General features: G+C 49.3%; 2 protein-coding genes across 14 annotated transcripts in view; both read right to left on the bottom strand.

Moving 5' to 3' along the window:
- Positions 1–24,151, bottom strand: part of gramd1bb (GRAM domain containing 1Bb) — a 54,805-nt gene extending 30,654 nt beyond the window's left edge. For 4 of the 12 annotated variants that reach the window (XM_076049979.1, XM_076049982.1, XM_076049981.1 and 1 more), the window contains exons 1-3: positions 23,719–24,151; positions 18,856–18,945; positions 16,518–16,544 (exon numbers count right to left, since the gene is read on the bottom strand). In XM_076049979.1, the coding sequence (XP_075906094.1) occupies positions 16,518–16,544; positions 18,856–18,945; positions 23,719–24,128 (527 nt within the window). In that variant the 5' untranslated portion in view covers positions 24,129–24,151. Of the gene's footprint in view, positions 1–1,649; positions 2,125–9,171; positions 9,216–13,655; positions 13,808–16,517; positions 16,545–17,775; positions 17,896–18,855; positions 18,946–23,718 lie in introns of those variants that run through there. The other 8 variants (XM_076049987.1, XM_076049986.1, XM_076049985.1 and 5 more) reach the window with 5 other exon arrangements.
- A 31,431-nt stretch (positions 24,152–55,582) lies between these two features.
- On the bottom strand, positions 55,583–137,418 carry clmpb (CXADR like membrane protein b). Of its 2 annotated transcripts, none has more exons than XM_076049805.1 (7): positions 137,400–137,418; positions 71,366–71,520; positions 67,720–67,918; positions 65,298–65,465; positions 63,579–63,701; positions 63,269–63,407; positions 55,583–61,432 (listed from the first exon to the last, which is right to left on the bottom strand). In XM_076049805.1, the coding sequence occupies exons 2-7, from the start codon at positions 71,480–71,482 to the stop codon at positions 61,096–61,098; spliced, it is 1,083 nt and encodes a 360-aa protein (XP_075905920.1). In that variant the 5' UTR covers positions 71,483–71,520; positions 137,400–137,418; the 3' UTR covers positions 55,583–61,095. The 2 variants fall into 2 exon arrangements, with proteins under 2 accessions (XP_075905920.1, XP_075905919.1); XM_076049804.1 differs by lacking the exon at positions 137,400–137,418 and adding an exon at positions 119,237–119,901.
- Between the last annotated feature and the right edge of the window lie 6,761 nt (positions 137,419–144,179).

Here is a 144,179-nt window from a genome sequence, read left to right as displayed (position 1 = left end):
ACACAAAAAGTCCTCTGAACAACCACCCGCTGCCTCCTGTCTGCTCCAACCAGCCGAGGCGGCCGCTGCTCCACATCACTCGGGAGGACTAATGAGCCCGCTGATGGATGGACTGACTGGCGGAGAGACCTTGAGGTCACATGACAGGCGGAGGCTGAGAGAGAGATGGCGACGAACTGGCAGGAATCCTGATGAATCGGCCCGTCGATGTTCTACTGAACGAAGCATTTCGGTCAGTCTGGCACACGCCAAGACTGGAATCACACACCGCCACCACCACCACCGTCATCATCATCGTCATCGTCATCACCACCACCAACCCCAACTTCACCACCACTATCATCATAATTATCTTCACCACCACCATCATCATCATCATCATCACCATCACCATCATCTTTATCATCATCATGACCACCACCACCATCATCACCTTCATCATCATCATCATCATCTTCACCACCATCCCCATCTTCTTCACCACCACCTTCAACTTCACCACCATCATCACCATCACCATCACCATCACCTTCATCATCATCTTCACCACCTTCAACTTCAGCATCACCACCGTCACCACCACCACCACCATCACCTCACGCTGTCTGATGGTGAGGAGAAAACGTGTCGTCTGAAGAAACATCAGTGGCAGAATTAAGAGGAGACGGAGCGAGACGGAGGGGCTAATGAGAGGAGGACGGAAATAGTGCGAGAATTAGAGGCGGCAGACGTTTGGGAAAAGAGGAAGAGCTCCTCGGCGGGATGTGAAGGAAGTGAGGAAGTGAGGAAGCAGGACGCACGTTGCACAAACTGCTCCCCCTGCACCCTCCCCTCCTCTTTCTCCTCCTCCTCCTCCTGCGGTGCTCTGTAATTCGCCTCTAAAAATATCAGGCAAGAGGAGGAGGAAGAGGAGGAAGAGGAGGAGCGTCAACAAACACGCGCGAAAGGAAGGGAGGAAGGAGGACGGACAGACGCCAGCGCGCGCGAAGAAAACCAAAATACATAAAAAGAAAAAAAAAAAAAAATCAATGAATTACCAGGCGGCCGCACCTGGATGCGTTCGCGCGCGCGCGCGCGCGTGTGTGTTTGTCCATGTGTGAGGGGGACGACGGGGGGCGGTGAGGGGTGAGGGGTGAAGAGGGGGAGGCGGCGGTGCGACGGAAGGGGAGCATGTGCCTGCTGCTCCCTTCCAGCCGGCCACGTGAGCGCGCCGCTCACACAGAGCGCCCGCCCGAGGGGGAGAGGCGCGGGGTCGCCACAGTCACACCGGCTGCGCGCACACGCAAACACACTGGCACACACTGGCCAGAGCTTAGCCGTGTCCCGAGCTCGCCCGGGTTACGCGCTGCTGCTGCTGCTGCTACGTTTTCTGGCGATGATTTACGTAACGACGGAGCGCAGCTGCAGCTGCAGACGGACGCGGGAACCGAAGCATGACGTCCGTGGAAGCATCGGCGGGGGGGGGGGGAACACGCGACAGAGCTCGGAGTTCGCAGCACGACAGGGGCGGAGAGACAAAATCGGAAATAAATAAATAAATAAATAAATAATAATAATAATAATAATAATAATAATAATAATAATAATAATAATAATAATAATAATAATAATAAAAGAAGACGGTTTGCTGGGGGAGCCTCGGGCCTTACCAGGTGAGCTTGAAGCCTTTCATTGGTCCAGCCAGGCGGGTCTGACGTCCATAGCGAGTCGAGGCCACTGTTGTGCCCGCTGGCGCCGCCGCATGCTGATGGACGAGCCGCCAGAGCTTCGCCTCCCATACACCGAGCAGGAGGGATGCTGCGGGGGGAGCGGGCCGGACGGAGGGAGGGAAGGATGGATGGTAGGAGGCTGCAGCTCGGCTAGGCTCAGCTCGGCTCGGCTCGGCTCGGCTCGGCTCAGCTCCGGCCGCCCTCCCTGCTCCGCTCCTGCGCTGCCATCGCGGTGCCGCAGTGGCGGCCGCCGGTGCCAGAAACTCTCACCTCCCCTCAGCTCCTTTCCTTTCGCTTTTTTCTTTTCTTCGGGATCCTATCCTCAAAGAGACGGAGGTGACGCGCGCTGCAGCGTGCACGGCGCAGACCGCAGAGGAGGCTGAGCGCTGCAGGCGGACGCCAGCTCTTCTCCCCCCACTCCTCTCTGTTTTCTCTCCCCCCCCCACCCCCCTGTCCTGGTTTTTCAGTGGAGCTTCGCTGCAACTCCGGCTGGTCTTCCCTCCCTCGGTCCCCGCTGCGGATGAACGCTGCACTTGCTGTACTCACACGGCGCGGGAGGGAGGGAGAGAGGGAGGGAGGAGAGAGAGTGAGCAGGCGCAGGATCTCTCCTCTCCTCTCCTCTCCTCTCCTCCCCCTCCTGCTCACCCCGTCCTCTTCCCTAGATGGCTCTCTTTCACCGTTTCTCTCCCAGTTAAGCCTCGCTGTGCCAACGTGCTGGACCACAGCAGGGTTTTTTTTTTTTTTTTTTTAGCCTTTGGCCATAACAATGACCCCTCCAGTCCCTCACCACAAACAATGTGCTTTATTAAATGGAGGGGTGGGGGTGGGGGTTTCTGTCGCACTTCCTTCCAGGCGTGCAGGACTTCATTCAGGCCTGTCAGCTGTCAGCAGCTCCCCCCTTGTTAATCTCTTAATGCAACTCCTCAGTTTAGTGTGGGTTTGTGGGTAGGAGGGTACCCCCCCTCCTCCTCCTCCCACCGTACTCACCCCCCCCAGCCCCCGTCGATGGCTGCACGGTGCCTGTGTGCTGTGCATGTATAATGAATGTGAGACGGGCATCACGGTGGTGACTCAGCCAGCTTCACTCGGACCAGACACCCCCATTCAACACTGGATAAAAACAAAACTCACACTACACAACACATATTAAATTTCCAGCACCCGACGGCACGGACGATGCTGAAGACCATGTGCATTTCAGTGAAACTATGGAATGGACAACCAGGTGAGATTGTTTCAAAAAGTTAAACTCAAAGTGTTAAATCTTGGATCCATGAGGACCGTAAAGGACATTTTTTTGTTTGTTTGTTTGTTTGTTTGTTTGTCTGTCATTCATGCGAAATGAAAACATTCATTCATTCATTCAAAAAAAAACAACCAAAACAACAAAATTAAAACCTCTGCATTCCGGCATTTCTGTATAAAGCAAGGTCTCACTCGCAAAGTTATAATGCACACAAGTGCAAGAGTCCAGTTGGACTGCAGAGACTCGGTGAGAAGACAGCATTTTTTTTTTCTTCCAACAACCAATAGCCACGAGGACAGGGATCGTTTTGGGTGAGTGATTTCTCGAATGGTCACGATTCTCTCCGCCTGTTTGCCCACCGCCGCTCCGATCAGAGACGGTGGTGGAGTGCGACCGCAGGCACTGGGTCAGACTTCCTGTGTAATCTGCGTTACGGCTCGTCAGTGTTGGCGTCACACACGTACACACAACGAGACACCGGCTTGGTGGGCGACGCTCGGGCTGAAGGGGCGGGGCTAACTTAATTTTTATTATTTTTTCCCCTGCATTTGGAAAATAAATTAATCAACAGGATGCACCAAATGGCAAAATGATGTGCCAAAAAAGTGGAAAAACACTCAGTCAGTGCAGTCAGACCCGAGCTGGAACAGGTCCTTCTAAATCAGAGCCATTTAATCTCTGATAAAAGAATGAAAGACTGTCATGAGACTGCGGAGCCACGTCAGCCAAACGGCTGAGTCAGACTGGCCAAATATAACCGGTCGGCCCACCCGAGTGCATCCTGTGAGTGGGGAGCAGAACAAAGTGAAAACAGGGGGTGTGCAGTTTTAAAAATAGCAGGAATAACAACTGTGCAATGGTTCACTGAAGCCACAGAAAATATCCAGTAAATAATAATTGTGTATATATACATATAGTACATCTAAACCTGCAGTTTTTGCATTTGTACTTGTGTGTCTATATCGTATCTGATGATGGCAAAGCAAACAAATAATGTACAGTTTGGTTTTGTGTTAACGTGGAGGTGAGTCACCGAGCGCCGCTCACCCACTCGCTGTTGTTCCAATACACACAGTTCTCTTGTCTATCAGATGCGGTGGTGGCAGCTTGGGAGGCTGGAGACCTTCTGTAGAACTGTGAGTGTGTGTGTGTGTGTGTGTGTGTGTGTGTGTGTGTGTGTCTGCCCTCTGACGCCAGAACCATGGTGCACCAGCGCCAGAGGCTGTGGTCGGTTTCTGGACGCGCTGAGAGGGTGAGTGTTGATTGACCTCAGTGGTGAGGAGATTGAACACATTAGCGTGTTAGCCGCTACACGCTAGTCTGTAACTACACTCACTTATGGGCTTAATGGACACTGTAGCACACTGTTGCTAGTGTACATTTTTTTTTCCACAAAGGGATAAAAAAAAGAGAGAAAGTGTGTGTCAACTATGGGGTAGGGCTGTGCGATTAATCGATTTTAAATCGAAGTCAGATTTTTTTAGTCGTAACGACGTTAAATAGAGGAAAATCAATTTTCCTCTTTCATGCTTCCGGGTTGGCGCCTCTTGGGTGACGTAGTCCTCCTCCCCCCTCGAGAAGCTGTTAACTGGTTAGCTGGCTACCTATGTTTACTCGCATCAGCACGAGCCACAGCAGGTGTTAAAACCAGGAAGAGATTCTGTTTGCTGCCCTCACCACTACCTGGTAAATTATTTTTCCAAAGTCGCATACAACATGCACTTGTCCCGTGTTTGTAGCATATTTAACCCCCCCCCCCAAAAAAAAAATAAAATAAAAAAATAAACAATCGAATCGAAATCAAAACTCGAGTTTTCAAAATGGTCCAGCCCTACTATGGGGTGTGCATTTCCATCTTTAATATAATGTAATGTAAAAAATGTTCTCTTAGAATCACTATTTTGCTCTCAGCAACTCAGAATATTTGAAACCTTTATCTTGAAAACCTTGTGTTTTTCGTGTTCCGTCTCTCTTTCTCTCTCAAACATTATTAGAAACACAGCCACAGTTGGTGTGTAGATGTGTGGGGCTGGTGGAAGACTCGCTGTGCGCGTGTTGCTGCTCTGCAGAGGAGCAGCGGTGCTGAACGGACAGCTCCTCCACACAGGAGTCAACCACCAAGTCAGAGACCCCCTTCTTTCCCTCTTTAAACCCTCAATGCCGCCCCCTGCTGGACGGACTACACATGAGCACGCTGTGCCGCAACAACGTTTTAGACAACGATGTGGCACATTGGGGGGGAAATGATGGAACCTGAATCATACTTCTGCAAAGGCTGGTTGGCCAATTGGCTCTGCATCGGAGTGAAAGTTAAATGACACACAAATCCTTCTTTAAGTAGCTTTAAATTCAACTTTATAAACCAAACAGACTGATTAATGGGCCAACAAGGATCTTAGTCTCACAAAAAACGGCCCCCATGCGATTCCAGCGTCTTTTCTTAGCGTTCCTTGAACCGTAATCTGGCCCAGAGATTTTTCATTCACTTCTAAGAATAGCAGCAGCAGCAACCGCAGCAGATAATCTGGATTAATCCCTCAACGCCGCTCTGTGGGATTGGACGGCGCTGCAGAGCTGGACTCCGGCCAGCGGCAGCTCATTATTTGATGACGGCCGAGTGAGATGTGACGCCACTGATGCTGCGTCAACAACATCAACGGCCCCGATAGATCGATCGGGGATGGAGCAGGGTGGTCATGTGACTGGGTGGGGAGTCATCAGTGGCCGCTGAGCGAGCTGCACAAACCAAATCTATCAGGGCCGCATGGTGTGTGTGTGTGTGTGTGTGTGTGTGTGTGTGTGTGTGTATTTTGTGCACTCAGCCCATAAATCACGTAGCTCACGTGTGTGAAATATATGCACAAACAACAAATCAAATTGGATGACAGAGATTAATCGTGTTGCGGATGTTCTGGTATGAACGAAGAAGACGGAAAATAAAAATGAAGCGGGCAGCAACTGTGAGCCAAAGGGTAGCTAAAAAAAATGCAGCAGATTCATCACAAGCTGAGTTTCCATTACAGTTTTTTGCTAAATGAAAGCAATATTTCAAAGTAAATTGTGATTTGTAGGTGTTTCTATTGTATGGCGTTGAAGGGCAAAAGCAGTAATAAAAGCATCTACTATTGGACAATTTTCTTTCTTTTTTTTTTGTAAAGAGAAACAATAAACAGCACTGAAGCTTTTTCTCATCAGGAGACATGTTTTGTTTTTTTTTCCTCACTTGAGCAGCTCTGGCTGGTATCGCCGCTCGCCACTAGGTGGTGATGCACCAATAGCAACCTGTCTTAAGTGGCAAAGGAACATGTATGGTCCTTCTGAATATGGCTTCCTTTAGGCTTTTTCCTTATACCAGACGGATATGTGAAACGAAAGAGGAACACGTGATCTTCCCACAAACATGAAGAAAAAACAAACAAACAACAAAAACAAACTGCATCATGCACGTCGCAGGTGCACATCGCTGGTAATCCAACACGTGTCTAATGAAACCCAGAGAACAGCAGCAGGAGCAGCAGAACAATGAAAGGCTCAGAAAGACGCGCTGATGACAGTGATTACTCCAGACATGAGACATTATTTGCGAGGGGATCAACATCGTGTTCAACGTTGGCTTGAACCCTGCGGCCCCTCCCAAGGAAAAAAAAAAAGTGCAGCTGGTCCGACTGCAGGGCTGTCATGTGAGCCATGAATAAAAGAACAAGGTACCGCACGTGCTGACATTAAAAAAGGGACTCCCATTTCCTGCTGCTGCGGCTGCTGCAGCAAGCAGGACCAAAATAGACCAACGTTTCTTTTTAGGCACACACACACACACACACACGCACACGCACACACACACACACACACACACACACACACACACACACACACACACACACACACACACACACACACACACACACACGCATAGAGCCACACTTGCAAACACACACACTGAAATAATTACTAAACAAAGGGAAGCCCGGGGAGGGGAAGCCAGTAAGGTGCTGGGAAATGGAACTGGGGGTTCAGTTTAGGCTTTCAGTGCAAAACAAACCTTCACATCTTTTCATATCTGCCGACTGTGTGGAGGCCCCCTGCAGGCCACAATCTACACGTCAATATCTGCATCAATACTGGCCCTGTTAGGCTGATTGCACTGACCACATGCAGCCAATGTGCATTGAAAAAAAGATGGAAAAAAAGCCTTCTTGTAAAATTCAATAATTCCGCATTAATTGAGCCGTGACTGCAGCAGTGCAGCACACACTTTTTCTTTTTCTTTTAAATAATCACCAGTCAGCATTTTCTTCCTCCTACAGTATCATTATACATGTGCATATTTCTTAAATATTTATCACACCTAAAAGATACTATAAAAAGAATAAAATAACTGCTAACTGTACAAATGGACCTTGCACCAGTGAACATCACTGGACTGAGCCAGTAACTGGAGCTAAAGTGGAGAATTTCCAGCCTGAACTGTAGCTGGAGGTGTTGCCCGCAGTTCCCCAACTCTCCACACGGCGGCGGGATCACGCATAGGTCAGGCTGAGCTGAGCTCTCCGGACCTTGTCCGCATTCAGCCGTGTGTGTGTGTGTGTAGGGGGGGTGTTCACTGTGTCCCTGCGCTGCTTCTGATGCTGCCGTCGAGGGACGAGACACCGGAGCGAAGCCGCCGCCTGCACACGTCCTGCACACGCTGGAATGTCAGTCTTTCAAATTAGTCTTTGTGCAGCTTGTTGTTGCCCCCCCCTCCATTCCCTCCATCATTGCTGTGTTTTTCCATCGCTTATGCAACGGCTCACACATAAGACCGTTACAAAATAGTTCCACTTCACCGGGTCACTGGGACGTGGCGGCTGACGTGACGACACGTGGGGCTGATGATGGTGCTGCTGGCGGCATGTTGGTCTCCGTTTGACCTCTTTACATTGGTTCCAGCCTTTCAGTTAAATGACTCTCGTGAGTCTTATGAGTCTTTCTTTTTAACGTTTTTACGGCTCAGTTGAGGGTGAAAATCAGACGAAAAAAGGAACCCGTCGTTATTAAAAGGTGAGAACTGTTCCGGGTTCCTCGTTCTGTCCACTGGCATTGTTCCATCCAGAGGGAAGACTGGGCGCACAGTCGGAGGCATCAGATGAGCAGCGGTTGCTATGCCATTATCGGCCACGTGGCCGTCAAGGGCGCCGCTCGCTCGCGCTATTTCTGCTGCCTCACAAATGATCCGCGTCACTCGCGGGGACAAAGCGATAAGATCCGGCGAGGCTGCAGACATTTTTCTTCAAAACGCCTCAGCGGCCAAGATAGCAAAAAAAAAGGAGCCAGAACTTCAAGGAAGTTCATTTGTTGAAAAGCTAAAAAAAAATGTGGGGTTATTTTAACAGAGGCCGACTGTTGAAAAGATTCAGATGAGCGAACTGCAACGAAGCCTCGTGCGGGCTCACCCAAAGGAAAGATGCGGAAATCTATCATTTCTTCATTGATATTTGCCGCCTGACGGCCCGCAGCGAGGCTGCCGAGGAGAAGATTGAGGGCGGTGCAAGAAAGTCAAAGTTATTGGACGACATAAATCACATATGTGTGCGTTGAACAGTTTGTGTTTGCGTGTGGTTCTCTCAGGTGCGCCGCAAAATCGCTTTTACGCAATGTTCCCTCACAGTGCATCCGAAAATACTGCAGCAAGTCAATAAACTGAGCTATACAAAGAAAAAAATAGATGGTGTAGTCACTGCCTACATCGTGCAGAGGTCCGGGCCGCAGCGCGAGTGGTTGAACTACACCAATGGAATGACATGATATGGTATGTGACGCGAAAGAAACAACAAATAAGCAAAACAACAACAACAACAACAACCACAGAAAACTCCCCAATCAAAAAGTCAGGATTGCTGCGCACAGTTTGGTCATTAAAATACGAGGGGTGTGAAATGGGAACTTGCGAGCTAAACAGCTTCGGCTACCAAGACATGAGCATATGACAGACTTTTCTACATGTGTTTGCAAAATGTTGCAAGGTAATGGTTGCAATGGTTGTCATCACTTAGAAAATCTACTAGAATCAGAAGGTATTCTGGAAGTACTTCAGAGCCCCTGAAAATCTTTGTTTCACGGCGCCCTCTAGACGAAGCTGCAAAAGCAAGTGAGACCCCTAGTGGCGAAACAGCGCAGCCTCCTGACGCGGTATATGTATGCAGTGTCTCTCTTGGAGAGTTTCTCTTTTGTTTTTCCTACCTTTGCGGTTTCCATATCAGTTTCTTCCACTTCCTTTGCTTGGCCTATCAGTGAGGGGCAGAGAAGAATGGAAAAAAAGCAGGGAACGTTTTTTAATGAGGTGGTTTTTTTTGCTCACATGTCTTCTGATGCTCAGTGACAAGTTCGCCGAGGCCTGGCACCACAGGCACATTTTCACAAAACTCTCAGTTCTCGTTTCTTCTTTTCTGTTTTTACATGATTAAAAGGTTCTAACACGTTATCTGACGGTTTCTTTCAGCTGCATTTTTTTTTAAAAGCTTGACATTCACACAGCATACTGTCAATGTGTGTGTGTGTGTGTGTGTGTGTGTGTGTCTGTGAGTACACAGAGTGAAGCCATTAGCGACGCAGAGTGCACCGAGTCTTTTCACTCCGGTCCGCTGAAGCTGCAAGTGACTCAATGCAAAGCACCCACATACGCCGTGAATCATTGTAATCATGCGCCGCACCGTCCGCTTATTCAGTCCATTCATTTTTCTTGCTTGTGCCACCTGATAATACACCCGCCTCTCTGGTCAAAGGCAATTTCTTCCCACTCCTTCACCCATGACTGATCCTCCCCGTCTATTCCCAAGGTGCAACTCGCCATCACATTCGTTGAAAGTCTAATATTCTGCAAATGTATTTATCACTACTATTATAATTATCATTATTATTATTATTAGATAATGTTTGTTTTTCATGCTGAATTCTAATAAGGCATTAATAGTGACATATCAAAAGCATTAAACAAAACCAAAGATGGCAAAAAAACACAAGAATTTTGAGATAATAAATTCAACATCATCCCTTTTATTTTCTTATTTTCTTTCGTGTTCGAAATAAATCAATAAATCAAATCAAATCAAACTGCTTAATTATTGATATTATCTAACATAAACTAATTGATGTCACAGTTTTCTCTGTCTTTCTTCAATCAGATCCTGTCAGATCGTGTCCTCACGTCTTCTTCTCTTCTTTCAAGTGAACCCTTCAATCAAAGCTGAGCCCATCACTCTGTTGGATTCGTTTTAAAGCTCTACAAGTCCTCAAACTTCAGAGCCTCTGCTGTGTTTTCAGTCGGAGCTACGGAGACGAGCTATAAAGACTAACTCTGTTAAATCAGCACGGCGGGGACATCCATCATGGCCGCGGCAGAGGGATAGACGCGTGGCAGATTACATCTACTGATTTATGAGGGTTGGGAAAACAGACTCTCCATTAAAAGATGAAACATGTTTAAGACGGCAGTGGGCCCGGATCTAATCCAAGCGCCGTTTGAAGCCTTTCGGCGGCGCAGGGGACCACCAGGACGGAACTGCGGATCTCAGCAGACACCAAGACAGCAGAAACCAATTTCCAGGTGACCGATGAAACCTCGCAACCTGCCAACGTGCTACACAGGCCTGGCTCGGCCCGGCGCTCGCCTGCAGAGCGGCGCCGTGAAACGCTGCCCTCCTACCGAGGTGCAGATGTTTAGCGTGATCAAATTGACGCTGAACACACTTTGGCGTACGTTCGCCAGCAGAGAGCCCCAAGGTGAGTCAGCAGAGAAGGTGAGCCGGAGGAACCACGGCTCACTGGGAGGGAGAGCACAGGATGGAGAAGGTGCATCTCGAAGCCTCCTCATCTGGAGTTGCACTGAACACGTGTCTCCAGAGATATCAGTCAGACATCATTATTGAATATCGCAATTTCAGAAAGGAATGAATATATCGCAATAGATGTGTCTTGAATATCACAATATCAGATATAAAATATCACAATATTGGATATCAAATATCACAATATCCGATATGATCAAATATCATGGTATCATTTATTATCGAATATTACTATATCAGAGATCACAATATATTTCAATATCCTATATTATTGAATATCGCAATATCAGATTTTTATCGCATATCATGATATTTTCCTGGGACAATGCATATGTTACATTTCAGGTATCATCCAAGACAAGTCACGAGCTTCAATGAATGAGGTTTCTGGGGAAAATATTTTAAGCAATAAAGTCTCATTGGGATGAATGAAAGGAATATATATATATACATATATATATATATGTATATATATATATATATATATATATATATACATATATATATATATGTATATATATATATATATATATATATATATATGTATATGTATGTATATATATATATATATATATATATATATATATATATATATATATATATATATATATATATATATATATATATATATATATATACATATATATATATACACATATATATATATATATATATACATATATATACATATATATATATATATATTTCTGGCACCGCTATCCGTCGCAGCTGACAGTGACTGACTGAGACGACACACCACTGAGTGTGGGGAGTGAGGGCGGGGGGGGGGGGGGGGGGGGACAAAACGACGACAACGTTTCACCCTCAAGAGACCGACGGAGCTCCTCAAACCAGAGACACAAAGAGGTGTGTCTATATTTAGTCGAGGCCATTCCGTTAAAAGGCATATGTGGCTGGCAGAGGAGCAGATGTCCGGCCAGCGTGAAAACAAGAGCTTTCACAAAGAGCAGCGAGTAGGCGGTGCCAGCAACTGAGTGAATCACCTCCGTGTGAAGGACGTCACCAGCCCATCATCCACACACACACACACACACACACACACACACGGTTGCTGAAGAGTCACAGTGAAAGACGAACATAGACCGCTAGTTCTTTTTGCATTAACTCTCACATTAACTATTCAACCTGTTGTAGACTGAAGAAAGAATCTTGAATGCAGTCGCTCCAATGTGGGATTAATTAATGGAGTTTCTCCTTGAAGCAGCTACCTTCACTGTCCTTTTGCCCTGTTCTACTCTATTATAATTTGAAGCAGACTGATCAGTCCGTCAGCCAATAACTGGGCCAGTTTTTGCTTATCAAACAATGCGGATGATAAAGAAACAGATGTCGTTTTTAAAAAAATATTCCTTGAGGACATTTTTACTCTGATTAATAATTACAGAGCGGATCGTATTTACGTTTTAATTGGCATTTCATGTCTATTTTTGTGGCATGATTCCATGACTACTGTCTTTTGGAGATATTTTTTGAGATAATTAAAAATCACCATGGATGAATACAGAGATGTTGTTAAGTCAAAGTTTTTTTTCTATCCTCTCTGATCTCTGCGGGTCCTTTGCTGAGGGAGGACAGAACTCACAGGTATGCAGGTGATGAATAAATGAGTCACGCCCCCCCCCACCCCCCACTGTAGGCTGATGTTCACTGGATTTAGCGTTTGAGAATCTGAAGGCGTGTAGAAAAACACATCCAAGACTTTCAACAACACTTTTTTGCTCCCTGAAGAAAAAAAAAAAAGGACCCTTCTTTAAAATGCATTTATTTATTTTTTAATCTTCTCTGATGGTAGAAATAATTAATCAGAGAGTGCCCCGGGCTGCTGCCGCTCCCGCCTCCCGCACCTTAATGACTATAATTTGTGATTGGTTTAAAGAGCCGAGGAGACGGTTATATTGGAGCGCAGCGCTGGCTGTCAGCAGTTTACACACGGCGGGGATGGAAGTTGGAGGCGGAGCCGGGAGGCCGCCGTATCGACAGGCTCCGTAAATCTGACCAAACCGCCTCTAATGAGACCTGGAAGCAGAGATCACACGGCAGATTTAGGAGCTCTGCAAGCCTCCAGGAAAATCCCCCGGACTCACAGTGTGTGTGTCTGTGTGTGTCTGTGTGTGTGTCTGTGTGTGTCTGTGTGGCAGGACGGCTACAGCAATATATTGCACCTCTCCCTGCTTTGCATCAAACATAATGAATAATGCATTTGTCATTTCTGCAGCGAATTGTTGAATAAAAAATTTCTATCGGCTCTGCAACAACCTCTCCTGTTATACGTACGCAATAACCTTCAACACAATAATAAAACATGACATCCTTGAGGTCCCGCATGGCAATTCATTTAAGCACATTGTCACCATTTACCATCATACAACAAAACCTATTGAACACTATTATTTTTGATAAAATACCACCGGATGAAAACTAAGGTGGCTGCAATAGGAAACCTCTATTTGTTTGCATTGAGGCCTTGTTCAGAGCAAAATTGTGTTTCTGCAATAGCAGGCATTGATTTTTAGCAATTTGAACGCAATAACCTAGTTTTTCTAATGCTAGCAGTCTAGGCTTCCCTCTGAACTTCACTGCCACCTGCTGGCCTGGGGTTAGGGTTAGTTTTGGGGGATTTTTTTAAAACTGTGCAAAACAAAAATGCTACAGTTGTAAAAAAAACAAAAACGAGAGACCACATTTCAAAGTTAGTAAGATCAGGCAACGCGTCAATTAGAGTTATTTAAATCTTAGCAAGGGACAATGTTCAGCCTGAGGAGTAGCAGGAGCATCAGGGCGAACAGAACCGAGGCTCCGTGGTCCGATGCTCCTTCCTGAGCTGCCGAGACTCTGAGAGTCGAGTGTGGAGCTGCTGACCTGATGTTTGTGCATGGTGAACAGGAAGACACCATCCTGGCCTCCCTCCTGGCTCTCATGGCCCCTCCTCAGTCACCGTCCCGCCGTCACACCGCCGACGCTCCCTTCCGCTTCGTCATCCGAGGCTCGGAGAAAACACCCCCCCTCCGCCCCGACCGCCCCACGCTCTGTCTGACACAGCACATCCAAATTTAAAATAAGAAAGACGAAAAACACCAGCTGGCTGAGGATGAAAGCCGCCTGGCTCACAGGAAGTGGGTGATGGCGGGAACAGCCGGCGATGCTGGAGTCCTCCAGCAGGGTGCAGCGGCCGAGCGCCTCGTCCGGCCCTGGCTACAAATATCCAAGGACGCAGCAGCAGCAGCAGCAGCGTCTCGTCTTGCCCTCCTCCTCCTGCTCCTGCTCCTCCGCCGGCAGCATCGCCTCACAACTGCTGGGCTGAGCCGCGGAGCAGCGGCTCTACGAGGGAGGACCGGCCGGCCGGGGATTGGAAGCGCTCTGATTGGCTGCCGCGCCGTGGTGTGTGTGAGGAGGGGGAGGGGTCGTCCCCGCGCGGCTCCATCAGAGGTGCTCCGCATCATCGCCCCTCCCCCCTCCGCCTGACGCTCTCCTCGCTCTCTGCTCCTCCTCCAGCTTCCCGTCTGCACAGAGCGCTGCGGGCGCACGTTTTCAGACTCGGCAGCACCGGGCCGGAGCCTCGGAACGCCGAGGAGCGACACGCCAACTGGGACGCAACAGGCGACTCCCACCCCCCCTCCTCCTCCTTATCGATGCAGGCGGCGCCACTGGACGTTGTCTTGTCCACCTGTGATCAAACTGACTGCAGCATCCACACTGACACTGGCCAGCAGCAGGAAGTTGCTTTCGTAGTCCGATCTGCCACACCTTATTATTGTTTTTTGATGTAAAAAGTGAACCTCAACTCTAACGAGGCCCTTTAAGCACCATCGACTCAGCCTGTCGGACTCCTGCACTGATGTACAGAGAGAGAGCCAGAAAGATCAAATGATGCTGACGTCCATCCCCGGATGTCGACATCTCGAACCAGAGGCTCGCAATCGATAATTCAGAAATGGAGACGGTGGAAGAACGCAGCGGACGTCCCGGCCAGAGTCCCGACCTGCAGAACCAGCGGCAGGAGACCAGGAGGTCACACGGTTCAGCTGTGAAGAACCAGAGAGGAGTTGCTGCTGCTGCTGCTGCTGCTTCTCTGTCTTCCTCTAATATCGCAGTGTGACACTCTTCCACACATCCCGGATCAAACAGGAAGGATTTACACAAAGTCGTCTTCATATCAAGCCAATGGGTCATTATGAGTCGGTCGACCAGCACCCAGGAAGCACCCGAGACAACACACTCCTGCGGGATGGTTTCCTGAACGAGCTCACGTCGGAATTAGCAATGACGAGAACGCATGTCAGCAGGAAATTATCTAGCAAAAATATCAATATCGGCATTAAAAGTATCATCGGGGGTTTGGGTGCCCAGTTAGACATTTAGACAGTTTGAGCAAAAATGTTATAGTCCAGGAGGACATTTTTACTGAATTGTTCAATGTCATTTTTTTTTGTTTGTTTGTTTAAAGCTTTGTGTGTGTCTCTGTGTTTGTGTGCATTGAGTAAGCATAGAAACTCCTGATTCTGGCTCCTCAAGTTACATCAATACTGGGATTTATTAAAGATAACAGCATCATTTACATCATCGCATTGCAAAAACAACGGAGCAGAAACACGCACGACACACAAGCCTGCGACACCAAGGCCAACTTGTGTCTTTTGATCACGTGATGATACAAGCGTCGTTATAACACCACAGAGGAAGAAGAGCAGAGGAAGAGAGACTCCTAGTGGTAGCGGCACAGCGGCCTGTTATCCAATCAGCTCGCATGGCTGATCTCCCAAAGCATTCCCACACACACACACACACACACACACACACACACACACACACACACACACACACACACACACACACACACACACACACACACACACACACACACACACACACACACAATAACAGTGTCCACTCAGCTCAGAAAATGCACCAGTCACCACTTTCACTTTGCCTGGCTGGTCACAACACGCACGCACGCACGCACGCACGCACGCACGCACGCACGCAACACAATGCATTCCATGATCAACGTGAGGATGACAATGAGTCAAACAGTCACAGAACTTTGAGCAAACTCACAGTTCTGGACCTCTTGAATTCTCACGAGTGAACCGTGAAAGCGTTTCAACGCGCGTTCACACCTGTTCAGTTACATCGCCAATTTCCCAGGACTCACAGGACTCACCTCACCTCTCCTGTGCTGTGAGGCCCGGCTCACAGTCTCCTCACGGCGTGCAGGAGGAGGAAGAAGAAGACGAAGGAGAAGAAGACGACGTCTGCTTCCGCCGGCGGTCCGACAGCTGAAGGACTGAAAGACGGCGACTCGTGCGGCCCAGTTTTGTGTCCCATGTTGTTTGTCCAGTACGGTGGCCAAACAATGGCATTCCACGCCTTGCAACTGTATTCACCACCAGCCATCCACTGCACCTCACCACGACCCTCCCGACCCCTCCCCTCCCTCGCATTCACACACCTTTTCTGCACGGCCGGACAAAGCGGAGAATCTGTGTCACATGCCGGGCGGTGGGCCGGCCCCCAGCTGGGCAGGATGGGGTGACAGTGGGGCCACCTCTGCCGACCCCTCCCCCTCCCTTCACCAGCGCACATCAGCACATGCACACACACACACACACACACACACACACACACACACACACACACACACACACACACACACACACACACACACACACACACACACTGTTACCAACGAGGAAGGACGGAGGAGGAGGAAATCAGACTCACCCGAGTTTGTCTGCTGCACTGTCAGACCTGCAGCGGAGAAAAAACAAGGGACCGGAGGGGTCAGAGAAAAGCCGCACAGTTAGCTGCTAGCATGCAGCATGCTTGTACTGTTCACACTGTTTTATGATTTCGTCTGGGTTTGTTTGCTGTTTGGGTCGAATTTTAGCGACAACTTTTGTCCTCAGCAAACCACAACTCACACCTGCCTTGCACACCTGCTTGTCATGTGACCAAACACTGAGCAGGCTGTGCTACCTCGGCAGTGCTCAACTGCCTTTTTGAGAGTTTTAAAAAAAAGTACAATTGTTGCCTCCAGAAATCCAATTTAATTGTGGCTCTTTTCTTGCAATTATTTCACAGCACAAGCTGATGTTTCTTTTACAATTCCAGGCAATATTTCCTTCTGAAAAGATGAGACAGCCTTTGTGTAGTTAGTTCCTCATGTTTTAAAAGTTGACTTCGGTGAGTACAAAGTGCTTTTCTCTTCATCCGGCTCCACATTTCACAAACTGGGATGTCACAAAGTGCCAAGTGTGGGCTCCACCCCCATAGAACATCTCATTATCTGTATCCATGGAAAACATGCTTGTTTGTTTGTTTGTTTGTTTGTGTGAAGGTCCACAACAAAGCATCAGTTTTAGTGGAAGGCTGCAAACAGAAGGCTGGGGATCTAAAGAGCCGGGATAAAAATGACACTGAAAATCATCTGAATTATTGCAGGAGCTGCAGTGAGAAGCAGCCCAGTCGGCTGTCGGTTGGCTGGAGAGCAGCACACCTGCAGCGGCCCCTGAGACCTGTCGACCAAACTTGTAACACGGAGGAGAAGGAAAGTCTGAGACCAGGGAGTTTTACAACCTCTGTAATAAATACAAACAAACAAACAAACAAACTGACACCAGAAACATTTTGATCCCTGCCGACACAATTTACAAGCACGTGCTGCGTCGGCTCCTCCGATGACTCATAATTCACCGCCTCAGACCGGCCAGATATTACACAACCACAGCCGCGTTTTACACTGGAGGAGATGGAATCCCAGCACTCACACACAGACACACACACACACGCACCCCCCACCAAAAAAAAAATCACAGCCGCAGCACTTCATGCCAGCCAACAGTTCGCCGCCACTTTGCCTCCTCCGAAAAAAGGAAAAACCAAGATGCAGCGATGGCGGGACACAGAGCAGAGCGAGGAGGCGAGGCAGGTGAGGAGGCGAGACAGGTGAGGAGGAAGCCGGGTTGCTGCATCTCTTTACCTGCAGAGGAGACATGACATTCCGTGCCCTCTAAACTGCAGAGCGCCGCTCCCCCCGCAGCAGCGGCCGACACTGCTGCCACCGCCGCCACCGCCGTTAGCTCGCTAACTCGCTAACTCGCTCGCTCACTTCCAGCAGCGCAGCGGAGCGGAGCAGAGGAGAGAGCGAGCCTGCACAAATCCAAAAACAGGTGACGCTTCCACCCGATCCTCCGAGAGAGAAGGAGAGAGAGAGGGGGAGACAGAAAGAGAGAGGGAGGGAGGGGGAGAGAGGGACAGAGAGAGAGAGAGGGAGAGAGAGAGAGAGAGAGAGAGAGAGAGAGAGAGAGAGAGAGAGAGAGAGGAGGAGGCGGCAGAGTGGGAGTCGATGAGGAGGCGAAACCAGCTGACTTGAGTTTGTGATGATTTCAGCACCGGCTGTGTGGACAGCAGCCGCAGCTCCTGCAACACGTCATGCAGAGTAACGAGAGGACGGAGGAAAAGCTTCGGTCTCTGCTGCCGCTGCGACGACGAGGCTGCAGCCCCATAAACATCCCCACCGCCAGGATGATTCCCCCCCCCCCCCCCCCCCCCCCCCCCGCATCCCACAACTACATCCTGTATCTGCCCACCACAACTTCCGGCCTGGGAAGCTCCTCGTCATAAAACTCCTGCGGACCAGAAAACAGCAGATTTAGCCCTCTGTTTGCAGCCTCCTGCTAAAACTGACTGCTTTGTCGGACAAAAAAAGATGCAGTCTTGAAGGTCGGCGCCAACACCTGGCCAGTGACTACTCCGATGGCCCTTTGTGACATCACAAAAGCCTCCTTTTCAGACCTGTCGGTGGTTTCAGCAAACACTTTCAGCTCCTCGAAACACGACACAACACCTGGTTACTCACTGCAAACTCACTCATTTTTGAGTTTTGTTGCATGATGCTTTGTCATATATGACAAAAAAAAAAAGTTTTGACTTCCACTTGGCTGTCTTTAACATTTGCAATACAACTGATCCAAACTCCCCTGCAGCCTTCCTGCGGCCGACCAAGCGGACCGACACGGGCGCCAGGCCACACCCCCCTTGGGTCGGTCATGTGACTCACCTCTCCTCGCGGATCAGCGGAGACAGGAAGCGGGAGGCGTCATCCTCGTGGCTGCTCTGCAGGCTGCTCTGCTGGCTGCTCTGCTGGCTGCTGCACGGGGCGAGAGACGCAGGTGAGAGACCATAATGGTGTTTTACTGTGTGAAACAGCGCCACCGTCAGGCAGAGAAATAATCAGAAAAATGACATTGTGAATGACGGCTGCTGAGACAAAACGTTGAGATGAAAAACAAGTGACTCAATTTTGCCCGTTAAAATGAAGCTCATGTGCCACCACTCCATGTACAAACATGGTTTTAACACTAGAGGGAGCTATATCACACTGGCTGTCTCCACATAGAGCAGCAGGGATCAGCTGTGAGAGCTAAAAAAATAATCAGTTTCACTCTGAGCAATTTTTTTTTGTTGATTAAGATTCAGCCCAGTTACTGTTTGGTTGATCACTGACAAAACACTTTTGTACCAAAGAGGAGAAAATCATTTGTTCTGTCTGCTACAAGCTTTGCCAAGCTTCTCAGGATGTTTTCTACACACTCAGGACGCGTGTCTGGTCTCGTTTCTAACGACCCGCACAATGGAAAACGATATTTTACCGGCGCTTCACCCTCCCTGAAATGACCTGACAGCCCTGAGTTCACACACTGGGATCTGCGCCAAGTGTGTCATACGGAAACACAAAACCTCCAAACAACAACAACAACAACAAAAATCAATCAATTTATGACCACAATCATGAGCCACAGAAGAGTCTGTGAGCTGACAAGATACTTTAAAAGTTCCTCCTCCTCCTAATCTTCTTGATCCTCCAGCAAAAGAAGTATTTTCAATAACAGTGGCTGAAATATTTAATGCTTTGGGTCGTTCAGCTCGGTCAAATCCGCAGCACTCTTCCTTAAAATAGCCCCCTGCATCCTTAGCAGGCAGCTAGGGCTATTGTTCACACACACACACACACACACACACACACACACACACACACACACACACACACACACACACACACACACACACACACACACACACACACCCTAAGGCTAGATTAAAATGAAAAAATGCCAAAGTGACAATTTCCTACTGAGCAAAAATAAATAAATAAGATAAATGAAAATGAAGACTTCAAACTCTCTCCACTGGGGAGCCATCGGGCTCCGTGTCGAGGTCACGGCAGATTAAATGTGTTCATTCTCATGATTTCAAACCTCATTCCAGCAGCTGCATGGATTTGCATCGGGCCGAGGCTCAGCGGCCGCGTGTGATTCCGTCCTTCTCTACTGCAATTCCACACGACAACACGGCTGCGTCCTCACACACAGTCAAACAGCTTCACGACAGACGACTCCCAATGCTCGCAAAAGCTGTAAAAATGCCAGCAGACGGAATCAGCTGCAGCACTACAGGCCTCCCGTTAACCGCACAGCCTCTCCTCTCTCGCGTTTGTTTATTAACTCGACGGCGTCAGCATTTGCGTTAAAGAGTAACCTGCAACCCCAGAAATATAAAAATAAAATGAAAGCAAAAAAAAAAAAAAACCCAGCCCGTAAAGAGTTAAACATTATATAAAGCTGAAGCTGAAAGCAGAGGGACTGAAAACCGGCCCGATGAATTTAATGATTCAGCTGGAGGAGAGAAGCTGAACGTTCTGCGCTGTTGGGCTTCAAAAAGCAGCGTCAACCAAAAAAAAATGCTACAACTGCAAGTGTGAAACTGGAAGCGTTTGATGGTTTATTATTACCGTCTTGTTAAGCATACAACACACTGGAGTTATTAATACCACCTGAATACATCACCTAACTGTGTCATTTTCATAGAGAATAGCTGACGTGTGAGTGTGTCCAAGGAGAAGCTGCAGCTGCTTCTTCTTTTTTTAATACGGAGCCACAATCACTCAATGTTCCTCTTTGTGCTGCTAAAAAATTCTGTTGCCACAGGCTCCACAGACTCCAGGTTCCGACACTGAAGATGCTCATGTTTCAAACATTGAAGAGCTTCCCCCTTTAAACGATGACCTCTACTAAAAACACACATATAAATAATAAAAAAAAAAAACACCTCTGCTGAACTCCAGAGTAAAGTTTCTGTTTCTTAAATGTATGGGGGTGGAAGGTGAAAAAAAAAAACCCATAAAACCCTGTGGCTGTGTTGCAGCAGGTGGATTCTTCAGAGTGCAGGTGAGTCAGAAGAGATCTGCACAGCGGCTGCTCTCCACGGTGACTAAAACACGAGGCTCAGACTGAGATGTTTTGGTTCTGTCGCTTTGAACAACCGCAGCCTTGTGATTATTCTGGACTTTCTGTCCAAAGTCCAGAATAATTCCTGAAAGTCGGAGCGGAGCGCCGCTCAGCCATGAGTCAACCAAGAACACTTTACAGTAACACTACTTTACAGCAGAGTTCTGCATTTCCACCACAGGGGGCGCCAATTCCCAAACTTGAGAGTGCGTCTTCACAGAGAGAAAGAGAGAAAACCTCCATCCTGTGTCGCTGAAAATAAACCTGCCTCGCCGTGCAGGACTGCGGACCCGAGCACTTTACATCTCCTCGACGTGACCTCGATTTCTACGCAATTCATCATCATCATCATCATCATCATCATCAGCGACTGTTCTGGTTCGCACAGCCTGCAAACACTGCATATACAGCATATACTGTATACATGTAAAAACACATTCCAACCCAGCCATTGTGAGCAGGACAAGAACCTCAGGCCCAGCATCCAGGGTGACCCAGACACACGGGCACTGGTTCCCGATGGAAAACATCTCCACGGGACCCACAAGAACATAGGTGGTGGAATCACATGACAAAAGCAGCGAGCCGTGTTTTTTTTTTTCTAAATAATTAACTCTGGAAGAACATGGAGATCTGGATTATTAATGCAACCTTGTGCGACTGCAGGAGGATCCAGCCGTGTTACTGCAACGCTACAAAATGCTTCTTATGCCTTCGACGCGGCCGGTCGATCCACTTTACATCAGCAGGGAGAGAACGACGCGTGGGATAATGACGGCGTTTCACGTTGCTCCCCCCTTGAGGGACGGCGTCTTCCAGAAATACATCCACTGATGAAGGGAGAGCCGTGGACTAGTTCCTGTTACAACAAACAACCACTCATCGCTAATCTCAAAGAAGAATAACTTCCAAACAACAAAAAGGGCAGACAAACCCTTTATTTCAAGTGAAGAAAGTCCAAGTTAAATTGGTAAACGAGGAGTGCTCGCCACACTCTTGGGATCAGATAAAGGGATTTGAATGGGATTTGAATGTTCTGAAGGTGAGGGGAGGGTTCTTAGTCGTCCAGGTCATCGAAACACTTGAGGATTAAGTTAAGGCAGCTGGACTTGTTTTAGTATCTTGGGATACCAGAGTTCATAAAACTGAAACTTCACCAATTTTAAACCCATTTCACGCCATCACAACAACGTTTCACAGCCTTCATAACCGCTGTGGAGTTTGAGGTAGAAAGACAGAAGCCCTGCGCGATCTTGCCGATCTCATGCACGCGACTCCTTGCTAGGAGGCTAAAGCTACACTTGGATGATACAGCAGAGATACTATGCTTTTCTTTGGTTGTTTTTTCATCCTTTCTTGCTGTGAAACTGCAGGACTGTTACATGGATTAGAAAAAAAAGTCCCAGCAAGTACAGCGAGGAGGGTGAAAACTCAAACGTTCAAACGTTATTCTCAGCTTGACTTTTCTAAAGTCTTGACAAACAGAACAGGAAACACTGGTCAATTCAACCAAAACCAAACAAACTGGTCGACTGTTTTGATTGGTATTATAGACAAAGTGATTCACTTTTGTTCCCGCCCCACCTTGATTTGATTAACCACTCAATTCACTGCAGTGATGATAAAGACCACTTCAGACTTCAGAGTCTCACTTCAGAGACTCAACATTCCAGTGGCAGCTTCACCTTAAAGATCACATGACCTTTTTAGATCAACGCTGTGCATCAATACATCTCACAACTGTGCACCCAAACAAAAAAAAACATATCGATTAGGAAGGTGACCTTTGAGCAAGGCTCCGGACACTGAACAGCAGTCCAGGAGCCCTGCGTTGGGTGACGTGTACTTCAAACCACAGAAACTAACTTTCAGCCTGAAGTCTCTCCAGAATTTTTGTTTTTTTGGTGAGAAAAATCCCAGTAACTGGTGTAACTGGTGCACACTTACCGAATTCTATGGAAGTGGATCAGTATGTACTCTCCGCTGAACGCCATGTCGAAGGTACATCCGCCTCTCGCAGGAGAAGGTTGTCGAGGAGCGACTGTCCTTGTTTATGTGAGGGGGACGTCTCGCTACTCTGGTAGACAGGGTGGGAAAGATCTGAGGGTGGAGCCGCCCCTCAGGACAATGGTGGTACAGGCATTGTGGGCGTGTCTGTTTGCAAAACCCTTTAGCCAGTCAAAGGTTCCAATGACCGGAAACAACCTGAAACTTTCCATTTAACTTTCTTCTTGAAGGTCACTCAAATCTAATTTACGTTCACATAACAAAAACTAGGACACGAGGGGAAAAAGCAGCATCAAATCTAGAAGTGGAACCAGACTTAGTCCATGCCCACTTGTTACAGACACAGATTAAGAAGTTAAATCAAGGTTGTGGACCCATTCATGGAAAAGTGCCCCAAACAGGTGAGACGTGAGAGCGTTTGATCCCTCAGGGTTCCTGTTGAGGGTCACAGCAATTCAAACAAGGCACGCCGACCTTGAACCTCGAGCCTCGAGGTCAAACAGATGCATAACAAAACCTTTCTGTGCAGCGCACAGAGCCTTGAAGCAGCGTGGGTGGTGGCGGGGGTGGGGAGGGTCGTGGGAGAAGAGAGGGATCGAAGGAGGGGTAGACGATGGGTTGGTACCGACCTGCTCTCACTGCTCTGCTCCTTCTTCTCTCGGACCTTCAGCCACTTCCTCAGCAGGAAGCGCTTGCGTCGCGGCGAGGCGCTGGGTGTGGAGCACCTGGACCAGGAGGACGGGCCGTCCTCGTCGCTGGACGGGGTGATCTCGATGGAGGGCAGCTGCAGGTACTCCTTGGAGCCCGAGCGCGAGCGGGCCGAGTGGTGGCCCGCCGCCAGCCGCTCCCTCTCACCCTCCTTCTCGCTGGCCACGTTCCTCATGCGCCGCATCTTGAAGCGCTTGCGGCGCAGCGTCGGCGTGGAGGAGCTGGAATGCACGCAGCCGTCGGACACGGCTGGGCCGCCGCCGTCGGAGTAGACCGGCCCGTCGTTTGGGACGCTGACTTGGAGGGAGGGGGGTCTGAGGGTGTCGCCCATGATCCTGAGGAACCTTCCAGCAAGAAACAAAAAAAAAAAAACGCTGGGGTAGCACCTTCTGCTTTGAAGATCCTCTGGAACCAATGAAAAGCTCGGAATAAAAAAACCCAGTTGAGGCACAAATCTCCAGGATATTTTTCAACTTGGCCGAGCCCTCCAGCTGAGCCGCTCCTCGGCTGGTGGACGGGCTGTTAAGAGTTTTGTCAGGCTGTGGACCAGAGGGCCGGATTGGATGACAGTGGGGGGGGCTCCTGTTTGGAGAGCAGCGGATGAAACATGCATGAGGTCCGTCGGCTGGTGTAACACAACTCCGAGGCTGCTCCTTTCCGTTGGAAGGAAGAACACGTTTCTGGCGAGTGACTCGGAGTTGCCGCCGTCCAGACACTCAAGGAGGAAGGCACCACCTGTCAGCCCTTAAATATTAATGCTGATGCTGATGCTGAGGCGAGAGGTGATTATAATAAAAAAAAAATTGGCGGTTTTGTGCTTGCTTTGGAAGTGTCGGCTGCAGAGGTAGACAGACACCTTGTCGTCCTGGTTGTGTTTGTTTCGACAGACGAGGGTCCCAGTCCGTCCAGACTGGAGGAAGCCTACGGGTTAGAGGGAGGCGGGAGGGTTGCAGGGTGCAGGCAAGGCTGAGGGCGATGGCGACCCACACACATAGACACACAAAACAGGCAGACAAGAGAGTGTGAGGATCTGTGTGAGGGCAGAACACGCAGAGGCCACCATTTGTTCTCTCTCTCTCTCTCACATGCATGCACGCTCAGTCAACTTTCAAAGGCAACACAAGCAGCAGCAGTGGCAGCAGCAGCAGCAGCAGCAGCAGCAGCAGCAGCACCTCCAGTCCTTCAGACAGACAGACAGCAGACTCATCTCCACCTCATCAACACCTTCAGACAGCAGCCCAGGTGTCCAGGTCACACCTGACTGAATATCAGCCCAACCGCAGAGGTTGCAAAAAAAGTTGCTCGTCCAAGTAATTGTTGCAGAGAAAGTGGTGAGCGGCAGCAGGGAGACCCCTGGTGGACACTGAGAGACTCGGGACCAATAAATATAAGAATCATGCCAAGTGAACCAGCGAGTCGCTCGATCCTCGTCGTCTTTTTGGTGAACGTGTCACCAATTATTTCAAACGTTGTGGGTGTAAGTGGGTTCGTTGCACTGTGAGTTGACTATTTGACTTTAAAGTAGAACAAAATTGACAAGAATCCCAAGTTAACGCTGACACAAAGTTGACACGACATAGACGAAAAAGGTACGATATCGCATTCTGGCAGCTCTGAATGCAGAAAACAGTTGCGTACTGTGACCCGAGGAGATGCACACAAATGCATGTATGAGTGAGTAAATACATGCACACACACACAGGCCCCGCCTCTGACCCGCAGGCTGCCTGGGTGTGGAAGTGGGCTAACGCTATGCATTAATCATGACCAGGCGGCGCTGCCATGTTACGTTTTCACACGTCGTCGCTGCAGCCTCGGGGCCGCCGCTCGGCGGGGTGAACAGTTGACGGGTGACAAACACACAAACCGTGTCACTTTTATCTGCTCATCCTCAGCAGTTTGGAGGGACACACACACACACACACACACACACACACACACACACACACACACACACACACACACACACACACACACACACACACACACACACACACACACGCTTGAAGTTAAACGAGAGCCGGGGGGAGCGAGTGCAGCGTTACTACGCCGGGACGGATGGAAGTCGTGCTGCCTCTCGGTGCCTTCGTCATACATACATTAGTACAGAGCAGATGGAGCTCCGCCCCCCATCCTCCCCTCCACCCACCCACCCGACCCCCCAGTCAGAAGTTTTGCTGTTACAGCTGAGGCGCGGACCACAGTTTTCCATCACAGTGACACAACACAGCCGGGCCGCCATTGGCTGATTCTCACGCACCATCGCCGAGTGTCAAGAGTTCAGCTGGCGGCTCCGTTCTAGGCGGAGATTAGCGGGTTGGTGGCGTGTGGGAGAGGGGGTTGGGGGGGTCTGTTATCTCACGCCAATTCAACTGAACGCTGGTGAAAATAAATTTAGCGTGAAGCGACGCGATTACTCAACAGGCCTGTTGGATAACGCAGAGCGCCGAAGCGCCGCGCTGGGAACCCCCCCCCCGTCGCAGCGGCTGTGTGTGAGTGCGACAAAAGGGAGAAAAAGACAAAATTTGTCTGGCGGCTTTGATGGACTCAATAGAACACTTTGATAGAACGCTCACAGTCGTGAATGGGGGCGGCTTATGTTCGCTCCTCGTTTGCAAGATATGATCCAGTAAGTATTTTCAAAATATACCGTCATCAGAACGTTGCACTCGCAGAAAATATAAGAATGATAATGAAAAGTTGTCAGGGTTCAGGGACCAGCAGGTCCTGTTGGGAGGCCAGTGTGAAGGTTTGAGCCACCAGCACCTCCGAGGTCCAGGCCACAGTGCACCTGTGAGGCTGCCTTCATGAGTTCTTCCCGAAGTTTCATGAAGATGAACATCACATCATCAAAACTTCTCTCTTGAAAACGTCTCTCTTGAAGTCAAATGGGCGTCGCCTCACTACTTTAACCTACTTTCCTGCGGGACATCCCGGCAGCTTGAGCTTCATTCATTAACGTCACCAGACTCAAAATAAAAAAAACATGTTTCCTTTAGAGTTTTCCATCAGAAAGAAAATAAAGCTTAAAGACGACGACGCACTTTCATTTTTTAGCTTTTGTGGTTTCAAACAAACTCTGCCGGCCGGCTCGGATCCTCAAACTGCTCAGCTGGCGACGGAGCCGTTTGAACAACAGACACAAAGTGTTCTTTTGTGTTCCTCAGCTCTGCATTATGATTCAGTTTTAATCTCACAGATACTGCCGCAGCGTGCGGAGCAACCCGTCGGACTGAACCATCGGTCGCGCTAACGAGCGCTGCCGCGATTAGTCGACGTAACTGACCACGCAAATTAGGTCGACCACGACTTTTTTCCATCGATGAGTCGTCTCACTATTGACCGCCTATTTATTTTTCGTTTTGCTTCCGTTTACTGTGTATTCCCCTCCCCACCACCAGTCTGTGCACGCTCTGCTGGTCTGCTTCCAACCCCTCCACCACTCATCACTGCGTGTTTACCACTTGCTTTAAATGGGGGTGCAACCACAATGCACAAGCACAAAAAAACCCCACAATGGTGTCATTAAAGATGTGGCCACAGAAAAGGATAAGACAACCTGAGTAAAAGATGAAACGGCGAGCTAGTTTGTACTGTATATGAAAATTGACATTAAAAAAATGCTCACAGAAGTCGACACAGCCATATTTCATTGTGTTCATATTGTGGCGGGCGAGGGAAGCTGGCTGCTGGGTTCTACTAGAACCAGCTGGAAGACAGAGCAGATGAATGAGGCGCTTCAACATTTTCTCATTAATTATTTAGAGGCTGCCTCTGCGTGACGTCCTCCTGGACGTGGCGTCCATACCGAGCGAGCTGCGCTGGTGCCGCTCGAGGACGAACGACTCAGGGAACCGCTGAGGAGCGCCGCACCTCCACCGTCCCCAGGAGGTCTCACTCGACCTTCTGATCACGTGGGGGAAATATCGACTGTACAGCTGCAACGTGGCGTGGTTGGCTGCAACTCCTGGAGGAGCCAGACTGTGGCGCTGGAGAGTTTAATAAAATAGTTCCCTTTTAGCGCATTTTAATCATTACAAATTTCACACTGGAAGCTTCAAATTAACAATGAGCCTGGTGAGGCTGCTGAGCCTCCGTCTTGACGAGAGCCGGCAGCCTGGTGGTGGAAAAGGACTCCCCGTTCCAGACTCTCTGCGCACTGATCAAAAAAAAGACGTCCCTTTCATCTCTTATTTAGTCCCCCTGCCTTCCAAAAATAGCTCGTTACACTGGGAAAAAGGGGTGCGGCTCGCTGCAGGATACTACAGCGTGCGTGCGCAGCTCCAATCCTCGCTGACGCTCAAGTGACGAGAAACCCCCGAACCTGCCAGAGAGCCCAGGGAGCGTGCACCTCCCCCTCCGTCAGTGAATGAGCTGCAGGAGGAGGGCGCCAACGTGCAACCGCCACAGGCAGCGCGCATGAATAATCTCAATCTCACGCAAATAATGCGTAAAGCCAAACGTTTGTGAGCCTCGACCGGCGAGCCGAGTGTTTGGCGGTCACACGTCCGAGAGAGACCACGAGAAACGCGGCGACTGACGCGGACGCAAACGGCCTCCCGCACGTCGCCGTGCAAATGCACGTGCAGCATCCAATACATGCACGCACACACACACACACAACCAAGTTAATAAATGATGTGAAGATGCTGCGTCAAGAAAGGAAAAAGAGGGATCTTGTGCAGAAAGACGCCAAATGAAGAAGAAGTAGAAGAAGAAGAACAACAAGTCATTAGTGGAGGTGAAACCACTGAAGTCAAAAACAGGAAACTCAGTGTTAAAAAAAAAAAAAACACTTCCTGTAAACAACAATCATTTCAGATGCAGGTCAAACAACTTCAGAAGTCGCCACAGTGACCTCTGAGACATGTGGGCCAATCAGAGGCCACAAGAAAAGCCAACCCCCAAAAAAGCAAATGGTGGCACTGATGTGCAGGGTCACTTCATAATATGGGAATATAAAGTGCCATCAAACACACAAATGATGACATCAAGCGAAAAGGTGAAAAGCTATTTTCCTTCAAGACATGCAAAAAAATATAGTTCCCCCCCCCCGCTTTTTAAAACCTCAGTTTTTTTTCTTGAGACAAATGACGAGACAGGATGCGGAAACTAAATACAGCCAGCGAGATGAAGACCAGAGAAGAAGCAGCTTCTCAAACCTAGTCTGACATGTCTGGTGTCAGTACTGACGTGCAACAGCGTATTAGTACAGCAATACTGTGGAGTACTGCACACGTCCTGCGTCAGTACTGCGTCTGACACACAACCACCCAATCAACGCTGAGATGGCGAGCTGCTTCCTTCTCTCAGGCGCTCCTGATAGCGAGCTGAGCTGGCTGGCAGGTGGTGACATTAAATTTAAAATCAAACGCAAAGCTGCAGGTGGCGCCGCATTATTGGCGCTACGGCAGATATGGCGGTGATGATATATGATAGATTCATTCATTAAATTCATGCCTGCGTCTCCTCCCGGCACACACACACACACACACACACACACACACACACACACACACACACACACACACACACACACACACACACACACACACTTTTTATTTGCTCAGTTTAAGAAAGAGAGGCGTTGCGTAAAGGTGAAAAAAAACAAACTTTGTGCCCTGGTTCTCTGAGCCCTGCTCTCAGGAAGCCAAGAGATCACATCAGAGAGAGACCAGACCAAATGGGCCACGGCTGGGGAAAAACACACCACAAGTCACCGACACCTTCTCCAGAAACCAGAAGCAACATTGTCAGAAGTGAGAAAATGAGTCATACACCACATTAGAAAAACTCCAGCAAAAGTACATCTCCACTACGTGCTGGCGAAGCCGTTTGTCAAGACAACGTCCGTCAATGCAACACTGGTGATCTTTCGTTACACAGCTCAACATGGGCAGAGTTTTGAGAGCAGGAACGACTGGAAAGCCCTTTCAGATTCTCTCAACATATTTCTGACTCCTACTGTTCGTCCTGGAGAACCGACAGACCGACTCGTCGAGGGTTTTCCCTGAAACGGTTGCACTTTGTCGTTTGACGAAAGCTCTCGTTTTCTAGCCATTTTCCCATGCCGGCATAGTAGGTGCTCACAACAGTACCAGGTACCAGGTAGTGCAGCCACCTAGCGGGAAAGCAAGTACAGCCGAGTCGGCAACAAAGTCAACAAAGTCTTCTACATAAGTCAGCTGCCGCGAGTTAAGTGAGACTGCGAGACAACGCAGGCGTCTGTGTTTACCGGCGTCTCACTTCCTCTGTGGTCGGAGGTGTTTTATCTTCGAAGCATGACACCCCGAGACAGCTGACAGGAGAGAGAAAGCGAGAGAAAGAGAGAGAGACAGAGAGAGAGAGAGAGACTAGAAAACCGCCGCAAGCCGAGTTTCGTCGCTCACCGAGACGGGAGCACGAGCTCTCGATCTCGCGCGCACACACACACACACACACACACACACACACACACACACACACACACACACACACACACACACACACACACACACACACACTCACACGTGTGTGTGTGAAACAGTTCACTATAAATACTCAGGCTGTCATTCTTTGAACACTGTGAGAAAAGAGGTGAAGGAAATTGTTTCATCTGGCCAGAATTAGCAGTGAAATCAACTTTTAGCGGAAAAAAAAAAGTTTGTTCACAAACTTGAAGGTGACTGTTGCTGAGCCACAGCAGCAGCAGCAGCAGTGTCACAGCTCAGTCAGAGTCACACAGGAACAAGCTCCTGCGTCCTTCCCGTCAGCCCAATGGTCTACAGAGGCGATGATGGGAAGAAGCAAAGCTGGTGTGGCTTCCCACAGCTGTAGCCAGTTAGCCGGCTATACAGACTTTTTCCACCAACAATAAACAAACATTGTCGTTCTTGTCCGCAGCATCTGGAGAAGTTTCTGAGAAACAATTTAGATTGAAACTGCACAGCACAGACACGAGGTTACGCCAAATGACACTTTGCAAATAAAAAATTAAAGAGCAGACAAAGTATAGATTTTTTTTTTTTTTTATTAAGTTTTTACTTGAAAGGCCCATCGTGTAAGATTTATGGCTGTCTAATGTAAAGGCACTGCTCACTTTCTGAGATTGTGCTGGATTCTGCAACATTCTTACAGCAGCTTTGATGTTTGACGTAAAAAAATAAAAATAATAATAATCATGAAACTTCCTGAGCAGATCCACTTTTTGTCTGCAGAGGGAAACCACGCATATCAGTGTATTTAAGTTATTGTGACTCAAAACCACAGATCTGTGTGTTGTAGTTCTTGTCATTCCTTGGGGAAAAAAATGCACAATAGACTGTTTTCGTTTTCAGTGATGATTGCTATTCTGCGTATATGCCATTTTCAAGGCAGGATGTGAACGATCAAATCAGCAGAATCGCAAACGACGAGCCAACAGTCTGGTGTGATGCTGCGTTAGCGAAAATCTGCAATGATTCAAAGGCGAAGCACATTTTGGCTTTCGACCTGAAATTGCTTACACACTGAAGATGAGCAGCAGCTATTTCTACACATAAAATAAACTCCAAAGTGAGCGGCAACGCCGACAAATCCAGTAACACACTCAGTGGTTTTCTATCCATCACCAAATGGAACAGTCCAACACCAAAAAGAGAGACAGGAGTCAGGTGCAGCTGTCTTCAGTTTGGCAGCGATGCCAGGCAGCAGCACCTGTCCACAGCACAACATGGTGCCGAAAACAATGTAACACAACCAACTACACGGCGGGAAACACTGTTCAAAACCTGTTAAATCCTCGAGACACCCCGTACAAACATCACAAAGAGCGGAGGCGCCAAAACACGTCGCAACACTGTCGACGGTCCGGTTTTCACACGGTTTCAAAGAACAACAAAACAAAACAAAACAAAACAAAACAACACAAAACAAAACAAAACAAAACAAAACAACACAAAACGGGCGTCGAGTGAAACCGATTAACTCCCCAAACTAAACGCTTTGTTTTCACCTGGAAGAAAGAAACTCTTATCTGAATGTTTGTTTGTTTTTGTTTGTTGTTTTTTTTACCTGTAATTCGAGCGCGACAACTTCCACAAACTCCGCCGAACTCGCGCAGCGTCGAGCCGGGAGAAAGTCCTCGGGGACGCCGCTCATCAGTGCACACGGCCCGGACACATCCACCGCCGGGCCCCGCTGCTGCTGCTGCTGCTGCTGCTGCCGGTGGTGCTGCTCGGTCGGTCCGGACTGCAAATCAGTTCGGTGGGAAGAGGAGGCGGGGACCCGGCGGAGGAGAGCCGCGCGAAGCGCACCACCGAGCGGCGACCTATCAGGCTGTGGACGGGCCGCTACTGGTGACCTCCCCCAGTTTAACCAGTTAGTGACCCAGTTTGACAGCACCCAGGGAACGTGACCATGAACATTTGGTAAACGAGATCAAACAACGAGTGTGGCAAAAGTTAATCGTGATGATGAGTTCACGATACTATTTTCAGTTTTTTGGTTGTGGTGCAGCCCCACTTTATTAACTGTAGTTATAGAAAACAAGACAGCAAATCTAGCACTCTGTTTACAGCTGAGTACTATAATGCTAAAAAAGGTGAGGTATTGGTTTTGTTTTGACTGGACACACAATCAGCACGCCACGTGCTGGAGGTTGTTATGCAAATTCTGGATGTTTGGACGTGCGGTTCACCTTTGGATGGACGAGGGATTCAAATCAGCAGTGAACGATGACTCTCACGTGGTTTTAGAATCAACTGTAAGCCTGGACAACTGAAATCTGAACTGCTCAATGTGTATCCTGTCATGACGGTTGATTTGCACTGTGACTTGACGTGAATGAAGTTGTAAAATGTGACTTTGCAGATGAGGTCAAACCCAATCAGATCCATCCTCTCCTTCAAGGTGTGTGTAACCGTCTGTTTATTGCTTGTGATGTGCAATTTTTATGATTTTTTTTTTCCTTCCTAGCACCTCTACCTCTCACAGCGCTGAAAATTACTGTAGTCTGGCAGAAGCGTCTCGGGTCCGGGACTCGGCGGACGGCGGTCGGTCGTTCAGACAATGTCTCCATTGATGCGTAGGCGATGGAGAACAGGCCGACGTCTGAGACAGATCTGCAGTTATTATATGATCACAATCAGCATCATTCACGGTCTCACACAGAGCTCTCACAGCACAACAGGGAACTCTGGGGGGAAAAAAAAACAAAACGCCAGACTGTCTGGCTGCTTCAGCCTGACTGTAAATCTAACAGGTGGTTCTCTCTCTCTGACGCTGCAGACTCACTCAGCGTTTTATGCAAAACCTCTTGACATTTCTCTCCTCACCGGACTTCGGGTCAACAGGTCAGGAGCATCATTTTGCCTTTTGCATATAACAGTTTGACCCTGCAGATGTTTCTCGACCTCAAACTCTGAACGCACCTGCCTTTCCTGCAGCCATAAAACGACTGGGCCAAACAGTGTCTTTGTCAGAGAAAGAGTCGTGTGCAGAGTAACCAGCGACTCCCACAATCTCAAACACGTCATTTTAGTTCATTTACACAAATATCACGGAAGTGATTTGAAAACACAGTTCTAATAACGTCCGTGGCTAATGTATTTTTGTTTTGTTTTTTTGTTTTGACAAAAAGAGCATTAAGTCTTCATTTGGATCCCGTTTCTTTGCGTTATACAGATAAAATTTCTCCGTCTGTGTGTGAGCCAGACTGTGTTGACAAGGTGCGGGGTTACAGGAATAGCTGCTGTTTGATTGGCCTCCAGTTCTACAGCGAGGGGCTTCCATGATGAGTCAGAGGCGCGAGGAGGAGGAGGATAATGATGCCAGGGCCGTTTGGTTGTGTTTTGCTGTGCGATGGCGAGGGGGTGAATCATGTACGAAACTGGTTTTCAGGCTTCACTTTGGATTGACTGAATGCGAGCACTTTGAAAAATGGCCCAGTTTCAGCCGCCTCCTAATTTATTTTCTGCCAGGTGAAACATGACGGGGCCCGAAGTGGTTTTTCCTCCCTGCACCGACGCAGCGAGCAGCCGCCGCCTGCAGTGTCTTAGCCCACTGCAGTGCTTCTCCAGTTTCATATTCAAAAGTTCCCTTGTGATTTCCAGATGAGGTCAAAGGTCATGAAGAACCGGCGATAAGCAAATCCCTTCAAATGAATTTGCTTGCAACTTACAACTACACAAAATGACCCTGCCGTCCGTTTGTTTGCCAGTGAATCTGCAGCCCTGTGCACAGTGTGCAGAAGACATTCTACCATTTCCTTGATGAATTTGCATCAACAAACAAAATGTCTTGGTTTCCATACAAGAATGAATGACATTATACAACACATTAAAAACCTTGCAAACAGTGCAGAAAGTGCTGAAAATCTGGTAAGGTGTCAGTAGGAACAGGTGCAGGTGCAGATGTGTATGCCACAGGTCGTCACCGGAAAGACTTTTTGACTTGTCAGAAATATCTGATGGAGTTGGTGACAGATTAGAAACCTGCTGGGATTTGGCTGCAATCGTTTCCTCTGCACTCTGTTTACAGACTGCAGAGGAGCCACATACTGTAGCTTTATGAATAATGCAAGCTGCGATATTTTCTATACAGGCTCTGTTGATGTGTGTTAGAGCACATTAATGATGAGGTGATTGATGCCATTGCACTCAAACCTGATGTTGCACCTGACGAGCCTGATAAACACATGCGGCTGAGAATCTGAGACAGAGATCAGAGAGAGACTGAGACATCATCATCATCTTCATCATCATCATCATTATCAATATAACCATCATCATCTTCATCATCATTATTATCATCATTATCACTATCACATCATCATCTTCATTATCATTATCATCCTCACCCTCATCCTCATCACCATCCTCCCTGGCAGCTCGGTGGGAACACAGAGACGTGGACCTGCTGCACTCGCTCCTCCACACGTACAGTTTGTCCACCAGACACAGAAATAAGACAGAACTCTGCCCGGTAACCACAGTAACAATGCGGAGATTAATGATGAGGCCTCTGTTTTAGATTTCACACATTAAACCATGTTACTGTTGGCAAAAAAAAAGAGAAAAGAAAAAAAAAAGTTTAGATGAAAGCGGCTGTGGTAAAAGATTTATCACGGGCACAGAGGCTGCGTTTCTCCGTAAGTGTTTTTCTTTTTCTTTTTTCATTTTCATCCTTAAAAGTGGCCACAGGGAGTTAAAAGTCTTTTTTTTTTCACTGATAGGTGCTGGATTCTGATGAAAAATTGACATGATTAGCGTCACCGTCTCATAGAAAGCACCATTTATTTTATTATGTACAAGATTCAATTGTAATTCAATCGAAGCTTTAATTCTCATGATGCTGAGCTGAAACAAAAACTATGAATAAAAGCTGCTCGACGTGAAAGTGCATTGAGAGATCTGATACGAAATTATATAATGAACGATGAAAAGAACCTCGCAATTTTCTACAATTAGTCACATTTTACTGCTGTGAAATCCACAAAACAAATCCTCTGCTTTCGGACTCGTCTTTCAGTGACCGGACGTGGTTGTTTGTTTGTTTTTTCCGTTTTCACCAACTGGACATGATTGTTTTTTGTTTTTTCCGTTTTCACCAACTGGACATGGTTGTTTTTTTTTTTTTGGTTTTTTTTTGGGTTTTTTTCAGCGGCTGTCTGCCTGACAGGAGGACGAACAGTGTGTAGCCCGGCCGGCAGATCAGGACAATCTGTTGTTTCCGTCATCCCACACTGAAAAAAAAAAAGAATTCAGATGCGCTCTGCCTCAATATGTCACGGCGGACGTGCTTGTTACACACCTCATGCACAGACAGACAATCGTTGAAGGAGAAAACGAGATGTCCAGGTAATTATTTGATCTTTGGAAATGCATTTGGAGAGAATAAGAGCTGAGAAAAACAAGATAACAAGCCTCCAGTGTGTGAATGTTGAGAGTAGAATCTTGTTCAGGAACCAGCTGAGACTCTCCATCACTGTGGCCTGTATATGGTTCATTTATAAGAGGAAGCAAAGGCGCCTCCTGACTGACTTTCATCGACGGCAACAACTGCTTTTCAACTGACCTCATCATCCTACTAAAAACACTGTCAAAATAAGTACAATTTCGGTTTTATTCTATTCAACAGAGAAGAATATTCGGAGCTTCACCGCTGCTGTTGATCGGCTCTCGTCCTGCAACGACAGGAAGTAGGTTTTCAGCCAGTTTCCTCCAATTAACGGGCTCAGGGAGGAACTTTGTGCATTAGTTGCTTAATCGGCTGTGTTTTACTCCCAGAAGTCCTCACTTCACTTCGGATATCAAAGAGTTGCCTGCAATCATCTCCATCTAAGAACCACAGCAGCAGCAGCAGCAGCAGCAGCAGCAGCAGCAGCTGCAGCAGCAGCAGCTGGGAGTTTGTGGCTCCAAATGTTGTTGCTATGGAGAGCAGTTGTGTATAATCTACTTACTGACAAGTTCATTTCAGTAAAGAATGAAAGAAAAAGAATATCATTAAATTGGCGTTTACGAAACAAAATTAGGAGATTTGCCTCGGTCCAAAACTTTAGTGATTACACAGTAACACACATGCATGCACGCAGGCGCACGCGTGTACACACACACACACACACACACACACACACGTGACAGAATTAAAGAAGAGGTGCTATTCTATTAGCCAGGAGGAAACACGAGTGGTGCTGTCAGCATCTTTTTCAAACTGGAGGTTTTAGTCTGTTTACGTTCTGCGATGGAAATGTGAAATAACGAGTCTGATAGATTTTACTATTGAGTCTGGGGAAAAAAAACAACCCTTGTTAATGCAAAATCTCTGGAGAAGGAAAACGATGTTGCTTTGCTCGGAGCCGCAGTGTGCAAATGATCAAATCTGCTTGAGGTTTATCCATCCCTCAGTATGGAAAAAAGAGACTTCAGGACGGGAACAAGGCAACAGAGACTTTATGAACATGGACGTTTTTCTGTTGATGTATGTTTGGCAAAAGTTTTTTTTGACATGTAAATTTTTTTTTCTTCTAACCTCCGAATGAAGTGGCGGAAGCAACACAGAGTTATTTTTGGATTTTTCTGTACTACGACCACTCATGTGACAGAACCGTCAAGGACAGGAAGAAGAAGAAGAAGAAGAAGAAGAAGAAGAAGAAGAAGAAGAAGCGGCCATATGGAAAAAGCAACATGTGGCCAATCAGCAAGAAAAACAACCAAAAAACCAATCTGGTCTTGCTGGAGGTCTCTGCATACTGATGGCGCTCATCAACAGTTCCACACTTTAACTTGGAGACTGTGAGGCTTCAGTGTGTTGCAGTGAGATCAATTAAACGTCCTAAATAACGGCAGCGAGCAGTTTAAGGAAGCGTGATCGTCATTGATGAGATAACAGCTTCACAACAGCGGAAACAATAAGATGTCGATGAACCAGTGGCACAGCCTGAAGGGAACAAGGCTGAATGTGTCTCACTTGCACTTGAGATATTAATCCTTTACAATTGCAAGCAACTGGAATGTATCAGTTCATATTTGAAGGTGATGAAAGTGCCGGTCGGATAACAATATTCCAAAAATAAATAAATAAAAATATTAAATAGACCTGAAAGCCAATTTATGGTATTTTTTCAGCCTGTGTCACTGAGTCTGGTGTTCAACCTTCTTCCTGCTCTTTGAAAATACACTTAACATCTTCGAACCTTTCATCATCACTGCCGAACCTGCCATCAATCCACAGAAAAGAAAATAAGACTGCCTGGTTTTCATTATCGGCCTGACAAAGTTGGTCTCTGCCTGATGAATCGGCTCAGGAAGAAATCACTCTCGTCTTTAAATCACAGACGGAACCGTCTTCTGACTGCTTCATATTGCCACACATTGATGACAAAGATGTTTGATTCCTTCGCCTCTCGCTGTTGTGATGGATTGCTAATTTGAGACGGCCTGTGCGCCGGAACAATTTGGCTCACGTCACTTTGTTTAATTTCCCTCAGAGCTGAAATCACCGTGTTGCCACAGAGTTATTCACTTTGTTGACAGGCTCATTCTTTTATGTTAATGTAGGCGTGTCTGATTTAGCGCTATGAGAGGGAACCCTGAAGAAGTGAAAGGAAACATTTCAAAGTGCCAGCTTGCAACTCCTGCTAGCATTAGCACGTAGTGTTGCCAACTTTCATTCAGATTTTAAAGGACGCCTCCTGCAGTGCTCGGGGCCATCACCGTCACAGGCCAGTGGACAATCTCAGCAAGGAAACATCGTCTTGTTTGGGAAGATCTCCATCCATCCATCCATTCAAGCTTTCTATCTCCATTTTCACCGACCCTTCTTCTCTGAATACTGCTTGAAATCATTTTTTTTTTTCTTGGTGTGACCCTCCAAATCTTTCCAGTCTAAATGCGAGCAAACTACTCTGCGTTCCTCTGCCTTCAGCGTAGCTCCTCCCCTTGCACTTACTCGGCGACGATACTCAGCTGCTTCGAGAAGTATACATTGCTGATTTAGTTTTATTATGGTGGATATGGTGGATGGGGAGCCAATTGTTTTGGTGCATTGTGACTCAGCCACCAACTGCATGCTGAACACATCATGTCTGGCAAATTACTGCTAGTTGAAGGGAGCTTCGGCTCAGACCGTGGCGTGGACAGATTTTTTGTGACTGGCGCTGCTTACGACAGTGGGCATGAAGAATACAAGAGCCTTTCTTCTCTCATGGAGCATCGCGATGGCAGCTGCTAATTATAGCGCCGGCTGTGCCCTCCCCTCTGGTTGGTGTCTTTGTCTCGCCCGCTTCTCGTGCGACACGTAGGAAGAAGGAAGAAGTTTCAGATGTTGGCTGCATGGTTAATTTCCCCGAGGTCCACTAAGCGCTTTCCCATGCTTTAGGTAGCGATCGCTGAACGCTGTAATTTGTATTTGAGCAGATGAAAGAGTGCCGAGCGGCAGAGCTGAACAAATATGTTTGCTCGCAGGAAGCAGGAAGTACAAAATAGGTTTTTAGCAATTTTGTGGAAATGGGCCTGAAAAAAGCCAGAGATCACATCTGGTTTTCATCTTTCTAAGTAACAAAATATTTTTATGTCATTCTTCTCCAAAGAAATGACTCCCTTACTCATCCGAAAAACCACAGCAAATAATAATTGACAAAAACAAAATAGAAAACGATCCAGCAGGAAAGCCAAGAACATTCTGGACCTACTTTGCTTGACAGTGTCCACAAAACAGTGGAACAACTGCAGGGAACCGGTTTGTTTTGGTTGACAGGCAGTGTAAAACTACGACATCTAGTGGTAATCTCGTAATTTATGTTTCGGAAAAAAATATGTCACTGAGCTAAAACATTGTAACTAATCACATCTTGTATATAATTTAAAAAGTTTTAAATGCGCCGTCAAATGTGCCAGGATTTAAGGGAGAAACATTTCACATTAAACTGCTTTTCTATTGTGTTGCACTTATAAAAAAAAATAGTCACTTAATTAAAAAGCCAGCATGTCGTGCCACAGCTAAAGCCAGTCTTAAACTAACACCTGATAATCCCAATGAAACATGCCAACTATGTGAACTCCGATTTTTATTGAGGGCTCCAGCGACTGAGTAGCCAGACAGGGAGAACTAATAAACATCACTCAGTGCCATGCAAGGATTCATCCTCAGTTTGTTTGTTTTAGGAAACAGGAAGCTGCCCGCCAGCTTACAAACAGCGTCTGCGTCAGCACGGACGCTGCAGGGTGAAACAACTGGACAACATGTCCGCATTGGAAGAAATGCAAAGACAGGCTGGGAGCCAGCGTGGAGGAATCCGTACGGACGCCTGCTGCATCGGTAGCAGTGATAAAGGGTCTGAACGGGATACTGTGGCGCACCTGTAGGGATTTGAAGCAGTAAAGACGGGACTGCAGGGGCCAAGAGGGCAGTCTGGGAGGGCAAAGAGCTCCTCCTGCTGGCTGAGAACTCAACCGGAGCTTTTCAGAAACAAAGTGAGCGACCTGCAGAGGTCAAAGCCGTCAGTGCTTCAAACCTTATCTTGGAGACCTTATCTCTGTTTGCTCACTTTGTGTGAGGAGGTGGAAGTGGAGGAGGAGGAGCAGGGGGAGGAGAATTCATTCAGGCTTGGATAAGGTCACCATTGGACCGTCAAGCAGAGCTTCAGGACCTCTGCCACATCCCGGAGTTAAAACAATCACCTCGGCAGCCGGCAGATCCGCCGCTGAGGTCGGCGCGGCGGCGCCCTCAATCTGCCGCTAATGGTGCAGGTTTCAGCCACCTAGGGAGTTGGTGAACGACCCCTAGACTGACGGGCGGTGGGGGGGGGAGGGGGGGGGGGGGCCTGTCTTCATTTATGCAGACGACGAATGCTAAAAATAAACACAGCAGGCGAACAAACAACAGCTGTGCTGGGGAGGAGGAGGGGCTCTGGAGGGGCAGGTACAGCGGTGGCGTTTCTTTGAGCAGCTGACGAGATTTTCAGGGAAGCGCGCAGAGAATAGTCGGGCTCAGACGTCGGGCTCAGACGTTCCAGCGCTTCCAGGAGTTCACCAGGGAATTCTGGGACAGGATTAGGATTCCTACTTTTTGTTTTGGTTTCGCGTACGTTCTAAATGATCAGAGACGAGTGGATTTAGGGGAGAGAAAAATGTCAATCTGTTTATTCTCTGCTCATGTAGAAAATCCACAGTTGTATGAATTTTTGTTTTCAGATCCATAGATTTTCAGAAGTCCAGATGCAGAGAAAATGGCACAGTTAGCCCTGTGTTTACACCCTCCTGCTAAAATTGAAGGAAGAGGACAAAATCAGGGCGGTCTTAGAGGGCGGAGCCAACATCTAATTGGTGGGTGTGGTCACTAGCCAGGGTGATGTGTCTGCGCTCTTTGTGACATCACAGAGGGCCGATTCCTGGAAGCGGGTGTTTGAGTGCACACTTTCTGAAAAAGTGGAGCCGGTTGAAGACGGATTTCTGTTCACTGGCGGGACGAGAAACGGACAACTGTCGGAGAATTATTTGGTGAAATGTGTTTTGCATAATGTGAGACATTTAAATCACCAGGAGGAAAACTGCTGCTGGAGGCTGATAAACGTTTCATTCTAGTGTTCGTCTTTGCCAGCAAGCAAGGAAACTCCAAAGTCATACAGGATTATCAGACAGCTAAGTTTTACTTTATGTTGCTGTGACGGAGAGGACGTTGGGAACCTTAAGTTTTGATGTACTGACTTGGATATTGAACAGCAAATACCAAAACAAAGGTTTTTGTTGAAGAGAAATAAAATTTGGAAGGCTTTTTTTTTTTTTTTAAACAAACACCTGACATTTACAAAAAATGTGAAATTACTTACACTAAAAGTTAGGCTCCACTGACTGATACATTTGAATAGAAAATCTCCAACTGACAGCCGATCAAAGACTTTTCCCACCATTCATTTCTCTTGCATGACTTTCAAGCCTACCGGTTTCACGTTGACGGGGTTCGAAATTCCCTCGGCTAATTTCTCGACCCATTCATCTCTTCTAACAATCTGAGTCAACGGTGGGGGCTCGCAGGCGGAGCTGCTCAGCCAGTGACTCACAGTCATTCTTTTCCATCCATATTTATGAGGCCGGCGGAGGGACCTTTTAGATTAAAATGTCATCACTTAATTACGTTATCCCGCCAAACCCGCCTATGAAAAAAAAAATCTTAATCATAAGCATTTGAACCGGCGGCATGCTTGTGATGTCAGCCTGACTTCTTTTATGTTTAGAGTCCAAACGGATGATTGTGTGGCTGTTTCAACAGCTACTCTGTTTTGCATTAATAAAACTTTTAAAGATTAGCTGATGCAAATTGACAGAATGATTAAAAAAAAATAAGGTACACACATACATATATGTATGTATGTATGTATGTATGTATGTATGTATGTATGTGTATGTATTGATACAAGTTAATAATATTTAAGCTTACCCAATCATGGAAGTTTGATTTGTTCATTTGTAAGCAGTTCATTGAGTTACATGTCTGACTGTGACTGTTATTCTTAACTGTTTATTCTCCACAGTTTTCTCTCCTTTCTCCTCTGTGTTCTCATTTTGGACCAATATATAAAAATATTAAATTGCTGTAGAAATGTCACCTTCCTAAAATGACAGATTAAATAATTTTGACAGAAATTATATTAATATGTTTTTTTGGACCCAAATCACACACACTGGGGTTGCCACAAAGTTTCTTATGAGCTGAATTCCACCTCCAGCTCCTGTAAGGAGGCAGTTTCTGAGAGCGCCGTTGATTAGAGAGACTCCCTGCAGCCGGCAGCGGCTCAGTGTGTCGTCGCTGTCAACCTCGACCTCACACTGACAGCAGAGGTGTGGGTGTTTTCCTGAGACGGAAGGCGAGGCAGTTACTGCAGCATGACGAATTAAGTGGGAGATTCAACTCATTGTTGCAGTTCAAAACTTCCCCAGACTGTCAGCTTCGTCTCAGGCACTTGAACGGCTACTGTGCTGGCTGCCGGGGAGAAGTTTGCACATTGCGCAAAGGTCATGTGACGTTAATCCGCAACAGAAACCTGCATATGCACAATTTACATTCAGGCAACTTTTTCTGGCAATGTTTTATGCATCCAACTAAAAGATGCTGAACAGCACGTGGACATGCGGTGGGAGTCACCTTCAATTCCACCAACGGAAGCACTTTAATCCAATCCAGTCTCATTGGGAATTAGTGCATGACTTTAGCAGCACCATCACTTCCCTCACCTTCAGCCCAGGTGAAACACGTTACAGCTGCACTCCCCCCCCCCAACGGCTCCTCCGCCGCCTCTCCTGCATGATCTGAGTTTGCATCCGCAAAAACACAGTCAATTCCTGGTGCTGCTGAGGTGGTGACTGAGCCGCTGCACTTCACCCACTCAGTGGACCGCTGTCTGACAGCTGATGTCTCAATCGCGCTCGCAAGATTCATTCATTCATTCATTCATTCATTCATTCATTCCTTCATTTAAGCACAACATTCAAACAGTAGCAACAGAATGTGAGAAGGAGTGTGCAGCTCTCTCACTCTTTTTTCAATCCCCCGGGCGCTGGGAGCCGACCTACCTCAGTGAGTGGAGTCAAAGATCACCAGCGTCCGACCAGGCAGGAGTCTGGGAAGCTTCCCGGCTCCTCTTCCTGCTTCTTCTCCTCTTGCGGAGGAGAGAAGGCTGCACTCCACCGGCTGACTGGAGACCAGCCAGATTCCCAGTGAGGAGACGGGAAAAGATGCCTCTTCTTCCTCTTCCTCTTCCTCCTCCTCCTTCCCGCTGATTCGCCAATCCGCCGGAGAGCGAAGCTTCTCTCCCTCCTCTCCTTCTCTTCTTCTCCTTCCTCTCCTCTCGCTGCTCTGCTCTGCTCTCTCTCCGCTCTCCTCACTGATCCCGCTCCGATTGTGCACTCCCTCGCTCTGGCAGGAATTCTTATGCACCGTGGATTAGACACACATACACACGCGCGCGCATGCATGCACACACGCACATGCAGACACAGCCTGTAAAAAAAACCCAAACATTCAAGTACAAGCAGTCCAAAAGGAAAATAATTGAAAAAAATATAGAACTCCTGTCTGGTTTTATGGCTTCCTGCTGCTTGTTACACATTGAAACATGTGTGTTTGACATCTTTACACACACACACACACACACACACACACACACACACACACACACACACACACACACACACACACACACACACGGGAGCCCTTGCAGCTATAGGGGGGGATTTCTTCTGGCTCTGCTCTGCTTTCACCATGAAAAATCACAGCAATCCTTTTGTGACCAATGAAAAAAAAAATAAAAAAAATTCTACACTCAATAGAAGCACCATGTGTGTGTATGTGTGTGTTTGTGTGTGTGTGTGTTACAGGGATGAGGGATTCGGACAGGAAGCCTCCGCTGTGATGCAAAAATAGATGGAAGGGGATGAAATAACTCATCGAAATGAGCCACTGTAGAGAGAGAGAGAGAGAGAGAGAGAGAGAGAGAAAGGCTTCTCTGGTAAATCCTCTTTCCCCATCATCACACAGAGCGGGGCAACACTGTACGTACAGTGTGTGTGTGTGTGTGTGTGTGTGTGTGTGTGTGTGTGTGTGTGTGTGTGTGTGTGTGTGTTCCCTGGAGATGTTTCTATTTTCAGCATTCAGCCGTTAACACTCAGCAGGAGAGAGGACGACGAGGCGAGAATATATGGACCTCCCTGAAAAGGGGGAAAATGGGGAAGAGGTCCACCTCTATTCATCCATCCATCCATCCATCCATCCATCCAGACATCCCCCCCAAAACACAGAAAATACCAAAACCCCGCCACCACACATCATCTCCACCACCCCCACACCTCCAATCTTTGCTCTTTTCAAAAAGAGCAAAGACAGCAGAGGTGTGAGGACAAGTTTGGTTTGATGAAAATGTCACTTAGGCTGACTTTTTAAAACTGACTGCCTGACCCAATTCCAAACTGGTTTGGAAAGACCCCCCCCCCCCAAAAAACAAAAAAACAAAAAAAACTTGTTATATATATGTTTATATATAGGCTGAAAAACAGCTCCTGCTCCACTGCAGTAAACGCATTGGACTAAACGCTGCTATGGGATGAATGTGTTTGTATGTGTATGTGTTTGTGTGTTTCACGGACACCTTTTCATTCTATTCTATTTATTATATGGTTTGGCTTGTTCTTGAATGTTTTTTATGATGAATGAATATATGTATATGCATATATATATGTGTGTGTGTGTGTGTATATATATATATATCTTTAGCTTGGCACGCTACAAACAAAAAATCAACAAATACAAGAACAGGTGTGCGGATAAATGAAACAAAATAAAAAAAAAAAAAAACGTATCTGGACTCGTGAAGGCAGAGACGAAACAGACCTTGAAATTCTTCAGAGAATTAAAACGGCACAAATAATTCATTGTGATTAAAAAGCAAAGCTTGTGGTGGCTCTAATCTGTAGATTAGCAGGAGGTTTTTCCACTGAGCTGCGAGTCACCCACACACACACACACACACACACACACACACACACACACACACACAACACACACACAACACACACCCACACACACACACACACACAACACACACACAACACACAGACGGAAAAGAAAAAAACATTTAGCCCTCTGTTCGCAGCCTCCTGGTAAAACTGACGCTTTGCTGGATGTTTTGAAGGGGAATGGAAACGCAGGCTGTCTCAAAGAGACGGAGTCACCAAGTGTGAATTTCTGACGGCACGTGAACCAAGTGCAGCAAAGCCACCAGAGGTTCGGGACACTGATCACTTGGTTGCCACGGAGACGATCGGCTGCCCCGATGTCTCGACCTCCCACACACACCTTTGGCTCATCATTAGCACTTGGTGGCGCTGCCGACTGTCAATAAACACATGAGCTCACGGTTTTTCCAGAGCCACGAAAAATAACGTTTCCCCATGAGTCGATGAGTCACGCAGGAGATGATATTTTCTTTAAAATGTATGTAAATAAATTGTTACAGTGCTGCAGGTCGTGACTCTGCTGCTGCTGCTGCTGCTGCTGCTGCTGCTGCTGCTCCCGCAGCTGCTGCGTCACTGAGCTCACAGCAGGATTTTCCCCATCGAGGAGCTCAACTAGCTGTCAGGTCACACTGACAGATATGTGGACTTCTGCTGCTCCCGCAGGTTCGCATGTCCATCTTGTTCCTCCAGTAATGAGACGGCGGTGGCAGCAGCAGCAGCAGCAGCAGCGGGACGCCCACAGACAAGTTTTCATGTCCTTTTTGTCCCGTACAGTATGTACACTTCCAGTCAAAGGTTTTGACACACCTGTTTCTTCTTTATCTTTACTGCTCTCTACACTGTAGATACACACTGAAGACATCAAATATATGACCAAGATATGTGAATTAATGTGGCAAAACAAACATATATTTTATACAAAGGGTGGCTGTTTCTAGATCATCTGAAATATAGAACTAGTTTGAGTTAGTTCACACTTTTTTGTTTACTACATAAATCCATATGTGTTCATTCATAGCTTTGATGCCTTCAGTGAGAATCTGCATTGTAAATAGTCATGAAAATGAAAGAAAAACCATTCAATCAGAAGTGCGTGTGCAAACTTTTGACTGGTAGTGTATTCAGTTCACATCCCAGTGAGGCAGCCATTCAAATTACTTATTGGGAAAAAAAAACACACAAAAAAAAACTCTTTCTAGACCTCCATCCAACAGATTAATTTGCACTCTGTTTACAGCCTCCTGCAAAAACTGATGCTTTGCTGGACCTTTCACATGTTTGGAGCCAACACCTGTGCTGAGGTTGTGGTTACCAGCCTGGGAGAGGTATATGTGCTCTTTGTGACATCACAAAGGGAAGAGTTCCACAACTGTATATGTTTGCGTGTTTCAGCCGAGGTAACAAACAAACAAAATACTGAAGAATTGGAAAAAGGATGACATTTCCTCATTTCTACACAGTTCTCAGAAAAGATGCGGAGAATTTGATTTTTGTGAAAATACACGGGAGTGGATTTGATTTGGGAGACTAAGAAGAAGAGAAGAGTGAGGATTGTGTGCAGTGACCGAAGAGGAGACGAGGTGCCGACAAAAGTCTGCGTGCGTCATGTTTCCTTCCGATCGACCTCTCCGTCGGCCAGCAAGGAAACTAATAACAGCGTCATACAGGATTACAGGAAGTTTCACTGTGTACGGTCGATGCAATGCAGACGGCGGATGCTGGTTTGTAAAAGTGCTGCATCAGCATGTGACAGATTTAATAACTGTAAATTTCTCTTTTAGATGCAATGGAAACTCATTTATAGCAGCGCATGTAGCACATGTAAATTAAAATGTTTAACATGTAAATATCTTTTTTTTATCTCGCTTCTTATTTTTCTCTTATTTATCTTGCAGATATTTTATTTTTGTCTATATCGTCAGTTAATATAATTCTTGACCTTTTGCACTGTAGCCTTTTTTTAGTTGTTGTTGTTTAGTAGTCTTCTTCTTCTTCTTCTTTGCAGGAGAGGGAGGGGCAGTGGGGAACGGGGCTGGTGTGTAAAAATAGAGAAATATTAGAGGACTTAAAGTAAGAAGAAGCCCCCTCAGGCGTTATCAGGGAGTCTCTCTCCCTCCCTCCCTCCCTCTCTCTCTCTCTTTCTCTCTCTCTCTCTCTCTCTCTCTCCCTTTGACTCCAACACTGGTTTTTACTGAACGATTGTGTTTGCTGCTGGAGGCTAAATCCATCCAGCCGCTGCGTGTAACGGGAGCCGTGCATTGCTCTGACTTTTGGGTAATAGCTCCCATTTTACATGACAATGCCATTATACGGTTCTGCACCGGTGCCTTGCCATCGTTCATCTGACAAAACAGCCTCAGCAGCATAAAAACGCAGCCGCAGCAGCAGCCGCAAGAGCTGCTGCAGCAGCAGCAGCAGCAGCAAGATCAGGATCCAAACTGCAGGACAACACGCTGCAAATTACACTTTGTATTGAAAAATGTGTTGCTGAGTGTTCCCCCGGCTTTGAGGGGAAGATCAGGGAGGATTTCATCACCTCTGTAGAGGTCATGGCAGATGCCTGGTTCGATGTTGAACCGGCCTGCTAGCAGGCAGAGGTGGCTAGCTTCGTGCTAGGTGTCTCACTTTGAATCTTGTTTTTGTAAAAGTGAATTGTTTTGTTTTACATTTGTTTTTACTTTTGTGACTTTTTGTGCTTTTGCTCGGATTTTCATGCAAATTATTCATAAAAACACAGATTATTATTATTATTATTATTATTATTATTATTATTATTATTATTATTATTATTATTATCATTATTTATTTTATTTTATTTTATTGAACTTATTGATAACTGATACCGAACCGAACCGAACAGTGGGACCGGAAACAGTCGTCCTCGTTCTGAACCTTCAACTGATTGGACAGAAGGTAACGGTGCATCGTTCAAGGACTTTCGCCGCTCAGTATATTTATACAGGTGGTAAGAGTGACATCTTGTGGAGAACACTGTGCACTGCAACCACTCATAATATTAAGGGACTGCAGAGTTTGTTTTTTTTTTTTTTTTGTTTTTTTATTCTACTACCAAAACAACAAATAAATAAATAAAAAATGAAATGTGTTCATTGATCCCTTCAGTCACATTTAAGTACACTCACTTAATTTTGGACAAACAACATTTATTTGCGATGGAGATCTGAATGGGAACGATGCGGCGTCTTTACAAAACCAGTCTCCCGCCAACATGTTGATGAAGGATTATTAACGCATGACTGTCTGGAAAACCATGAATGAAGATGAACCGCATTGATTGGGCCTGAATCATTTCCCCTTCGCTGAGAGCCCTGGAGAGGGCGCCACCAGCCCGGCGCTGAGATCCAGTGAACGGCTGCGTTACCTGAACCCTCGGAGCTGGCACGAGGCGGCGAGTTTGAGCAGGATTATGTTTTTTTTGTTGTCGGGATTATCTGAATCTAATTACCTCGCAGAGGCGATTATTCCCGCCCCGCAGTCAGTCTGTCTGGTTGCACGGCGGCGGAAAACACAGGGGGGGATTTTAAACAAATCTAATACTGTGAAACATCAAATATTGACTAAGATGAGCCAAGATTCTCCAAGTTTAACTGAATATATCTATAATTTTATCAACATATACTGATTTTGAGTAAACGGAAGTGAAGAGAATTGCGCAGCATCATCTTTTTGATGTCAATTCAAAACTGTTGATAATTATTGGTGTTGTGTTTATTTATTATTATTTATTTTAAAGAGCTAGTGTGTCAGCTTTAGTAGCACCTGGTGGTCAGAAAGAGCACTGCACACACTCTTCAAGCCGAGCACTGCTCTCCTGGGGAACGGTCACGATCACGACGTCAATGAAATAATGAAATATTTGTGCTCTTCTTCCATCTTTGAACTCTCCCCCCATCATTTTTTTTCTTTCCAGCCGGATTCACAAATTGCTGCCCTATACAACATGACAGCTGATAAGCAAGCAGTGGCCACAGAAATCTACCGTTTAACAACTTACTGGCCCAAAAAAGGAAGACAAGAAAAACTTCTTGGCCTCACAACTTCATCCAACTGGAACATTTTAATAAGCGTTGCTCAGACCTCCCTTTCTTTCCTCCCTGCAGAACAGAGGTCTGGTCCTTTCAAAGACAGACTTGTGGCTCAGATCTGGGCTGTGTTCAGGGATTACCAGAGGGATCATAGAAACCGCGTTCTCAAAGTGAAACCTCGGACACGTCCCCGAGTTGACACTCCCTGCCTCCAGCGGCTCCTCGGGTGCTCCACGTCTGCACTCTGAGTGAATAAATTCATCCAACGCACCGTCTGCAGCACTTCAGCCGACCCGCAGCTCAGTAAGAGCCCGAACTCACCTGAATGAACCCGGGAGAGACATCCACCCTCTATGACATCACAAAGGGGGTCATTCCCACAAGTGTGGGCTTCGTCTGGAAAAAGGAGGGTGATTTTTTTTTTTCCTCTCTCATTTTGGAGGAAGTATTGAGGTTTGGACCGGCCGGAAAGGGGGGGGGGCAGCGATGACGGTAAAATAAAGTTTTATGAAAGATTTATGAAAACATTATGAAATTTCAACAAATCAAAGTCACATACAAAGCCATTATTTTCTTTAACCGAATGATAATAATAATAATAATAATAATAATAATAATAATGATGATAATGCACATGAACAGATGCATTCAGGTGCGTCAGGTGGTACAGACGGACGTCCGATCATCAACACCGCCGCCGGGAACGTCGAAGTAATTCCTCACGGTAGACGGAGCAGGACACTTCCTCAGTTAAAACTCACAGTCGGCCCCAAGTTTTCCACCAGCTCGGACGCCAGCGAGACTCCTCGTAACACACATTATTTATGACTGAGACACAGCGGACACACAGTTCTGCACTATTTATGGCCACAATGACTCAGCACACTTTTCACAAGGTTTTTCTTTCTTTCTTTCTTTCTTTTTTTTTTTTTAAGTTTTCAGTTTGTGTCTCAAATTTGTTACAATTCAAGTGAATTTTTATATCAACAAAAATGATGAAAGTCAAAGTAACTCACAAAACAAAGAAAACGTAACTCACGTTATCTTGTTTTGTTTTTTTTGTCACAAGATCAAATCACCCAAGTCGTACCTATTCTCAATTGTAAATTTGAAAAAACAAAAAAAACCTGATCTAAATTACATTAATTAATTGTATATGTAATGCGAGAGCAGACTGACGTTGAGTTGCCAGGTCACAATGTTAGCAAATTGATTCCACGGTAGAGCTTATTAGTTGTAATCAGCAACCGACAAGCTACCTTCACGCTAGGCAGAGACCCAAATCCTCCTTCATGACTGAAAGACGCTGCATTTTACAGACGAACAGGTCCAGAGAGGAATTCACGGCCAACTGTCCTTTTGGTTTGTTCACTTCAAAAAGAAAACAGGGACGCAAATGACATTAATGTTTGACTTATTCAGAACTTCTTTCTGTACCCGCCCACACTATGGTACCGTCCGACACTGCTGACAGAGTGTAACAGCAAAGGACGACATCCCTGATGACTCCAGACACTGTTTTAACAAGATTGGCATCACAGTTTAATTAGTTTTATCTGTATTGACCGTTTCCTGATGTTAATGACATAGACAAGCAGCTAGCGCTAGCTAAGCCATTAGCAGCGTGACGTCGGCTTAGCGAGAGATACAGAGTTTAGAGATTCAACAACTCTGTGTGTTGTCGCCGACACATCTCCGACAGCAGCGGTGACAACAGCGCGGGGGGGCTGAATCGGTGCTGCTTTTACGGAGGAGGAGGAGGATTACGCTGCTCTATGTGTCGCTACAACACAGAGGACGTCAGGATAAGGCGCCGACTCAGTCGCTCCCTCCGACATCACGATTTTAATCCGACGTCCCCCTCTCAGTAATCGCCTTGTGCGTTTGTGGCTCTGCCGCCTCGCCCGGAGGCCTTCAAAACCTGTCAAAAAAAAAAAAAAAAAGTCATGATCTTACTTGCTTGGCTTGCTGTTGCTGCCGGGGGAACGCGGCCCCCTGTGCTGAAGGTGCCCAGGTCGCAGGTGTCTGCAGGCCATGATCCAGGTGTGAAGGCTGGCGAGGTTTAAGATCCGGCGATGCTGAACGCAACCGTAGACGTGGAGCTTGAAGAGAAATGGAGGAAAAAGTCCCAGGAGGCCGCTGGGCTCCTTGAGGGTGCCGTCAGATTGCTATCACGCCGACGTCATGAAACGGTGCCACGAACCGGCGTTTTGACATCACATGTTCCAGTTTCCAGTATGCACCTCAGAGATTCACAAAGAGGTCAGATCCTCCTTAATCTGTCAATGATGATCATTGTGCAGCCTTTGGAACTCCAATTGATATCTATCTATCTATCTGTCTGTCTGTCTATCTATCTATCTATCTATCTGTCTGTCTATCTATCTATCTATCTATCTATCTATCTATCTATCTATCTATCTATCTATCTGTCTGTCTATCTATCTATCTATCTATCTATCTATCTATCTATCTATCTATCTATCTATCTGTCTGTCTATCTATCTATCTATCTATCTATCTATCTATCTATCTATATCTCTCTCTACATATATATATATATATATATATATATATATATATATATATATATATATATATATATATATATATATATATATGTATATATATATATATATGTATACACACACACATATATATGAACTAATTTGATTCAGGAAAATAACATAGAATGAAAGTGTTGCTTCAGTCCAGAGTTGTAATCTGAACAGAAGACTTCTCACTGTCAGTTGTGGGATCAAACGTCTCTCCTGGCTGATTGTTCTGACAGTTCATTTCCTTTTCTCCCCCTTCCCTCCGTAATGAAATCATCAACTGACTTTCAACTTGACAGAAAAACAGATTTCAGCAGAGTTTCAACTCAACTTTGTGAAATTAATATCCACGCACGCTGCCTCAGACTTTCTTAAAAAAAAAATAAAAACACACACACACACACACACACACACACACACACACACACACACACACACACACACACACACACACAACCCAAAACTGCCAAATCCAAAAATCATTTTTTTTTTTGTTCCTTTTTCTTTTCTTTTGCCTCTCAGTTTTCTCACATTCATAACCGACGTCGGCGGCGAATTAATCATCATCCAAGCTGTCAGATATAATACAGGTACTTAGTTTGTAATTCATCCTGCACAAATGGATCATTTTGCCCGGCTCCATCATTTGTCTCCCCGCACGGCTCAGCCCTTCACGGTGGCCGGCGACGGGTGTCAGGAATAGCACGCCATTAGCCTCGCCATCTGAAGTTATGGCTGCACTATAATTAGTGTGGTTGTCACACGGTGAAATATACTTTTTACATGTGGGTCACGGAGGCATGTTCATTACCCTGCGAGTCGTCAGGCAACGCAGAGCGCCGCTGCAGGTCCACGTTGCCTGGCTTGATTTACTGTGTTGGCTTTGGCTCTGCAGATGGATGAGATGCAGGTCAATCAATAAATGAACAAATGAAGGAATGAATGAATGAAATGCAAAGGTTGTCATACTGTGGGCACCTCCCGCTGCAGCGCCTAATCTCGCTCATCCGCGAACTGCCACCAGAGGGCGCACCATGGAAGGCATGTACTCCGACGGCGGCTGTGCACCGAGCGAGGAGTCCTAACTGCGTTACTGTTATTACCCTCTGTCCAGACATATTAGACGAGCGTGCCGCAGACACACAACATAAATACACGTTATTATCTTAAAAGTCTATTTCAGGGACTGTGTTTACGGTTGTATTAGATTAAACTCCTCTTTGGGGGATACAGGAAATGAGATCTTGTGATTAGCGGGAGGGTCAATGTCCAGAAAAGAGGGGAAAAACGCAATCCAGACCTCATAAAGCTGAGTTAAAATACAGAAAAAATAGGAAAAAATTCACATAATCTTGCACCTACTTGCCTTCTTCTTTTTTCCCCCCCTTCCTGCCCAGGACACATGTGAAACTGACATAGCATGCAAGCTGATAAAAAAAAAAAAAAAAAAAAAAATCCCCTCAAACTTTGAATCCTTATCGATGTGACATATAATGAGATCTCTAATCAACACCAGGGGGTGCAATTATATAAGCAACTCCGAGGTCTTGCACTGCAGTCTGGAGAAGTATTTACTGGCACAGGAGCAGGGCAATGCGTGCACGCACGCACGCACGCACACACACACACACACACACACACACACACACACACACACACACACACACACACACACAGTATTTCGGTATTAATTAGGCTGCATAGCTAGCTGTGGGGAAAATATATTTCTTATCTGGGCGACGACATATTTTTACGCTTTTGGATTTCGAGGCTAATGAGAGTGAGTCGAGTCGACCGGCACAATTATAAATCACCGACCATGTGGTGATGAGTCCCAAGCAGGAGCAAAAAAAAATAGTCGCACTAAGGCTATTTATAGCTAAAATCTATGTTTGCATGTCACTTTCTATTTTGTGCATGTGTGTGCATAAGTGTGTGTGTATAGCGGTTGGGTTTATGTCAGTGTCATCACACACGAATAATCATGCCGAGCAGCGGGCACAGGGGCGTGGAGCTGCTGCCGGGATGTGATCTAGCTAAATACGGACGCTGCGTTTTAATAAACAAAACAAAACGAAACAAACAAAAACAAAAACACGAACCAAAAATCAAAAACAAAACAAAAAGGGAGAGGAAAACAACTTGCACATCTTCATGAGCGAAGTCAGAAAGAATCATTCATGAATCAGGCTAGTTTGAGCACAATTATTAGCTACGGACTGACGGGGACTACGCGGTGCTTCTTAGGTTTCGATTCCACCTTAAAAAAAAAAAATTCTGCAATTTGACCGGTAGCATGTCCCAACACTACTCAACATATAAAATTCAGCGAATTATTATGTCTATGTTGAGGTGGATTTTTTTCCCCCAAAATTATGCAGTAGAAATGGACATGTGAGGTATCATTGTAAAGCACGGGAGCTCTACAATCACAATCAATTGACATATTTCATGGGAAACCATTTTTGGCCTTTTGGGGGGGACTTCAAAGTTGACAACTTTGCCATTGCCATTATGATATTTTTCAATTTTTCAGGTGGATTATTTCCAAAATTATACTGTAGTAATGGACATGTGAGGTATCATTGTAAAGCATGAGAGCCTTAGGGTTAGGGTTTCGGGGGTTCCTCATGGGCTAGGAGCCCCAAATTTGACGTGGGTGTCTCTTAGGGGCTTCTAATGAAAAAGCAATTGGCCCTATGTCTCTAGGACAAAGTTAAGTTTTGACCATCATAGAATTGTATGGCATTAGGGTTAGGGTTAGATGAAATTAGGGTTAAGGTTTCGGGGTTCCTCAAGTACTAGAAGCCCCAAATTTGGCGTGGGTGTGTTTTAGGGGGTCCCGATGAAGCAACAAGTGGCCCCATGTATCTAGGACAAAGTTGACCTTTGACCCTCATAAACTTGTATGGCATTAGGGTTCAGCGATAAGGCTGAAACTCGGGTTTGGGTTACTTTGTCCAAGAGACATGGGGCCACTTTATTTTTCATCAGGAGCCCCTAAGAGACACCCACGTCAAATTTGGGCCTTCTAGCACATGAGGAACCCCGAAACCCTAACCCTAATTTCAGCCTTTAACGTAACCCTAACCCTAATTCCAGCCTTAACCCTAAAAGTAGTGACCGAACGCCGTGAGCAGCCCTTAAAGTGACAGTTCACCCAAATAACCTTTCCAGCCATTTTCTACTCACCACTGAAGATTCTAGTGACATTTTCTAAATGCGCCGATTTGTTCTCAAAGCCTGCGGTGACCTACATGCAAATCATAAAAAAACAAACAAAAACAAAACAATGGGTGAAAAACAAAACAAGCCGGCACGCTGCTCGAAAGGTTCCATGTCACACTAGAAAAGAACATTTTTGGCTGACAACCCTTGAGGAGGAGGGAGGAGGGAACCTTGAGCTGCTGCTGCTACAAAGCTCAACCAGCAGAAAAATATCTGATATGTCTACTTGAGTTGACAGTACGACAGACACAAAGTGCATCCAGTCACCTTTAAGGTTCCTTTGGGGTTTGCGCAATTTTCCAAATATTCAGGGAAGGTTGCGTTTAATTTTTCTGGGGAGACAAATAAATGTGTATTCTTTTGGATGTTGATAGCTTCAGTTTCTACTGAGCTAAAATCTGAAACAGTGCTATCATTATTATCACCCTAACAGAGCTAATGCACTTGTCTTCAACTTCAGCATGATTTAATCTGACGAGGCAGCAGTTGCACTTTGGTTGCAGAGAGCGGAGAAACAATAACGCATTTGCTTTTCTCACACGGACGACACAAGGACGCTGCCGACTGTGACGGCCGTGGAAAAACCCAATGAAACGCTGCCCAAATGCAACGCACGACTTTTCCATCTAGCCCTTTGTGTTTTTCTTTTTTCTCCTCCCCTCTTTTTTCTCTTCCAGCCTCCTGGGCCCGGAGCTCCTGACAAGTGGGTCAGCGGCATGATGCTTTTTGGCAGCTGTCAAATTTCACCGCAGTCAGCCGTCTGGCGCTGACACTTTTTTTTTAATCACGCAAATATTCATGCACGGTCCGTCAGCGAGCATGACGAGGCTCTGACCTCGTCACTCTCCATCAAGGCGCCGCACGCCGACGTCGGCACGGAGGGAAGCTGTGCAGAGACGATAACGAACGTCTGCGCGAGAAACAAACACACCACCACACAACACCTGAGCTGAACGCTGCATAAATAAAAACAAGACGCTCCAAAAGGCCAAAGTTGGTTGTCATTGAATATTTTATTTGCAAATAAAAGAGTAATAACTCAGAAGTCGTAAAAATATACATTTTTTTTACTTGTGATATTTACATGGATTGTTTTCATCAAACAAACAAAAAAGAATTAAAGAGGAAAAAAAAAGTATGATTTTTGTAACGTTTTACAAAACCAAAGAGAAACCACGGCTGAAAAAACAAAACAAATAGAAGAGATTACAATAACAAAAAAAAAACAAAGAAAAAAAAACAGAGAAACGTGTCGTTCGTTCTGTCGCCCCCTAGATGTCGCGCGGAGCGTCTCCTCCTCATGTCGAAACACCGAAAAACATGGTTGTCAAAAAAAAGAAGGTCCGACCGCAGCGATCGCACACAGGCCGCCGATGAGCACAGCACACGGAAAAAGTGCAAAGTACACGGATGATAACTTGAAAAGAAGACCAAAAAATAAAGCTCCAGAAATTTATCTGTGAATATATTTACAGTTGATTATTTTTCTTAAAAACTTTTTTCAGTTTTTTTTTCCCTTTTTAATTTTTTTTTTCAGCCGATACAATTATGTTACATCGAAGCAAAGCATTCCTGTTATGTCTGCTCAGTCTCCGTTCAACATGCAGGTTCCTCCCCCTCCTCCACCTTCTCTTCCTCCTATTGGAGCGCGGCCACCGCTGTGGCCACGCCTCCTTTGGCTCCAGGAGCATCGAGACGTTGCGCATTCCCCCCACAAAAACCGGCTCACAAACTCGACTTTCCCTTCAGAAACTAAACCGCTAAACAGAACACAAAAACGTTGCGGCTACTTGTGGCTTGAGCTCCTGTGACGCGGAGCAGGGCGGCCGCAAACAACTTGCCGTTCCCTCGCTGGCCACCGGGTGTCGCTACTAAGACAATATATATAGTGCAGACGGATACTGTTTGACAGACTGTTTGTTACTGGATGTGCTGCTCTTTTGTAAGTTAAGAATTTTCCTCTTCCCCTTCTCCGCTGACAAAAGCTCGTTAAAATTCATTTGCTTTTTTCTTTCTTTTTTTTTCTTCTTCCAGGGCCACAAAGCTGCACACATGAGAGGAGCGATGCGGCGCCAGGGCCCATAAACCAGGGAATCTGCCACCTGAGACTTGCGCTTGCTGGAAAAGCAAATCGAGTTTTTCTTTTTTTCCTATTTCTTATCAATTTTTTTTTTTTTTACAAAAAGCTTGGAGGAAAATGTAACAGCTGGAAGACTTTGCATCCCATCCTTTGCTGCTACTGCTTTCATCTGCGGTGGCGGGGATTTCAGTGGCAGGAGCTACAACCCTGGCTCAGCATCAATCCTGTTATACCTCACGCTGCCTGCATGGAGAAGTGTCTCCAAGCTATATGGATGGTTAAAATGCATAGCGGGGGTCTTTCCAAGTGTTACAGTGGCTGTCTCTTTATCTGCTTGTGTGCAGGTGTGTGTGTGTGTGTGTGTGTGTGTGTGTGTGTGTGTGTGCATGCAGAGATGCCCCCTGGGTGATGCTGTGTCCTTTTTTCTTTCATTCAGCTTCAGTTGGTCCTCTGGACATTTGGAGGACCAACCACCACTCTGACTCTGAAGGGGCTGAGAGAGCTACCATGGTTGTTTGTGCAAATTCTGTGTGTGTGTGTGTGTGTGTGTGTGTGTGTGTGTGTGTGTGTGTATGAAGCACACATATCTGTGGTGACCACCTAAAAGTGCCAATGTTTTTTGTCTCCATACAACCTAAAGCGGCCTGTAAAGTGTGTGTGTTTGTGTGTGTGTGTGTGTGTGTGTGTTTGTGGGTATACACATCCTTACACCCATACTTGCTTTCCTGCCTAATGGGTACCTTGGCAACAAACACCACCTTCCGTACAAGGACACGTTAGTAAGAGGGACTTTTTGAAGGGCTGAGACTTTAGATGCACTCACACCAGGCCTGTGGTTCCACACTGTGCCAGACACACCCATAAATCTCTTCTTGAGGCCCCCTGCTGGTCAACGTTCACATTGCACTGCACGCTGGAGAGCAATGGGTGAGACTCTCAGGACTTTGCGTACCAGGAGTCAATCTGTTAACAGAAAAATACCACTGCAAAGCGAGCGGAGTGGTCTCTCATGCTCCAGCGATCCCAGGATACGTTGCTGTGCTCAAACTCATCCAGGCCAAATTACACCTCTTCATAACTGCGGCGGCCACCAATGACAGGTGAAACTAAGCGGCCTTTGAGGCTCAAACGTACTTGCGCACAGTACAGATGGCCTATCATGAGTGCGCCTTTAATTCCAGGGTTTAATGTTGGACGTAGGTTTAGGAGGAGCTTTAGGACGGTCTGATGGCGTGGGCGCGGTCGGCATGCAGTGACAATGGAGAGGATAAAAGGTCCAGGGAATGCATTGTCAGGTGACAAATGTCCTCCTGACAGTAGAGCTGCATGTGTGTGTGTGTGTGTGTGTGTGTGTGTGTGTGTGTGTTCCTTGACATGGCAACAGTACACTCAGGGCCAACTGCATGCTATATTAAGAGACAGCGACGGCGGGGGAGGATCTGGCGGTTGGCCGCCATGAGCTGACGATGGCCGATGAATTATGGACGCGTTGTTGTTGTCTGGAGACCCCTCCCTGCGGCCACCGGAGTAAGCATGGCGGCTGTGTGTGACGCCACGTATTGGTGAGGAGCCGTGTCACCTCCCGCCGCCCGCGCTGGTATCAGTCGGATGGTGGTTTTGCTTTTTTTGCCTGACTGGCTCCTGTTTCGCCCGCTCACTGGCTGGGACTGATGGGATTGTGGGGGCGTGGCCCAGGGGCTTTCACACTTGAATTGACATGCACACGCCCACACACACTGATTCATCCCCGCTCGGATATGAGCCGCTGTCTCTGGTTGGATATCAAAAGGCAAATTTCCCCCCCCAACCCCCCGTCTGTTTGTATTATCCCTCCTTTACGAAAAAGTCGCACATGAAACCCGACGAGTGAAGTCAAACCACGCATTTTGTTCTGTAAGACAAGGATGTTGGTTTTTCGGAGACTTGAGGATCTGCGTCTTTAGGGAACAAAAAAAAAAAATCAATTATTGACAATAGAAGCTCAGACGTTTAATGGATTGGGAAGGAAAAAAAAGAGAAACGATAAAAATATTCCGTTCTCCATAGCAAGGATTGTAATTTCAATTCTTTATAAAGGATATCCTGAGAGTAAAGGCAACAGAGTCACTGCAAAAAAAAAAAAATGTGCAGGCAATATTAATGGCCCCCGGCCATTGAACTAATGTGGAGCACAAGTGTGCGGTGATGAAGGTCAAAGTTCAACAGAGATACTCATTACGAGTTGAAGATAAATACTACTAGCAGATTTTTATGGAAATTACTCTAACGGGGACGGGATGTCGATACCCAATTTTGGGCCAAGGTCAAACACTGACCCCCGGAGGAAGCGCTGCGGAGGTCACAGAGATCAGAAGAAATCCGTCTCGGGGGATTAATGAGGTTCATACATCAGCCGGAGGATATCGACGACGAGGAGCTGGAGCGGCAATAATCTAAAAACTCCCAGAAATAAAACTCACGTGGTTTCAATTCACTTCTGGGTCCCATTTGAGTCTTTTTGTCGACGGACACATCAGCTCCCTCACCACCCCTCCCCGACCCTTGTAAAATCAAATGACATCATGTGCATATATATCTATCTGTATGTACAATATAAAACAAGATTGGTTACAGAATGTACAGTAGACCGTCTCCACGCCGTGCCGGGTGCCCCCGAAGCAGCCGCTCACGACTGCCGACCCTCGAAAAGCTGGATGTGAGCAGAGACTTAACCAACCGGTGTGCTGAAGACAAGGACAAATTAAAAAACAAAAAAAACAAACAAACAAAAAAAAAACGTAAGAAAAAAACCCATCAAAGGGGAAGAGGGATTGCAAAGGCACACTAGATAGGCTACTTGCCTTCTTTTGTTTTATCAGATACTTTCAAATGGAAAAAAAAAACAGGGGCTGGCTACCTCGAGAAAAAAAAAAAACCTTCCAACAGAAAAACCCTGCAGGAACCAGCGAGGCAGCGACTGGGCGCTGCTCCGCTGTGGGCTGAGGAACCGAGAGTGACATCACATGCACGCCACACGAGCTCAACGCCCTTCATTCAGACATCGTGAGTGTGAAGGTCGACGGCTAAACCAAATCCCCTTCCTTTCCCAAACATTACTATTATTATTGTTACATCACACATTCATGGCGACAAAGAAATTTTGGTTTCAGTTCAGTGAGAAAAAAACAACAACAAAGCGCATCATCGGAACAGCAAAAAAAAAAAAAGAAAAAAAAAAAGAACAAAGAAAAAGAAGCGCGAGTAATAATAACCCATCATGGGGATTTGGTGGCACTTCACATGGATGAATGCACACAAAGCTGTCTGTCTGTCTGTCTGTCTGTCACCTCTTTTTTCTCTTTCTCACAGCCTCTTCAGTGAGGAGACACGACAGAACACAAAACAAGAATAATACAAATGAAAAGGAAAGAAGAAGAAAATGTCTGGCTGGTATGAGAAGATGCTAAATCCCCTTGTTTAAAGAAGTGAGTCGCTACGAGTCTAATACATACTAGTTAATAATTCAGGGATATTTAGAACCAAGAAGAAAGGGAAGTGGTGGTGGTGGTTGGGGGCGAGGGGGGGGGGGGGTTCTGGAGCTGTTCAGGGCAGCAGGGGTGACTCCACCCACTGGACCCCCCACCACTGGGAACCACACCCTCAGACCTGGAGTTCACCGCTGCAGGCGAGCTTGCTGGTTAGCGTCAGTGCCGCTGTTGCAGCAGCTCTTTGGTCCCTCCACCGGGGGGGGCGTGTGGGCGAGATGGGGATTGTAGTGTGGAGAGCGGCCAGTGGGGGTGGGGCGCCATGACTCATGACCACTTCCTCCTTTCCAAATCGAAAAACAAAAACATTAACAAGAAGAAAAAGCTTCGGCTGTGTCGTTCTTCTCATCCCCTCCTGTCCTCCTCCGCATGCCAGAGCCTCTGATTTGATAAATAAATAACATCTCTTCTGGGGAGGGCGGCGGTGGAGGTGGTGGAGATGGGGTGGGGGGGTGAGGGGGGGCTCCTTCCACCTCACTGCACACGTTGCTTCCTGTACTTTCAGAAGCCAAAAAGGAACAAACCCAGAAGAGGAGTTCTGCCTCCAGCCATGGGACACAAAGCATTTGCATCTTGGCTTTTGTTTTTTTTGTGTTTTGTTGTTTTTTTTTTAGTCTTTTGTTGTTTTATGTATTTCAGTATGGGGGGGGCAAGCATTTCTTATGTTCCCTCTCTAAATATGCATTCAATAAAAGTACTTTTTGGGCTTATAGTATTAATTCTTGTAATTACATCCTTTTAAATAGTTGCATTTCTTTGTTCACGGAGTCTCAGTCTATGTTTTGGGGAGGGTTGGGGGGGGCAGGGGGCAGGGTGGGAGGGGGCTGGGTGGTTTTGGGGTTTTCTGAGCGGGAGTCTCACATGGCTGCAGAGAGGAGGGCGGGGCATCCCGGCTCTCCGCCCTACACAGTCTGAAAGGCCTTGGTCTGGGCCGGGACCATGAGGGTCGGGGGTGTGGGTCCAGACATGTTCCTGGAGTTGAACTTGGGCGTGACGGGGGGCTCGGGGGTCTTGGAGGGCACCACCGAGGTGTAGGACGGCGGCGACTGGGGGAAGCCCGCCGGCTGTCCGTTCTCCTTCAGCGCCGCCACGGTGGGCTGGCGTGGGCGGGGCCCGCGCTGCACGCTGTTGTGCACCATGGACTGGGTGGAGGAGGCGCCGGAGCGGGAGCTGCCGGAGCGGGACGACGACAGCGAGTTGGGCTTCACCAGCTTGGCCTTGGGGGCCTCGGCGTCCTCCCTGCACACAGACGGACGTCCGGTTAGTTTGACACCAAGAACCAGTCCAGACTTCCACTCATAACCCCTCTCACACTGGCCATGAATCCAGTCTAGACCATGTGATGTACTCTAAGAACTGCGTACCGAACTGGCAGTATGGCGTTTTTGTTTTTTTTTACCAGTGGCAACCCAAGGTACTGCAGCCAAAACCCTAATACAGCCCAAAAAAACATTTCCCATAGACCGCAATACAAAAAGAAACACCAGAAAACCACCAGAAAAGAGTTTTATATTTCAAGACGATGTCATGGTGTCGTACGTGCTGCTGTGTCTCGCCTCCTTCTGATTGGCTGATGCGTCACGGGAGTAACAGCAGCATGGTGTGAAGGGCTACAGGCCCTATGGGCCGCATGATGTGGAAGCCAAACAATGAAATCCACCAAACTGGATCCCAGGGGCTCGGTCGAGACCCGCTAGTCATTAGCTATAGAGACCAATGGGAAAGGGGCGTCGACACGGGTCACATGACTCATTGGTTTTGATTCTCCAGCGGGAACGCTCGACTCGGTTCGACCTGCAAATTTACATCACACATCGAAAGCACGACAAACCACGTCTACTCGACTTCTGGGTGTTCATGCTTCCTGGCAGGTGGTGGCGCTACACTACCGCCTGCCAGGCACTGTGTGTCCCGCTCCTGGCAGCCAACCCCCCCCCCCCCTGCCCGTCCCCCTTTCATGACCAATCAGTTTGTCTGCTGCCATTTAAAGGTTAAAAGCAGGTTGCGGCCGCCATAACGACGTCGTGTCGAGAGGTTTGCTGCTTCTCTTCAGATGCTCAAGACATCAACGAGGTCCTTCAGCTCGTGTAGGACATCAGTAAAATGTAAATGTGAGTGACCTCGGCGAGATGGAGGAGGCCACCGGCGCCGCTGCCACCACTCCTGCTGCTGCTGCTGCTGCGCCTGAGTGCGTCTCCGGGACGGCTCAGCCTCTTAACGCGGTATGAAAGGAGGAAAACACCTCATTACCCTCCTCCGTTATTTACCGGGAGATGTCCCGCTCCCCCCCTCCCCGCTCTCCCCCCCTGCTGCATCTTTCATCGTCGCATCCGAAAAAAAGAAGAAAAAAAAGCACCTGCACCGACTTCAGCTCCGTCTCGCGGCTTTCATTTCTACAAGTGTCATTAGCGACCGTGCGCCGCCTTTGAGTGTCGGATAAAGTGTCGTCTTCACGCGCAAAAAACGCACACAAACCCACACACACGCACTCAGCGCCGAGGTGAGAGTAAAGGCTCTTACGGATAATCGATGAACACTTGACCTTGTCGTCCGTGTTATTTTTAGACGCAGATGCTTGCCGCCTGCTCAGTTAGCGCTCAGCTCTCTCGACGACATTTCAGACTCTGCTGACTTTTTCTTTTTCGCTTCAACCCTCATCACGCACTTTGTTGACGTGACACGATGCTCGGCTTGCTGATGTTGCGCAGGGCATGTTTACATCATGGTGGTCACGCCTCGTGGTTCACTTTCTTTTTTTTATCAGTTGTAAACAGGTGTCCTGTGCACAAAGTGCTGTTTAGTAATTGGTCAGACAGTTTGCAGGATAACGGGGAAAATTACGTGAATTCTTTTTTCTTCAATTTTGCATAATGATTTGGACCTGACATTTTTCACGCTCAGTAAAAAAACATCCGTCCATCTTCCACCCTCTGTCACAGCCATTATAGGGTCAAGCATGCACATCAATGATTAATCATGTCGTGCACACACTGTCATTGCTGCCATTAGTTAGCACTTGTTGCGTCATTACAACGTGCTCTGCTGTATGGCTGCTGCTGCTGCTGCTGCTCGTACCTGATCTCATTGGGAGTCTCCTCCTCCTCGTACTTCTTCTTCTGTTTCTTCCAGCGGACCAGCCAGATGATGAGCAGGATGATGAGCACCGATAGCAATACTCCCCCCAGGGCCGCCAACGGCGTCACGTCTAGGGGCACTGCAGGAAGAAAAAAAAAACCCCCGACAGGTCAGGAAGGAAGTGGTCAGCCAGTGGGTCAGGAGACGGATGCAGAGTCGATTTGGCAACCGGAGCGGCGAGGTCACATGATCGAGGAGAACTACTGGCTGACACAGGAGGTGCTCCCCCACCAAACCTCCTCAGACTCACGCTGCATGGAGACCTCGACGGTGCAGTGCTCCTCCCCCACGTCGTTGCTTGCCGTGCACCTGTAGACGCCTATGTTGTCCCTGGTGAAGTTCCTCAGGGTCACGATCTCGGGGTTCTTGAGATCTGCAGCGGTGGCGGCAGGGAGGACGAGAAGGAAGAAGGAATAAACAGGGTTTTTTTTTCCTCCGCCTGCAGCTTTATTCTGAAAGGCACCGAATTTGAGGGCCCTATATCCAACCACACAGAACCTTTTGAGCAGAAAAAAACCCAAGATATGGGAGGACGAAAGGAAAATTCAGAACAACAAACAACAACAAATGGAACCGATGGGACAGAATGTTGGGCTCAGAAAGAAATAAACCCAAAGAAAAAAATCTATTAAAGTTTACCTGGCGTACCTGTACTTAAAGCGCATGCATGTTTATTGTTAAAATCTCCCCTGTGTGCCTGTGATGATGACGGCTGAACAAACACTTCTACACCTCCCCCTCCTCCTCCTTTTCCTCAGCACTCTGGTTCATCCGGTGCAGCGAACGGCATTGAGGCTGAGTATGTTTATTTCAAAAATGAGTGTCATCACGGCGAGGAGGGCCGGCGGCGACCCTCGGGTTCCTGGCGCGCTCGTCCTCACCCGTGACAACGGTGTGATATTGCCTCTCGGCGCGGCCGTAAATATTGTGTGACGTGCGTTACGGTCCAGCGGAAACTAATTAGATGGAACAGGTGTTGCTGGGTGGAGGTCATTAATTTGAAACTTGCACGTGCACTGGCGGACGGATGGCCTCTTAAACGGCGAAGCAGGACGGCGGAGTTCATTTGTCTCCGTCTAACGTGGGAGGAGCGACGCCAAAGTGCTTATTCACCCCACCAAATAGACCGATAGATGCACTTTATTGATCCCAAATTGGGAAACTACCAATAGAAATACCCAAAACGCTCTCTAGACCCACCTCACCGTTAGCCCTGTGTTTACAGCCTCCTGCTAAAACCAATGAACCTTTGAGATCCGCTCCACATGTTCTGAAGGGGACACAGACAGACGACTATGGTCTCAGTGGGCGGAGCCAGCACCTGGCTGGGGGTGTGGTCACCAGCTTGAGAAGGAGGTATTGGTATGAGGTATATTCGTGCAAACCTTCTGAAAGTGTAGCAACAAGAAGTAAAGGACAACCTTTTCGATCATTGGCTCGTCTGATCACATGGCAAAGGTGGCCAATGAGCGCTCTGCACACTTAGTAGAATGGCCCCCCCCCCACTGCTGGTTGTAGCAGAAGAATAGACGCAATAAGCTAATTTGCTGGGTTTGTGTCTCTTGCTGCCTTCCAGGTACTTTGTGCATTTTAATGTCACTTCCTGTTCCATCAGAGGACGGAGTGGCTCTGAACCTTCACGCTGATTAGACTCCTCCCAGCGGACGCAAGGCGGGCCTCGCTGCTCTGTGGCAGCGGTGCTCGTTGTGTCCTTTAGCAAAAATCAACCCGAGCGTTTTAATTAATCTGCCGCCTCAGCTCAGCCAATCAGCAGCATGGATGAGGAAGAGGAGCAAGAAGAGGCGTGTATCTCGGCCGCGACACCTCGTCGCATTAATGCAGCCCGTAAAAGAGGAAGGAGAATTAAAAAAAAGAGAAAAAAAAAAGTCAGTGAGCGCGCTCTCTGCAGAGCGGCGGGATGATGAATCAGCACGTCAGAGCGCTGCGGTTGCCCATTACAGGAGCTCACCTATCAGAGCCAGGTTTGGCAGCTTGCCCAGGCTCTTGCCTTTGTCCAGGATCCGCTCCCACTTGTAGTGGATGGGATCGGAGCCCTCGTCCGACTTGCAGCTCAGCTTGACGTTGACGCCCTCCTTGGCTTCTTTGTCTTTATGGCACTGCGGCTTGGAGGGTTTGACTGCGGACAGGAAGAGAAGGCGAGAGTGGGAGGAGTCAGACAAGAGTGGGAGGAGTCAGACAATAATATATAATAATAAAGACAATGATGAATAAATAAAAATCTATACTCGTCGTTGGCATGACGGGTAAAAGTAGCATTTGTTTCCGTCTGAGGAGAACAGTAAGAACTACAGTTCCCATCATCCTTTGCATACACATTCATTCAGGACTGATCCGGTGTTGCAGGCGAATGATGTGGTTGGAGCAGCCCCAGACTTCAATGTGAAGCAACACGTAAAAACTGCAAGTGGCCAATAATCAGCCCTAAAGCTGAAAGATGAGAGGAAGAAAAAAAAAAAAACCCAGCATAAAAGTCAAGATGATGGTAGCTTGGTCCATGTAGCACCATGCTAACAGATCACGCTAATGCAAACGGGCTCTCTGATGTTTGTTTTCACACAGTTTAAAGGACGACTGCCCCACATGGGGATGGTGGATCAATGTGACCCCAAAGCTGGTGGCGGTCATCGCCGCTGGTGGTGCCCCCCCCCCCGCCCCCCCACAGGTCAGAGGTTGCGCTGGTGGCCGCAGGCGCTGCTCGCCGCAGAAACTTCCCGCCGTGTGTACATTTTGTTGCCGAGCTGCACAGCCCTCCGCTGACGGCACGCCGGTGGTGTATTTTTAGACCAGCGCTGCACTAAATATAAACCACCGCTACTTTGTGTTTTTTTCCGCCCCTCCTCATATTAGCGCGAGCGACGCTACAACGTAGCGAGTCGGCTGCTCTTCAAAATCCCGGCAGCTCGGCGAGTCTCTCCTCGTCGCCTGCCTCCATCTGTCGGCTGCAGTCTGTCGGCGGCGAGGCCTCGACTGCAGCTCGGCAACAACGCTCGCATGACAAACGCAAAAAAAACCCCAAAAACAAACCTTTTTGTTTCCGCGCGGGGAAACAAAAAGGTGTAGCAGACGCGCAACACTGGAGGGAGGCGCCAGACGTGCAAATCCACGACAGGAGCGACATCCAGGCGCACACACGAGCGCGCGCAAAAACATGCACACACACAAGCCCGCATACACACAGTCTCATGCCAAGCTGGCTAGCGGCTCCTGTGCCAAGCTATTATCTGGTGAGCGAAAATGCAAATGCTGCTCTCTCTCTCTCTCTCTCTCTCTCTCTCTCTCTCTCTCTCTCTCCTAAAATCGAAAGTGTCGGCGCAAAGCTGAGGGCAATTTGTTCGAAAAAACAAAAGAAAAGAAAAGAAAAGGGGAAAAAAACAAAAACAAAACCCCTGCGGCACTAACTCACTGGAATGTCTTCATGGAAGTGGCGAGCGGAGAGCGAGAGCGAGAGCGAGAGCGGGAGGGCGAGCGAGCGGGAGGATTAGCAGGCTGTTCCATTAGGAAACCAATAACGGCGGGGCGAGCTAATCTCCCGTGATGTTTTAATAAATCGGCCGACACCGAGAGCGATCTGGCTCCTCCCACTGGGCTGCATGGCACAGCTTCACCCCCCCGCCCCTCCACACTCCTCTTTGATGTTGCCTGTCCTTCAGTCTTGTTTAGATCCGCAGACAGGGACATGAATTAGCGTGGCAGCGAGTCCTTTAAGCCATTTAAAACCATCTGTGTATCAGCCCGACGGCGAGGAAACACAAAATAATGGGACTAAAAAGAAAAGAAAAACGCACAATGGCGACTTTGCCGTGGCTTATGGGGCCCAAACAGGCTTTTCCATAGACATCCAGCCGCCGCTAACGTATAAAAACAATTTTCCTAAGTAGCTTATCGCTTTCGTTAGATTGATGACCACATTTTTTTTTTGTCCACCCCGGCAGCAGCGTCAAACTTCTTCATTTCGTAAAAACTCAGAGCCGCTCCTGCTTTTCTTCAGCTTTTCTGGGCTCCGACTCCCGACGAGCCGAACGGGTCGCGACAAACTGTGGCTGCGTGAGTCTTCCTCCATGTAGCTCCGCCTCCCCTCGACCTCCCCCCCGCCCCCTCTCCACCCCGCCCTGAAAAGGCCATCAATCACGTCTCTGCCCCTCCACACGGAGGCAGTCACATGGTTTTTGGTCCTGGTCCGGTCCCGCCCCCCCAGCGGATCCGGGCGAGACCAGCCAACGCTGAATCAAATCACCCCGTCTGAATCAAAGCGACTCATTAAGCTCCGCTAGCGGCGCAGGAACCTCGGCCGTGCGTGCGGAGACCCGCGCACTCGCGTGTGTGCGTGGGGGCGTCTGTGTGTGTGTGTGTGTGTGCACGCGCTCACTCACCCAGCACGATGAGGTTGACCTGGCTCCAGTGGTACCGGCCGCCGGTCTTGACTTTGCAGGAGTACTCGCCCGAGTCGCTCTGCAGCAGGTCGCTGATGAGCAGCGAGGCGTCGCCGCCCAGGTACTCGCCGGCGAAGGACAGGCGGCTGGCATCGTTGCCGTCGGTGGAGTACACCTGGCCGTTGAAGAAGGTGATGATCTGCGGGACGGAGAGGACGGGAGGGTCAACGGACAACTTCCTGCTGTGGTGCTAGAACCCCCCCCCCCAATTTGTGGCACAGTTATGTGTAATTCCTAATTGTTGGGGCCACTTTCTTCTCTCCTCATTACTCCCAGTTTGTTTCCAGACAAACTAAAGTTTCTCTTTCTGAAAAAGCCCCCCCAAAAAAACTCTGAGGCAATTTTTCCTCATTAATTAAAAAAGTTATTATTTTTTTTTTTTTCAGGAAACATTTCTGGCACTTGGTTGATTAGCAGCTCCACCAATTTCCAGTTGGCAAATTGTTTTTTTTTTGTTTTTTTTTGTTTTTTTATTCTTTTGTCTCCTAAAGTGAGCCCTTGTTCTACTGCGAGCGTCTCCGAGTTTCATATAATCTGCAGGGTCATTAAACTGCCGCATTATCAGAGCACGTCTACATATTAGCTATTAGCGTCGCAACGTTAAGCTGCCCGGATAGAAAAAAACCATCATGAAGCCACACGACGGAGTTGTGCAGTTTTCTTTGAAGAAGCTGAATCACAAGCGTGTTTGTTCCCCAGTGCGTGCAGCTGTAGTGGCAACAATAGAAAGGAGATGAATGAAACCTGGGCCTCCTGAGAATCAGAACTCTTCCCGCTTTAGTTCGATGAAACACAGGACACGGGAGCCTGTTTATTCCACATTGTTTTTTGTTTTTTCATTATTATTCATTATTATTATTATTATCTCTCCCCCTCTTCTGCTACTATGAGCACAAACACAAAAGCAAACAAACAAACAAACAAACGCAGCTGCCACACCAGTCGATGACTCTGGGCTACACGCAGCCTGCAGATGGGCGCCGCTAAACGCCGGTGCCACTGCGCATCAGCGCCGAGCAAAGCGGGGCACCAGGTGACGACTGGCCAACACACACACACACACACACACACACACACACACACACACACACACACACACACACACACACACACACACACACACACACACACACACACACACATTAGCAACTAAACAAACATGTAAAGAACACAAACTGGCCGCCGGCAGACGACGACAAGATAAAGTGGTGCGTTTAGAGACGTGCCTGCTGCTGGGCGAACCTGCGCTGCCTTCAAGGCCCTCTGGACGACAACCAGTCTGGAACAGCCCCTCAGAATCCAGTCAAGTTGCTCCCCCCACATTAATGGGCCCAGAGAGTGTGTGCAGTAGTGTCACCTCCCATTGTGTGTCTGTAACTCACGACATCTATGCACATCAGAGGATTTTTAACGCACCGGCCTGTTAACTGAGGCTTTAAAATGAGAGAGAAAAAAAAGAAAAGAAAATTGGCGCTGTGTCTCCTCTGCCGAAGTCAATATGAGCCCTCGGAGGGCTTATTCATTTATCCATTTACTTTTTTTTTTTACCATCCCTCTGGGGATTGGTGGAAAACGCTGTTAATTCTGGCGGCGATCAGCAGGCGACGGTTTGACCCCTGTGACCTCTGAGTCCCGAACACGTGTCGCCTGTTGGAGGGTAAATGTTGACAAGACGCTCGTCCCCGCAAAAATGGGGAGATTTATTCATTCGGCCGCGGGGCTCTCTCTCTGTCTCTCTCTCTCTCTCTCTCTCGCCCTCTCTCGCCCTCTCTCTCGCCCTCTCTCTCTCTCCTAATCAAATGTTCCCTAGTTTGATTTTAATTAATGCCGCCTTCAATGTTATCTTCCTGTTAAATATTCATCACAACGTGGCGACGAACACCCCGCCTCCCCCACCACCACCACCGCCGCCGCCGGATCATCAAAGTGTGAGAAAATTCTTTCTCTCCATTTCTAAAACCAACACATGCAACACCGAGAAAGGGAAGTCGCCCCCTGCTGGCAGGTCTTTTACTCTAACGCAGTCACCGCGGGCACACGAGTGTACCGTGAGATAACAGCTGCGTTTCCATGACCCTATCTAAATATCCCAAGGAGAAAGTGGTCATGGAAACAGCTCAACTTGGAAAAACCTCTCAGCTACCACTATAAAGGTCTTAACGCTCTCATGAGGTGTTTTTTTCATATGTATCGGTCAAATCTCGTGAGACCGGATTTGACGAGAATTACGGCTGATGGGCTTCACACCATTCAATGGAAACACCTGCAAATCCCAAATGCACTTTGTTGGAATTTTAGAAATATCGCTTTTATTTTGCGACAATGTTGCCCTATGACAGCTGAGAGAGACTCCAGCACAGCCCTGCCACCCTGAGTGCAGGAGGAAGGGGTTCTCTGTACTGTAGAAGGAGCAGGTATAGAAGATGGATGGATGGAAATAAAATAAAAGGCAGCAGCGTCTTCAAAGGACGCCAGACAAACGGCTGCGCTGTCAGTCGGGGCTCTCAGGCAGCTGATGCTTTATTAATGCGGCCTTTTAAAGACGGCATGTTGGAAGGATGTGGAGGCTCTCAGGTAGGAAGACTGGCCTAGGAGGCGGAGCTGGAAGCCGAGCCCAGCGCTCCCCCAGCGCCGGCGCTACGTGCCGCCAAACAAAAGCCGAGTTTGTCGCCGACTGCAGCGTCTTTGGCCCACTTTGCTTCTAAAACAACACGAAATGCAAATTTTTTTCTCTCCCGCCGGGTGGTCGGGAAACCTGCAGGGGAGGGGAAAGAAAAAAATAAAACACGCCGCAGCGAGTCGGAAGCACTTTAGCGAGACGGAGGAGCAGCGGCGGCGGCGGCGGCACGTGACCGTCTTGGATGCTTTGTGGAGCGGCCGGACCTCCGGAGGACGAGGGGCCGGCGGTGAGGAGGCGCAGCGGAGCAGAAACACGCTGGAACAGCAGCAGGAGGTGTTTTTATAGAGATGTTGTACAAGTCACCAGGTTTACTGGCCGAGAGGAGAGCGAGTCCGGCTAATCTCTGCCACGGCAGCGGAAGGTTCAGAGTGCAAGACCTGTTCTCCATCCTTTGAGCATCAACTCGGCTCCAAGAAAACAGAAAAATCCGCCGACGGAGAGATTGAGAAGTAAAAAATAAAAGAATAAAAATGTCTCTGGGGAAACACAGCTAAACAAAACACCAAGTGGGTGTTTTGTTTATCGATTCGTTCATGCGCAGGCTTCAGATGAGACCTTTTTTTCTTTTTTTTTTTTTATGTTCCTGTGCTGTGATTTTAGACAGAAAATCTTTTTTCTTTTCCAGCACAAATTAATATTATTGTGCACAAGCGAATTCAAAGGCAATTGAAGGGAAAATTGAAATTAAACGGGGAAAGCAACATATGAGCCATTTAAAGTCTTAATCAAAGTAAAACAGAGTTACATTTCCCACTGGCTTATTTATTCCTGCTTAGGCCTGTAAGAAAGATAAAAGGGGGGAGACCTGCAAATGCAGGTTCGACTTGGAGCCTCGTTAGATTTACTTATTTATTTTGATATATTCATATATATATATATATATTTTAAAGATGGGGGATGTCCTACCACTTTCTGCTGCTTGGAGCTTGCCGTCTGCAGCAGCCACTCGATGTCCAGGGAGCTGGAGGAGGGGAACTGGTGGTGGCACGGCAGGGTGGCGTTGTCCCCGACCACCTTCTTCATCTCCGTCTGAGCCGCCGCCGTCAGCAGGCTGAGCACCACTGCAGAGGACGGGAGGAGACGCCGCAATCAGGACACGCACAAACAACAACAGAAGCCAACACACAACACACACACAACACACACAGAGACAAAGGCTGCGTTTTCTCAAGCAGAAGACGGAGGAGTCGCAGCGAGAGGCGACCCAGAATCTGACGCTGAGATGCAACAGACTCTGAAAAGAGACAAGACAGATTTTCCACCTTCTACTTCACTTTTCTCAACCCTGCACGTCAGTCAATCAATCAATCAATCAATCAATCAATCAATCAATCACTCAATCAACTTCCTCTTAACTGCACTTAAAAAAGCCCTGAAGAAGATAAAAGAGGAAAACAGGAAGTGACATGATGGGCAACATGATGCACATTTAGAAAGGAAGACAGAGAGAAAAATTCCAGCACCTGGCAGAGTTCAAGGATGTAAGTGGCATGATGCCTTTTCATACGAATGGAACAACAGAATAAATGAATGAATAATCAAAGAAATGTTTCCCCTTCATCGACTTGTTAAGGTTTATTCTAAAAAGCGTGCAGCACTTTAGGTGGCCAGAGGGGGCAGTAACGCACCAATCAGACGCCTCGAGCCACGACCACCTGCCAAAGCAAGCAGGAACAAATACACGTGATTGGTCACCAGGGTTTCTGCTGGATGTGTGTGTGTGTGTGTGTGTGTGTGAGTTTGCTGCCCCAGCAGCAGAGTGCAGCGACTGCAGCTCGACTCTCTCCAGTGTGACAGATATTTTTGGCTCCTTAACTTCACTACCTGCCCTTTAATTCAATCGGCCGAGCATCCAATCGGCTGCCGGCGGGGCCCCAAACTAAGTTAGTTATCCAGCCAGCAGATGTTGCTGCGGAGGCATGCAGGAATTCCACGGCCTGTGCAAATATTGTTATATCTTCTTTTCATCACAGGACAGGAAGGGGGAGGGTGAAGAGGGGGGAGGGGCTGCTCGCACAGCTTCGCAGGTTCTCCCCCCCTTTCCCTCCCCACCCTTCCCCTCCCCTCCCCACCCCTCCCTTCCTCTCCGCTCCCCTCCACCCCCTAGCCGGCTGCAGGATCGCGTTAAAAGCGGGGAAACGGTCCAGGAGGACAGGAGGGTGTCTGGCAGACGGACATGAACCCAAACAGCGGCTGACCTGCTGCTGAACTCCTCCCACCGTGTTATCCATGAAAACAGCCGAGGAAGGGAGGCGAGGTTCCTCCGGCACCTCGCCGGCCGCGAAGCAAAACACGGCGCCAGGTGTGATAACAAAAAAAAAACACTTCAGGACGTCTGGGAAAGTGATGAATATGTATTGGACTGCAGCCTCGGATAATTATTAATGTTAGGTCCGGTTTAAACTTAAACAAGCCGAAAAGAAAAAGAGGAAAAATATTCAAATGGGAATGTTTTTGATTTATAGCCCGAATAAATAAAGGTTCCTGATTCGGTAAAAACACATCGACTGCAGGCACCAAGTTCTGTGTGTGAACTTCACAGAACTTCTTAAACTCCATCAGCCAACAAACTGGTTTCACGACAAGAAAATGTGACTGAACTTGTTTAGTTGTGGACTCGCTTCTCCCAGCTGAGCAGCGACACGATCGCCCTGCTGCTGATGTTACTGTCGACATCTTTTGACTTTTTGCTTTGTCGACTTTCACTGACTCTCAAACACAGATCTGAGGCGATGGAATAAAAGCCCAAGTGGTAGATCTGTGTTGTGTTTCTGCCTGGGTCTGTGTGTGTAGCCAGTCAAGGCTGAATTCCAGGCAAACACAAACACTCCCACCCTCCTGGAATCAATCTGCTGCCTTCGCTTCGACGCCTGCTCAAACAGGCCGTCAGTCCTTCCCGCAAGAGGCCGCAGGAGCCGACGCCCAGTCCCACGAGAGCTCCGCCGCCCAATCAGGACGTCGGCTCCGAGCCGTGAAAGCGGTGAGTCAGCGCTGACATCATCTGCGCTCGGCCGGAGCTCCCGAGTCCTCCGAGGCCGAGCCAGAACTCCGGGACACTCGCTGTCAATCAACTCCCTGGTTTCCCCGAGACACTGACCAGCAGCTGGCGGAGGGACGGAGGAGAGAAGGAAAGGGAGAGAGAGAGAGAGAGAGAGAGAGAGAGAGAGAGAGAGAGAGAGAGTGGGGTCAGGGTCAAAGGAAGAAGAAGAAAGAGGAAGACAGAGAGAAGAGAGAAAGAGCGAGATCAGAGGAAGATGTGGAAAGAGGAAATTGGGAAGATGGGAGGATTGTTTTATTACATTGGTTTTCTATAAAGTGTCCTTGAGGGTCAAGAAAGTTGCTTATAAAAAGTATTAAATATTATTGTTGTTATTATTGAAGAATTTAAATAGAAAACGTGTTTGAGTTATTTTACACTTTTATTGTTTCATAATTCCATGTGTGTTCATACGTAGTTTTGATGCCTTCATTGAGAAACTGCAATGTCAATAGTCAAAGACATTCAATTCAGAGGGTGAGTCCAAACCTTTGACTGGTAGTGTAGATTGAAAAGGGAGAGATGGAGGAAGAGGAGGAGAAAGGAAGACAGATGGAACAGAGGATGTAAGGAAGAGGAAGAGGAAGAGGAAGAGGAAGAGGAAGTCAGAGAGGCTTGGAGGGAGAAGTGCCAGTAGACAGAAGTGCTGCAGGTCTTTCCTCTCTGCTCGACCACCTGAACTGGAACCATCAGTCAGCAGCTCCTCACTGGAGACTCCTGGACCCAGACGGTCTTTCCTGTTTATGACTTTTTAATGCTGCTGCTGCTGCTGCTGCTGCTGCTGCAGACTCGCACGTCTCAGCGGCTCCCAGCCGACGACGGCAGGGAGGAGAACATTAAGGAGGCTGACGGGACCAGACTGGACTGGGTGGGTCTGAGTGGCACCTGGTCGGACCTGCTGGAGCCTGATGGAGAATTGTGGTGTTTGGGGACATAGTGCAAGCGCTTTTTTTTTTTTTTTTCCATTTTTTTATTTATTTTTTTCTGGGACGCTTCAAAAACAAGCTGGTGACTCTGCGACTCTGCACCTGCTGGCTTCGTCCTGGACGAACTGGGACGGCGGGACGCATTCATCTGTGTCAACATCGGCCACGAGACGCCACAGCATCGTCTCCGTGGCGGCGCAGCACACCGCGCCGCCACCTGTCTTTCACCCCCCCGCCACCCCCCCCCAGCCCACAGGAGGATTCCGACCCTGCGCCCTTACATGGATTTTAATTCACACTAATGCAGCCACACAGGAAGTCTTGGACCAGGAAGATGTGTGACAACGCTGTTGTTTTGTCAGCAAGTCGTTCCGTTTTTACTGGCACGCTGAAGTGAGCACCAACGAAGAAGAGGAGGAACAAAAACTAACAGCCCAGATGAAATTTGACGACAACCATAAAGTGAATGACCAAGGCAGTAATAATTTTACTGCAAACTCCAAAACTTTCTGCCCGTTCACAACAACGAGATCCTAAACTAAACTAATAAGCAAACAACAGAAGACGTTTTAGCGGCGGGAGCAGAATGTTTGGCACCATAAGATGTTTGTGTCGAAATAATCAGCAAATTGTCGGCGTCTGATGCCAACCTGAAGGTGACGTTGGCCCACAGCCATGATGAGCAGCTAGTAGCAGCACAACGCTTGCGTCTGTCTCTTTATCATCGGCTTGTTTCAGTGCGTTTGCTGCTTCCTGCTCGGCGAGCAGGTGCTCAGCTCGATGTGCAGAAGACAAAAGACTGCGCTGAAAATTCAATTGCGACTTCAGACGGCGGTGACTTTGAGTTGGAGGTGACGCTGTTCTAACGCGCTTACACACTTCTGAGGAAGATCCGCAGGGACGTGAAGAGGGCCGTCCTGAAGGAGAGATGGATGTGAAAAAGACTTGTGATTCGCTGGCGGGTGTCACCCCCCCATTCCCTCACCCCCTCCCGCTCCCCCTCCCGCTTTTATCGGCTCCGCTTGGCTGAGCCCTCGCGCTTCCATTTGCGGCGAAGCCTCAATCTCGGCGGAGGAGGAAAAAAAAGAAAGAAAACCGGGCGAATCTCTCTCTAATTAACAAAGCCGAGCGTCCGGAGAACACGAGAGGTTTCAGACGGAGACAAAGGAGGGACAGCGATCAGGATGGAGGAGGGACACGGCGCCGCAGACAAAGAGAGAGAGAGAGGGAGGAAGAGAGAGAGAGAGAAACTGGGCTTGAAATATGGAGGAGCCCGTTTCTATGACGAGGCCCGAGGGGGAGTCGTGCTCCAGTAAATCCGCCTTAACGTGGCCGCCGTCGTCTCGAGACGGACCGACGGACAAACAAGACACAAAGTCAAGACCCTCGTCCCCTCAGTCAGCACATTGGCCCCGCCCCTGGCCCGCTGCTGCTGCGGCGGTGGAGTGCGACACTCGTGACCCCTGCGTCTCAAACGCAGCACATCAGAGGGGGAGGGAGGGAGGGAAGGGGAGTCAAGGGGGGAGGCAAAGGACGGAGGAAAATAGGCTGAAGGGGGGACGAGGGGAGGGGAGAGGGGGGGGGCAGAGCCTCATCCTCGGCTCGCTGGTGCGGAGGATGGATTAGATGCAGGGACTTCCTGGACACGTTCACTCCAGGAGGGACGAGAGGGAGGAGGAGTGGACGGCGCTGAAAAAAAAGAGAGACAAAGAGAAAAAAACTATCTAAAAAAATGATAATCTCCCAGCGGTGGTGCTGATTCTGGAATCAGTCCGTCCGCTGTCGACTGGAGGACGGGGGGGTGGGGGGGGACGACCTTCACAGAAGAAACCCTCCCACACGAGGATCCTCGGTACAAAAAGCAGCTGCTAGCCGGAGCGCTAACGGCTGCGCTAAGAGCTCTGCGCCGCCAACTGACTAACCTGGATTGGCTATTGAAATGCCAAACAACTACCAAGAGTGGGGGGGAGCAGGATGGGGGGAGGGAAGGAGGCTTCAGTGAACCCCCCCCCCCCCCGCGCCCCAACTGAGATTTTTTAAATTCCGTTGCAAGGACCCAGAAGGCCGCCCCCTTGTGCTAGTCCTTGAAACCACAACACCTCCCCCCACCTCCCCCCACCCCCCCGCCCCACCCCCAGGAGGGAGACCGCCGGCTTCTCTCTCTTTTTTTTAATTACGGCTTCTTAGAGGCTAAAAGTGTCTTTTAAACAAGTTATCGTGTCCTATTAACAGGCGTGTTTGCGTTGCGTGTGGCACACAGCGCCGCTCGTCTCCTTGTAGTTTCAAGGTTTAACTCATGAATATATTGCTGCTGTGGAAATCAAAGCGGGCTTGGCTTGGTGGTGTTTTTTTCTCTTCCTTCCCCTGACTGGAGGCTGGCTCTTTGATGGGATAAAATCCCCATAATCCCCCTCGTCTCACACCCAGCGACCGGTGCTGCCTTCTGCTGACACCCAGTGTTTGTTGGCGCCTTCAGATCAAGTACACATATCTATCTGTCTGTCTGTCTGTCTGTCTATCTATCTATCTATCTATCTGTCTGTCTGTCTGTCTGTCTGTCTGTCTGTCTGTCTGCCTGCCTGCCTGCCTGCCTGCCTGCCTGCCTGTCTGCCTGTCTATCTATCTGACAAGGCATTTAAACAAAAAGATTTACCAGCGTACTTCCAGTTTACTTTATGTGCAATACAGAATAGCTTCATTGTCGATCATTTTTTTTTAAGTATTGATTTTTTTGTCGTTTTCTTTTTAATGTATTTATTCAAACCAACTTAGTCGGCTTCTTGCGGACAAGTATTGGGCAGTTCATACATAAACCCGATACTTTACAATGAGTGAGTGGAATATTAGTGGAAAACGATGGACCGTTGTTGAGGTTTGCAATGTGCTTTCATACCATCAGATGGCACTAGATGCTCCTCACTAAGGCTTTAAGGATCTCAGATCGTCGACAGTGACGCTACTTGCCATTAGCCTCTCTAGTATGTCCCCGTGAATAATATTGACCAATAATCTGTTTCCCATCTACATTTATCTTCTGCCTGTCAGGTCAACTTGTCTGAAGCAACATCAACACTTCCACGTGAGCAAAAAAAAAAAAAAAAAAGGGAAGGAAAAAGGACTTGCTGACGCTTTCTCCCAGAATTCCGTCTGATAACCAGATGAAAATGCGGAAGAGCGAAACCTCAGGTGTCCGGGAGCTCTCCTCTCCTCCTCCTCTCGCTCGAGAACGACGGCCGCAGACCGAGGAGGGAGAAGAAGAATCAAAGAAGAAGTGGAAGAAGAAGAAGAGGAGATGGAACCGTTTCCACGATTATCCCTCCGAGCTGGAGGCGGAAGCAGAGGCGGAGGAGGAGAGGAAGCGAGGGAGCAGCGACGGCAGCGTGGAGAGGAAGATGAAATACCACCCAGGACTGAATAATGTACGGCCCCGTGGTGGATGTTCACCTCGTGGCGCTCTTATTGCCTTCATTAGCATCTCTTTCATGGCCTCGTCACCGCTGTCACGCAGAGCGATAGCGACGCCGTCCCGCTGACAGACCCCCCCAGAACACCCCCACCACCCGAAAATAGACCCAAAATTAGTTTCGCGACGAGCGACTTCTTTAATTCCCCCAAAGCACCCCCCCCCCCCCCACCCCGACCCCACCTTCCCTCCTGCAAAATAAGGAAATAGGGAGGAGATGGCGGGAAGGGAGCTAATTACGCCGTTTCCCAGGGGGAGTCGGAGCCAGCAAAGCCTGCTTACAGCGCCGCACCAGTCTAATCGCGCCAGCATCTGCTCCAGCCACGCACGCATGCATGCACCCACGCGCACACGCACGGCATCAAGACGACCTGCAGCGTCTCCGTGAAACTTCTGGACTCCGAGAAACACAGAGAGAGAAAGAAAGAAAGAAAGAAAGAAAGAAGGAAAGAAAGAAAGAAAGAGAGCTCCTAACGAAGGTTGCCAGGTTCCTTCCTGCTCCGCCAGACGAGCAGCAGTTGACTCAACCCCACGGTCCAACACACACACACACACACACACACACACAGACACACACACACAACGCACCAATCATCTCCGGCCTATGTAGCATAAATCAGACAGACACGTCAATACATGTGTTCTCCTATCAGCTCTTGGACGGAGGAAAACCCCTCTTTGGCTGAAAGCAGCGGCTGGATCCTGTTAGCTGTCGTTGTCTGGCGCTCTTAATGAAAGAGGGAGATAATCTGCTGATTCCGATTGCTCCCAAACTCTCGGGCCGCTCGCTCGCTCGCCGGCTGCATTATTCATCCGCCCGCATTTAATGGAAGTCAGAGCAGCTGTTTTCCGTCTGTCACCCTCGTGGTCAAACAAAAAGCGAATGGAAAAGCTGCTCGGCGGTGCCAGTAAGCGGCATCACATGTTGTTTATCAACAACACCGCGAGGGGCCTTTTTCTTTCACAACTGGCCGGCCGGCCGGCGACGGGGAGAACGACACCTCTCGTGCAGAGCTGCGGGGGTGCGGTCGCGCCGTGTCACCAGCAGGGGCGCCGTTACAAGTCAGTGAATCATAAGAGCGGTTTGGAAACGGTCGTTTGGAGGGGAGAGACGAAAAAAAAAAACCCCACCACTGCTGCTCTGCTCCTCGAAGAAAGAGACACTGGAGTTTTTGCGGAGTCGGTCCAGATTCTTTCCATTCTCTCTCTCTCCCACTCTGTCTCCCTCTCTCTCTCTCTCTCTCTCTCTGTCTTCTTTTTTCCGTGAAAAGCCGCAGCTTTGACTCTCGCCACCGAGTGGAAAGACTGACAGCCGCGTGTCTCTGGAGCTCCTCCTCCTCCTCCTCCTTCGCCGCGGCGCTGATTGCTGATTGCCACCGGCTGCGACTTCTTATTATTTTTCCCCGTTCAATTAAAAACCTATTCATCACTCTCCGAAAAAAAAAAAGAGGGCGCCCTCCCCCCCACCACCCTCGATTTGAAAATGTTAATTGCTCCCGATGCATCTTCGGCTCCGCTCGACTCCTCGGCTGTAATCTGCAGCAGGCCGAGCAGCTGTGAAGTTTTTTGTTTTTTTTTCCCAGGGTCCAGAGTTCCACTCTGGGCTCAACTCTCGGGTCTAAATGTCAAACGGGCTGTTTGGGCCTCGGTGAACACGGGGCTTCGCTCCGCCGCCTCTTCTCTGTGTGTGTGTGTGTGTGTGTGTGTGTGTGTTTTCCTTTCTTTGCTGCAGCAACCAAAACATCTGCTGAGCTGCAGCAAAGGTCCCGCAGACCAGCGCTGCACGATTAATCGTTAAAAAAAAAAAAAATTGCAATCTCAATTCCAACGATTCCAGCAGCGATCTCATCCCTAAATGGCGACAATCACGTCACATTCTTTTCATTCGAGGCATCAGCTGCACGGAAAAAAATGCGCTCTTACTTTCTTGGCAAATGACAACGCAACAATATAACACGTGACGCAGAGCAAGGAATCCAGTGGCAGGTGGGGGAAGACACCTACCGAGAAGCTCCGTCTTCCCGACGACGTGAATGTGTGAAGTGCTTTGAAAAAGAAGACTTGGACAGTCAACAAAAACACCATCAGTCCGGTGAGAAGAAAATAGAAGCCACTGTCATTGTAGCGGGAAAAGAGATGACGTTCCACGGCCTGGAAGCGTTTCGGTTTCAGAGGAGACACAAAAGTCCAAAGAACGTAAGATGCAAAGAGCGTCTTGGCTTAATTGCAGCACCGCAAGGAAATGAAAGCACCTCAAACGTCACCACAGAGAACATTTCCGTGAAGCCACAACGACTCAGTGCAGTTTGAAAATGCTGAACAAACTTGGATCCTTTGCAAAGAATCTTTAACCAGTGGGCTGCTGACTATATGTTGTTCTCCTTGTATGTTCAGGTAGCAATGAGACTGAGGTTTATTGTGTTTTTTATTGTCAGATGTTGCAGCTACAACTGTTGCTTTTGACGACCGGGGTTGATGTGCCAATCTCACGTGAAGCACTTTTATAATTTTGGTTCTGTTCTTTTGTTCCGGACAAGAAATATTTTGTTTGGAAGACAAAAATCGTGATCTCAATTCTAAACGACAAAATCGTGATTCTGTCGAATCGTGCGGTGCTACCGCAGCCTCCCGTCGCCGCGGTAACCGAGAGAGCGAAAGGCCATGTCCTGGAATCACCCCCCCCCCCCGGGTGAGCAAACAGGTTTCGACTGGGGAGGAAGTCGGAGGATCGGATCCTCTGACGCGGAAACAAAATAAAGTCTTGTTGTTTTTCTTTGAAAGAGAACAATTGTTCTGTCACAAGAACCCAGTCAGCTATTTTAAACCATCACGAGCTAAAAAAACTGAAATATTTTGCGTTTGCTTTGTCAGACATCAGAATTGGTTTCCCTCACACGGAGAACTTTCCCTGCAGTCGTGCACGCCGCAGTGTGTGTGTGTGTGTGTGTGTGTGTGTGTGTGTGTATATGTGAGTTGTTTTTTCTCCCCCCCCCCCCCCCCCCCTTCCATATTCAACGAGCTTTTGTCCCGGGGCTTAGCTTATTTCTCATCGGTGGTGCAGAATTACGATGTTATTCTTGGCAGGCAGCTTTTGCCGAGGACGAATGGAAAATATCCATCAAAGGCTCTCCGGTGAAGGTAGTGACAGGGCGCCGCGGACGACGGCGTCACGGGACAGAGGGGGAGGGGCCGGGGGAGGGCGACTGCAGCAGAACTCCACCTCCCTCTTCTCTGTGTGTGTGAGTGTGTGTGTGTGTGTGTGTGTGTGTGTGTGTTTTTCCTTCCCTCTGCAGGCCAGATGGTGGAGCCGCAGCCGAGACGAGGCGGATTCATCAAACTGCCGCTGATCAACTTAAAAACTCTCCTGTCGAGGCTTCGCCACGCTGCCGTACCACCAGGCCTTCCACACACACACACACACACACACACACACACACACACACACACACACACACACACACACACACACACACACGCACACCCTTTTCCCCTACTCGCTCCCCTCCCTGGTCTCCATGGCAGGCCCCTCCTCCTCCTCCTCCTCCTCCTCCTCCTGCACCTCCCCTGCTGGACACTGAACGCTCTTCTCCACTTCCCGTCTTATTTATGTTCTCTAATCTCAATTTGTGCCTGGCAGGCGTGTGTGAAGCGGCTCCTCTCTCTCTCCTGCCACCGTCGGAGCGGCCGGGCACCGACTGACTGACCTCAGCGGATCGATACTTAATAAGCCTTTGTGCTGCCAAGTCTGTTTTTTTTTATCTTGCTGCAATATGCAATTTTTCTTCTTCTTCTTCTTCCACTTTCTTTTATGACCATTAGAGGGAGAACGGAGCTGACTATAGGTGCACGAGACTCCTGATGATGGATGCACCAGGATAGCGAGAGAGAGAGAGAGAGAGAGAGAGAGAGAGAGAGACAGAGAGAGAGACAGAGAGAGAGAGAGAGCGATGAAAACTTCCAGTGTGTGTCAACCAGTCCAACGCGGACAGGAAAGGCCAAGTGAAGTTTGGCAACACGTGAGCGACCAGCAGAAGAACTGCGAGCAGAACAAGCCCGGAGCTGCTGCTGCTATATTTGGAGCAGCACTAAAGCTCAGCTTTAGGGGCCATTGTAAGATTCTAAGTGCTGCATTTTGGGGGGAGAGAATGTGCAGATCTGGAGGCTCCTCCTCCTACCTCCCCTCCGCCTCCGCCTCACTCCTTCCTCCTACTTATTTGGGTCGTTGGCATTATTTATCGCAGTGTAAAGTCAAAGTTCACCTCGCACCTCGCAAAGACGAGGAAGAAGACGAAGAAGCCGCTCGGTTCCTGAGCACAGCCAAGCAGCTCTCATGTAGAGCATTTCGTCAGGCTAATTGAAAACAGACGAGTCCCCGCCTCTCCCCCTCGCCCCCCTTGGCCCCGCCTCTCGCTGCACCGCTGTACTGCCGCACCACTGATATATTAGCGGCGACGCCATTCCTGCGGCGTGCGTCAGACGTGTCCTTTTACTCGCTCAGCTGGGCGGAAAAATAACGGAGCAGGGCGACGCCTCATTCATAAAGGACTGTAGAATGGGGGGAGGGGGGGTTGCTGCAGCTGTGGGAGGAGAGAGGAGGGGCGGGGTGGGGGTTGGGGGGAGAAAACCTGGCCGAGACGGCGAAGGACACGCTGACGCCGGCCGTTTCCCCCCAGAGGTGGACAGATGCCACGTCTGCTGCGGCAGCTGCGCACGGGAAAGGTGTCGACCGGCGGGTCAGCTGACACGGGCGGAGCGCTGGTCACATGACGGCCGGGAAGGGGAGGGGAGGGGAGGGGAGGGGTGGGGTTAGATGGATGGACGGTGGAGCTGCAAAGGCTTCCTGGAAGGGAAAGGAAGGCCTGGCTGAGGGTCAGTGAGGGGAGCTAATAGACCGAGCTGCCATCTGCCACACACACACACACACACACACACACACACACACACACACACACCTGCAGCACACTGTGTGTGACACACAGCTGTCAGACAAACAAATCCAGGAACAATTTGACTTTGGCAAAAAAAAAAAAAAAAAAGCCCAGAAAAATCTTTTTCTTTTGGTCCATTTTTTGCCCATTTCAGCAAAACTCTTCTCGTCCATTTTCCAAACCAGGGCATCAGCACTTTGCAGGATTTCCAGCAGTGAGCGAGTCCTTGTGCACGGCGGCGGCGAGGAGCCACCGAACAAATCTGCCGGCTGCCCTTTTCCTGAAGCTCAGCACCAATTGTTCTGACCACCACCACACACACACGCACGCACGCACGCACGCACGCACACACGCACACACACACACACACGCACACACACACTCCTCAGTGTTGGAATGCCCACACGGCCACATCCGAGGGCGGAGGGAAGATTGAAACCAGATGAATGGAGGTGGGGTGCGGCCTCCCTGCCTCGCCCCTCCCTCCTCTTCCTCCTCCACGCCAGGCCCATATTTCACTCCCCCAAAGCCTGATTAAAACGAGGTGCGGCACTCGCGGGGCCAAGGCAGCTTATTCCGCCTCTGTAAAAAAAAAAAAAAAGGACATTGGCTCGCAGTGATACTCTGGGTGAGGAGTGAACGGGGCGAGGGTCACTCCTCCGGCCTGCCCAGTCTCCTTGACGAAGCGCTGCGGAAGATCCAGCGTCTAATAAATCCACAGCGTCCAACGTTTGGAGATAGATTCAGTTTTTTTTTCTACTTTTCCTCCATCGCTGCCTGCCTGACAACAAGGAGGTCTGTCACTTGAAACTGGTTTCATGTGCCTGTGTGTGTGTGTGTGTGTGTGAGCTAGAGAGGGAGGGGGTGGGGTTACAGCGGATGAGAAGCTACAAACTAGGCCACTGGCGTAGGAACTGTGGTGCCGACGGAAACGAGGACAAACTGCAAGAAGTGCGGAGGGAGAAGTATTAACATCAACGACGAACCAGGAAGTGGCATCAATGACGAACCAGGAAGTGGCATCAAGGACATCCCAGGAAGCGGCAAGTGGCATTAAACAGGAAGTGGAATCAATAAACCAGGATGTGGCACAAATAGCGTCAGTCTGAACCCGGGGGTGCGACACACAACTGGATCCTCTGCTCGCTGAGCTAATTCGGACTCCTTTTTCTCCCAGAGTTCCACCCCACAGCCTGGGAAGGGGGCGGAGCTGAGTTGCATTTACTAAAATAAAGTCCTAAATATTTAGATGGTGCAAGATCAAAGTGTTTTGAAGCACAATGTTTGTTTTAGCTTCCGCGGCACAAACTTTGGATAAGAGTGTGTTTTCTCTGAGTAAATGTGCTAAAATGGACAGTATGTGTGTGTGTGTGTGTGTGTGTGTGTGTGTGTGTGTGTGTGTGTGTGTGTTTGGGAGTTGTGGCTCGCCTGCTCCCCCACCTGCCTGCACGTGGCAGTAAATAACGCCCGCTCAGCTCATTTATTTCATTTGGCGGCGCCAGGCTTCATCCACGGCGGCGTGGTCAACGAGAGGTTAACGTCATTACTTGGTGCTAAATGTCGTGTTGGGGCAGCCTGACAGAGGCGGGACGCCGGTTAATTAAAAGAGCAATTAAAAGAAGAAGGCAGCCAGTCCCAGTGTGCTGCGTCCCCGCTCGTGCTTCTTGCTACTTTCGTCTCTAATAACGGAGAAACAAAAGAGACGCTGAACAGCAGCAGAGTTAAAAAAAAAAAACCTTTACAAGAGATGAGCTTGTTCTGTGGTTGAACAGCTGCTTTGAACTAACCTTTCGCACTAAGCACATAAAATCACAGTTTAAAGCTCAGACTGTAAAATGTTGTAGTCTATTAGTGGCCGGGAATAATTTGATCCCTTCTTAATAAATATTGACAGCTTTGTGTGTAAAGGTCATTCCACCACCAGGTGGCGTTCCCCAGGACTCCGTTCTTGGTCAAGTTTTTTTTTGGTAACATAAACATATGGGCGATGTATTTTCACAGATGACACCAACATATATGAATATACATCCAAAGATCAAAAGAAGTACTTTTGGAAACTGAAAGTCAACTGAAGCAATGAACTGTTTTTAAAATCAAAGACTGTAAAAAAAAAAAGGAAAAAAGCCCAAAAGACATCTGAGGTCCAAGCAAACCTGGTGTCTCGGTGGAGTTTTCAGATCGGCCCCTAAATGTAATCAGTTGCACTTCGGCTTCGACACTGACGGTGGTTTATTTTTAACTGGGGAGCAGGAAGATGAAAAGACTCGTGTCCAGTCAAATTGGAATAAACTTGGCAGCGTGTTTATTTCAAGCTGGCCGCTTTAATGTATCGGCGTGTTCGCAGCTTGCCGGTCGGACGGCGGGAGATTTCTCTCAGAGCCGCTCGCAGTGATCATCACATGGCTCTGATTTTATAAATAATACTTTTGGTTTATGAGACGACGGACGCCCTGGGGACTGGAGAGTGTTTCTGATCCTGGCTGTGGATGCGTTTCGCCTCCAGACGGAGGGAAAAGCAACCAGACGGCCTTCAGATTTCCCTCTTCCTGACTCCTGAAGTCTTCAACATCCTGCTTTAAAAAAAAAAAAAAAAAAAATTGGCCAAGAGAGTCTGTTTCTCAATGTTAAATACTGAAATACTCAAATTCAATTCATGACAATCAAAGAATTGATCATTTTCGATGCCACTAATACAACGCTAGCTCTCAGATTTGTATCATGTATGTTTGCGATTCCTCATTTTAATGCTGCCAACGCATTTTTTTTCCCCGTCCGTATTTACAATCTCAGCGTCCTGACGAGCGCATGTTGACGCTGCGCTGCGCTGCACAAACAAACAAACGAAGCCGCCCCGCCGTTCCTCTAGGGGGAGCAGCTCCGCTGGGGCCGACCGCTTTCGCTCATTCTTTAATTTGTGTACAAAAATAAATATCGCGCCTGGAATAGACAGCAACCAGCGGGCAGAGCTGCCATCTACATAAAGAGCTCTGATGAATCTTCGCCTCTTCTTGCCTTCCGACTATTTTCATGTAATTTTAATGCGATTTCCCAACGCGCAGAGATTCACGTCACACAGGAATCTCTCCTTCTCAGATGCTCATTGGATGGCGGCGGCAGCGACCATGGGAGGCGGGGCAACAAGCCTGCCACTAGCATCCCTTCCTCTAGCCCTCCCCCCTCCAGATGAATCACAAACAAAGTCCCTGGGCCTGCGTGACTTGATCCCCTGTGACATCGCTGGGTGGGTGGGGGGGGGCTGGCTGGGCGGAGGAAGAGGCAGCGGAGGGAAGAAAAAAAAAAGAAGAGGAGGAGAAAACAGGCCCCTGCGCTCGACTTTCAAGTGAATTAAACATTAGGATGAATGTGCATGAGGTGCAGCTCGGGAGTTAAAAGTGGTCGGGGGGACTTTTTAATTTTTGTTTGCTCGGCCGAGGCAGGAGCCACTTCATCTCAGGCTCTACCTCTCAGCTCCGCCCCCCTCCCTGCTTCCCTCATCCGTGCGTGCGTGCGTGCGTGCGTGCGTGCGTGTGTGTGTGTATTATGCAAATCTATGCCCCACAGCCCGTTCGTTCATTTAAATGTGGCCAAGCTGCTACAGGCCGGGCCAGCCAGCCTGGCGAGCGTGGCAAGCTAAAGCTATAATCAACATCGGGCGTCTTTTTAAGCAGGAGAAAAGCAGCAGCAGCACAGCAGCAGCAGCAGCACAGCAGCAGCAGCAGCAGCAGCAGCAGCAGCAGCAGGCCCGGCAGGCAGCGAGAAATGGATTTATTTTAAGAAGCAGAATGTAGAATCTTGCGTCGGGGCCAGACATGCTAAGTGCTTTGTCCCTTATGCATGAGCCCTCCGGCGCTTTATTCCCTTTTTTTTTTTTTTTTAATATCCCCTTCCTAATTAAAAAAAGAACAAGGAGCAGGAGGGGAAACGGTGGAAGGCGGCTGTAGCTGTAGCTGTAGCAGCAGCAGCAGCAGCAGCAGACCAAGAGCGAGTTACTTTCCTCCGGGTTGGACTTTTTTCCCTCTGCGGAGGCGCTGCAGGTTGTGCTGACGCAGGGAGCTTTGGTCCGGAGATTAATGAAAGACGTTTGGCTCTCTGGCATTTCGGATCCCGGCGCCGAAAGGTTAGAAACGGCCTGCGCTCGCTCGCTGAAAGGTTTATGCGGGGACCCTTCTGGATTTTGAAACTACACCCCCACAACAACAACAAAACAAAAGGAAAGAAAGTGCTTTTCTGTGCTGTTGAAAGCTTTCGGCCGCCGCCTCGTTTTTTTTTTTTTTCTTGTGTGTTTTGAAATACGTAATGGAAACTTGCAGCTTCAAATTCACAGTGACCCTGTGAAGCAGCCGGATCGCTGACATTTCAAGACGTCATCAATCCAGCATATCCATCTTGCTAATCTCCAACCTTTGGTGGTTTCCCAGTCAGACTTCAGCTTTGCAGATAAAAGTTTTGGAGCTGAAACTAAAAGTCTCCGAAGAAACAGAGCAAGCGGCTGGCGCTGAGACGAGTCGACGCTAACATCGTTAGCATTGATGTTGCTGTCGTGGCAGTTTTATCAAGTGGTCCCAACGATTTCACGCAAAGGTGAACTAAGAAAGAGGCACCCAGGGCTCTTCTCGCTGGACAACAACACTCTCTGCCGGCTTTGGCAGCAACTTCCCCTCCACCGCAGTGCATTGCAAACCACTAGAGGGCAGCAGCAGACATCTAGCAGGGCCGCTAGATGGTGTTTCATTGCACCGCCCATTTTTCAGAACCTTTTTACGTTTAAAGTTTCACACACTTTTTTGAGAATTGATTTTTACATATCTTGCGGCGCCCCTGCTGATTGGCGGAGGGACTGCAGGCAGTGCCGACCCGGCTGACTGCTACACAATCATCAGCGGTGGAAACGAACAGCGATCTTGTGTCTTGCAACAGACTCTGATCTTCAGCAGGAACAGGAACGAGATAAGATTACGGAGGAAAGTGCTCGCGCTCATCCGCCATCATGGTGCAATAAACATGACAGCCGGCCCCCCCTGCTGTAAAACAGGGGTTGGTTTTTATATTTAAAAAAAAAAAAAAAGGGGGGGGGGGGGGGGTTGGTGGGGTGCGGACAATAAATCTCACTTGACAACATCAGAGATTAGCATAGAACCTTCATGCATGGTTGAGTGAAATGAAAAGTGCAAAGCCCACCGGCCAACCGCTGAGAAGCAGCGGGAATATAAAGAAGAAGACCAGTGATGGGCGTGACGTCGCCATGAGGCCACGCCCCCCTCAGCCACCACCATCATCATCATCATCATCATCATCGTCATCGTCGTCAACATCACCATCATCATCATCATCATTACCAGCACTGCCCAGCTCGCTCAAGACTACATAACGGCGTCCTCGACACGCATGACTGGACTGATACAGACTCCGCCCCACTCAGGCTCCACCCCCTCAGGCCCCAGAGGAATAGTCTCTGCTCACATATCTGGGCTCCTCCACCTGCCGTGCACCACACGCTACACCTCCAGCTGCTGGTTGCATATGAGGAGGCCGTCGCTTCACCTGAGTGATAACACCTGCACCGGGCTCAAGGTGGCGCCGCGCCGCAGTTTCAAACCCAGAGCCAGATTGTTATTTTTTTTTTTCAATGTGTTCAGCGACAAGATAAACTTTCTTTTTTTCTGCGTTTCCACGCCGCCACCTCTGGAGGAGGTCGGCGAGGCGCCGCCTGTCAGCGCAGCCAGACGTCTCCGTCTCCGAACATCGGCCTGGGTCCTCGCGCAGAGCCGCCAGTGTCACATCGCATCAGTGCCAGTCGCCGCTAATAGAAATATTAATACGGCGGAGATGAGAGAGAGGAGCTGCTTCTCTTTTTTTCCCCATCTATTTCGCCCGCCGCCCTCCTCACCACCACCTCCACCCCACGGCAAACAGATTAGCCACTAATCCAGCAGGGATTGGTGGGGGGTAAATTGGGCCTGATGGGCGATATTGTGAAGAACAAACACGCGGTTGTGAATGGACGGGGCGACGAGGCGACGAGGGGACGAGGGGACGAGGGGACGAGGGGACGAGGGGACGAGGCGACAAGGCGACGAGGGGACGAGGGGACGAGGCCGCTTCGTCTGCGGTTGCGAACACACGCAGCGTCTCCATCGAGGTGACCGAGTCCTGCCAGAGTGCAGGAATAATTCCACCCTGAGAGTTTTCATGCCGTGTTTGGTTCGTGCAGCGCAACTCAGGATCAAAGATTCTTCCAGCAGGGAACACACGCGCACACACACACACACGCACACGCACACGCACACGCACACGTACACGCGCGCGCAGTTGCGTTACTTCGTCCTGCAGAAAATTAAAGGCCCCGTACTTTGTAAAATATATTTATGCTACTGATAATACACGCGTCTCCAACCAGGCAGGTGTTGGCTCCGCCCCCTGAGGCCACCTTGTCTTATTGTCCCCTTGCAAACGCAGCTGCTTTCAGAAGATGTGCTGTGTTCTGGACAGCCAGGAGGTGTTTTATCATTCACACAGAGACGAGACGGTGAGGAGGAGGAGGAGGAGGAGGAGGAGGAGGATGGAAATATGAGAACTTTATGAATGCCGCCGCTCCCCTGAACTCTGCGGTCGCTGCGATGCTTCCGGTAACGAGAGCCCAGAGTGAGAGAGGGAGAGAGAGAGAGAGAGAGAGAGACTTCCGGAGGGCAAATGCACATCGATGAGCCCCCCCCCCCCCTCCCTGCAGCGTCCCGACAGCAGCCAATTAGGTTGCGCGGGCGCCGCCGTGCAAACTCGCACACGCATGCAAAGGCACGCGCGCACTTATCGTGCCGAGCTTGCAGATTTGTCAACACGCGTGCGTGCATGCGTGCGGGGAGGTGGGGTGGGGGTGGTTGCAGCGGGGGGGGAGGGGAGGTGGGCGGAGCTACGCTGCCCTCAGCAACCTTCAAGCCTGAGTGTCCTCCTCCTCCTCCTCCTCCTCCTCCTCCTCCTCGGCCCTGAGACGTCCTTTGTTGCAGCCCCGCACCGTTAATGCATCACCACTATTTAAGTGACCTGATCAGAAATGGACAATTCTATGACGCCTGGTTGATATACAGCAAGTGGGTAGTTTGTATGGGTTATGTGAGTAATATACATGTATATATTTAAATACATACCTGAAGTCCCTCAAGGGACTGTGCCTGGAGATATCAAGGGATTACATGACATACATTTATTTATAACAATATGATATTTACATTTGAAAGCGTTAATGTGGGGCATGATTATGATATAATTAAGGGTGTCGAAGTAAATAAGTCTTCATTATTATTGTTTCTTGTTTTATATACTGTGGCTTTCATTGTTTGTTTTATTTTGAAATTCAAATTCAGAGTCTCCCCTCAGCTGAGGTACAAGAGTGAGCATGGAGCCATGTTAGCCTCATCAAACCAGGCTCTGATTCCCGTCACGCACAGAGGGAGGGTCTCCACCCACTACAGCCCCCTCCCCCTTTCTCCCTCTCCCGCCTACCCCCCCCCCCCCCCCCCCCGCCGAGACCGTCCCGAGCGTTTCGAGGTCGGAGAACAAGGGAAAGACAAAAAAAAAGAAAAAAAAAAGAAATAGATGCCTAATGACATTTTGAAGGGCTGCGGCGTTCCTCCTCGGCGGGATTACAAGACGCCCGGCGAGACGCCCCGATGCTGTAACACCACCAGGGGGGGTCAGCGGGGCGCCGCTTTGAATGTCACCACGTCTCGCGCACCTGAATGTCACTGGCTTTTAATTGGCCCGCACGCCAAGCGCCCGCGTTAGCTTTTGGCTGCCAGCGGCGGAGGGGTGGGGAGGGAGGGGTCACATGGTATCAACATCAGCGCAGGTCCAGCTGGTTCTCAAGAGAGAGCGAGCGAGCGAGAGAGAGAGAGAGAGAGAGAGCGATTGGAACGCAGCGGTGGGCGAGAATTTGGAAAACACGACGTGCAGTTTGGTTTTTCAGCGGTGGGAAGGTTTTTGTTGTTTGCAGCTGCGGCGCCGTGGCGCTGCGCACTGAGAGTAAACGCCAGGAGGAGGCGGAGCCGCTGCACGGTAGTGCACGTCTTCTTCTTCTATCTGTAAAGCCCTGGAGGGGGGCGGAGGTGGAAGGCTGGGAAGATATTCCAAGGTCAGAGGTCAAAGCAGTTGCTGCCGCTTTGAAGCCGAGGCAGCACCGGCACACACACACACCCACACACACACACACACACCCACACACACCCACACACACACACACAACCCTGATGTTTACGTAGACAAACATAATGCAACAAAACCGTTCGGCTTTCATTCCCCTGCAAAGGCCGAGTGTCAGCAGGAGGCTGTAAACACCGGGCTAACCATGCTGCGAGGCCGCATCGCCTCACAGCAGGAGGAAGTCGCGCCGCCTCAGTGTCACATTCCTTCACCTGTGTGAGTCCTTTTAGTTTTTATTTCAGCCTTTGCTACATTCAGAAGAAAAACACACAAAACCAAGAAGGAATCCGGACCGAGAGCCAAAGTGTTGCGCAAAACGTCAGAGCAGTGGGGGACAAAAAAAAAAAAAACAACAGCTTCCACTTTCCAGGAAGGAAACTCTCTGACTGGGGAAAAACACACGAGGGACGGAAGGAGTCGGTGTCTCTTCCTCCTCTTCCTCCTCTTCCTCCTCTTCCTCCTCTTCCTCTTCGTCCCTGCCGAGTGTGAGACTGCGGCCCAGGCTGAACACTCAACTGTTGCAGTGGGGAGGATTTCATCGCGGCTCTGTGACTATACATGGCAATCAGGTGAGTGTGAGGACAGGAATAGCCTGCAAACAGCCAGAGGCCGAGTCCTGACACACACACACACACACACACACACAAACACACACACTCACACACACTTATCCTAGTTGACCCTCTGTGTCTCTGACCGCCAGCGCTGGCATTCCTCTCTGGCTTCGGCCCGAGCTTTGTTTGGATGAACCCACAGAGAGCAGCGCTCCCTCTGGGCCGCAGCGGCGCCGTGGCACGCGTCAGCCGCACAAACACACACCCACGTGCGCACGCACACGCACGTCACGGCACCACTCGAGTGGCCACAGCATAAACACACACACACACACACACACACACACACACACACACACACACACACACACACACACACACACACAGAGAGAGAGTCATCGGCCAAAGAGGAGGAAGAGGAGGAGGAGCAGAGTGGAAGGTAAATGTACTCGGACGGCTGTGGATACGGAGAAAACACACACACACACACACACACACACACACACACACACACACACACACACACACACTGGTCAGTCATCTGGCCTTATACAGGCATGAGGGCGACCTGCTGCCTTTCATGGGAGCCGACTTCCTGTCAGCGTGTCCTCAGGCTGTTCTGCTCTGATGGGACGGGAGGGGGAGGAGAGGAGGAGGTGGGGGAGGAGGTGAGGGAGGAGGAGAGGGCACTGGGATACAAAGCAGAGAGAGGACGGAGGACGGAGGACGGAGGGAAAAGAGGTGGGAGGGAAGATGGAGAGGGTGAGAGGGAGGAGAAGTGTGACAGAGAGCAGAGACAGATGGACGGACGCTCGCTCGCACTCGCCGACACTGTTTAGCTTCTCAGAGACGTTTGGCACCAGGTCAACCCCCCCACCGCCCCACCCCCCCACCCCCTCTCTCCCCCCCCGACACCACTCATACTCCCTCCCCAACCCCCACACCCTCTCTCTCACCCTCCCTCCCTCTTCATCATCCCCCTTTCAGCATCTTAAACACCTGAGACAGGAGCGTGTGTGCTTGTGTGTGTGTGCACGTGCTTTCAACACACACACACACACACACACACACACACACACACACACACACACACACACACACACACACACACACACACACACACTCAGCCATATCTTCCCCTCGATATAAACATGCAATGCAGCGTCTCGCTAATCCAACACAGGAAACATTTCAGGAAATCCTCAACCAGAGGTTTTTCCCTCCGCTCAGTTGAAAGCTCCTCGGTTCTCTGATGATGAATTTACATCTGTGACCAAATGTGCGGCATGTATGAAAAAAAAAGGTCAGTTTTTTTTAACCTCCTCTCCAGTTTGTCTCCTGTTGTGTTTTGCGGCTGCTGCTGCTGCTGCTGCTGCTGCTGCTGCAGGTTCCGCCTGACTGAACGGCGAGTCGCTCGTCTCCGGCGAGACTCGGGGGAGTCGTAACCGACTCATTATAAATGAATGAGTCGGGCCGAGGCTACGCTACATGTGCAGGCAACACTTAATGGAAGGAAGCTCCCACACACGTTCTTCTTCTTCTTCTCTTTTATTCTTCTTTTTTTTTTTAACCCACTTGCAGGAAATCCAGTTTTTTTTTTGGTTGAAAAAATAAAATATTATGACTCGACTTTAAAAAAAAGCGCTGAGGGAGCAGCTGAGCTTTTCCATCCACCACTCCAACCTCTCGCAGGCGCGAAGGATGACCAAACAAAGCAAACGAGCGCCTCTCTGTCTCAGGTGGCGAGCGAGTTAAACGTGGTGGACGCGCGACGTCCGGCGGCGAGCGGAGAGCGGGCGACTCCCGCCGCGGCTGTGAGTCACTGGTTAGCGTCTGGAGCCAAGCAGCCTTTTACGGGCAATGCTAACAGCTCTCCAGCGAGGGGGGAAGGTGAGGAGGGAAAAACACACACACACACACACACACACACACACACACACACACACACACACACACACACACACACACACACACACGCCAGGGTTGTTTGGCGAAGCGTCCAGGAGCCGCTGGTGTAGTGCGGCTTGAACCGCTGCCAATATCCTCCTCTGCTGCTGCTGACACACACTGATTGGAAAGAGCAGCTCGCTCTCGACCATTAAGGGAGCTCTCCGCTAGCCGTGTTTGGATAAGATACGCTGGCTAATCAGACACGACACACACACACACACACACACACACTGAACATTTCCCCAAATCTGCTGGACTTGTTTAGCACGTTTGTCTGATTAAGAGCCCGTAAAAGACACTGAGGAAGTGGCGGAAACGACTACGTAGCCGCTAGCGCCGCATAGCGAGGTTCAAACTGCTCCAATCAGATTTCTTATTTACAGTTAGCTGGAGATCCAGGCTTCCTAGCAACACTTAACATTCCTGAGCCGGGGAGAAGTGGAAAAAAACCTTCCAGTGACGTCAGTTTTCTCTCCTCCGTCACCCTGGACTCCGACTCTCTTCTTCGCTGTCTGTCTGTCTCTTCTTCTGTGGTTTTTAGCAGCTGCTTTCTGCTCTTGTCGCCACTGAGACGGTGCCGCTCGTTTGCTTTCTCTCCCTGTGGTTTTTAATGGAGTTCCGCTGCCTGAAACTTTTATGGCTTCCAGACACTTTTTCGGCTCTTCGGTCGTCAGCGTTTCTTCCTCTTCGCACTTTAAGTGTCTCTTTAGCCACATTGCTAATGAAGCCTCCAACCTCAATGTATCCACCCCGTACATTATCTTTTTTAAAAATCCCAGCTGATCCTGCCCTCGGGCTCGCCCGTCCCAGCTGCCCTGCAGGTCACGGGTTCATGGCAGGGTCACCACGGACCACGCAGCGCTAGCTAGCTTAACCCGACGTGGGGTTTTAAGGGTCTTCGTCTCGTCTCGGACTCAAAGGCATTTTTACTCCATCTTGTCTCAGACTGGGGATTTTTGATCTCGACCAGTCGAGACTCAGCCAACACTACAATGACAGATAACAACGGAAAATAATCCAGCTGCTGCCATTTTACGCTCTGTTGGTAACACCCAGAGTGACATCCGGCCTTATTCCTTGTTAATTTATTTTCTAATTTTATGAAGCAAAGTTCAAAATGGCAAAGAAAAATGTTGAAGAAAATTATTTAAAGAGACCTTGCTGAAAAGAGATGTTGCTGTTCAATTTAGAAGCAAACTTGAATTAAAAAAAATATACTGTTTTTTTTTTTTTTTCAGTTTTATTGTTATTTTTCTTTGATATATAAAGTCTTTGTCTTGTCTCTGTCTCGAACCCTCCTTCATAATGTCTTGCTCTCGGTTGATGCAGCCTTGACTACGACACTACCTGACGTCTTTGGATTGAAGGACGATACGACAAAACAACACGACACGGAAGAAAAAAAAGGCCCCGAGTTGGACCGAAAGCTCTGTGAGCAACGTTTGAACCCTTGAAAACTGGTTGCAAGGCAGCGCCGACACCCTGCATGCACGCACACAGCCGAAAAAAAGAGGAAAATGCATGTTCCCATCAGTCATGCAACACTGCGGCGCCCCCTCCAGGCCGCCGGCCTCTCCGTCCGATCCATCATCCCAGAGCGCCGAGGTCTCACCGGCTGCTGCTCCATCACCAGCCGGGTGTCGGGCCGAGAGGCGAGGGAGGCGGTGAGACGGGAAGGCCACGCCCACAACGCTCCAGCTAGACGTGCGTGAGCGACGTTTGGGACCAAACCGACCAATCAGGTCTCAGCTGCTGTTAAACTCGTGTTTTTTCCATCGTTACCTTGTACAGTTATTCTTTTAATCTCTTCCCCTTCTCCTTTACCTCACCCCCCAACACACACACACACACACACACACACACACACACACACACACACACACACACACACACACACACACACACACACACACACACACACACACTCCCCTACCTCTCATTAGCCAACCGTCTCCCTCACCCTCGGCTTTTATCTCCCTGGCTCCGCCCCCACTGTCTCATTAGCTGACAGCTACAGTCCTCAGTGATGGGGGGCCAGACCGAACCCCCCCTCCGTCCCCCGGCCCCCCCCGACCCCCATCGGCTCCCTCCCCCCCAAACTACTCTGACCTTCGTTTCCACGGCGGAGCCACCGCTGCCATCAGTGACAGCCATCAGCTGCAGCGGTGTGGCGAGGTGGGCACGGGGCCTAGTGCACGTGCAAACGCGCACACACACACACACGCACACACTTGCACGGCAAAGAAAAAAAGGCCACCACGTCAGGGTGCACGTCAGCAGCCTTCACCCTTCAGCCGAGGCTAAGAGGGTGAGACACACTGCAGCGAGAGAGATGCCTCAGCCCCCCGCCCCCCACCCGTATGATCCACAGCACCGGCTCTGAGGTTCTGGAGGAGGTTCTTCCACGAGTCCTTGAGCCACTCGTGCACGTGGACCAACGTGCAACACACACCAGCGGCCGCGCAGTAAATAACGGCCATCAAGCTGCGCTTTAATCAGCCTCAGGGACGCACGGTTGCTCCCGGCGATGCTAACAGGCCATCCTTCACCAGGGGGGTGGAGGCGGAGGGGTTGAGAGGTGGGGGCGACCGCGGCCCCCGTTATAGATTGGCAGGGTCAGCGATCAAACCCTCCCGGTGACCCCCTCCAGGCGCGATAGTGTCAAGTTAGCGAAACGCAGCGCCGCCGCGACCCGCTGGATGGATTCACCAGGGGGGAGAGAGGGGGGAGGCGGGGGAGGATGGGGGAGGATCGGGGTGGGGGGGTGCATGCAAAGGCCTTCACCCAACCGGTTTGTCTCCTTCCAGCCGATCAATTCGTCACCCTGTCGAAGCGGCGCCGAGCTGATTGCAGAGGAGGAAGGAGAGGCGGTCGGGGGTCCGCGGCTGAGAGGAGGCGAGCTGATTGGAGGGGGAGACGCACCGGAATGTTCTGATTGCTAATTCGTCCTGATCAGAGTTGCGCTTTTTCCTCCGTCTAATCCAAGCGGGGCGAAGGTTGTTTTGCTTTGATAAAAGACGAAAAGGAGCAGCGAGGAGAGGAGGAGAAAAAGAACGCTACCAACAGCAGCCACGTCTTAAACAGAGAATATGAACCGTTGCCATCGAGAACAAAGTGAAACAATCTTTCCAATCAATCCACCGGCTAAACGCCCAATCAATTCCTAGATCAAGGAGGAGCCGAAGGGATTTGTGTTTATTTGTTTTTGTTTTTTTTCCCGCGGCGTGTTTGGTGTAATGCACTACATTGTCCACTAGGGACAATCAATGTTTCTTGTTTGTGTTGAGCCTCAATGGAGAAACTAAATGGACGCGAAAGAAAAAGAACTGATTAAAAAACACAAAGACAAAAGCTCGAGTCGAGAGCTCGTTAGAAGGAATAATGATTTACCGTCCGCCACCTGTCTGTCTGTCTGTCTGCCTGCCTGTCTGTCTGCTCTGGGTGAACGGCGAGTGGTACCGACTGACCGTCTCCACCTGTCAGAGTCGGGCAGTGATGAATCAGCAGCAGCAGCAGCAGCAGCAGCAGCAGCAGCAGCAGCAGCAGTCTCACGCTGTGCCTGAAATCACCACTCAGCTTCTTCCCACATCCTCCACTCTTGCCTTTTCTACCTATGGGTCAGCGTGAGCACAATGCATGATGGGATATATTGCCAGGTCAGTGACCATTGGTTGGACACTACCTTTAGCGATGCATTGTGGGATGCATTGAGTGGACTATACAGTGAGTACCGGTGTTCACCCAGACACCACTACAAAATGTCGTCTCCCCAATGCAGTGACTTTAGAGTCAGCAGGGGGCGTCTCCAGTTCACACCTGCTAGTCAGCACGTCGTCTGTGTTTGTCCTGGATGTGATTCCCTGCGACGTGGCCGCTGATTGAATCTCCTCTTTGAAAAAAAGCACGGCTGCCTCGACCCCGGAGTGCCGGAGTGCCGGAGCGCCGGAGCGCCGCCTCTTATTCACCAGATTTATCCAGTTAGGGCGGATTAATGCGCTGTAACACCCCCAGCTTTTTTCTTTTTTTTACCCCTTTTTCTGTCTCTCTACCCCCCCTCCCCCCACACACACACACACACACATGTTCCACCCATGTGAGGCGTGTCAAGCTGGATCTCGGGGTAAACGGCCGAGGTGTCCTTCCTTGCCCAAACGGATCAGCGCGCTCCGGCTCCTCGGAATGAGGCCGGCTGTGATGTGCAGGGACAAGGCGGCGTCTCCGGCTTGAGACGCTGATGCGGTTGGATGAGTCGGAGGAGTCCCAGGCCGACGAGCTCGGCTTTGAGAAAAATAAGGGTTAAAAAAATGGAGCCGCCAAGGAGAAGAGAGGCGGAAGGAAGAAGAGGAGGAGGACAAAGAGGAAGAGGAAGGGGAGGTCTTCCTTAGTTACCTCCAGAGTCTGAGATGATGATGGTGATGATTATTGATGATGACCTGAAGGTGGCTAAGAACTGCGAGTATAAGTAAAAATTATATATATATATATATATATATATATATATATACATAACTACAATTACTTATACATAACTATAATTTTGCATGTGAAAAGAGGAACCATGAACCACAACTCGTCTGCCGTTTGACTCAGTCGCAGCTTCAAATGGCAGCAACACGCGACCACAAACTCAGAGTCGACCGCAGACGTCCACGACTTCAAGCTGGGAGGAAATAAAAAGTGGAAAGAGCTCAGTCAGCCCATCAGACGAGCCGACAAGAGAGACCAGCGCCGACGCTTTACGACACTCTGGGCCTTGCATCGCGCTGGCGCTGAACCGCCACCGGGGACGCCGTGAGAACTGCTGCGATAAGGATCGACTCCCACACTGGCTGGTGCCGCCTCATTGGTCGCACACAGTCAGCCGGAACCACACACGGCAGAAAAATCATATGTTTTTTTTTTTTTTTTCCTGGACTCTGATGAAATGCGCAGTAAAAATAATGAAGTTGTAATTCTGTTGTAATTACAGGAAAACTGTTTCGTTTCTTTTCCTTCGGTCTCACTTCCTACTTGAAAGCAGCTCTGCGACGTAAACAAGTTCCACCTCGAGGGTTCATGAAATTCTTCTGAGTACTTCAACTGGACTTCCACGAGATATTTAGATTCACTGCAAGGTTCCCTCCACACACACGAGCAGCAGCAGCAGCAGCAGCAGCAGCAGCAGCAGCAGCAGTCAGCCGGAATCCTCTGCGTTTGTTCAGCAGTCGTGACGAGGAGCGCAGCGGCTTCAGAGTCGCCGCTGATTGCGACACAAAGACTCGCGGCGGCATCACAAACAAACGTGGCGGCTGGATGCGAGCCGGAGAACAACAGAGAGGATGAAAAGCGGCGCCGAGCTCCCGGGCCGGCGCCTCGTGTCACCTGCTGCATCGTGTCTGCGGGGGAGGGGCGGTGAGGCGGGGGGGGGAGCTGGAAGCCTGAAAGGCCGACGGTTTGGCAAAAACAAACAAACAAACTAAAAAAAGAACCGGGGAGCTATTTTTAAACCCAGGCGGCTTCAGAACTCTGCGTGCGCGGTTGCTTAAAATAGATCGTATGAATATGGACGTTACATAATCGGTCTCATGTTGACATTAAAAGAAAAACAGGTCTGCACTTTGTCGAGAGCTCCTCCTCCTCCTCCTCTTCTTCAAGCCAATCCACCTTTTCATCCCCTTCGTTTCTATTCAGCCCCTCAAAGTTTTCAGGTTTTTCTTTCCATCTACATCTACATTTCTTCTTACTATAAGCTAAACAGCGGTGGGATTTCACCAATCCTGTCGACTTGGAGATGATGAAGAATTGCCACCAGCACAAAAACACAAAAAACAAAAAAAAGCTCTACGAAAAAATGTCATGGTTGTGATCTCAGCACGACAATTATCATGTTTGTCCCGGCGGTGAAGAGATTTCATCACAGCTCGGTCACACTTTGATTTGGGAAGACACACACACACACACACACACACACACACACACACACACACACACACACAGTGATAGATAATCACAGGCTTGGCTGAAGCAGCGATGAAGCAGCGATGAAGCAGCGATGAAGAGGCTCCAGGTGTCTTTAATTGCACCTCATGATGACTGACTGAGCGTCTCGGCCACCCCTGCACCTCCGAGCTGCCCAGTCGCTCTTCATCTTCCCACTCGCTGCCTGTTTATTCCTTCCCCCCACATGCAGCCGCTCTTCTACTGGCTCTGCTTTCGGTTCCTGTTTCGGGTCCTGTTTCGGGTCCTGTTTCGGGTTCCTGTTTCGGGTCCTGTTTCGGGTTCCTGTTTTGGGTCCTGTTTCGGTTCCTGTTTCCGGTCCTGTTTCGGGTCACTGGAGAACTTGATTCTCCGTCCTGGTCGGAGCCGCAGCAGGTGGAGGAGGATCCCTCCTCGTGTCGCTGCAATCTGGCGGTGAGGAGTGTTGTGTTGTGTTGTGTTGTGTTGTGTTGTGTTGTGTTGTGTTCGCTGCCCATAGTCTTTTTATCTGAATTCCTTCCATACGTGAAGCTCCAGAGGGTTTGTGTAGATTAGAAAATGTCAACAGAGCCTCAAACGACATCTGTTCCGCTCTCAGTCTGGGATCTGTCTAATTAACGGCTGAGGTGTTTGCTTTGTTTTTTTGTTGTACTGCGGTCCTGCTTCCAGCATGCCTGCTGGGTATTTGGGGAGTGGACAGACTGCAGTCAAGGATTGTCAACGACAACAACAACAACAACAGTGCAGTTCTGGGGATGGAAACGCGATACGGAGAAGCGGTCGGCGGTAGGAGGAGTGCAGTCCCTCTTCCTGCAGATTCGTATTCACATTCCTTTATTTGCTACTTGTGTGAACACATCGGAATTTGTTTCCGTAGTTACACACTGCAGCAATAAGAGCGACGTCGCTGCCTGCGCCTGGGAAGCGTCTCGCATTCCTCCGGCGACCTGCATCTGACCTGCAGACCAGCATCTCGTTCTCCATCCCTCCATCCCTCCATCCCGGAATTCCTGGACTCCTCCCTCCTATCGGCTCACGCCTGTCACGCGGCACGGCGCCGGAAGGCCCGGAGTGCCGGGATGGGAAGAGGAAGAGGGCTAATGGTAACGCTAATGCACCGAAAGGCACGCAGGCTAATAAATCAGCGGCACGGATATTCATGGGTGCACCGGCGCATCGCGGCCAGGATGAACACGCATCACCTTCCGCACACAAACACATCCTGATGATGCAGATGCAGTTTGCATCCACCGCTCATGTATGTATGTATTCATTCATTCATATGACAGATCAGACACACACACACACACACACACACGGGCCAGTAGCTGCGTTTCCATGACAGTTTTTTGCTGAATAAATAATATAGATATTTCTAAAGTTTCGACAAAGTACAATTGCGATTTGCAGGTGTGGAAGCGCATAAACCACAATTCTCGTAAAATCTCGCCCTGCAAGAATTCTCGTAATTCTTTATTGCGATATTTAGGTTTCGCGAAATTCTATAGGGGTCATGGAAACGCTGTGCTGCAGAGGTCCGAGAGCAGTGCAGCAGCAGCCAGCCTTCCCCTCTGAGGGAGGCTGCTGCTGCTGCTGCTGCTGCTGCTGCTGCTGCTAATGAAGTGACTGTATGCTACTGCACTGCGTAACCAGCAGAGTCTGGCTGAGCCTCAGCACGCAGCTCCTCCATGCTGGGCCTCAGCATGCAGCTCCTGCAGGCTGGGCCTCAGCACGCAGCTCCTCCGTGCTGGGCCTCAGCATGCACTGTATAGTCCACTGCCGACGAGGAATCCTCTCCGTTCCTCTCGGTTTCACTGCAGCGCCGCCTGCTTCGCGCTCCGTCATTAAGAAAGCCGCTGATAGAAGCGACGAGCCGACCGGGATGCAGATGATGGCGTTGGATAAAGGAGGCCCTCGCCCTCCTCCCCTCTCCCTCCTCCTCCTCTTCTTCCTCCTCCTTAACGCTTGCAACGCTATCATCTTGATGTCTTTGTGCCGGAACATTGTTCCCCAGTTTGGAAAATGAGGTAAATCGGATTCGGAAAACAAGTGGATTAACTTAATCACCCCTCGGCTTTGACAATGACCTTCGCTTCTGAGGCATAATGAGGATTAGTCAGGAGTGGAAGGACATATGCCGGCACGCCGGCGACGTAGATTACGGCTCTCCCGTGACAGAGTGATTGAAATATGCTGCTCGCTGCTCCCGATAAGAGTCGGCGCGGCCGCGCATCGTAATCGGATATTTGTAATAAAAGTCCAGCCGGTGCAGCTTTTCTTTGGGACGCCGTGGCATTACAGCTATCGATTTCGGACAGCCGGCCCCTCTGTACGCTAACCTCCTCCCTCCCATCGCCGTTCCTGTCACAGCGGTGTGATATTTCCAACGTCATCGATCCGGGCAGCGCAAGGCAGGAAGAGAGGGAGGCAGGAAGTGATGCTTGGAGCGTCAGTGAAAGACGATCCAGGTGCGGCGGCCAATAGGACGTCCCGGTCGACGAGGGCGAGCAAATCAACAGCGCAGGCCGCTGACCTTCGGCCTGGTTACTGGAAGAGGGGAGGTCAGCTGGGAGAGGGAGGTCGCCGGGCGGGCGGCTGCAGGAAACAGGATCTGAGGGGGGCGGGGGAGGGGCAACGGGAGGGGGTGGAGCCATCAACCTCCAATGACAGAGTGGGCGGATCAATCGGCCCCGAACCAGCTGAGTCCTGGCAGCTTTCTGAACTGGGGGGATGATGTGGAGCCGGGGCCTGGATGATGTGGAGGCGGGGCCTGGGAAGGATATGGAGGCGGGGCCAGGTCAATGTAAAGGCGGAGTCAGCGGTTGATGTGGAGGTGGGGTCATGGGATAATATGGAGGCGGGGCCAGGGGCTGATGTGGAGGCGGAGCCAGACTGATATGGAGGCGGTGCCAGGCTGATATGGAGGCGGTGCCAGGCTGATATGGAGGCGGGGCGCTGCATTGTTGTGGCTCTTGTTGTTGGTTTGGGGATTTTATGCCGTTGTTGCCATTGTCAGCGGCAGAGGTTATCTATGAAAGGAGGCTTACTGAGGGAGGCCGTGCGTGTGTGTGTGTGCGTGTGTGTGTGTGTGTGTGTGTGTGTGTGTGTGTGTGTGTGTGTGTGTGTGTGTGTGTGTGTGTTGATGCAGCGCTACGGTTGTGTGTCTCCCTGAGAGGCAGGGCTGTTCAGTTTGAGCTGCGCACGCCGAGTTATGAAGGACTGAGAGGGAAAAAAACTGAGCTGCGATTCCTCAAAAATCCCCCCCCCCTCACTCCTCACTCCTCCCTCCTCTTCCTCGCCTGACAACAAGGTGCCTTCTCCGGAGAGACGACACTAAAACGAGGTGACGGCCGTTACGTAAGCCGAGCTGTTGGTGGAGTCGCGTCCCCGCGACATTTCTGTGCTGATCAGGGCCTCAAACGGCGAGTGTGAATTTTAGCGTGTGCAACAAAAAAAAAAAAAAGACGAAAAAAACTACAGTAACAACAACACGCGCGCGCACACGCTGCATAAAAGTGGCAGCCCGCGTGAGTGAGCGAGCATGAGTGTTGCACGGCTCCCGCTGTGCCGCAGCAGCGGGACGCTGCCGAGTGCGGCCGAGGAAGAAAAATTCTGCACGTTTTTTTTTCTTTCCTCGCCGCCGCCGCCGTACGTCTTTCATCATCTCTCTCCAAACACCCATCAGTCTTGGCCGCGTGCTCGTCCGTCAAGCGCGGCAGAGCGGGCGAGACAGTTGGAGGACACGTGCAAAGACACTGAGTCACGAAGCGGCAGCAGCAGCAGCAGCAGCAGCAGCAGCAGCAGCAGCAGCAGCAGTGCCAGCAGCAGCAGCAGCAGCAGCAGCAGCAGCAGCAGCAGCAGCAGCAGTGGATGTGGAATCTCGAACCATCCTTCGAGATTCCACATCCACTGCTGCTGCTGCTGACTCACACTGTACATGACCACAGTGTGTGTGTGTGTGTGTGTGTGTGTGTCGGTGGGAAGGGTCCACATCCCCCCCACCTCTCCCCTATCTGCCTCGCCGTCCTCCACCCTCCACCCAAGGTTATCACGCCAAGGCCCCCGTGAGGAGGGGGGAGGGAGGGGTCGTGGGTGAGGAGGGGTGGGGGAGGGGCCAAGGTGACACTGCTCCACCTGCAGCGGCGCCGCTAAACGGCCGCGGGGCCACAAAAGAGAAGAAATAAAATAAAGGGCCTCTAGCAGCGGCGGCGGCGGCGGCGGCGGCGGCTGGCTGCCGATTAGCGGCACGTCCCCCAGCGAGCGGCTGGTGGGGACGGTTACTGTGGACCTGCCTTGGCTGCCTGGGGTGGGGGAGGGAGGGCGGTGGAGAGGAGACGGAGGGGGGAGGACGGGGGTGAGGATGCACCATTTTTCTCCACCAAAATGAGCCCAATGTCAGCGTGACAGCGTGCTGCTCCTCTGAGGGCACCGGCGGCCAGCAGGGGGGGCCGTGATGGATGAGTTGCCGAGCTGCCGCTCCTCCTGCCTCACTGTCGGGCACACGCACGCACGCACGCACGCACGCACGCACGCACATGTAGCGTGCATGTGGAATTAGGATCGGTGGGAGGAGGGCGGGCGGGGCCGGGGGCGGGGGGGTACTCTGATGATGACGATGCATCTTCTGCAATATGTTCACACACAGGTGTCAGGGGAGACAAACACACACACACACACACACACACAGACACACACACACCTGCACAAATCAAATATGCACACACACGTGCACACATTGCAAATATACACAGCCAAGGCCATCTGGGGATAAACACACACACACACACACACACACACACACACACACACACACACACACACACACACACACACACAGGCTCTGAGTGATTTATTTGTGTCCACATGACTTATAATTAATCATCAGGATACAAACACTCCACATTTTTACAGTTGTCATTTACCCACACACACACAAACACACTTGCACAAACATGCACACACACACACACATACATAAACATACACACACACACGCACACAAACACACACACGGTGCTGGATTCATTACGACTGCAGCCCGGACTAATGCCACAGGATCAATGACAGCTCTCTCTCTCTCTCTCTCTCTCTCTCTCTCTCTCTCTCTCTCTCACTCTCTCTCTCTCTTCCTCTTTCCACTCATCCCTCAGAACCAAAAGCCGTACCCACACACACACACACACACACACAAACACACACACAGCCTGCAGCGTTCTCTCATCCTCCCCTGACCGACCAGTCGCCTCCAATAAGGCCCCGGGGTCGTCCCACTGCTGATGGTCCCACCCTCTGCACACCATCCCACCATGTCCACTGGTGAGTAGAGGGGGAGGAGGAGGAGGAGGAGACTAGGAGGAGGTAAAGGGAGGAGGAGTGTGGGGGGGGGGGGGGGGGGATTACACTCACAGGCAATTACTGGAAGTCCTGCGACCGATACTGCTGCCGGGACGGATGATTTAAGTCCCGCTAGCGTGAAAGAGCCCCGCTAAAGCGGGTTGGTTTTAACTAGGCACAAGGATGTGTGTGTGTGTGTGTGTGTGTGTGTGTGTGTGTGTGTGTGTGTGGGGGGTGGTTGCAAGGGCGGGAGGGATCCAGCAAATGCAATTACAGTTGGGGAAACGTCGCAATAGCGAAGTTCACACAGGATGCAGGACTGATCAGCTGACTGTGTCGGCCGCCGAGGCAGCAGCCTCCACCTGCCTGACCCGAGTGGAGCCTGCACGGCCACTTCCTTGTCTCTGATTACGTTGCTCACTCAAACATTTCCTTTTTCCCCCTGCACAATTGGACGTGAGTCTGAATCTGCACACCAGTGCAACACACACGCTGCTACTGAAAAATGCATTTTTTTTTAATTTCTCCTGCGGTTGTGCAACTTTAAAATTTCCCCGCTCGCTGCCGGCAGAACGGAGGCTGACAGGGAGTCTCGCTGCTCGGATGCCGCGGCGAGACGTCGCGAGCACCGGCGAATCGGATTACGACATATTTACAGTAACTGCAACAGATTACTGATGTTTTTGCAATCAGATTACTCTAATTCCATTACACCAAATCAAATACGGCTTCCCGTGCACGAGGAGGACGGCCGCCGTCCCGGGCTGCCGGCCCTCGGGAGAGCGAGGAGGAGCGCTCAGCCGGGTGGGGAGGCCATCCATCACCAGGGTGCGGGTGGGACAGGGGGGGGGGCACTTCCTGTCTGCCGAGGACCCATCAGGAAGGGGGGTGGGGTCATAAACATATGTTCTCTGCGGATGAGGGGGAGCCGTATAAAAATGCAGGGTGGTGGTGGTGGTGGTGGTGGTGGGGGGGGGTAAAAAAATGAGCGTGGTGCTCAGATTGATGGACTCGGCAGCGGCGTCTCGCACCGCTTCCCCCCGGCGGCGTGATCCAGCGGCGTGCACGGCCGCGATTACCGCCGGTGCTGCCGGTGCTGCAGCCGCAGTATCAGGATTGATGGAGGCTCGGACCAAACATCACTCACGCTTCCCACCGCAAACATTTGCCACCAGGGGTGGATGGCGTGGGGTGGCGGGGGGGCGGGGGGTGTGCCACGACGAGTGCGATGGGTAAACGACGGGCGGGTTCACATCAGTGGAGCCAAAGGTGAAGAGCAGCGGCGGTCGATATGCAAAGCAGTGAGGGGGCAACGGGGAGGCGGCCACGCTAACGACGATGTCGCCGATAATCCATCCAGACGTTGAGGACGAGTCAGGAGAGAGAGAGAGAGAAAGGTGAAGAGAGAGGGAGAGGGAGAGAGAGAGAGAGAGAGAGAGAGGAAGAGAGAGGGAGAGAGAGAGAGGGAGAGAGAGAGAGAGAGGGGGAGAGAGAGAGACGGAGAGAGAGAGAGGGAGAGAGAGAGAGAGACAGAGGAAGAGAGAGAGAGAGAGAGACAGGTGAAGAGAGAGGGAGAGGGAGAGAGAGAGAAAGAGAGTCTTGCCTCGGACCCTCGGTGCAATTCGGATCAATCCAAAGGGGAGAGTTCACTCCAGGTCGATGCTCTGCGTGTCCCCAGCGGACGGACGGGATCTCTGGTGGTATTTCATTGAAATTTCGAAACACACAGAAACCTCCTGGCGTTTCTGACAGACGACAAACACAAGACAACAAGGCTCCAGACTGTCGCTGCGGCGTAATACCAGCTCCGTCCAGTTGGGGTCCTCACAGCGACGCCAAACGTCGCGTTTTCTTTTCGTTTAAAAGCATCAACTTCCGCCTCGTGGCCAGCGTCGCAGTTTGAAGACCGAGCTGATGGTGTGTTTGGGTTTTCCAGAGTCTTTGGTCAAACGACAGCCCTCGCCTGCTCCCGAGTGCTCGGCTATATTTAGTTTAAGTATCACCTCTTGGGTTGGCGCCACGCTGACTCTTTCTTCCCTTCGGCGAGGCTCCAGGACGGTTGTTATGCGGATGAGAAAACCCAGCATCCACCCGCGGTGCTCCAGTAGAAGGTGGCTTTGGTTTCCGCTGCGCAGGAGCCGACGCTCGGACGCGGTGATTAAATATGCCGACGACTGTCGAGAGTGCAGAGACGAGAGAATCGTGCAGCTGCTGGTGGAGTGATGCAAGTGACGCTCGGAGACCATTTGCCAGATCATTAACGCCCCGACGGATGTCGTTTACATTTTTAACTTCTTCAATTCTTCGTCTTCTCTGCAGCAACGACGACAGCTTGGCAGTTTTTGTTTTTTGCTTTTTGCTTTTCTTTTCTGTAGCGTAAGCAAGTTCTGGGATGGTACAGTGAACACCAGATGACAGAAATTCAAAATCGTCCCTCTGAAGCCATTTTCCTCAACAAAATCAATATGCGGAAAGAGAGAGGGGAGGAAAAGGAGGAGGGGGCGGGGCCAACATGTTGACGGCCGCGTGTCTGGAAGTGAGTAACCCTGCACCGTCCTGCGGCGCCACCACTGGACATGGACTGAATGTATGACCTGTGAGCTACGAGGGGTCGGAGGTCGCGACACACACAGCCAGCGGTGAGTTTGACTCCACTGTAAATGGCTGGTGGCGGATTAAACTGTCACACACACACACACACACACACACACACACACACACACACACTGAACATAAAAAACAACACTGTTCCTGTTGTTGAACCAATTTGAAAATGTCGTCATGAAAAAATTCACTTACTCACAAATAAATGCAGAGCCAACGGACGAGATAATAAAAACACAGCCAGTTAGCATGCAGCCGGTTAGCACGCAAACGGTTAGCACGCAGCCGGTTAGTGCGTAGCAAATTAGCGGGCAGCTGTCAGCCACCGTTGCAGCTCTTTGCTAGCTTGAAACCACCCCGGACCCCCCTCAACTCCCCCATCCATCCATCCATCCCTCCACCCCGCCCCCCTCCTCTCGCTCTGCTGTCATGCGTCCTGGGCGTCCTGCTGTAAGTGAAAGCCATCAGCTCTGTCATTCAGCCGTCCTGCCTGCAGAGCTAATCTCTCCTCATCGATCCGTTCACACGGGTATAAAAAAGAAGAGGCCTGAAGCGATTCGACCGACGCTGCAGGAAACAGGACGCTTCTCATTCTACCTTTTTTTCTTAGGGGGCCAAGGTAGGGAGGGGGGGGGGGTGATAAGCACCTTTTCCAGAACGCCAGCTCGCCATTCGCCCCCCCACATCCTGCCTTCACGCTGTCGAAGGAGGAGGCGTCGATTTCAAAGCAGATCCGTGCGGATCTCTCCTCTCGGCCCTTTTCATGCCCGATTCATTACCAAGTGAGGGAGCTGAGGGGGGGGGGGGTTGAGGGTGAGGGAGGGTGTGTTAGTTAAGCCTGAGCTTTAAGACAGACAACTATGTCCCTTAATCCCCCCTGAGCAGCCGTAAGCCTTCCGTTATCACTCGTTAGAATTGTGCATCCCTTAAACACATTAACTTGGCCGCCGCTGCTGCTGCTGCTGCTGCTGCTGCTGCTGCTGCCCCTTTTTTTCCTTTCCCAGGATGCAGCGGCTGCCCGCCGCAGCGCATCACTGGTCACAGACAGAGGAGCGACGCTAATTGCTGTCAAACTCGGGCTTCTCCTTTTTTCATTTTTCCGGCCGACCGTTTGCAGAATAACAGTGTAAAAGCAGCCGAGGGCAAAACCAGTCGGTCATTCAGTCACGTGCTCGGTTTCACTTTCGTCCCCAGATCTCAGCCGCTCTCCTGCTGTTTCCTCGCTGACAGACGAGCTGAAGCCTGCTTTTCTTCTCCGCAGGTCCCCGGGGATGCGGGATCGCGGCTCCATCACCGCCGTGAATCTGCAGCCCGCTGGCCGCCGTCGCTCCGGTCAGGGAGCTCTTTTAGCGCCATGAATAACTCATAGTGCAGCAGCATCACAGTGGAAACAAAACGCCACTCACAACGCAGCGCATGCGCAAGTTATGAACAGCAGAGAGCAACAAAGCTGCGGCAGCGGCGTCGCTTTGCAGTGTGCGATTGTGCTATTTCAAGATGTTGGTCAATTGGCTGGATTTTTCGGGCACAATCAATAAAACAGGTGTGTTTCTCAAGCTGCAGCAACGTGCACCTCGACACAGTGAACTGATTGTGATCCCAGTTTGATCACGCTGAGATAATAAACTGCATGATTGTGTCAATACTTCCTGACCACTCACTGCTACGTACGCGTACAGAAGCTGTGTCGTGTGTTTTGTTTTCTTTCTCTTACAGCACAAATGATGGTGAGTTAAAACCACTGGGAGAAAAACGCTCCGTGATTCCACCTTTTTCTTTCCCAGCCCTGCTAATAAACCAAGTTGCCGGCAACAGAACGCCGGCTTGACCTTCGACCCTCACTGCCTTCACCTCTCTGACACTCAGCCGCAGCTCCGCAACGCCTCCATCAACACCATCAAACTCTTCACTCTTTTTTTCTTCCTTTCTTTCCACTGAGCCGTGGACGCTCTTCATGTACACACACACACACACACACAGAGGGCTTCTTGTGTATTCAGCGAGCATGGCCGGTCGAGAGGCTGTTTGCTGAGGCAGCACGTGACCCCTCCCCCTCCGCCTCCCCCTCCCCCCTCCCAACCCCCCCCTTCCAAACCGAGGCAGGAGAGACTTAATTGTCTCATTAGCGACGGGGCGGTGGAAGCGTGGGCCTCTTCCACACCGTTCAATGTCAAGAGTGCAGCCGAGAGGAAAGGTTAATGGAGTAAACAGAGGCTCCGCCCCCTCAACGGCCGAGAAAATGTTTTGTTTTGCAGCGTGACGGATCGGCCGTGACGGGTCGGCGGCGGCGACACGATGGTGCATCTTGATTTCGTCCTCGCTCGCCGACCTTCGTCGGTATACCTCTGATCTGGCATGGCCGTGCGGCGCAGCTCGCTGTTGCCGTGCGCTAACCTCCACATTCCGACTCTCCCTCTCTCTCCGTCCGTCTCCCTCGCCCAGACTCATCCAGAAGCCAGAGTCATCGTGCCAGCTTTAATTATTTTAAGAGCCCGAATGTGCAAACTCTGCGGTTTGCCTCCTCCTCCTCCTCCTCTTCCCAGCAGCAGCAGCAGCAGCAGCAGCAGCAGCAGCAGCTCAGGCTGCAAATCAAGGCAGACGCGAACACTCTGGACTTCCCCTGCCGAAGACGCGAGGCCTCGTCTCAACGTATGAGAGACGACAGAGCAGGAAAAAGCTGCAGTTTTTTTTTGTTGCTCCGGACGGAGACACGAAGCTCAGAGTGTCGCCGCTCGCTCACTCTCGGCTGGAACGGTTCAGACGGGCGGCCGCGCTATGACAGTATAATTGGTGGGAGGTGGTGGGTGGGTTGTGTGTGTGGGGGGTGGGGTGGGGGGGGTGGGAGGGGTGTGTGGGGTGGGTGCTGACAGCTCGGACAATGACGGCGAACCGTGACAGGCGTCAGATCGATGCGTCTGGTCGGCGAAAACAGCTCGACGGGACCGCGAGAGACGTGAAGCACGACTGAAGCAGCAGGTGACATCGGGATTTTGACTGTAGTGACGGTGTACGGCCACTAGGGCATCAACAACCTGGAATCGCCTCTCTGGAAAGACAGACTCACGCTGAAGCGAGCGCTGTCCTCTGTGGCGTGACATATAAACCCAACTTCCTGTTCGTCCAGGAACGCCGACAGGAAGTTGATTTGTGACCTTTTTCCCAGCAGCTGGAACCTGACCTGCGTTTAATAAACAAGTGAGGGCAGCAGCGCCCCCTATTGGTGGCGACGACCGAGCGCCGCCTGCTTCCGGCCGGCAACCAGTCGGCCGACCCCCCCGGTGAAAAGCTAGCGGCGGCGGCGGCTACACATCTGCACGGGCGGCACAGCGGAAAAGCTCCGTTTCACCAACAAGTCGAGTCTAACGAGTCGGAAAGAACGAAGGTGGTGGAGCCATCTGTTGTGAGCTACAGTGGAGCGTGTGTGGGGAGGGGGAGGGGGGGCGGCTGTGTCAGCAGATGATGTGTGCTCTTTAATATGGAGCCAGTCCGCCGCATCATGAACTCAGACCCAAAGTTCACACTGCGTTTGTTGATCATTTTTCCCTCTGAACTGATAAATGTCGGTCGGATCCGGCGGCTCGATAATGAAAGCGTCCATCAGGGAAACATCCCACCACTTCACACGCTCGACGGAGAGCGAGGGGCCGATGACATCATCGCTTCTTTCAGCCGCCGCCCAAACGGAATCCCGACTGCTTTTTTTCTAACCCGTCAGGGGTCTGAAGTGTCCCGACGCCGGGTTCCTCCAGGTGGCGCTGAGGTTTTTGTCCTCCGCCACTCGAACAAGTCAACGACCAACCTGCCACCCAAACGCCATCCGTCTTCAACTCTTTCCCAGACGGCACAAAAAAAAGCGGCGGAAGACAAATGTTTAAAGGGGTGGGGGGGTGGGGGGGGAGTGAGACGGGGGAGGGGGTTGGGGGGGCGTCAGCTGATTAAAGCTGCCGACGCTTCAGGGAAGAGTGGCGAGCGAAAGAGGAAATGAAGTGAGACGATGGAGCGGCGGGTTGAAAACACCTAATGGAGTGAACGTCGTCCCGCTCGCCACGCTAATAAACCGTCGCAAATTGAAAAGAGCGGCGGGCGGCTAAATGGGCCGATGTGGCACGTTTACCCCCCCCTCCCCTACCACCCACCCAGCCCAAACCCGACAAGATGGTTCCGCCCGCTCGCACTCACAGACGGAAGACGACAACAGACCAGCAACAGAACCACCGCAACAACATTTGCGGTGTTTTGCCCCGTTAGCTTCAGCGTGAGTGTGTTTGAGCCCCCTGCAGTCCGGAGGTTGAACTGCAGCGAGCACGAGGGAAGGTCAACGGCTTTTAGGAAACCGCTCACACGCAAGACAGAAAAAGTTTCAGCAGTGGCTGAGATTGAGGAAGCAGGACGGCCGGCAGCTGCGTGACACACCAGTTTGTTTCTCTCTCTCTCTCTCTCTCTCTCTCTCTCTCTCTCTCTCTCTCTCTCTCTCTCTCTCTCTCTCTCTCTCTCTCTCTCTCTCTCTCTCTCTCTCTCTCTCTCTCTCTCTCTCTCCATCTATGTTCAAACTGGACTGGGAAAAAAAATGAAATGATAACAAAAAAATAAAAAGGAATAACAGTATCGATGTTCACAGTGTGAGATGCGGCGCCGCTGCCTCGACAGGTTTCACCCCACGAACCAATTAAAGTGCTTAGCGACTGGTAAGAGGGCGATCGATGCTGCAGCGCCAGCAGTTTCTGACGGGGACACAGCGGGTGGTGGGTGGAGGGGGTGGAGGAGGGGTGGGGGTGCCTCGCAGGTGGATTAATGATCATCATGTTCCCGCTCAGCAGACGGTCCGGCCCATCGTGCTGCTGCTCAGCTGGTCCGTCACTCAGGCTCTTATTTTGTAGATTTTTTTATACTATATTCTCTGCTAAACTTGCTGAATCCTGACAAATTCCAACTTTTGCACGGCTTGTTCTTTCTTTCTTAGAGACAAATGGTTCTGAGAGACACTCACAACCAGAGATGTTGAATTTTTCACATTTTTATTCTTTATTCTTTATTTTTTATTTTTTCATTATTTGATTCATTTATTATTTATTTTATTTTAAGGGAGCGATGCACCAAAAAAACTAAACAAAAACAAAAACAAGAAAAGGAGAAACAGGGAGCGCAGATCAAGAAGCTCGATCACTTCCCAACCGTCCCAGCCAGCACGGGCAGAAAAAAAAATAATAATAAAAATAAAATAAAACAAATGAATAAATGAATAAAAAACCCAAATCATCTGTATTTTCCTAAGATGCATGAATTCTGATCGCCTCACCGCCGCCTCCACCGCCGAGCAGCAGCAGCAGCAGCAGCAGCAGCAGCTGCAGCAGCGGCGGCCGCTGATGGATGGAATCATATTTTGCGGGCGATGCCGATATGCAGCCTCGGCGGCGATGAATCAGGAAGGACCTTCACCGCCACCGCCGATCGATGGCAGACAGTCCCGCACTCCGCCTCGGCCCCGCGACAGCGACGGCCGCTTATCTCAGCGTTTTGCTCGCGCTCTGATCTTGCCGAAACCTCGATTAAAATGTTTATGCGCCGCATGCGTCAGAGGGCCGTCGCAGGGCGGCGGAGCTTCCCGATGATCAGTGGTCTCGCGTCCAACCGACGGCTCCGGGCTTCGCTTCAAGCCGTTCACGCTCGTATCAGGAGCTCAAAGTTGAGGCCTTAAAGGTGAAGTGTGTGATATATAGTCATTTTGAAAAGAAACAGCAACTTCAAGTGGTTGCATTTGAGACGGCAACGCTCACCCTCTCAAACTCCCTCTCCTGAGCTTGCCAGTGAACTACGGTGGCCTGCACACACAAACCTAGATACCTCATCGTCTTTGTTCTTCTGTTGTTGTATTGAGGATGCACGCATTCACCCCGAATATGAACGGTGTCAGCTGGATTGTCCACACCAGGCTTCCTTAGAAATATGGCAGAGCAAGATGGCAGCTAGCTGGGAGCAAGAACCTTGTCCATCTATATTCTTCTGTATAAATAAGAACCTTTCTATGGGTAAGAAAACCAAATTACTTTTATTGTACTGCAAGGAAACCCGTTTATTAATGTGTTTACGGGCAGTATATTAAGCTTTAACCAATAGAAAAATCATAAATCCCTCTAATGAATTTACGCGCTGGACCTTTAAAAAGGAAATCTTCCAATTCACCACAATGGAAGAAACAACAACAAAGAGTTCGACTGATGGAGCCTCAGACAAGTCGATATTCCGCTGCTATTGTTGCTGAAGCCTGTTTTCCTTGTGTCTTATTTGCCCTGGAAGAAGATGCTGCTCCGCCACGATACGAGCGTACAAGCGGCGGATCTCCAGGTCGCCCACAGGCGAACATGCAACAGTCGGCGCATTTCTGATTAAAAAGCCTGTTTTCTTTTTTTTGGGGGGGGGGCATTTTTCTCTCCTCGACGCAAAACGGTGTGAAATTACTTCTGCTGCTCTCAGTCGCACTTCCTCGACTCCCTCTCTCTCCTCTCGGCGTCTCAACCGTATCTCACCCTGCTGGAATCTCAGCACACACACACACACACACACACACACACACACACACACACACACACACACACACACACACACACACACACACACACACACATGCAGACGTCTCGCTCCGAGGCGTCGCCTTCCACTAACGTCATCCAAACACGTTTTACATTTTAATCCGATCCGCCGTGGTTCCCCCTGAACAGAACCAGGTGTTTGCGACTCGTTTCAACCTTGAAAATCTCTCTGTGCGACTTTCAAAACGTCGCCCCAGAAGGTTTTCACCGTCGCCAGGACGCAATCGAAGACGAGCCCGACCATCGAGAATGATTGAAACACTAAAATATTTAGACGCAGGCCTGAAGTGGGCTGATGGGAGACTGGGCCAGAGACTGGGGAGCGTTTTGAGTTGAGGATCAGATTCTACCAATGACCTTCAAACCACAAAAAAATAAAAAAAATAAATCCTGGTTCAGCCGTATTTATATCAGAGCTCTGAAAACGGAGTCTGCTGCTCCTCCGGAGCGATTCAGCGACTATCGAGTCGCATTTCCACTTTGTTTGCTTAGCCATGACTTGATTCGCTGCAGATGTGGGCAGATGTGGCTGGAAGCTGCAGTGATTCCTGGAAGTCGGTGATCCGGGGAAACAACAATGAACTTGGCGTGTTTCAACATTTTTCCCTCCTCGTCCTCTTAGACGTTGTTTGTATTAATTTTTGTTTGGACTGAACCGGGGCTGATGTTTCAGGGAGGCTCCGCCCACCGCCATCAGCTGACAGCCACAGATCAGAAACCACGACTGGTGGTCTTAAAACAGGCAGATTGGCTGACTGGACGAATCGCAGACTGTTTGTTGGCGCTCCATCACTGCGACTCCGCTGTGGTTTCATGTAATAACTCACGCTGAGTTGTGTTGTTGGCTGTGTGTTGCTTGTGTTTGTCCGGATCGCACAGAGACTCTTTTCAGTCATCCAGGCGGCGTCCAGGAATTTTCAACACTTCGAAACGGTATTATTATTATCATCAATAATAATAATAATAATGAAAACACACAAAACAATTTGGAACTGTTTCGTCAATAATTACAAAAGTCAGTCACCGAAACAGAAGCACGCAGGAAACAATCGCATCCACGGGTGGTTGCACATCAGCTTCCTGATCCCTATCAGCTGATTGGCTGATCACAATCAGCAGATGTTGGACCGTTCCAAAAAAAAAAAAAAAAAAAAGGAATCTCAGCCTCCCAGGCAAACTAAAGTCAAATGAATTGAGTCTCTGCTCCAAAACGGTGTTTTTAATTCCAGACGACTTCCTGTTACTTTCATCTCGTCAACGCACCTTCAGCGTGAAACAGCAGCGGCGTGAACACAAACAGCCGAAGAGCTCGAAGTGAAAATATCTGAGAGTGTGTGAGCTGCAGGAGGGCTGGCAGGGTCTGCTTGCCTCCCTGTGTCTGTGTGTGTGTGTGTGTGTGTGTGTCTGTGTGTGTGCGTGAAGGTTGTGCATGTGGCTCCAGTTAACGTGGACGTGAAGCTTCTGCAACAACATCTGCCACAGATTAGCGGCGACGGGCCGTTCCTGTTCAAACCTTCCCCCCGAAAAGAATCTGGCAATGATTTTTCCCTGTAAAAGGATGAAAAAAAAAGAAAAAAAAGACACAGCAGCATGAAAGCGGGTGTGGGGGGAGGGGGGTGGGTTTATAGGTCAGACACACGACACAAACGGCAGCTCTGTCAAGACGACGTGCGTGTGACGACTAACGAGATGCGACAGCTCGCGCAGGAGGGTTCCGGGAGGGGAGGGGCAGGGGGAGTGGACGACACGGCACGGGGTCGCGACCTTTGTTTTCTCACCGTCGACGAGTCTGGAAAAGCAAAAACGGTTTCAGTGCTGCAGAACCTTTCGATCAATCAAACATAAGGAATCTGTCAGGTGACTAATGTATATATATATACTGTATATAAAAAAACAAAAAACAAGGAGTCCGTGCACATGCGGAGGAAAGTGCACGAGAGGCCGAGGCCGGTTTGTTCAGGATCTGGGTCAGTTTGATCTGCGGGAGGTTTTTGAATCCCGCTGGTGCCTCTTGCTAAGAAATTCAGATTAGCTCTTTTTTTTTGGTAGGGAGGGGTATGTGTGTGTGTGTGTGTGTGTGTGTGTGTGTGTGTGTGTGTGTGTGTGTGTGTTGGGAGGGGGTGGTAGAGGGGAGTAATGCGATCATCTCCTGCTGACGATCTGTGTTCGCTTTGTTCTGCGTGTCACATCGCTGACATGGTGGGCGGAAGGGAAGTCGCTGCCGCCGAGTCGAGCGGCTTTCAGCGGCACGACGGCGACGTGGAGGGGGAAAAAAGAAAAAGAGGGGAGGGTCTAAATTCCTCACCGAACCGAGGAACGCTGCAAATAACCTGCGCGGCGCGCTAGGTGCCAAAACTCACCGCGTCTTCCGACATTTTTCCAGAGGAAAAGGCGACGATGCCGGAGGAACGAGTGTGAGTCAAACCCAGATCAAAGAGCAAGACGAACGTCAAACAACCCGACGTGTCGCTCTGTGTACAGACGCCAGGACTGTGCGCGTGCGCGTGTGTGTGTGTGTGTGTGTGTGTGTGTGTGTGTGTGGGCGCTGCGAAGTGAGGCGCAAACACATGGGGATGTCACTCGGTCACCCCTGGCTCAGGAGGCTCCTGTCATCTTCACATCTCAGAGCTCCTCCGCCCGCAGCGGCCGGCCGACTCGCTAAATATAGAAACAGGGACAGAGTTTGTGTTCGGAGCCGCTGCTGCTGCTGCTGCTGCTGCTGCTGCTGCTGCTCCTGCACATCCACAGCCTGCATGGCACCAGCATCTGGCTGCACGCGAAGCGCCACCATCACTTCCACCATCACCGCCACCACCACCTTCTCCTTTTTTTACGTGCTATGTAAATTGTAGCAAAGATGCTACAATGCGACAGGCTCACAGGGAGGTGGCAGAGTTTTGCCTCTTGTGGAAGGGGAAAAAAAAACCCTGCAAAATAAAAGCTTCAATAAAAGCTTCTCAGGCGCCAAAGTTGTTTTAAAATTCCCTCCTTCTGAGTCATTTAATCCCACCAGGCCACAAAGGACGGCCAGGGACATGCATTCATCTGTCCATCCATCCATCCATCCATCCATCCAGACGCCTCCCTGCCCGCTGACCTCCGTCCAGACAGGAGTTTTCTCTTTGCTCCTCTGGAGCTCTGCCTCCCGATTAATTCATTGCGCTACTTTTCTGCAATGTGAACAGTGGCTATTACATCAACGGCAGATATTGAATTAAGAACGTCTGTGGACTTTTTGGGGGCCAAATCCAAACAATAAAAATAAAAAAAGGAAATGAGCCTCTATTAACGACTATTGATCATCCCCCCCACCCCTTTTTTTTTTTTTTTTTTTTTTTACTGTGAAACAGCCAGGTCCTGTCTGGGGGGAGAAACATCTTGCAGACAGCCTGATAGCAGCGGCTTGGCAAGTATCCCTGCACTGAGTGAGTCACATGACGGCGATGAAGGGAGGGGGAAAAAACTGAAACCCAAACAAGGTCTCACCATGGAAACAAGGAGCGGCGTCGCGGCTGACGCTGATCCTCAGCCTGTCATTTGTTTTTAAAGCAGAGGTTAAACGCCTGTTGTGCACGTTAACGTGTTTTCAATCTATTTTTGAAGGCCCAGTGACTCCGCCTATTTTTAAGATGCTTCAATTTAAAAAAAAAAAATAACACTCTAGATGAAAACAGCATATTAAGCCCTCTGTTTACAGCCTCCTGAGGCAGGGTACAAAACAAGGTGGTCTCACGTCACCAACCTGGGAGAGTCATCAGTGCCCCTTCATGACATCACAAGAGGGGTTTAGCGTACACTCTGTGCAAGGTGGAGCCAGCGGAAGAAGTAAACGATGTGTTTTGTTCAAACTGAGACACTGGTTACTGTTTAAAAATATTGTTAAAGTCACCAAAGCATCACCTTCATCATCATCACCATCATCATCTTCATCCCCACTCCAGGAGAATCGGCCATCAAGCAGCTCTGAGCCTGCGAGTCTGTCGCTGCTCCGCCGCGAAGCCGACTCAGCTCCCCCTGCATTAGCGGGCGGCCAGTTCACTCCATTATCATTCCGCTCGTACGCTCCATCCTTCCATTTTCATGCTGCTTATCTCAGTCAAGGGGAGTCACGGGGGAATTCCCACAATGCACCGGGGCAAAGGGCAAGCTATTCTGCGGGAGGTCGGCCGGTGCGGCTGAATAAACGAGCCGAAAGGCAACGGCAAAAACTTTCCGCAGGGGCAGCGATGGCACAGGCCAGTGTGTGTGTGTGTGTGTGTGTGTGTGTAAAGGTTCACGCTCTAACTTTTCTTTTCCTTTCTTTCCTTGCATGCTCTTGACACAAACTCCCATTTTTAGCTGCACTGATGGAGACAGCAGGAAGAAAACTGGACATTTCTCTCTCTATAAAACAAAACCAATAAAACAACACAGCCACGCTCCCTCTGTCCACACTCCAGTGTCAGAGGAGCTGCAGTGGGAGGAAACAGAACCTGGACTTTGCACATAAAGACAAGACGATCTGCAAGTTGGGCAAAGCAAGCCAACAATTCCCAGCGTGACGAGACGGTGGTGAGCTGAAGGGAGACACGTAACCTTCCCCGCCTGCTGCCTGCTGGCGCTGCGCCGGCCCGCCGAGCCTCCCTTTGTGCAGCGGCGAGGCCCGTTAGCGAGGGGCGCCGTGCAGCACAGACACACCGGGTCAGGATGTTGCCTTGCAGATGGAAGAGGGAATAAAGGGGGGGGGGGGGGGGGAGTGAGGTGAACTTTGATCTCCTGCAGCCACCTTCACCTTCTCCAAGTCACCCTGCCAGCAGCCCTCAGCTCCCAAAGTCAAGGTTGACACGCACGTCCCTCCTCTCCTGTACCGGCACGCACGCACACTCAATTAAAAAAAAAAATGAAAAGAAAAAAGAAAGAAAAAAAAAAACCCACGCACGCACACACAAACACACCCTCTCAAATACCAACAAACTACAGGCATCGAATATATTCTGACATCATTCCAAGCCGCGCACGGGAGGCGCTCACCAATGACTCGCACAAATTAAAAACACAAAACGTGTCACAACAAGAACAAAAAAAAATAAAAAAAAATGTAACAAAAGGCAGCAGCGCGTCGCCAGCCAGCCAGACACGCACGACACGACCGCTACCCGCATGCCTTTCTTTCTCTCTTCCTCTTTTTTGGAAGACGGGTGCAGTGGTGGTTTGTTTTAGGGGAAATAAATGAATAAGGAATTAAAGCCTCTCCGGGAGTGACTTACCCAGAAACAAAGAGCCGAGTGTTGCAGACATCGCGGCTGGCTGGGAATCCCACGAGCTGCGGCAGAGACAAAGCGGCCGGGCTGCCGCGGAGCTCAGTGCGGCAGCGGCAGCAGCAGCGGCATCAGCCGAACGACGTGCGGGAATCACCGGGTCGTCTTCAGCACGCAGCACATGTGAGTCCGACCAAGGGCATTCACACGCTGCGGCGCGCGCCCGACATGTCTCTCTCTCTACGCCTGCCGAGGAGAAGGTGCTGGAGCGCCGTGGCCTCTCCTCCCCATCGCGGGGCTCCGCGCTGATTATTAGCCAAAGTTCCTCCGGCCCCTCGGTCCTCCCGCTGTTTCCTCCCCCGGGCTGGTGCGGCGTCTCTCGGCGTGGCGCGCGTCTCGTCTCGGGGTCTCGTCCGCTGGCGCTCGCGCTCTCTCGCTCGCTCTCTCTCTCTCTCTGCTTCTGCGCTCCTCCGCTGCACAGGAAAATGCCAGAGAGGCGGGTGAGGAGGAGGAGGAGGTGCTGGTGGTGGAGGAGGGAGGAGGAAGACGCCAGCCGAGCCTAGGTGGATGTGGAGGAGGAGGAGGAGGATGCTGAAGGATGGAGACCTCTAGAGTCTGAAATTCTCTGGCGCAGCTGCAACTGCAGCAGGAACAGCAACAATCACGAGTCTTCTCTTCCCTGCTGTGTGTGTGTGTGTGTGTGTGTGTGTGTGTGTGTGTGTGTGTTTCGTCTCGGAGTGTTGTATGCTGTGCAAATAACACCGAACGGCAGTTAGCTGTGATGTCTTAGATGTGGGCGGAATCAAAGTGGGAATAACAAAGATGGAACCGCACCAAAGTTCGGCAGACGCTGCACGGGGGCTTTATTATAGGGTGGATAGTAGGTCTGTGTTAAGGCCAGTTCACCTCCAACGTAAACAAACAAATAAATACCCCCCCCCCCAAAAAAAACCCCAAAACAAACAAAAAAAAAAAATAGAGGTGCTTTCAAATTGAAAAGTATTCTAGTGCTAACAAATAGCTAGAGAGCTAGCAGAGGTACTGTGGGGAATTTTTTAGTAAGCCTTTTAAGGGTCTTATATTGTGATAAAACATTTTCTTTTTCCAATCTGTGCTCATCTGTCCTGTTTACAGCAAAAAGAGGAGGAAGCTGTGGGTTTTTTTTCATCCTCAGCGAGAAGCATCATTTCCTGGGTCCATACCTGTTACGTGCCGTCGAGGGGAGCCCAGAACGCAACACGATGGGACACCTTCCCCCCCACTCCAAAGCCTGATACAACTCTCAAATTGTGGGTCCGTTGGTCGGTTGGTTGATAAGCGGAAGTCAAACAGAATACAACATAACCATAAGGCAGCGTTGGCTTCAGGGCGGGCCCAGGCCAAAATAATAAAATCTATGTAAATTATTAAAACAGCCTTTTCACATTTATATGAGTGTTTTGTATTGACTTATTTTTTTTAAATGAACAATCATTTCGAAATAATTTATTATTACAGGCAATAACATGAGCGCTTCTTTGTTATTCCATTTTAACTCAATGAGTGTCGAATGTTTTTGCTGCTTGGAATCTAAGTGAATCACCGAGGCTCCTGAATGTCTTAGATTTCTTCTTTTCTTCTTGGAACGCAAGATAAAAATCTTTTTTCCCCCCTTCAGGCTCCTGTTTCAGAGCATTCTGCCATGAGAATTCAAAAAGTATAACGTTCAGAGGAAATCCTCAGCACATAAATATAAAAGCAGCCTGGCGGTTTCGGCTTCCCATCGCCAACGAGTGTAAATCGTTATTGACAACCTCAACGTTTGTCTTTATCGCGGCTGTATATCAGTTAGCGACCTGCGTCAGTCGGCCCCTCCAGCGCACCGGTTTATTTTGGTTCCTCGCAGTTTGGATGACACACTCTGCCGCAACAATTTGACGCAAACAAGCATGAAGAACAGCAGGTTTTATTTTTTTTGTTTTTCTTTTCTACATTCACTTCAAAAGCAAGATATTTTGCCGGCTACGGTGACGCATCACTCATGTGAGCTGATCAAAGGGAAGCTCAAACTCTCGTTTTCCAGCGGAAGGACAGTTTTCCTTTTTCTTTCCCCAACTGGTGTCACTCTTTAGAAACGCCCACAAAGAGGACGTGTCCTAGATGCATCAGGCTTCCCCTCCTTTTCTTTCCGTTCCAATAAACTAGCGTCTTTCAAGCGGCAACACACCCACATGCACGCACACACGCGCACGCACGCACACACGCGCACGCGCGCACACACATTTTTGGCTTTTCCTCTCTTGCACAATGCAACGCGCATCAAGAAACAAAGAGATTCCCGGTGACGGTGCTCTTGCAGAGTTCAGCAAACACGCAAGAAAAATCAAAAATACAACGCACAATGACAAAAAAATTTGATCTAATAATAATAATAATAATAATAATAATAATAATAATGATGATAGCAACAATAAAAAAGTGTCTCTGTCGCAGAGGTAAAAATAGCGTGTTTGGAACAACTGCTCCTAAGTGGTGCAATCTACCGGCTGTCAGCTGAAGACAGATGACTGCTTGTTACCAGCAACACATTTTGCTGCTGCACCGGCGCCGCTGTAATCTAAACTTATAGAAAAGAAAAGAAATAAATAAATAAAAATCAAGTATTGGATTCAATACCTGTTGGCCGACACATATTACACCGTTTCTTTCTGGCTGTGTGTGTGTGTGTGTGTGTGTGTGTGGGGGGGGGCGAGATGAGATGTGGAGGCGCCCGGTTTATCGTGATTGCTCCTCCTCCCCCCTCCCCCGACACACACACATTTCATACAATGACCTCACTCACCGTGGCCAACAGATGACAGCGCCACCAGGAGGCCAGCAGCAGTAGCAGCTCAGCGGCAGCTTCGCTCGCCCTCGCTCGCCGGCGGCAGCAGAGCCGGTGGGGCGACTCGTCTGCGTTTGGTGGCTCGGGCCTCGGCGGCCTGGAGCTGCAGCTCCATGCAGATGGTCCCACAGATGGTTGATATTTACACCGAGTGAGCGAGCGGCCGTCGAAAAAGCCCCCAAACCTGGAAAGTGTTTCTCCTCCTCGCCGAGCGGAATCACACGGAAAACATCTCAAGAGCTGAAATTGTGTCAAATTGAATCGTCGGGAATAAGAGAGAAATGGCTGCTTTTTGGTTATTGGTGGATGATGAAGACGATGATGAAGATGATGATGATGTTGTTGATTGATGATGGTGATGATGAAGATGATGATACCGATGATGATTGATAGCGATGACGACGATGATGATGCTGATGTGACGATGATAATGACGTTGATGATATTGATGATGACGATGATAACGATGATGTGATGATGATAATGACGTTGATGATGATGATGATGATGATGATGATACCGATGATGATACCGATGATGATTGATAATGATGATGACGATGGTGATGATGAAGATGATAATGACAATGACGATGATGCCGATGTGATGATGATGATGATAATGACAATGACGATGATGCCGATGTGATGATGATGATGATGACAATGACGATGATGCCGATGTGATGATGATGATGATGATGATGATGATGATGATGATGATGATGATGATGATGTGCTGGGACTTCCTGCCTTTTTTTTCCTTCACTTTCTAAGAGCATTAAAATATAAACCCCCTAAGTGCCAAGGCCCATGATTTTTTAAAAATCCTCGCTGACTCAACACGACTTGCATTTTAGCAGCCGGCGCCGAAGACCCGTGTCCTCTAAGTGGCGCCGCAGTCTGAACTGGACACAACAAGACGCGGCTCGCCAGGCTTCGCCGAGGCTGTTCCCGCCCGCCAGAACAGCTGTAAGCTCCCCCCTCATGACATCACAGGGACGTGTTCATGTTGTGTTAATGCGCCGACGACATTACGCGAACACATCGCTGGGGGAAGCCCGGCTCGGACCACCTCAGGGGGGAAGTGGGCAGAGATGGAGAAGCGGAGGGAGGAGCCGCCCTCATCCTCCTCCTCCTATTTTTAGCCGACGGCCGCGATGCCTTGCCGTGAGCGTTTGACGGTGATCTGGGCAATAATTTAACAAGGGCGTGGCCTTGGGACAGGATTCATGGCCGCCGTCCCGAGGCGGCGTCGGGCCGTTCGGTGTATCGATCGCAGCGGGACGTTTATGGCTGCGTAAAGATCCTGCTCTCCCTTCCCCCTCCTGAACTGCCAACGACCACGCCGGGGACGTTCAAGCTGTCAGCTCCTCACCAGGACAGTAAAACAAACGCACCCCACCCGGGTCAGCGTTCATCAACTGTGCCTCTCCTTAAACGAACGGCCGGTCTCAAACTCAGCCTGAACCGCTGCTGTCACGCAGGACGTCGTATCGCTGTGAAGGAGTTCTACTTTCATCGGCTAATGTTGTAGTCAAGACCCCACCAACTGAGACCAAGACATTATCAAGACTGGAGAGTATCGAGATCAAGACAAGACCAAGACTTTATATAGTCTTGATCTTGACTGGTCTTGATCAAAAATCCTGAGTCCGTCCAGTCCGAGACCAAGACAAGACCCAATATAAATGCCTCGGAGTCTGAGATCAGACCGAGACCCTTAAAAAGTGGTCTGGAGACCAAGACCAATCTGCAGTACTCCAACACTACTTACGGCGGTAAAAAAAAGACCCATTTAGGAGCCACTTCCTGTCAGCCGCGGCTCCACGTCCCCGGCGAAGCCTCGGCTAGTTCAAACAGCGGCTCTTTCTCCTCGATTTATTCATGAGGCCGCTTTTTCTCACTGTGAGTAGGAAGCAGGAAGATGAGAGCGGGACGGAGGTTCAGAAACATGTTATCAGGCTCTAATTACAGGAGCGCGACCCGGCGTCGCCGCCGCCAGCCACAGCCGGGACGGCGAGTGTAAACGTGACGGGGGACGAATTCATTAAGCAGGATGAAAACAAACGAAGCGAACTGACTGTGACGGCTGTCGGGATCACAGGGCTCTGCCTGTGGGGAAGGTGATGATGCTAAATGTTCTCCATGGCCGTCTGGGATAAACAGATCCATCACGGACGTTTGGAAAAAAAAAAGAGTTTTCCGCGCCACCGGACACAAGATGATGCCGTCAGGCCTCTGAGACTGAGGCGAAGAACAAATGGATTTTTAATTAGAGGAGGAGAAGCTTTGGAGCCAACAGCAGGTTTGATCTCCGGTGCTGAAATTGCCGAGCAAAGAGGTGGCGACTCTTTGTTTGTAACATTTGAAAAAGTGAGTAAGAATCACCAGCAACTTCAAACTAAATGTATTTAAAAAAAAACATTTTTCTATTTCCCAACCATTACAACACCACACATATGAGAAGATATTTGAATAAAAACGGGCGCCTGGCACAGCTCGACAGTCTGGTGCCCTGAGATTTCGCACTTTTGAAAACGCGCCACAAACAGGCTCATCTGCTGAAACCTTTAAAACGAAGCTCGCGCCCACACAGTATAGATTTTAGCCAGAGGGCCTGATGTCACGCGCCAGGAAAACACCAACAGGAACAAGTTTTTTTTGGACCGTGGAGTCGTTGACAGGGGAAATGATTCCGAAAAAGATCAGACAAAAATTATGTTGTGTTGCTGCAGAAGAGACGTGATCACAAACCTTCCAAAGTCAAATAAATAAATTTAAAGAAAGTTTCGGTCGCCGAGAATTTCAAATCAGAGTCAGAGGGAGCAGGAAGAGTGAAGGTGTTGGGATGAGGAGGTCTGGGTCTTCACACGTCCAGTAGCGAAGGACAGTGTTGTAGTCAAGACGGCAGCAACTGAGACCAAGACATTATCAAGACTAGACGAGTACGTCCAGTCCAAGACCGAGACAAGTCCCAGTAAAAATGCCTCTGATTCCGAGATGAGACTGAGACTCTTAACAAGTGGTCTGGAGACCAAGACCAACCTCCAGGACTACACTAGTGAAGGAGCAGCGACGAAGGTCAACGACCGAAACCCTCACAGAGCAGAACGAGGAAACACAAAGCAACATTTGTGTGTGTGTGTGTTTGAGTGTCTGAGTGTGTGTGTGTGTGTGTGTGTGTGTGTGTGTGTGTGTGTGTGTGTGTGTGTGTGTTCCCTAAAATCTCATCCAGGTCCAGCAACAAAACCAAACTCAACCCGACTGAATCTTTTCAAAACAAAACGATTGTAACGTGATTTTTCTCTCCTAATGGTAACATTGTTTCTTTCCTTCCTTTAACTGACTGAGCAGGAGAAGCCCAGATGTGATCAGATGAGATGCGATTGAGCGGCTGCTTGCCGGCGCTCGTCTTTGTGTGCAGCTTAGGAAACCACATTGAGCCGAGGCTAAATTAGCTGATTAGCCTCGGCTCTAAAGGCAAATTGGATGCCCTCTTTGTCATTGATCGTCGGGCCGCTCCGGCTTTATTGACACGAGACGGACGGATGGACGAACGAACGGAGGGCTGGTTACCATTTAGCAAACAAACGAGGCCATACTGCAGGAGCCCTGGGGGGGGGGGGGTTGAAGAGGGGAGGGGCTAGTTTTGATTAGACTGCTTGGGGAAAATTGCTCTGTCCCTTCGCCCCCTGAGTCCAGACCCCTACTAAACCATCAAACCCCCCCCCCCCCTTCCCCCCACCTGCCCTTGATGAAGTGCTCTCCATCCTGACCATTGGGGAGTGGGGGGGTGGGGGGTTTGAGTGATGTGAAGTGCCCAGCGATGAAGTGCCAGTGTAAATCAGCGCACGCTTTGCATCATGGCCCTGTGTGTCAGAGAGGGGTGTGGCTCTGAGGACCACAGGGGGGGGGGCAGTGGGTGGTTGGAGGGGGGGGATTGGTGGTGGTGGTTGTGGTGGTCGGGGGGTGTCCATTTGTCAGTCAAGGAAAGGGCGGGGCCAGTGATAAACCGTTCCAACGCCGCAGGCCATATTTGGGGAATTAAGCGGCATCTCGCATCAAAGCTCCACCCCGACCACAGGGGGAGCTAATTATTAAAACAAATCTGCGGCAGAGGAAAAGGCTCTTCCTCCTCCTCCTCCTCCTTTTTCCACCTCTTCAGCCGAGCGGTCACGGTGGCGTGGTGCGCTAAGAGGGTGAAGGGTCCCTCCGTGATGTTGAGGGGACTCGGGAACAAACAGCCTCCATTTGTCTGAGAGTGGAGGAGGCTTCACGGCTCCCCCGCTGCCTCGCTCGCTCGCTCGCTCCGCCAGCCAGCGGCAGCCCGCAAGGTCAAGAAGGTGCGATGGGCTCCTTTGAATGGATTAAATGTGTCACAGGAATCCTCACTCGGCTGCGGCAGCTAAAAGGCCGTCGCTTGCGGCTGAAGGCTCAGAGTGATGCAGAGGGAGTGTGTGTGTGTGTGTGTGTGTGTGTGTGTGTGTGTGTGTGTGTGTGTGTGTGTGTGTGTGTGTGTGTGTGGATGAAGGTGCCGCAGGCTGGTGGCTCTGATGGACGTCTGATCAGTGCAAAAGGGTGAAATGCATTCACGGTTACTAGATTATTATTAGTGCCATTTCTTAATTTATTTTTGTGTATCCCACAGTGGCCACCTCAAGGAGACTGGCAGGACAATTTAACAGGCGGTCGGAAAATGAAAAAACCTCCTGACTGAAGCCGGGGTGGTGGTGGGGGGTACAAACACAGCTTTAAACAGGTGAACCAAACACAAAAAAAACACCAAAGTCCTAACATGTGATTTTATATCAATAAAAGACACCTGAAATTCTATAATGATGTTACAAAATTGTCACGTTGCTGTCACAAGTATGACTAACATAAGACAAAGTGTATATTCTGACTGAAATCACAGTGTTAATGGCCAGACTGGGTGTAGGGGTGCAGCAGGGGGGCGGAGCCAGTGACTATTCTGAGACTGGGGCACTTCACCAGTCTCAGAACTGGCGCCATGATGACTGACTGACTGACTGACTGACTGACTGACTGACTGACTGACGCAGTGACCAGTGAAGCAGGATGATTCCTCTGACCGACCCAGTCAAGAAAGAAAGGTTCGGCACAAACCGATCGCAGCTTTCACTGGGTGATACTATCACGCTGTGCCACGGCAATGGAAGCCACACGCTTAAAAATTTATCGATATTTCAATTTCTTTCATTTGATTAGGAGTGTACACTTTGTGTGTGGATGTTATGGCTGAAAGCGTCGGATGAGTCTTCCGGACACATAAATTCTTTGGAATCTTTGGGATTCAGAGACAAAACGTCGGGCACTGGATTTAAACGACTGTTTTGGTTCTTTTAGCTTTACAAAAGCCAGAGCTCTGGTCGGACTCCTGCTTCCTGTGTGAGGGAGGGGAAGCGCCCTGAGCTGGGGGAAGCTCTGTGGACGGGAAGGGCCTTGACACACAAACGGTAAAATCGGACGAGCCGGGCTGAGGGATGGCCTGTCAATCTAGCCTATTGATTTCTCTCTTTTCCTACTCCCCCCCCCACTTTTTTTTTTTAACAAAGTAAAATAAAATCAATACGGCCTGTGGTTGAGCTCCGCTGCATCTCTGAGCAGCGAGACCCCACCGCTGCCCTCGCCTCACCTCCACCTGCACCTCAGGAAAAGAGTGATCTTGAAAAGTGCACGCACGTGAAATCCAATACACTCCAGTTTGGAGTCTATTTATGTATGAAGAGGGAGTGGTGGGGGGGAGGGCGGGGCACATGCAATTTTTGCAGAGAGCGTCTCTACTCGGGTCTCGCTGCAGGCCGTCCCGCAGGACGGCGGGACTCGTAGCAGCGGCTGATTGTGTTTCTTCCCGCAGCGTCTCTGGAGAGCGACGCCGTCCGCGCTCGTCGCCACTTCACCCCAATCACACACGACTGGCACACGAGGCGGAGCCGCGCCTCCATTATCTCGTTCGTCACCGCCGTTATTGGACAACGGCAACCTCGTATGCAGAGGCGGCGTCCCCTGGTGGACGGCCGTTTACCAACGGCCTCTTTTTATTTTTTTTTCTCCTCGTCCGCCTTGCCGGGGAACTGCTCTCATCATCCAGGCTGTGAGTGAGGTGCACACTGGGAGATTCCATCAGGACAAATTAGGAAGCCCATGAATAACACTGGTGAGTGAGCGAGGAGGTCGAGAACGAAGGCAGACAACTGAGGAGAACCTCCGAGGCCTCGAAGCCATGGTGGCGGATTTAACACAAACAAAAGGCCCCAAATAATCCTGAAGGTTTCTGTGCTTTTGTGACAAAGCGGGGGAGGAAAAGAAGTAGGAGTGGGGAAGAAGGAGGTTAAGAAGGATGGATGGGAGAAAGTTAGGAAGGCAGGGAAGAAGAAAAGAAGAAATGGAGGGATCACAGCAGGCAGTTAGAATGGATAGATCAGATAAAAGAAAAGAACGAGGCTGTGGAAGATGTTTGTGTGAACAGCTCGGCTGATGGATGTCACCTGTAGACGAAGGTGAGGAGACGGAGAGGTGAGGTGTTGGAGCTGCTCCTCACTAGTCGGGTATCTGGTGAGCTGTCAGAGCCGACGTTGAATTTGGATTTCTGTCATTCTGACGCTGCGTCGACATTAAATTTAATATCAATTACTCCCCGAAACCAAAGGCAGATCCGTGAATCTGCACGATTCCCAGCCGCCGCTGCCTTGCAGCAGAAGATTTGCCTCTGCATGTCTGTGTTCCCAGGAAGGAGACGTAAATCCAGCGGATTTGAGGATTCCAACGCCAACAGAAGTTTTCCGTCTCCGTGCCGTTTATGCCGGAGTCTGAGATTTAAGTGGCTGGCGGACGGTATAATTAAAAAATGCCTCGTACGGTCGCCGTCAGCGGCTCTATTATCATGCAAAGAGCGGCAGAGTTTCCCAACGAGTCAGTCTGAAGGTGCTGCTCGAAGAGTTTTCTGTGAAAATGATCGATTCAAAGTCATCTGTGAAATAAAAGTCCAGAATTCTGCTTTTTTTTTTGAACAGTGAGTGGTGTGAACGTGCAGCCGTGTTCGGTGTCACTGAGCAGACGTGTGATTACATGTCGAGTCTGGGCAGCAGAGACTCAAAGTCTCTCAGCTCTGGAAGCTGCTGTTTAGTTTGGTGGTGGGGGGAGAAAGAGAAACCAGACCCTGTGAAACCACGTCCACATGTAACCAACCCAGACGCCAAAGTGGGTCTTTAGGAGGAAGAAATTACAAGCTCGCTAACATGTAGCCGTCACTCTGCCTCAGTGGGCGGGGCCACACACGGAGAACCAACAGAGACCTGCGCCGCGTGTAGCAGTGCAGCCAACCTGAGGGTGGAGGCCCGGCCGCCTGCACGTCCTGGTCCAGCGGCAGAAGGTGGAGGACGGCTGGGGAATATTAAAAGCTCGTGTTTATGGAAAAAGAGAGAAGCGGAGTGATTTATAGGAGCAGGATGTTGATGTTCTTTGTCAGTGGTTCCGTTCCGCTGCTGCTGCTGCTGCTGGTTGATGGAGACGAGCCGTGAGGGTCTCCACTGGCGAGAAGCTGATTTGAGTCTCCGTCCACCACAGCAGGACTGACTGATGGTTCTGGATGACGGCCAGCCAACCAGACTCTCCTTCCTCTGCTTTCACTGTGTCACAGCCTCGAGGTTTTTTCCATTCAGTCTTCTTCATAAGCCTGAGTTGCCCCGCCGTCTGGTAACCCGCTGTTCAGGTGCGCCAACTTCAGAAAGAAACCTTGGAGTGCAGTTCAATCAGAGGGTCCCGGTAAAGCGTCATCAGGCTTGTGTGCGTGATGTTAAGTGTGATTTTTGTTCTTGCTCGTCCGCCTCAGCAGGTGACGCTGTGCCTTTAAAATAAATGAGAACTCTTTGAGGCATCAAAGGTTCCGTGTTCTCAGTTTTTTTTTTTTTTAAATCCTTGATTCCAGTGAAGCGTCCATGACGAGTTCACAAAACCAGTTTGTTGCGATATTTAGGTTTTGTGCAATTCTCGGGGTGATGGAAACGCAGCTCCTGACTGTTATCTTCCTGATGCACCTGCAGCCTCCTGCAAGTCTGCAAAAGAGGACAAAAACAAGGCTGGGACTCTCAGAGGGCGGAGCTAACACCTGGTCGGAGGTGTTGCCATTAACCTGGCAGAGGCGTGACATCACAAAGGGCTCGTTGTACCTTTTGACTGACATCACTGCCTCCAGGCTTCTGACCCTCGATGCCACGCTGGAATAATGAAGTTGGGGGAGCAGAGTTTTCAACCGTAAAAAAACCAAAGTGATCAAGGACAGTTTGGTCATAAAAAGTCAGTGACGCTGGGCGCCAGCAGCAGCCTGATAAACACCGAGCCGACTGTCTGCTGGCGGTCACGGCGGCTATTTCTGTCCCAAAGTTCTGCTTGAATGCGACTGAAACGACCGAGATTAACGTCACAGCGCAGCGCTTGTTGTTTTACAGCTAAACACGGCGCTCCTATAATCAGAGATACAGGCTGAAGGACAGGCTGCACTCTGGCAAAAAAAAAAAAAAAAAACAATCCAGAAAATGACGCGTTATGCATGCGGTCGCCTCGACAATGGCTGAACACCAACCACAGCTGCAATAATTACATCTGTCACTCAGAAACAGACATATCTGTCACGCAGCAGAAAAGTTCAGTCTTCTTCTTCTTCTTCTCCTCCTCCTCCTCCTCCTCCTTCTTCTCGCAGTTGATTGCTTGGGAGGGAGGAGACTCTCCGGCTCTTTGCTCCTGGTCCACTCAGATATTTTTAGACAGCCCAATCACTCACGAGTCTTTGTTGCTCTTCAGAAGCGGCTCAGAAACAAAATGATCATGGCGACGGTGATAGCGTCTAATCCGGTCTGATCTTTTCTTCTCGTTTTGTTCTTGTTATTTGGGGCCAGTCGGGGTGGTAACAAGAGCAGCTCACTGTACAGCGTCCAGGTCTGATCCCTTCAAACGGCTCTGTTTCATTTCTTTGGCAGAAAAAAAGGGGAAGAGGAAAGGAAAAAAAAAAAAGCTGCTGGAAGGAACAGAGGTGGTTTTGTCTTTTTGAGAGGAGAGGAAGGAAACGTGAGTCAAATAAATGGAGAGAGAGAGAGAGAGAGAGAGAGAGAGTGAGAGACAGAGAGAGAGAGAGAGAGAGGTTGCGGTGACTCGTGCACATCACTGGTTGCATCTTGACTGGAGGAATTTCAGGGCCTGGCTGCTCATTAAAAGCATCATCTGGAAGAAACTCACACTGATTCTCTGTTTTGGAGCGTGCTGGTTGGACGTCCGACCCTCCCGCTGGCTCCGCCTCCTCACCGTGTTTTCACAGCTTTGTTGTATTTGCTGTGTTGCCGAGACTCTGTTTGGTTTGCCGACATCGGCCCGTGAAAGTCAGGGGAAAACAAACAGGTGGGTGAGGTGGGTGGGTGGTGGTGGAGGGGGGCTGGATTGTTTGAAAACGGCCGATGTTTTGTGTCACCTGAACAGAGAGAGGGAGGAATGGGGGGCAGAGTGGGTGATGGGGGTGGGAGGAGGGTGAGATAGGTGAGGCGGCCACTGTTGTCCAATGTCCTTGGTTCCCTTGCTGTTTGGGATTGGAGAAAACACAACATGTGTTGCTGTTGCTGTTTTACCGCCCAAACGTCTCAAGACGTTGCTTAGGCACGAGGGGGCGTGGCTGAAGGTTTATTTTTGTTGGGTTTGAGACAGAGAAAATCAACTAACTGATAACGAAATGTAGGCATGAAGACGGAGGTGTGAGGAAGGTGAACTGGTCGCCATCTCCTGAAATATTTGCTGACGCCGAGCGTCGCTCAGCCATGTGTGATGGAATTCTTCAAGGCGGCGGTGAACAAACACATCCAGCCGTCTCACGTATTGACTCCCAGATTGTCCCCCGACCCCTCCACCCCCTCTACCATCCCCCCCGCCCTCCCCCAATGAAAATACAACACAATTTCAGATGTTGCAGAGGTGGTCCAACAACAAACACGCACGCACGCACACAAGGCTTTTCAAATGGGATGCCTAAACATTAGAACAATCATTAGGCAACATTTGAGTTGGTACATTGTGCAAGTGTGCGACAAACCGAGGGCGGAACCGAGGCGACTTGATGAGTTTCCTCAACTGGTTTCTCATCACATTGCTGTTTCTGCCAGCAGCCGTCAAATGGTTTCCTCAGTTTTCTGATTTTTACATCATGATAATAGTAATAATAATAATAATGATAATAATAATCATCATCATCATCATCATCATCTCAGCCACAATAAGCTATAGACTATGATGGTAAAAGTGCCTCAGATTTCTTCTTCAAACCTTCTGTGTTTTCCTCTTTTTTACTCTCAAACAGCAACAAACCAGACCAATTAAATTTGCCCTCCTCTTGAAATATCAGCAATAATTTCTCGACACGGACAAACAAAGTCGAGGCCCTTTGACTCCCAAATGTCGGCGTCATAATCCGGTGCATTCGGTAGCCTAATTGGATTTCTGAGAGACCCCGGAATAGCAGCGGAATATTAAATAGCAGCTCTGGAAAAAAAAAAAATAAATAAATAAAAAAAGAGAAGGAGGTCAAGCCGGGGAGAAAAAAAAAAAAAGAGTCCGCCGCGGCCTGCGAGTCCTTTACCGCCGTGTCCAAGTGTGGTCGGCGGCTGCAGCCGAGAGCTAATGGCTGAGTTAAACTCCGGAACAAATCTGAGCTCTCGCTTTTCTAAATATAGGCGGCGAGGGCTGTGAGACGGAAACTAGAGACTAATTAATACGTGCGACACGCTGTGGCGAGAGCAAACCGCTTTCACTTCATTTCCACGTAACACACCTGATATCTGCACCACTTCCTTCTAGTTTTCACATCACGATAGGTCCGTCTGTCCACCTGAGACCAGCGGAGAGGAAATCCGGATGAGGAGAACGGGCTGACAAAACTGAATATACGTCACGTTAAAGAGAGAGTCAAAAATAAATAAAGAAAGTGAAGCCCAGTTGCCTTAATGTGGCTCAGACACGTTTTAATTCCCTGTAAGAGCTGAGAACAGCCATGGAGGATGAGATTTAAAGAGCAAAATCTCATTTAGATTTCACTCACAGACTCGGCTGCGGCAAGTACAGGAAGAGAAAGTTTTTGTGGGATGGTCTTGATGTTAATTGGATGCTGCGAAAAGGAAGTGACAAAACTACGGTGGCCGGCGAGGACAAACGCGGCACGAACGAATGCAAAAGAAAAACGCTGATAAAAAGAGAAATGCTGCAAAAACAGAGCAAATACCAAAAATACAAAACCCAGAAATGACTGCAAGAGAACAACGCTGCCAATTCATTAAACCCAATAGAAGTGCTCCAGGCCACTAGGGGGAGCTGGACCCGGGACCCGGACTGTGAAAATTAGCTCCGTCAGTTGATCATCTGTAGTTTGGTAAAAATATTTAGGCAGAAAAATACTCAAAAGGAAAAAAACAAACATAAAGAGGGTCTGGCCCCACATGACTGAGGCCTCGGCCCCCTGGTGGCCTGGTGCGTTGCAGCAAAATGTAAATAATTAGACCAGGCTAGCTAGAAACTGGGATAACATGGATGTGTCTCATTCACTGGGGGGGTCGACTGTCAGGATGTTTCCTCCACGTCACATTCTAATTAGCGCCCCTAATTAGCGCCTCTGACCTTCGGTCCCGCTGCCCCACACACACACACACACACACACACACACACACACACACACACACACACACACACACACCATCCAAGGCGAGAGCTGCGTGGCTCACGGCTGTTGGCTTCCCTTTAAAACCTCACACCTGACGCCGTTCGACCGCTATCGCCTGTCAGAGCAGAGACAGGAAGCCAGGGTGACAAATACTTCCTGTGACACAACCTCCCTGACAGGTGAGGAAGCATGTTTGTGTGTGTGTGTGTGTGTGTGTGTGTGTGTGTGTGTGTGTGTGTGTGTGTGTGTGTGGGCCTCACGCCTCTCAGTTCTGGCTTAATGAATGCAGAGCTCCATCTATTTCCTTCAATCTGCCCTCAGTAATGAAAAGAAGACACACACACACACACACACACACACACACACACACACACACACACACACACACACACACACGCGCGTGCACGTCGCCCCTGTGACCCACAGATTGCCATTAAATTATTCAGCAATCTCCATCTACAAAACGGCGGCTAAACAGCGACTCAGCTCGGCTGCTTTTTATTTGCATCCGAGGCGCTGGCGGCGCTCCAGGCTGCGGGAGGCGGGACGGCCAGGCTGGATGGGAGGGTTTCTTTGTTTTGTTTTGTTTTTTTCCCGGCGCCGGTTCTGAGGACGGGGGAGGACGGCGACGAGGGAAGACGCGGCCGAGGCGACGCTTGTCTTCTGTGATCGTTTCCGATTGAGAGCAGCCACAGTCGGGCTGTCAGCTTCAACTAGTCAGCGGCGTCGCAGCGGCGGCGTCTCAAACAAAAGGCCGAGCTGGACTCTCTCTCTCTCTCTCTCTCTCATCTTCCAAAGGTGCGGCGGCGTCGTTACGTATCTGAGATGATGAAAAGCAAAGTGTGTGAACAGCTGACTGAAGGGGAACAAAGCAGCGTTTTGCAGGCAACTCAAGTTTCTTTTTCCCCTTCGTTTTTTTTTTTTTTTGCATACAAAAAGAGGCAAAACAACAACAACAGCAGCAACAACAGCAACAGCAGCGGCAGCAGGAAAAAGCCGAGAGCTACAAAAAAGACGGAGGCTGGCTGAGGCCTGCAGCCTGTCAGCAGGCTGGGACGAGTCGGAGGGTTTTCAGTAATCAGGTCGGGCTGAGCGCTGACAGCCGAGCTCACACTGTTTACCCAAGCTCAGGAAAACAAAAGAGAGGCAAAAAAACAAAAGAAAAGTAAAGAAGTGTCTGCAGAAGAGTTTTCACAGCACTTAGTTCTGACGGACGGCAGAACCCCAGAACTCGGAGCCCTGAACAGGTCTGAACGTCTCAGCGTTGACAGGCGCCTCCAGTCAGGACGCCAACAGGAATCTGCTGTTATTAGCCCCGTGTTTGCAGCCGTCCGCTGAAACTGATCACAGCTCCGTGTAGTGGCCATTTGTCCTTTTGTTTGCTTTTGTTCTTGATATCCAAACTGAACAAACAAAATCAAATGAATCTAAATGACATCAAACGGCCACTGAGGAACAGAGGGAGTGAATCCACGCAAAATACAAACGTGAAGTCAACAAAGCAACGGCTGCTGCCGCCTCTCTTGCCCTGGTAAAAAACCATAAGCCTTCCCAGTGCTGCCCCCTATGCTTGGCAGACCCATATATATAAATCACGTAGTGTTCCAGAGCTATAAAATACCTTGGAAATAAAAGAATGAATAAGCACTCACATTAACTCAAATAATGCTACTGCAACTACTAAATACACTTTAATACTCAATGATAAGCCAAGGCCTGGCTGGGGGCGTGGCCTCTGACTCGGGAGACACTTCCAGGCGCCCTTAGTGCAGGATGGAGTATTCACTGATGGGACTCCGGTCCGGTGACTGGTCATGTGACTGGTCATGTGACCGGCTGCCCTCCTGCGTCGTCCTCACGCCTTCTTCCTCCGACTCGATCAATGCGGCGGCGTCTGTTGCTATTGATCTCCGTTTATCTCCCGCAGCCGTTCCATGTAGCAGCCCGGGAGGGCGGCGCCACGCTGGCCGGTGTCACTGCTGGAAAATGACGACCGACCTTCATTTCATCATTTCAGGAGTTTGATTTTAGAGTTGAGGTAAACTGAGCCTTTACACCGTCCCCCAAATTTGAAAAAAAATAAATAAAGAAATTGCTCCACGACTATCGAACCAAACTGGATGCAACTTGTTCATGTTGGAAGATGAACAATTGTCGTTTTACGAGACTGCATCTGGGGTCAAGGGTCAAGCTGCTGCTGGTTGTGACCTTCAGTGGTGTTCAGTGTCACCACACAACAAAAACAAACAAAGCAGTTATCCGTCCTATCCGTCACACCTGCGTTGCAGCGGTCAGAAAAACAACAATGATCTGAACACAAGTTTCCAAGTTTGCGTAAAATTCCATAAAATTGTGTGCATGTGACTGTGCGGAAGAAGGTTGTGTTGTGATCACACACACAGCAGTGAGCTGGCAGGAAGCTACGTGCGGCGTTAAATATTTCAACATCTTGTTTTTCTCCCCGAAAGGAACAAAGTCAAAGAGACGCAGCTTCACTCTCAAAAGATATACATCAGAACAATACTGACTTTACAGTTTGACACGCCGGTGTGAGCCGCTCTCTGTCTCTCCTTAACTCACCTCTCACTCCCCACCCCCCATCCCCCTCGCCAGCTTCACGCTCGGCCGCTCTCGTGTCGTCGTCCCTGCACATCCTCGCCAGGTAGAAGCCAGTGGCCTCCTTTTCTCCTTCCTGTTGTTCCGAGGCTAAAAATAAAGCTCCCTGTTGTGGAAGTGCCACGGGGCTCCAGGCTGCTCCTCCGTGGGAGACTCGCAACTCGAGCCGAGTTCCTGACACACACGCTCGGCCCGCTCAAACAGTCTGGAGAACATCCAGCCGGGCTGCCGGGTTGTAGAACCGCTCGTTTTAAAGGCGATTGTCGGCGCGCTCGACTAAAAAGTGAGATTCTATCGCGCGAAGAAAGTCAGGAGGGAATCAGAGGAAAACGTTCAGTTAAGCTGCTGCGCTGCTAAGAAGTCATTTGGACTCCACAGCCAATCAGCAGTCAGAATGGACTCGGATATCGTCATCAACATTATTTACCAGCTCAAAGCAAAACGAACGTGACCCCATCGGAAAACATCAGAGTCTTGGTTCAAACATTTAGTCTTGACACCAAACGTAAATTTGCAGCTTTTTCAGAGACTTACCTGGAAAAACAACACAGCTCATAGCTTTGTGTTGACTGGTGTCAGAGAAGGATGGATTGTAAAGGTCTTCACTCCACTCTCACTCATTTATTAATTTAATGTCTGCCTTTACAATACGGCGTCTACGAATAAAGGCTTTGTTGGTCGGCGGAAAGAGTTTTAAAGAATTTATTAAATGCTGTTTTACTGCTGTTGACTTTACTTTTCCTTTGTTTTTCACAGTTTAGATCATCTAGAGGATCTTTTATCATTATCATCAATATATTTATTTGTCATTCAGAGTTGAAATTCAATGAACATTTTACATAATTGAAACAATTCATTACATTAGTTATATTTCTCATTAGTTCATATTTCTAAACTTTTTTTCATGCAATATAAGCATTTCATCTATTGACCAATCATATCGCTTCATTCTGCTTTAGGAGAAACATGACAGCGACCTACCTGAAGCTGCTCAGGACGTCAGAAACAGTTGCGGGCGCGGGGCGTCACCAGCGGCGCCGAGCTGAAACGAGAGACGACGGCGTTTTCAAGGTGCAGAAGCGGAAAACACTCAACACAGGGCAAGGAGATATTTTTTATGAAAAAAAGATAAACAAATGCATCTTTCATCCGCAGGGCTTTTTTTTTTCGTGCGGTGACAGTTGGAGAGAAAGACGTGGAGTTCAACCCTAGAGGTGGAGTCTGGTATGACATGTTCAATCAAATCTCCAAGTCCAGGCTGAAGGCCACCTGAGTTCCTTGTCTGTCTCATCAGAAACAAAATAAATAAATAACAGGACCAAAGTGCAGAACTGGACCGACTGAAAGCACGTCTGGGTTAGTCGGGAAAAGAAAAGAAAAGAAAAAAACGACATTGTAAAAAAAAAAAAAAAAAGCAGGAGGTCATAGCGCTGAGTCAGAGGAAGCGTGACTTTAGGAGGAATATTTGATGAAGTGTCTCCACGCTGGCACTTTGCTGACATGAGAGAACGAGGCCTGCAGCTCCGTGTCGGCTCAGCACAAAGCCAGCGCATCACATCACTAACATCCCCTGGTTACATAAACACACACACACACACACACACACACACACACACACACACACACACACACACACACACACACACACACACACACACACACACACACACACACACACACACACACACACACACGCGTGCAAATAAAACTGAAATAGACATTTGGTGACAATTAGGCAGAGCGATTTTTTTCTGTCTTTTTCATTTTAATGCTGCTGTACATCCGTATGGATGCTCCTGGCTCAGAGCCGCTCAATAAACAGTTCTGTTCTGCAGTGAAAGCAGTCGTGACTTTGCTTCCCATTGTTCAACAATTCAAACTGATTCAATGAATTCTTGAACAATAATTAAATGAATAAATGAATAAATTAATTTCTGAAACAGAAAGGAAGTTAGAAAGGTCTGACATTCTGTGCAGCAGATTTGTATTAAAGGTTTCAAAAATGACCACAAAATTTATTTTACTGAAATTTTTGCAGGAGCTCAATTCAGTTTCACACAATTCATAAATCTCAGTCTATAAACTTTGAGGAGTGTTTAAAACCGCACAACTGTTTGTGGAATGTTGCTGGATTCATTTACCGTCCCAGTGTAAACAGCCCGAGGTCCGAAATGGAACGTGGCCAAATCACATTAAACAAGCTCAGGCGTCTAAGTGCTTAAGAGGAGAGCTGCAGGTGCACAGCGGCAGCGAGTTGGTGAGTCCCTGGTCGCCACCTGACTGGTGATTTAAAACGTCCTGTTAAACACTCCAGCAGGTGGCGCTCACCTTGAGCGCTGCTCAAGTTCAACGGTGAGCGAAAACAGTGGAAATCCACCGTTCGACCCAGATGGGACGAGACAGATGGGATTTGATTTTTTTTTTTTTTTTTTCTGTCCTTAGGCGCTTCTGAGAAATGGTTTCCCGGCCAGTGTGGCCGAGTCGCCAGCCTGAGCAAACTGCGTTCATTAATGATGTCTTTAATATTCTCAGCGGAGACTCTCAGCAAGTCGAGCGAGGAAGCTCATTAAAAAATGTCAGAGTTAAGCAAAGAAGTCGATCCACTCGGTAAAAACAAACCCAGCGTCTCTGGGTGTTTCAGCTCAGCCTCGTCCCTGCTGGCCTCTGATTGGCCAGCACTCCCCGACCTCCACCCCATCCTGAACCCTGAACACTCGCCCAATAAGAAGCGAGAAGGACTGACGGTCAGCTCCCCCTCACACCTTTCCCAAGTCAGGATCAGTGATTGGTCGTTAGTTTACAGTCAAGAATGTTAATTATGTTTTTCTCTCCTCCTCCGCCCAAACATAACGCGGCATTTTCACTTGAAGTGAACTGGTCACGTGACCCCGTACGTGACGTTCGCCAACGTGCAAATGCGAAAAGTGTTTCCATGACACTTTTGCGATATAACTCTCCATGGATACGTCTGAAAAACCACCTCATGAGAGCATCCAAACCTTTTAGCCATATTTGAGAAGTTTTTCGAAATTTAGGAGTTTCTGTGACCAGTTTCTTATTGCAATGTTTAGTTTTGTTGCAACTCTAGGGGTCATGGAAACGCCAACAACAAAAACAACAACAACTCCAAAAAACACTGTCTTCCTCCTGCAGAAGAATAAATGGAAGAAGAAGAAAGGCAGAGGAGGAGGAGGAAGAGGAGGAGGAAGACGAGGCGGAGGAGGAAGAAGCTACAGGATCTTCAGGAGCGGCCAGGTCAGGTGTTTTAAAACCTTCCTCCCCGCAGCTCTTATCTCCTCACTGGGAGCTGATTACCTTCAGCCGTTTCATTTTCCCCTCCGTTCCTCCACCCCCCTCACCCCCTCTGCTCCTCTCCTCTTCCATCTCTTCCTGAGAGCCGTTTCTTAACCTCTGAAGAGGTCAACTGAACCAGGTCCCACCGCCTGTTCAAAAAGAAATCAAAGTTGGCTTTGAGGAATGGGAGCAGTGATGAATTATTTTAGCCAACCTTCATTTTTTTTTTTTTTAACTCATCCCAGTTCTAGAAGCAATATATTCAGGCCGGGACTTCTTAATCCCCGGAAATCAAAAGTCCAAAGGGGCAGGAGTTCAACATAGCAGTGTGTTTAAATTGAGTTGTTGTTGTTTTTTTCTATGAAAAGTAGTTTGGTTTTCTTTTCAATACTGAACTGCTAGACTGTCGTCCTCTATGCTCTTCTGGAGGAAGGATCCTCCATCACCATCCAGATGCTTCAACAAGGCGGGATTGATTTATTTTTTTCCTTTTGTTTGATGTTTTTTTCACGCTCTGACTTCTGAAAAGGACGAGAGAAGACGAGGAGTCGGCTGAAGGAGCTTCACTCGTATCTTTTGTAAAAAAAAAAAGGTAAAGCATCGAGGCTGTTTTTACCAGGTTACGTCCAGCACTAATGGACTGGCAGCGGTTGGACCTGATTGATTTTTATTTTTTTGGCACAATGATGGTTGGATAAACCCGACAAAAACATTTCCCACCAGATTCATTTCACCCGTCCAGCTGCAAAAGACAACACAGGGACGTAGGAAGGAAACAAAACTAAATCTGCTATTTATTTACTACCATTATTGTTATTTTGAATATTTGTAATTGTAAAACAGTGTAAGAGTTCCCGCTGAAAGCAAAACAAAACAAAAAAATCCCACCCAGTCCTGAAAGAGCTTGCTAAACACACTGCAGTCTTCTTCTGTGGTTTTTAATGGCGGCCTGCAGCAGCAGCAGCAGCAGCAGCAGCAGCCACCTGCTGTTTCTCCTGACAGACGATGTGTTTACTACCGGCTACATAATTCCGTTAGTGGGGGAAAAAGGGGTCGTTTGAGAGTTTTGCAGCCTGCCGAGAAATGATTTCATATTAACGATAAAACCGACGACAACGATGAAAACAGTCATAACAATGAAGTAATTAACAAGTTCCCGTTTCAGTTCAGGGCTTAAAAATCCAGAGCGGCACCACTAACCAGAAGAATGTCAGGGCTATTGTTTGGAACCGGGGACGGAGACGGTATTTTTCTTTTTAATTGATCATCCATCCACTGCCCCCTCCCTTTTTTTTTGGGCAGAGGACGCTCACACCAGATCATGTGACTGCGGTGAACAATGAATCGCAGCGGTGAACTGCGGCTCGCAATTAGCCGATCTATCAAAGCCCGGGGAAAAAAAATGGATCCCGCAGGTGCAGTTATTGTAATTAGTCTGCTCAGAGGAACTGAAGGAGAGCGGCAGCAGTGTGTGTGTGTGTGTGTATGCATGCCAGCCAGTGCAGCCGAGGACATGCTGAGTGCAAAATGAAAAAGATAAGAGGCGCAAAAATAAAGACAGGAAAAAGAAGAAGTTCTCCTGTGGCGGCAGCAGCAGCAGCAGCAGCAGCAGCAACAGCAGCAGCAGCAGCAGCAGCAGCAGCAGCAGCAGCAGCAGCAACAGCAGCAGAAACAGGTGCAGCAGCAGCGGCAGCAGCAACAGCAGCAGCCGGCACTTGAGGAGCTTGGTGTGACTGTTGAACAGGAGGAGGGGTGGGGGAGGGTGTTTGGGTGTAGTTAGGGGTCAAAGGGTCAGCGTGGGTCGGGGGGTCTGGAGCTACTGTATTAGCCGGTGGCTTTAATTACAAGTGAGGAAGGTCAATACGAGCAAGTAGAGAGTTGCAGAGATTCCATCAAAGGGAGGAAAGAAGGTTGAATACTTTGTGTTTAAATGTATTATATGCATTTCTGAGCGCAAAAACCTATTTAGGTCTAATAAATATTAGATGAAAATTAATTATCTCTAAAAAAACAAAACAAAACAGAAAGCAGAGCGTTTAGCCCTCTGTTTACAGCCTCCTGCTAAAAGCTCTGTTGTGCCTCCCTCAAAGACAGGCCGGTTTCAAAAGGGCGCACCACAGACATGATGACTGACAGCTGCTGAACCGTCAGGCGGCTCTAATCAAGTGGTCATTGTTTTGTTTTTTGTTTTTTGTCCTTAACGCAGCCACTATTTCCTCTCGGCCGTGAGATAACCGTCTGCAGGCTCGGCTTTATCTCCTCCAGCGGAGCGTTTATTGATCTCCTCCTCAATTCACTCGCAGCCAGAATGCAAACGAGCGAAACGCTGAGCTTTTCCTTTTTGAGGCGCCGCTCGCATGCTGCCGCTTCTTCGCTCTTTGGCATCGTTTAATCACGAGCGGGCTGAACCGCAGACGTTCACAAAGCGATTCTCGCATTCCTGCTCGCGTCAAACAACAGGCTGCTTTTTTTGGACGCCTCTTTTTCAGACGCATGGAGAAAAAGTGGGACGCTGCGGCGGCAGCAGCAGCAGCAGCAGCAGCAGGTGAGCGTTTACTCCAGAGTCGGCCTCGTACACGACTCCACGCTGGGATAAGAACTCGGCTCAGCGGTGCTGCTGCTGCTGCTGCTGCTGCTGCTGCTGCTGCTGCTGCTGCTGCCGCTGCCTCCCTGTAAATCCCGGCCGTGCACACGGCGGCTGCAGGCTGATGGATTTACGGGAGTCACCTTGGCCTGGGAGCCGTCCCCTTCCTGTCCCTCTTTCTACTGAAGCAGCAGTCTTTCACCGCAGCCACGTGCCTTTGTGTGTGTGTGTGTGGGTGTGTGTGTGTGTGTGTGTGTGTGTGTGCGACGCATTCATGATCACACCCAGCCTCTTCTCAAAGCCTCACAAGAGCCGCCACTCCAAGCTACGCTACGTCTCCGCTGACAGGACAATTACCTCAGCCCGGCGGAGAATTTATCCCCGGATTTGCCTTCACAAGAGAATCATTTGCGAATTCAATTGAGTGAAGCCGAAAGGTTAATAGGTAACGCGGGAGGCAGGGAACATAAATGTTTTTTGCGAGATGAGGGGAACCACCGGCGCAGATGGATCCCCCGCACACGCAGGGGGAGGTTAACTAAGTTTTCCTCCCGTGACTCAGTGACTCACGTCTTTAATCTGCATCGATACATCAGGAAGCAAAAAGTGGCGGCGTGAGCGGAATCAGTGATGGGCGCATAAGGTATTAGGATGGAGAAAGAGAGAGAGCTGAGTGTAGAGACCCAACACTGACAGCAAATAAGGCAGTCCTAGCATCATTTGCTAGTGGCTGCAGTGTGGACTCACTCAGAGCAGGTGGGCGTTTACAGAGGATGAGAGTCAACAAGGAGCTGGAGAACAAGCACTGGACACACTGGAGGTGTGACGTCACTGAAGCGGAAGGAAAACACTGTGGTCTCCCTCAGCAGAGTGACGATGACCCCAACCAACATTTACCTCCAAGGAGCACATACTTCTGATTTAATGGGGTTTCTTTCATTTTCAGGACTATTTACATTGCAGATTGTCACCCAAGGCATCAAAACTATGAATGAACACGTATGGAATATGTTTTCATCAAAAAGTGTGAAATAACTCAAACAAGTTTTATATTTTAGATTATCTAGAATAGACACCCTTCATATAAAAATATATATATGACATAACATATTTAGGTATTTCACTCACATCGCTTCTGCAGTGCAATGTTGGATTCAGCGTCTTACTAACGTGTGACATCAGAGTGTAAAAATATTCAATGAGAAATTGCCAGGTTTTTTTTTCTTCTTTTAGCTGACACCTTTTAATTATGTAGGAATATTTCAGGATTTTAGGGAGGACTTGCAGCATGAGGGCGCAACATTTCTAATATAATTAACTATATCTAATTCACTTTGCTAAGCGCAGGTTTGCTCCATATCAGCCAATATAACGTCAGCTCAGCCGTCTGGAGTCCGAGCTGAGTCGTGCGGCAGCATACGGAGGAGCGCCAGCCACAGATGGACCCGACAGCCGCGTCGCCCACCAGCGCCGCCGGTCTGTTTGTTTGGTTTTGGCCTCGGGATCTGCACTGCAGCGATCTCACAGATTACTGTCATCACACCATTGGTCATCATTGGTCTCCAGACCACTTTTTAAGGGTCTTGTCTCGGTCTCGCACTGGACGGACTTGGGATTTTTGATCAAGACCAGTCAGCCAACACTACAATGACAGATAATAACGGAAAAGAATCCAGCTGCTGCCTTGTTAAAGCTCTTCTCATTTATTTTCTAATTTTAAGAAGCAAAACGGTTCAAAATAGTTGGCAAAGCAGCAAAATGTTGGAAAATTATTAAAAGATACCTTGCTGAAAAGAGATGTTGCTGTTCCATTTAAAAGCAAACTTGAATTTAAAAAAGATACTGGTCATTTTTTTTTCTGTTTTGTTGTTATTTTTCTTTGA

This window comes from Nelusetta ayraudi, unplaced genomic scaffold (assembly GCF_046127955.1).
Source record: "Nelusetta ayraudi isolate G7.1 ecotype Tasmania unplaced genomic scaffold, CSIRO-AGI_Nayr_v1 ptg000120l, whole genome shotgun sequence".
Lineage (NCBI taxonomy): Eukaryota > Metazoa > Chordata > Actinopteri > Tetraodontiformes > Monacanthidae > Nelusetta > Nelusetta ayraudi.
Note: the sequence above shows the minus strand (reverse complement) of the source record. Positions and strands in the feature narration are given on the sequence as shown.

Excerpts from the sequence above, each read along its gene's own strand:
- clmpb (XM_076049804.1), bottom strand. The coding sequence starts at position 119,267 with ATGTCTGCAACACTCGGCTCTTTGTTTCTGG. Across the intron at positions 67,919-71,365 it reads GCTCCAAGCAGCAGAAAGTG|ATCATCACCTTCTTCAACGG; the intron begins GTAGGACATCCC and ends TCCGTCCCGCAG. Across the intron at positions 61,433-63,268 it reads GAGACTCCCAATGAGATCAG|GGAGGACGCCGAGGCCCCCA; the intron begins GTACGAGCAGCA and ends GTCTGTGTGCAG.